We start from the raw sequence: 105,836 nt of genomic DNA, 5'->3' as shown, positions 1-105,836 counted from the left end.
GTTCTGACAGCACTAGGACGAAATTATTCCTTTTCAGGAATCTGGTTCATCTGTGCGGTATTATACTGATGCATATTTGGAAAGTGTATTTTTGTGTATATACAGAATGGACAGATAGCTGTTTGTACAATTGTGCTCATTAATTCACATACCTGGGCGGAAGTTGCCCATTTTTGGTCAGGTACCTTCTTATATTATATCTCGAAACAGCACACCACTTGGTTTTGGGTTTGTCTTTACATTCTGGACAACCTTCTGTCAGTTGTGGAAGACATCTTTGTCTACTTGGCTGTGACTGGCTATCGACAAAAACCACACATTTTCCGCTTCTTTACCAGTTTGGACACCGATGTTTAGTATGTACTAATCTTTAGATTATTATTATATCCTTTTCCAAATTTCTGAAGTTCAACGAGCTTTTCTCACAAGTCTTCTTCAGTGCTTTTGCTTTCCACATGGCTCAGAATCAAGCCAAGTAACGGCAGGCCTGGATAAGGTGTGCAAGAGTCTCTCAAATCATGGTTAAGATCCGAAATCACATTTTGTGTCAACATGTAACTATATGAACAGGTCCAAAATTCACGGGGTTGCAAACTTTTGGCTGGGTCATTTGGGTGATTTCAGTTATCATTATGATTTAAAAAGGAAACACGGATTTCTATAAAAATCAACTGACCACGATCCAAAGGTACCGATACATTTTCCACATGATCAATATTTTTTAAGGCAGCATGACAAAAATCCTGTCAGGGTATGTACATTAGTGAGCACAACTGTCAAATGTTGTACAAAGTAGAATGGAAGATCACGGAACGCATGTGTGGCATTGAATTTTATTCTTGATGTAAATGAGAACTACCCCCCCCCCCCCAAAAAAAAAACAACAACTCATTCTTCGGAATTCTGGCAGTCAGGATACTCTTTGGCCTCTAACTGATCAGCCTTGGTACTGTGCCAGAAATCTGTGTGTGTATACACGTCGTGTGTGTCATCAAAAAATGTGTTGAGATGCTAAAAATTGATGTGTTCCCTTCTTAAGAAGTAGAACAAGACATTTGGTCATCTATTCCTGAATGGTTGGCCAGTATTCCGTATATAAAGAGTGCAGGGATATTTCATAAAATTCTTTATTCATAAACTTGATGCAAGTTCACAAATTATTTTACATGGTCAAATTCACCCTTGGGGGTAACGACAAAAAAAAAAAATCCTAACCAAATACAAAGCATGCTAACCAGTGCATAACTTAAGAAGCCAGGGGACAATCGCAGTGAATGGAACATAATCGATCCGGCGTCACGTCCGCCTTTGGATCGACGTCGGTCTTGGAAATTGTCGGGCTAAGGAGGGGAGCCGCTTACAGTGCACACCAGACTCATGGTTAACAATCATCGGAAAGGTAAAAGGTTAAATGTTGGGTTGGAAATTGGAACGTTATCTAACCTGGTTCCACACGCAGGGCAACACTAAACCACTGCCAAGTGCCAAGATGCAATAGTTGCTGTGTTAATGATGTTGCCTTTGAAAAATGATAGACCACCTGAATGAGATGAAAATATTGTGGTTGAAGCCTTGGAGCAATGGCGATTGTGTTGCCAAAAAACAGATGCTGGGTTTCCACCTAACATGGCCTCGCTTTGCCGTTCAGTAACTTTGAGGAGTTCGGATCGATCCACATGCACAGCAATGATCAGGATGCTATTTTGAAGATCTGTAGCTACATTTGTGGGATGTGTTCCTGAGTTTGCACCAACCCTCCACAGGATATCAGCATGAATACTGATTGCGTCGATGCCGTTTTGGAAAATGACCACTTCTGATGACACAAGGAGCGGCAGCTGATGTTTTGTTGTCTTTTTTCATAGGGATGACGGAATTACGGTTGTGTTCACACTCAATAGTTTGGTGTGCTCGTTCGGTCACAAAACGACATTGATTGCCCAGAATATTTGACCCACTTTTGTGGCCGTCACGGCCCTAACCAAAAGTGTGAACACAACCTTGTGATGAAGGTTCCTATGCTGTCTTTTAGCATGTCCTACTTTAAAACAAAGCTTGTGGCACAATTGAACACCCATGATGGGAGTGCATGTGGAATGAACACAAAACAGGAAACACTTGACATCACTGATGCGTAAGGAGTTTCCGTGATGGTAGTAGTGAGGTGTAAAGTTCTGACTATTGCTGTGAGTTGAGGAAAACGAATACGGAAGGTCACTTTTGTTTCCCACCTTCAGACATCCACAAAGAAAGGATTGGCATTGTGGATTGTGAGAACTAAGCGGCCCGATTAAATGACGATTCGATGCATAGCCTGACTGAGGTTCATCCGGTTAAAGGAATGACCAAAAAAAAAAAAAACCCCCCCAAAAAAAACCCAAAACGGCAAAACCTTCAGGAATGCCAGTGACAGCTGTGACAAAGAGGCGCCACCAAACAAAAGGAGTCAATGGTCCCTTTTACACTGCCTGCAAAAGCTATTGTTTTTTTCCCACCATGTATCTCTGTTCAGGATGAACGGGAGCCACCCAGAAAAGTGGGGATGACATCAACGCTGTGATTCTCGGCAATTGAAGGTAATATGCGAGCCGTGATAGAAGTGCGATAGCAAAGGTATTCCGAAACTTTTGGACAGATGGAGTCAAGTTTTCACTGACAGCTTTTCTCATTAATGTCTCATCTTCTGTTGTGGCATCGATGCAGGCAGCATTTTTTTTCAGGCTTTGTGTGTAAAAGAGGCTATTGTCACCTGGATGACAAATTAATATCAAAAAGAAAAAAAACTGCAGTAGTCATTAGGCTTACATAAGAATATGGCATACTTTACTTTCCTTATGCAAGAGTATTCATGTCGCAGCTTGTTCATTCCAAGAGGGAAGCTGCTGTTGATAGTCGCGGCCCACACGAGTGTGTCCAGTCTCAAGGGGCCGGGACGGGGGTTACATTATAAACATCCTCTTGCAGAAATACAAATGTACATGTTTACACTGTGGCATTAAAATCAACTAGATTACAGTGTGAGCTGATGCCGACCGGTTCGGTCCATTTTTCTTTGTCGAATTCTCGACACCTGGCTCAAGGTGACAAAGGAAATGTGTCTGTGTTCTTTTCATCAGAGGCCTGCAGGCTTTAAAAAGATGTCCAGAGTCAAGCTGGCGTCGCCATAGGTGGTTGGTCCGTCGAGACGCTGTTCGGGCACCGCTATGGTGGTGCGGGCCAAGACAGGTTCTGTGGCCAACTAGGCACCGTCCCATTAAAAATGAGCCTCAATGATGGACGACGTCAGCGGAATTATTTCGTCCACCGCTTCCATTGGGAGATAAATATGTGACGGCAGGATCGACATCCAAAGCAGTGGGGTGGTATATTTTCTTATGTGCTTGATTCTGGTTGGTTGGTCAATGGATGAATAATTTTGGCTCGTTCACAAAACCATTTGCGCAAAAAAAAAAAAAAAAGTTTGAAAAAGAAAAAAAAAGTTGGTCACAAAAAACAAATCGAGAGCAGGGAGGAGGAAAAAACCAACAACTAATCTTTACCCATCCTCCTTTGGAGGTGTGTACCATCCTGGAGACCAAAAATGGAAACGACAGGTTCAGTACAAGCAATTAAAATGTAATTGAAGGAAAACAATTGCTAAAGAATCCTAATTTTATGTGTGAAGTTATAATGTCAGTTTTGAAATATGACAGGCAGTTTTAGCCAATGAATATGCAGCGGTATCCAGAAAGATAAGGTCTACACCGCTACATTTACATTTCTTTACATTTTATGTTTGTTTCTTTGTTTTTAATCAGTGTTGCCCGAACAACTAGTTCTATTCCGGTTATGGATGTCAACATTTCAGCAATACATGTTCCAAAGGTAAAAAGGCATGTCACAACAGCCACGACTTCAAGGTCATGAAATTGAACTCTGATCATATCCCTCTGGGTCTTTGGTAAAGCTGAAGTGGCGCGAGAACTTCTTCAGCGCTACTGCGGGGATATTTTAATGGAAAGTCCACTTCTGACAGCATTTTAGTGACATTTTTTTAAACATTAATATTGTTAGAAAAATGTTTTTGTTGTGTTGTTCTGGTGCCAGACTTTCTGGCGAGAGAATATTTAGCCGTCTGTGCTGTCACTTAACGGGGCGGTCACAGAACCCTACTTTCTACCACATCGTAATTATTTTAGAAACTCAATTCATAGAAGAATGCTAGCATTTTAGTAGGTGCCTGAAGGGTCCGTAAAGGTTACAGAAAAAAATATGAGTACTCACCGTTCTTTTCGTGGATTTGAACCAGAGATTTGTAGGACTGCTGTGCTCTGGCTAGATTGTACTGGTTCTGCAGGGCAAGATGAGCCAACAACAACATGAGCCATTTTAGAAATGCGTCATCAGATGACAACAAAAGACAATCTTGTGTATGTAGTGTCAATTCAACTATAATTAACACAATCCATTCACTTAACAACTCTCCACTTGGTATTTTTATATTGAAAAACCTTTACTAGTTTCAAAAAGGAAACCCATATCAGGCAGTTTATATTCCTGACTAATGATTGAATCAAAATGATTGAAATTACACATACCAGAAGATATCACAAATAAAACTCCAAATGCAATACAGTGATCCCTCGCTATTTCGCGGTTCGTTTATCGCGGCTTCGGTGCATTGCGGATTTTTTCATTCATAAAAATTATTACAGTATTTTTTTTTTTTTGGAGTCCGCAAAAATCAGTGTCTAAGTGTTGTTTACTATGCCCGGGGAGCATAGTAAGCATGTAAGCGCATATATATATTATTTCGGTCGCTACTTCGCGGATTTTCGTGTATCGCGGTTATTGGGAACCAAAAGCACCCGCGATAAACGAAAATCCGCGATTAATGCACGACCGCATCAAGAATGTCACTCTGAATGTGCTGAAGTCCTGTTTCCTGTGCCAGTGTTGCAACGATCAAAACAAAAACTGCCCGTGGCTAATGTCACATTCTGTTTCTTTACATGGCAAAATAGTTTTACTGAATTGACTGATTAAACAGTCCTTTTTGGACTCAATTATGATTAACCATCCAATTGAACTATTAAATCAAGTAATCAATTATTACGCTCATCTCCAATCGATTGGTATCATAACAACTGTTCAAAAAAATAATCAGTTTCTGAAAATAAACTCAAACTCAACCGGTCTTTCGAATAAATCCAGGTGGAGAAAAACAAGGTCTAAAATAGTGCAACGGTATTGCGCTCACTTACTTTATTAGCTCCAAACTGGACTCTGGCTTTTCCCTTGACTAAAGTGGCATTGATCTGCATGATGACAGACTCAATTGAATAGGCACTGCTCCAACCCTGTGGGCAAGAAAGTGATGCCGCCGTTATGAAGGCTCTTCATTAGATGAGAAAAAAATTATACTAACTTTTAAAGAAGATACAGTATAAAGAATAAATCACCTGTTTGGTGAGAAGCTCCATGCACAGGGCACCTCCTCCAAGAACATAGCTAAAGGGGAACAAACAAGAAGCATTATTCGATTCCTTCTTTAACCCTCTAATGTGTTAAACATTTTGCATGAAAAACATGAAAAAAAAGTGTTTTGGTGATGTGTGTGTGTGGTTCATGGTGGCAATGTTTCATGACCCACCGCATTGTGAATAACTCACCCCCCAGACAGCACAGGTGACACAACCCGCACAAATGGAGGATCGAAAGGGAAGTTATCCTGATGAAGGAAATTAAGTACATTGACATATTTGCCTCTTTCTGTCACAATTTTGGCCCAGAATCTTCAACGGACTCACTTTGTAGGAGAAGTTTAGTAAAATGTAGTCCATTCCTTCCTTTTCCTTTAAGACTTGTAAGTCGCTGTGTAAGGGGCTGTCTGGATCCACACTGTGGATGAACGCAACACGACATTCATTAGTTAGTGCAGTCCTAAATAAAGGCACGCCTTAGCACAATTTTCACTCACGTTCGTAGTTTGACATGCCATTCGTACAGGCTGTCGTTGACCAGCTCCACCGAATAGATGCCTGCCATAGAAAATGGAGGAAATACAGATTATCATTACATTTCTCTGCATCAATAATTCTGCCTTGACAAAGGTAACAATTCTCTCTTACTGCACAAGTCCACTGTTTTGCTTTTTATTTGGTGACACTACGCCTAAAAAAGGCTTAGAATACAAAAATAGAAGTATGAACTAGGTAAGACTCCAGTGCCATTCCAATGTTTTGTTGGCTTTTTTTATATATATCATCGTGCTTAACTGCTTTGTATATTTTGAATGTGTTAAAGGTGAGATGCAAGAGCTGTCATTCACCAGGGATGTTAAAGTCAAGTCTGTGGGGTTATGTTCTATTTTACTATTAGCTCATTCACTCCCAAAGACATTTTTAAACGTCTTTTCAGACTTGGTCCAGAATTGGCTGGTACTGAATGAGTTAGGGAGCACACTTATATTTACACTTGTAAGACACTGAAGAATGTTAACATTTTACTTGAGTAATTCTCTTTTTGCATGTGCCGCTGCTTTATGTGTGATCAAGTCGCAGTTGCTTGAAGGTTTGTAATTACCAGAACATATTTGTTAAGTCGTCTATAGATTTTTGCATCATGTTTGAGCATTCAGCAAGCGGATTCTATGGCTTGGTTGAACATTTTGGTGTTTAAATATACAATGTTTAATTATCTTTTTCTGTTGATGAGCCAGTTTTACAGTAAACTTTAACTAGGAGTGATAAACAGCTTGAAGAAACCGCACATTGCATCTTCTTTGGCGGTGACGAGTGTGTTTTATGAGACAGAGAGATGTTTGACGCAAATGGAATCTTTTTATCTAGTCTTTCTATTATGCAAAATGTTCTATTTTGCAGGTGATGTGGAATACATCCCTCAGGATAAATGGGGGTTCAATTATTGTTAGGAGAGTTAAGTAAGTATGTGTATGGATGTGCTCGCGCACGCTGTTTGTGTGTGATTCTGGTTTCCAGGGTACAAAGCAGCCTACCCGTCTTGTAACTCTGAGACCTGTAGATCTCTCGGAGTTCCTTCATGAGGCGGTCCGAGGCTTGCACAGAACCAGACACGGCCCCCTGAAAGCAATTGAGCAAATCACTCAAAGAAGGCTTTCACTGAACCAGACTGGAAACACAGAGATAATACACAGGTAGGTGCGAGCTGAACACTGAGTGTTAACCGGTGTCATAATTCTACACCCACACAACAAACCCCTGTGTATAAGGGTACTATGCTTGGCCACACAAGGCAGTGTCACCATCTACTCGGGGGTGAAAACACGCACGGCCCAAGTCATATCAATTTTTGCGGAGCTATTTGTAAAAGGCAAGTAAACGTCACGGCTTCAGCTAACATATAAACAGGTCCAACTCACATTTAAGTGGTCCTGCCGCTGGTTCTTCCTGATCTTCTCCAGGACGGCCAGATTCTCCTTCTCGATGCCATCGTCTTCAGACTTCTTGCCTTCTACAGGCTCCTCCTCTTTCATTTCATAGTGGTCCAGGTCCTCAATGTCCTGTCAGGGGCCACAGCTGAGATGTGAGTAATGCTTAAAAAATGTTAACTCGTATGATTACATGGTTCAAAAGATCGACCAGTGTTTAGCTCCCACCATTTAAATCTGTATCTTATAAACAGGAAGCGCTCTCGTACAAATATTGTTACCTCTCCCATTTCTTCCTCCTCCTCCTCTTCTGATGTGACCTCCTCTGTCCCATGCTACACACAAACATACAAGCCATTAAAACGACAAAAAAGTGGTATTAGGGCGACCACAATGTACCTGACATAATTTTCAGAACGTGCAATAAATAGCGGCCATCTTACCTTCCGGTCCTGTCCAACAGGGCCGGCAGGCAGCGGCTGGTCCAGCATCTCCACGTCAGGATGCTGGGGAAGGTTGTACAGCCGGCAGAGGTCACAAATCAGCTTCTTTAACTGCTGTAACAGCTGGAGAGCACAAAAACACAAGGTGGTGGGTGGGGGAGTGGAGGACATGTGGACATTTCTGAATTGATTGATTGAATCAAACACAAACAGTACTAATTTTATCCGATTCCCGGAAGATACGGTGTGTTCCAACTAAAGCACTTTGTCCACAGTCTGTGAAAGAAGACGTTTTTCTGCATTTCCCAGTGCACACGCTGTTGTTTAAAAATGGCATTGAAATGGAATAGGGAGTTATCAGTTTCACAGCAAGATCAAACATCCAAACAGAAGATCTTATGTTTACTCGCAATTTATTTTTACCCCATTTCCGGCTTTCCGCTATTCTCTTTCACACAGAAGCTGTTACAACTTGATCTCCAAAATTCAATGTTGGTCACTTCCCCAAAAAGATCTCACACCAAGGTGACATCACAGAATATATGGCATTAACATGCCTTTATTGTTACACAGAACCAAGCTAGACAACTAGATGACATTAGTGCTAGCTTCTGGCGGGATGTAAAAATGTCTTGTTAAACAAAAACAAAGTTAGTGGCGCGTTTTGTCCCAGCATGCATGCATATTTTATGTATATATAAACAAGGAAGTATGTCACTTTTACCATCCAGCATGAATCCTACTTATGAACTTAATTTACTAGGAAGCCAAAAAACTGTGGGCACTAAATTGTGTGTTCACACCAACAGGCGGTGTGTGATTTACTAACACGACAATGTTCTACTACAATCTACACGACAATCTTCTATTCAGATATCAAATAGAGAGTGCTCTGGGTCAAAAGGAGGGGGGGATTTAGCGCATTAGGCAGCACTGATGAGGTTTCATCACAGATTATTTGAAAGAGAACTGCAAGTGCAAAATGAAATTTTAAAAGAGGGAAATGAAATTGGTAGTGGAAGCAAAGCGAACCAATTACGAAGTTACAGAAAATAAAGCTACATTTGGGGAAGCCAACAAACGCATGCTTTGTTTGATTCGACTTATCCCAAATGTGTGGCAATTGGATTTGTGCTTCGAGCGTAACGTGTATAACATTTGAGAAAGCACACCCGCTCTGGGAAAGACCAGCATCGATTGACACAATGCACTCAAATGACCCAATCACACGGAAGAGATTTTTGTCATCGGAGATATGGCATGACTCCTTCATGTGAATTACTTGAATATTTCATTGCTGAATAAACGACACATTGCAATCATTTTTGTTTGCATTTGTAAACTGTACTATATGAGCGAAGAAACTGTCTCACTGGACCTCATTTTGTCTGTGCTACCCTAACGCCACTTTGTGCGCTGTTGCACATGCCCATTAGACACGCAATTTAAAAATAATAATCAGCCAGCATAATTCTTGTCTCATGACTGATGTCACATTGGATTATTGCAACATGTGGCTCTTCATTGTCACATTAACATGTGGCTCTTCATTGTCACATTAGCCTCAACTAACATGCTGGTCAAAACATACGCCACATTTGATTTTACCCCATGAAGTATAAGAACATACTTCAAGGTATCCCCTGAAATTAGTGGTATGAGATCAGATAAATTTGATTGCCCATTCACAAGTGTGTCAACAATCTTTCACACAACGCAATGATACCGTCTCATCATCATCGCTTTTTTTTTTCTTCTCGCAAATAACTCAGCGGTTCCTATGAAACGAGCAGTGGACTAGTGTCAGTCTATGGGCCAATTGATACCCGACACAAAAAGATATTGAAAGAAATTTTTGAAAACTAGGTGCATCCGCCCACGCGTTGGTAACAAGTCACCCCAACTCACTCAATTCAATCATGCGATACAGCGGGTAGACACTAAAGGGTTCTGCATAATATGGTGGTAATATTTACCAAGGTACTGCCTTTTCTCACATCCTCCAGACGCTCCAAAACTTGTGCCAAGCTCGGATCATCAGAGTCCACGAACCAAATAGGTGGTGTTGATGGATATGACTCCTGGAGACATAAGAATAATGCAAGTTTGAGTCCATGGCAGCTACACCAAAGTAATACTGTATACTTTAAACCAGTGTGAGATATGATCACGAGTGCCATAAGAAACGTTGTATTTCACTACATTGGTCATATGAAATCTTAATTTACTTTTTTACTAAAAATGTATTTTTGATCATCTATCTATGCCGGCAATGACAGCGGCAAGCAGAGAAAATAAACGCTTTTCCACTAGAAGGCAATTAACCTGTGTGATCATCTGTGGTCAACAGCAGTGACGCGGGTGCCAGTCTTTCCAGTAGACCGTGTGTGTTTAGTTATGTGAAGCAGTTTTAGTTTAAACGGGAGATCAAACTCGCATGCTTAAATATCCTATTAATGTATATAAATTGTACAGAGTCAAAACTCGTTGATTTGAATGCTAAAAGTGAATTACCTTGTGGATCAATAAACTATCTTTTTTTAATCCATCTAGATATTTGGTCGTGTGTCACAACTGTAGACACAAGAACAAGCACACGGGATTTGCACGGAGTAGGCTACTTGTCCAACAATTTTCACGGCTAACTATAGCTTCCCTGCTAACCTGCCCTAATAAACACGTCAATCGCCGCTAGTGTACTGACCGTTATGTTGCAGTGAATAATCAGCAGCTTCTCCCCAGTTACGTTGAACTGACAGCTCAGCTCGTCGGGCTTCCAGTCGATAATCCGAAATCGTTCGTGGTTTGGATCGAAAATAGACTCCAAAAACTTCAGTTCGGCCTTCAGCCCCGACACCGACATCTTCCACGCATCTCCGGCCGGGCCGCTTGGGAAGGGGGAGAAGAAGCCGGGGCTTTAGCGCGGAGCTACTTTATGCCACAAGCAAAACCAAAAGTTAAAATTGAAAAAAAAATGTATATCCAGGTTTAATTTTGGAGGTCAATAATGACAATTTGTCCCTCGGGTTCCCCTGTGAGTTCAACGTCGCCGTGCCTTCCGCGGGAAGCGTCCGGTTCAAGTTGATCTCAATTCGATTTGTTTTCACCGACGTAGCGGCTAATGTTAGCCTTTAGCACGTTAGCATGCTAGTCCGTTGTTGTTGTCTTTCCGCCTATTGTTGTTGGCCGCCTATGATGACAACTGTCTTAAAAGCCTGCAAAGCCGCGTCGGCTCATCTCGTCTGCTCGCTCCCATGGCACGGCGCCCCCGTTATTCATCGAAGTGGCGGGAGAGCGCACGGTTCGCCCCGCTACCCCGCTGAGGGTGGAAATAGTCCGGCGGAGGAGGGACAGTGTTTTTCATCCCGGTTCATCTACTGGTAGCGTAGTTGGCCTCTGTTGGGGTTTAAAGATGGCGTTCCATGAGCTCGCCGTTCCCGCAGCATCCCACAATCCATCGCGCCCTAGCCCGCGCAGGTCCAAGGCGAAAGTTTAGCCGAAATTATATTTTAGGTTTTAAAACTATAATGTATTTATGGTTAATGTCTTTTAATTCTTAAAATTACATTTTCTAAAAAAAAGTGGGAAACTATTATTATTTCGTAAATAGAGTTATTACCACTACAGTTTTCGCAGCATCAAACATTCAACACAAACAATATCATGTGAAATTTAACTCAGATTTAACGTTAACATATAAATATTGTAAACACATCTTTGGTAGTTGCTGAGGCAGAAATTTGGACCTGTCTTGTTTGGCATGCCTCTACAACATTGCGTTGGCATTGGGGACAGCGCCTCTGCATTGGCAGGCTCAGGTTGTGGTCCTCCTTTTTGAGAAGGGGGACTAGAGGACATTCATTCATTCATTCATTCATCTTCCGAGCCGCTTGATCCTCACTAGGGTCGCGGGGGGTGCTGGAGCCTATCCCAGCTGTCTTCGGGCAGCAGGCCTGGGACACCCTGAATCGGTTGCCAGCCAATCACAGGGCACACAGAGACGAACAACCATCCACGCTCACACTCACACCTAGGGACAATTTAGAGTGTTCAATCAGCCTGCCATGCATGTTTTTGGAATGTGGGAGGAAACCGGAGCACCCGGAGAAAACCCACGCAGGCCCGGGGAGAACATGCAAACTCCGCACAGGGAGGCCGGAGCTGGAATCGAACCCGGTACCTCTGCACTGTGAAGCCGACGTGCTAACCACTGGACTACCGGGCCGCCCCGACTAGAGGACATGTTCCAATTAAAGCGGGATCACATTCCCCACCCTCCTTGGAAAGATCTATTCAGGGGTGTTGGAGAGGACAGTCCATCAGGAAATCGAATCTCAGATTCAGGAGGAACAGTGTGGTTTTCCCCCTGGCCGTGGAACAGTGGACCAGCTAAACACACTTGGGAGTGTCGTTGAGGGTCCATGGGCGTACCCCGAATTAGTCTAATGTGTTTTGTGGACTTGGAGGTGTTCAACCATGTGTCTCGTGGAATTTTGTGGAGGGCGTTTCAGGAGTATGAAAAACCATTGATAAGTGCTGCTTGGTCCCTATACGACCAGTGTCAGAGTGTATTCTGCATTGCTTGCAGGAAGTTGATTTTGTTTCCAGTGATAATAACATTCCAGAAAGTATGTTTGACACAAACACAACACTGGTCATCACCCAAAGAACAACATACAGTACCAACAGTGAAGCACAGTGATTACAGCATCATGGCTGAAAAGGACAAAATTGGGGATTGTGCGCTGCTGACTTCCACTCAAAAAGTTGTGGCTTCAGTGAGCAGAATAATTAATCCCAACAAACTGTCTGTGTTGCACAGATGCCCACAGAAATATGCACGATGTCCCTGAAGGGTCATGGTAGAATCTCATACAGAGGTCAAGAAGGTACTTTGACATTTGGCTTTTGCATGAGGCTTCTGCAACGTCAGCAACCGGAATGTACTAACAATGATTACTTGCTTAAAAGGTAAAACCTACTTCACATTGTTTGATTGTATTAATACAGAACTTCCAACAGGGGGCAATATTTCGCCAAACAACAGAGTCTTTTCTTGACGTTATGGCGAAAACGGGCTTTAAGAGTGGTCGGCAGATACAGGCCTCAAGTTTATGTTTGATTCAGTTATTTCTTTTCAAAACAAAATCATAATTTGGCAACGAAAACAGAATTATGATTACTACTACGACTACTACTACTACTAATAATAATGTCATAAAAATAATGCTATTCGGCAAAAATTATATTTGTCTTTGGAACTAGGATTTTTCCCCCCCTCTTGTACGAATACAACTTTATTGTCATTAAATAATTATTACATTTCTTCCATTTTTATTGGTGACTGGAACATATTTTGCAGTACAGTAATGTTCTTGCATTTCATACCATCAAAGTGTTGTTTTCTTCCACCTTGGTGCTCTCATGCAGGGAGTCACACATGCAGTAAGCAATGAACCTCTTAAGGGAGGAATGACAAATATCTGGGTCACCTATACTGCACCCCGGTCCTGCAGCAGACATTGTATGCTCTCAACAGAGAGGTCAGGAGGTAATACTGATTGCTACGAAAGGTCGAGGTTCCAGTTTAGCACACTCAGTCATTCGCTTTCATACAGTGACAAATGCCACTATTGTAAAGTGTGTGTGTATGTGTGTTTGAGAGCATGTCACTATGTTAGCTCTGCAGTTAGAGTTACAATGGTGACATGCATGTTTGCACACACACATACAGTAGACTTAAAAAAAGAAGACAAAATCGCTACTAAACTTTCAACATGATCAACTACGAGTCATCATTTTTTCTGGTCTTTATGTGTGAACTTCTTTATATTTCGGTGAAGGTCCGGATAAAGCTGCAGTTATGCTTTATATCTATTAGGCCATTAATAGAAGCGTCCCCATGCCCCCAGAATGGTGAACTCCCATGTGACTGACCATCATCCAACATGAACCAGGAAGTAACCTGCTTGACACATACTGTAAGTCAGCAGTTCAGCCTTTGTGCAGGTCTGCGCTCTACTGAGTTACATTCTAGTCATTGCACCATTTTCACATTGTTCAATGAAGCAAATGTAACGGCCCAATGTGCATTGTTCATGTCACCGGCAAAAGATCTGCTTGACATGCACATCGTCATGCCAAGGGTCTTGTGTGCGCACCAATAAAGCAGCAGATTGCTGTTGTCCTAGCTGATTTATCCTGCTCTCCCGTCCTCCACATCAGCGGCAGGCGAAAAGTTAATTAAAAGCCCGCCTCGTCACCTCATTCCATCTCAGCGAATCACTCCCCGCCATTCATAACCTTTACGACTTCACAACCCAGATGATGGCCGACGTGTCAGGGAGCCCACCGCTTGCTATGAAATAGAAATACACAAACATTAGCGTGTTGTATTTTGTAGTCTTGCTTGAATTTCTTGAATTAATAGAATTAATAAGCAAGATGGCAGCTGAGCGGATAACACATTACCTCACAGTTCTGAAGTTTAGAAGTTTGACATGCTTGCATAATTTCAACTGAAACGGACTCAGAACACATTAAAGGGGGAGTTTTCAGTTTTGTAACTGGTAACAAGATTTCGATTTTACATCGTCATTGCAGTCATTTATTTTCAACAAAAAAAAGACTTTTACTTGAACCATGGGAATATGGAGAATTAAAATACTCTTTTGAGAGCAATGGTCAACACAATGAGAACAAACATACATTTATATATAAAAATGTGCTAAATTGATTCCAGAAATACTAAAAAAGTGAGAAAACAAAAGAAAGAAAGTCTACTATGCTGGTTGTGTCAATCATGGATGTGCGCTCCAGCCAAAGTCAAGTATTCTCGCTGTGAAAACTTGGCTGAATGTCAAGTCAATAAGTTTTGTCGCTGGAACATTTATAACTCATGTCATAAAGTCGTGCTATAGCGAAAAGTCAATCCGTCATGCTTATGCTGCTGATTCACCACATCCGGCACTGGCACTTTGTCTCGTGGCGACGGCAACATTCCTACCACCCCCACCACACACACACAAAATGCCCCAGACACCGCCCCCATTCCCCCATTGAGCCACTTCAGACTTTCTGTGTGTTACTGTTGATGTTTAAAAAAAGTGTAGTTTACCTACTGTAGAGTCAAGAATATGTATGTGCATATCATGTTTGTAATAAGTCAGTGAAATAAAAAAATAATCAAGTACTGTACCGTATTTTCCGCATTGTAAGGCGCTTCGGAGTATAAGGCGCACCTTCAGTGAATGTCCTATTTTAAAACATATATAGTTAAGCTACAATAGTGGCTGCAGTTGCATTAGGCATCAACTAGATGGAACTACTATAAAGAGAATAAAACCCAGCTTTATTTGTGTAGAGCAGGGGTGCCCATTAGGTAGATCCTGATCTACCGGTAGATCTAAGACAGGTCCCAAGTAGATCTGAGGAGTGTCGAGAAGAAAAAAAACAAACAACCATTTGTGTGTCTTTGTACATGTTAGTAATATATTTTTGTGTTAATATACACTGCACACAAATCAGTCTCATTTTCACAAAAAAAAAAAAAACATTAAAAAATAAAGGGCGGCCCGGTAGTCCAGTGGTTAGCACGTCGGCTTCACAGTGCAGAGGTACCGGGTTCGATTCCAGCTCCGGCCTCCCTGTGTGGAGTTTGCATGTTCTCCCCGGGTCTGCGTGGGTTTTCTCCGGGTGCTCCGGTTTCCTCCCACATTCCAAAAACATGCGTGGCAGGCTGATTGAACACTCTAAATTGTCCCTAGGTGTGAGTGTGAGCGCGGATGGTTGTTCGTCTCTGTGTGCCCTGTGATTGGCTGGCAACCGATTCAGGGTGTCCCCCGCCTACTGCCCGGAGACGGCTGGGATAGGCTCCAGCACCCCCCGCGACCCTCGTGAGGATCAAGCGGTACGGAAAATGAATGAATGAATGAATAAAAAATAAAATAAAGCAGGTAAATCTTAAATTTGTGTGCGAGTGTGCGTGTGCGCGCCGGTAAGGGTATATCCCGTGATGTTAGTTGATCAAAAAGTAGATCTTCGATCCAAAAAGTTTGGGCACCCCTTGTGTAGAGCCTTCACAACCGCGGCAGCTAGAACAAAGCACTCGACAGAACATTGAAAATACTACATCCAAGAATAGAGAATATTGATCTATATATAAGGCGCATCGGATTATAAGGTGCACTGTGGGCTCTTGAGGAAATGAGAAAAGTGAACGCTTTTAGGTGGTAAATGAAATAACATGCAATCAATGGGCTCTAAATAACCTGCTAAAGCCCTATTTTCCTAGAAAATGAAATTAATTATCGTATTATAATAAAATACTGTAAAACTAAAATAATATAACATTTTTAATGAAATACGTTTAAGTCGGTCAATCCATTCAAAACAATCAACTGTTAAATAGAAAATACTATTAATTTTCATGAAACAAATGACATGCTTAATGACAATAAAATATCACTTTGTTCTTGCATTTATACAGTAGAATGAGAAGTCGCAGGATAATTTTGTTTAAAAAAAAAAGGCCCAGTCAATGGTCGATGTGTTTGTCAGTTTTAGTAATTCTCCAATGAGTCCACGGAGGCCCATTAGGGGCAAAGGCCGAATAAATGTCACCTTGAGTTGTGGCAGTATCACTGCAGAGTGTCTCTCGGCTTTATTTACATCGTCACTTACGCACATTATTGTTCCCATGCCTCACGGTGTGTGAGATAGGTGACAGAAACACGTTGCTTCGCTGTTGATGCTTAACTGCCCGTTATCCTGTTTGTAATGGAATCTATGAAAAGATGCATCCATCCATTTTCTGATCTGCTTTTCCCCACAAGGGTCGCGGGGCGTACGGAAGCCTATCCCAGCTGTCTTTGGGCAATAAGGCGATCCATCATTCGTGCTCACACTCACACCTAGGAACAATTTTGAGTGTTCCATTAACCTGCCATGCGTGATTTTGGATTGTGTAAAGAAACCGGCGTACCCGCAGAAAAGCCACGCAGGCCCGAGGAGAACATGCAAACTCCACACAGGAAGGCCAGAAGACGTCTATCAACAATTGATTGGTGTTTAACGTTTAAAAAATACTTTTAAAATTTCTTTTTAGCTTGAAATCAGCAGTTGAATTGGACACTAACGAAAGCAGTCAACTGATATCAGGAAGCTTCTTGGCATGTTGTGTTATTTGAAACAGGTGGCAATAATCCGCAAGCAGGGCAACTTGTCTTACTTGTGCCACTAATGAAAAGTCTCCGGTGAAGACAGATTAGCCAATTAATAGGCGTGTACTCGACGTGTCACTTCAAGACAAGAGGAACACGACGCGTCATCATACTTTAGTAGAAAAAGACGGATGCTCTGACCCGACACCAGGAAGGTGAAGAAGAAGCATTTAACACGACTTCCCAAATTCAATCTGTGGTTTCCTTACAGTCGAAGCATGAGGGGAGGAGGGTGTACATTATTTGTCATTGCCGGACAAACAGGACATCATACAATTACGACATTACGGTGAGCATAAAGGTTCATCAAAATCTGATTGTATAGACTGAGATCTGATTACATCCAGGGCTGGGCAGAACAGGAATCGTCTCTGACGTCAGTGCCGATCAGATTTAAGTATGACAGAGTGTCCCTCCTGGGGTTTGAAGGTGATGGTCAGGGTTGTGCAGATCCAATCAATGCTTGTCAGTGTTGGGCATGTAAATGAGCCACCTGGATCTGCATTCTGTGGGGCTTGGACATGGCTTGTGTCAGGTAGGGGATGATGCTATGAGTGGAGTAAAACAATGGAAATCAAATTATGCAAACTGGAGTCGTTGCAAATACAACAGAATCTCAAAAGCATTGCGGTTTGAATTCATTCCAATTGTCCCCAATAGGAAGAACAGAAATAATCCTGGCGACCAGGGTAGGGTGTATCCCATTTCTTGCTCCAAGTTTACCCACAACCCTAAGGCACTGCATTCAGGTACATGTTAAAATTTTAAAACAACAAACAAATCTTTTTTTTTTGGATTTCCCAACACACACTTCGCGATCGACTTGGGACCAATCCACGGGCTACTGGTCGCGATCGACTGGTTGGGCACCCTGAATTTAGTAGATATTAACATTCTTTTTAGGAATCGAACAAGAGTTCATAAATTGGAGTTAAGAGAAAGGACAAAAAGTCCCTGCTGGTCAATGTACTTGTTTGTGTGTGCGTGTGTAAAATCAAATGTTTATATCTATATATATATATATTGCGCGTCGTCCCGCACGCGGTCTGTCCTTCCGTCTGTCCCTTTTCAAAACGTAACTACTTCACCGCCCCGCTGCTGCCGCCACTGCGCCGCTCAGGCAGTGGCTCACTAAGATCGCGCGGGCATCTTAGCGAAAAAATGTTGTCTACCCACAAGCATTGCAATGAAATTGTTAGTTATTTAGTAGAGCTAAACATCTCTTTATTTTCGCGATAAGCAATGAAGATGAACAAAAAGTTGAATCAAGCAACAACACTTTTGTGGGCCGAAGGCCCACCTTACCAGCCTTCCGCAGGAACTAGCTGATGAGCCGCCCGAAGGGCAGCGAACCAGCTAGTAAGTTTATATATGTTTTGTATAGCTTGCTTTTGTTTGAAAATGCTGGTTGTTTTTAATATTTTATGACTGTATATTATGACTGTCAACAATAAATCAAATCAAATGCCTTGTCTGCCTTGCTTATCGCAGTGACAGATTGATTACTACAGACAACGGACCTTGGTCATTGCTGGGTTGTTTACAAAAAAGCAATTTTTCTAGAGCTTCATAGTGTGGCCAAGGAAGATGGATCAATCACTACTTCAAAAAGCTCCCACAGCAAATATACCAGATATGCCGAGGTAGTCGGACAACAGGGAATAGTGTTGTGATGTGATGGGTAATGTTTGACAAGACTCACTTCTCTCGCCGTGTTGTAGTATTATTTGTATTTACACTTATATTACAGGCCATACATTGGGGCTGAGATGATCTAGAAATCTTCCTCAGCAATGCCTTCTTGCTATGTAAAACCATGCATGTGAGTCTTGGCAAAAAAGGCAAAGAGCAATTATTGCCAAATTTTATATGGCAGCAGTTGTATTAATTTTTTATTTATTTTTTTGCAAGGGAGCTAGAACGGATTACGGCATTTCATTTCATTTCAATGGGGAACATGAATGGGATTATTAATTATTATTTAACGGTATGTAGAGCCGCCAGGTTCTTTTGTGGTCTGACTGGTTGATTTGACAAGTCTGCAAGAGCATGACTGGATCTCATCGTGCAAGATGTGGTCCCGGTGAGAGAGAGGTTCGCAAGCGGTCTACGCACAGGTAGAGCCAAATTGGATATGTCACCGTTCCCGACAATCCAGATGGTGAGTTGCTCCCCTCGAGAGCTTTATTTGTTCTTTCTTCTTGCCCCCTCTGCTGAGATGGAAGCCACTGGTGGAAAATGTTCATCACCCACACACTGCTTCCCAGCACAGCCGCCATATGTTTGCAACTTTTCTCATCGTGCTCTTCTTCCCCATTCTCCATTCTCGTAAACTCCCCCAAGGACTAGGTGAGGTTCCAAACAGTGAAGCCTGCTGATTAGCTCACTCACATACATTGCTTGTGTGATTGGCAAGAGAAAACTCTTTCATCACTCAAACTTCCTAGAATCCCTCTCAGTGTGACATTTACATTCAGCTTGTATATATATATATATATATATATATATATATATATATATAAAGGCAGTGCACAGCAAAATAATTGCTTTGTGTTTAACTCAACATTCTACAAAGCGTAGTCAAGCTTGACAAAAAACCCCTACTCATAATATCATGTAACGACATCATGCTAGCTCAAGTTTTCAGGCAGCTCCTCAATGACTGTGTATATGCTAGCTCAAATTTACACATCCCTGGTATAGAAGACCGACCTATTTTGATTAACAAGACATTGGTACTCCTAGCTAATAGTTTTAAGTCAGGGCTCTCCCCCCTCTCCCCCTGCCACCCATTGTCAGCCCCTCCTCTCCCCCCCTTCCTAGCCCTCCGGCCTTGTAAACTGTTTAGGCATTAGGGGAGTGATGCGCTCATTTATGGGACTCTCACAGCAGCCTCATGTTGCCTCCAGCCACAACAAAGTAAATAGACTGCTTTGAATGTGATTAGGGAGCCAGTTGACTTGGTTAAGTCGCATGAGCAACAACAGATCCCTCGGAACTCTGGGGCTCCACAAGATAACCTTCATCCGATTACAGTGGCTGTGCACAGTCCATTTATCTATAACACACTGACTTCTGAAAAATACATGATTTTGCACAGAGAAAACCATGTGGTCGACCTACCTGCGTTATGTTGACGCTTTTATTATGGTTTAAATCATATGGGCCGGCCTGATCTTTATGAACGCATCATATAATACTGAAATGGCCCTGCCCCTACCAAGGCTGAACATATTTCGTACACTCCCTACTTCATCTCCACTTTCCTCCAAAAATAGCAGAAGTAATATAAGATGCAATTTAGATCTTTCGTCTGAAATTCATGTATGGTCACGAAACACAAAATTTTTCAGTCGACAGCAAAATTTAACTCATCGGAGCTATCTTACAGCTCAGCTTGCGAATTTCAAATGAGCCGTGACTGGTCGTTAACGAACCCCTGCGATGTCATTATCAGTAGACAGCAAAGTGACAAAATGTGTGTGTTTTTTTAAGTGTTAATTGTGCATGAACAATAATTAAGTTATCAAATTCAGGATGAGTGCATCAGGTAATGGATGGATACTATGGATACTGCTCCAAACTTCAAAATGAATATTGTATCCTTTTAAATGAACTTATTGCCACAGAGCACAGTGTTCTTCATGTGCCTGAGGCTCACCTCTCAAGTACAATCCTCCGTTATGTGCCATTAGCGTGAATACTGTAGTTAATAGCTCATAGCCATCCATCTTCAGTAGCACTTTGGTTGCTAGTGAGCTGAAGCCGATCCCAGCTCACTTCGAGTGAGAGGTGATTTACACCAACTAACCATTCACACCTATGGCCAAATTTGAGGCTTCGTTGAATGGAACATATTTTTGGATGACTCCGATAAAATCAGGCACAAAGCAGAGAAAATAGACAAACTCCATATCGTGAAGCGTGAGGCGAAATTTAAACCACAGACCTCTCCAACTGACTCGCAGAGGTGTTAATCTGAAAAGACCGGCTTCTCAGGCACAAGCCTGTGTCATGTGTCATTAGAGGTCAGAGTGAGTTTAGCGTATACATTTTCACTCATATGACAGTGAAATAGGTTACCGGTACTTTCAAATTGCCTGTAAAGCTATCAGAGTTTTCTGATGGTGACAAAAAGGCCAACTCATATTTCCCTAATTTCCTATAGGTAGAAATAGGCTGCAATTCAGGAATTGATCAGATGAGCAATCGACAAGAGCATGTGAACCTCGAGAGTGGAATGGAGTCCATCTAATCTCAATAGGACCGGTACCAGATCAGGTTCCATCCCTGCCCGAGAGGTTACATTTAATGTTCCTCAAGCCAGCTTCTATGGTGAGCTACTGAAACGCCAAGTTCCCAGCCAGCCAGCTCTTTATGCACTCAACCACCTTGGCACCTTGCACATGTGATGAGCCCATGGAAAGGGGGACCCCACGTTGCTTCTTTTGACTGCCCAACAAGGCCACACGTGTACACATCCAGCTACTGGCTGCAGGACATTGAGGACCACTTCTAGGCCTGGCTCCAGAGGGCGGCCTAAGTAACCGAAGTAATGTCTGAGTGAATGAAAGCACTGTCTACTGGTTCTAAGAAATGCTTTGTTTGGTCTATCACCGTGAACCTGTTTGCCCTGGTATGAAGCCCCAGACAACCTTGTGGATCACTTGGACATACAAATCGCTTCACCACGATAAGGTGACAGCTCTGGGAGGAGATAAATCACAAAAAAATTACAACTAAATGTCAAATCAAAGTCATAATAATGAAAAGAAAAACAGGACAAATAGTTTTTCAAAACAAAACTGCTATACATATGCTCAATAATCATCACATGCCACAGAGGAGAAAACTTGATTCATCTCACAATTGCACTTTCTCAACGCAACAAACTTCCGAGTTTCCGAAGTTATTGATTATAATATTCAGTACAACACTGAACATCGATCGCTAAACATAAAAAAGCACAACTGCTCATAAAATCGCTTATGTGACCTAATGTACTCGTTTGTGTTTTACCGTCAACATGACATCTGTGGGGGTAGCACAAAGCTAAGGTGAAGTAAGACTTGAAAAAAATACCAGAAATTGTGAGCACATAAAAATAAATCCTGTGGTGGAGAATGACTTGACAAAAATAGCAGAAATTGTGTGTGTGTTTTTTTTTTTTAATAGAAAATGGGAGTTTCAAACACAAAAGAGTTTTGCAAGTCGAATCCTGTCTTTGACCACAAAGTAGAAGCATGCAAGAAGTTTGACTTCAAATGCTAAAGAGAGGACATTCGTGTTCTTGACACGAGAGCTCCAAGTGTAAATCGAAACTGGGCAGGTCTTGGACGCTCACTGGCCGCCTGAGACGCCGCAAGAGCGGACACGTTGCCCGAGCGTCCCCCTGCAGGATGGACGGATGAACGAACAACCACTAAAGTACATACGGCGAATTCTGCTTCTTCTTTTGTTGTTGTTCATTTCAATTAAGTTCCATCACAATGGCGCCTTTTGTGACACTTCTTGGGCCGATTACTTTGTTTACCGATAGGAGCTCTATGCCGGCTCCGCACTGGGGTGCGTCGCCTGCGGCTTGCGCGGTCCAAGTTGCGCTCCTCTGAGACTTCGCGGGCTCACTCGTCCCACGAAGCACACGGTATCGTGAAAATGACGACTACTCTGGCCATCGTCGCTTCTGTGCTCACTTTAATACACGGTAAGAGCGGTTCATCTCGTGCGTTATGTACAGGTTGCTGAAAGGAGCTTATTATTAACCAAATAACTTGCAATGTACAGGTACTGTTGCACTGACTGTCCCAATACTTTTGCAGAATATAGTTCATGCATATACAGTATCAGCCCAGTCTACTTTGTGTGTTCAAATGCAGTGTTTAAGACTTTACTGAGGCAAAGCATATATTTTACATGCGAAAAATATTTCGAGACACATGAATGCTGCTGGTGTCAATATCAATATTAGATACATTATTTGTCGTGAAAAAATAAGTTTCAAGCCTATTCAGTGAGATTGGCTAAATTTGCACGCACAATTGATGATCACTCATGGCACACTAATATTTGGATTCTTTTCATCTTTCAACTCAAATTTACTTCTGGGCTACTTAAAAAACACAATTGAAACATATTTCTGAACGCAATAAAGATTGGACATAAAAATGAAAAGTGATGATGAAATATGAATAATAATATGTATAATAATAATAATAGCAATAATAATGAATACATCACATTATTTTCTAATGAAAATATCTTATCAAGTGCACGCGGGTTCACCTCAACATGATATTAACTACGCCTGACCACACTTTCAATCAACACTTGTACATGGGGAAAAAAAGTATGCCAGTGATACACACAGCTGGTGAAATTGTCAGTTCAGGCGGTAATTGTCTGTTACCTTGTTTGATTGTGACCCCTGAGGTCTTGAAAACACGCCATCTGCTAACTGAAGCAGCAGGGGCTCACAGTCATGGTAGGCATCGCAGCCAGAAGAAAGAAGATTCAGATACGCTAGCATGTATGGCACCATTAGACAGACAGTGGTGTATGGGACGCTCATGACTTACAGTGGGTCTCAACAACAAGAAAGCCATTAGAAAGTTTGGAAGCGGAACAACATTGCAATCATTGGGGCGTCAAGTCATATATTCTTTCCGAAAGGTCACAGTTGATGACTTTTTCCAAGTTCTCCATCATAGCAATTCTACAGGACCCTCCAATTAGAGAGTTTGTCATTCAGTCAACTGATGGGAAATGGGCTTCATTTTTAATGCACCTTTGGCTGTAACAGAAAAAACTTAATCAACTATTCATTTTTGCACAATATTCATATGGATGAAAAGTAAACATTGGCATTCACCATTTTAGCTCTGATGCTACTACAGAACTCCCCTTCATATTCCTGGTTGACAGTTCACAAATCACCCCATTTGTGTATTTTTTTCCCCGTGTAACCTTTCCCCAGCTTTTCGCTGAAAACTCACCTATTTGCATTTTTCGTTTTAAAACACATTAAATATATACAGTATATATATATATATATATATATATATATATATATATATATATATATATATATATATATATATATATATATATGTGTGTGTGTATTGTTTATTTTTTTCCAGTTTGTTATGTTTGATTTTTTTTCTGGGATTTTTTTATTTTACCATTTTTAAGTGGAAATGTACATTGAATGTTGACCAGCATTTTTAAACACATTTTTTGAGGTTTGTAAAAAAAAAAAAAAGTTATTTCACTTGGTTTTCTTTTCGGTGGGGTTCCTTTGTAATTGCACTCTAATAATGTGTGATTATTTGAGTATGTGTCTACTGTTATTCATTAAAAGAAAAAAGAAAAAAATTGTGTCCAGGCTGTTGCGGTGCCGACTCAGAGGAGCGTCTTATTAATTGGTTGCTAGGCGAGAACCGCTACAATCCGCTCATCCGCCCTGCGGTCAACCCGACTGAGAGGGTAACAGTGAAGCTGCAAGTGTCTCTGGCGCAGCTCATTAGCGTTGTACGTATTGGTTGAAGTAGTGAAAATACACAGAAACTGTTTATAACTTCCATTGTTAATTCTCTGTTGTCATTTCCAGAATGAAAGGGAGCAGATCATGACCACCAATGTCTGGCTCACTCAGGTTAATAGAATGAACAATCTTTAATTTGAATTCACCCGTGTCCGTTCGTTGTTTTTTTTTTTTTTTTTGTCCAGTAGAGCCGACTGCTTGCACACACCATTATTATTACCGGTACTCACTGAAAAACAAGATGCCAATTGGAAAGTCCGACTTACTCTTCTTATCCTGTTCAGCACTGGGTGGACTACAGGTTATCGTGGGACCCCGCCAAGTACGAGGGAATCAACAAGCTGCGCATTCCTTCCAGACACGTCTGGCTTCCTGATATCGTCCTCTATAACAAGTTAGTGGCATTTAAAAGAGCCATATTATGAATCATTTTCACAAATTAAAACAAATGATAAGTCTCTCATTCACGAAATATCTCAAGAAAAAAAAATTACTAATAATACATTACACTACACATACTGTTTTAATCCTGAAAGTAGATCATGTCCCACACAAATGAACCATTGCTTATGGGGAGTTTGCATTATCAAAGTTCTACTTTTTCCTTTTTCGGGCAACTTGGCTTATGTGGTCGAACCAAACATTGCGGTTACTGATAACTGATACTGATACAGAGCACTCAGTTGTTCCCGATAAAGGCGTCCTTATCCAAGCATCCTAAAGATTCATTTTCATCCGTTCCTTTCCAGACAAGTTGACATAAAATCTGATTAATTTCTTTGTCATCCAAACAGTGCCGACGGGGCCTACGAGGTGACAGTCTTCACCAACGTCATTTTGCTCTCCAACGGTAGCATCAGTTGGCTTCCCCCCGCCATCTACAAGAGCGCCTGCAAGATTGAAGTGAAGCATTTCCCCTTCGACCAGCAAAACTGCACGCTCAAGTTCCGCTCATGGACCTACGACTATACCGAAGTTGACCTGATCTTAAAAACGGAGGTGGCCAGCATGGACGACTTCACACCCAGCGGCGAGTGGGACATCCTGGCACTACCTGGCCGGCGTACGATCAACCCATTAGATGCCACCTACGTGGACGTCACATATGATTTCATCATCAAGAGGAAGCCGCTGTTCTACACCATCAACCTGATCATTCCGTGTGTGCTGATTACCTCTCTAGCCATTCTGGTCTTCTACCTGCCATCAGACTGCGGCGAGAAGATGACCCTGTGCATATCCGTCCTGTTGGCCCTCACCGTCTTCCTGCTCCTGATCTCTAAGATCGTCCCTCCGACCTCGCTGGATGTGCCGCTGATCGGCAAGTACCTGATGTTCACCATGGTGCTGGTGACCTTCTCCATTATCACCAGCGTGTGTGTGCTCAATGTCCACCACCGCTCCCCGAGCACACACACCATGCCCCACTGGGTCAAGATCATCTTTCTGGTCAAACTGCCGAACTTGCTTTTCATGAGACGCCCTCATGATAACACTCTGCGTCAGAGGCAGCGACAACCGCGATGCCTCCGATCGGGGAGCACAAGAATGGGCTTGAGTTCCCCTGGCGCATCCAAAACTGTTTTCCCCAAGACGGCTTCAGCCTTGCCTTCAGACTCTGCCTTCTCCACGCCAGGACTTAAAAGTACAACCCTTCCTCTGGGGTTTCACCACCCCAACAGGAAGGGCAATTTGCGGTCCACGGATTCCGTTTCCAGTGGTCTCGCATTGACGCAGGACCTATATCTTCGAAGCAATTCACACTCGACTGGCGATATCCAAGAGGCTGTGAACGGGGTGTGCTTTGTCGCGGAGCACATGATGGCAGATGATGATGACCAAAGCGTATGTATAATTATTTTACTGAGTCTGTTTCTATCGCAAAGGGTCTTGAAATATCTCACCTGAGCCATTACCAGGTTCACTACTGCTTTGCTAAGGTGCTTGTTGGGTAGGAAGCAGCATAGTACATCTCAGCATAGGTCACTGCAGTTTAGTACATTGTACCTTAGTAAAATGACCTAGCAGAGTTAAAGTCATGTTTACAGTGATAGGAAAACACAAGTCTGATCACGTTCTGGAGATCTGAATTGTAGCTATCGTAGTCGAGATATCGTAGTGTAGTGTGTATAGTGGCGCAGCAAGTTGAAGCGTAGTGAAATTGGATTGACAGCCATGTTTACAGTTCAGGAAATACAAGTCTGATCGGGGTCTAACAATATTAACCACGGTGTGCAATGCAGCATAGCATAACACAGTAGGTGCAAGCATCCAAAGGTTTTCTCAATATTTCATACGACTCCATCTTTAATCGGGCACCGACTAAACCTTATGTTGAGCCGCTAGCCATTGGCAGCTGATCATGATCTGAACATCCACTATTGACACAAGCCAGCGGAATCTTTCACTGACAATTCGATCTTCCATTCTCAACTAAACTGGGACCAAAATCACATGTGCTGGTGCTCTTCAATTCCTTGCCCTCCTTGACAGAGCACTCGCCTTGAGTTGCACCTGTGACCCAGCAAATCAAATGCCACTGACAAATCAAATCGACTGGCAGAGGAATCTGTAAGGAACAAGCGCTTCTAAAAACAATCAAGGACAGATGGAAAATGGGGTGAAATAGTGGTGTGGCTTTATCGAGGTCATAAAACTGTGATAACCTAGTCTGTATGATATACATCCTTCTATTAAACCACCAGTTTGAGATCCAACTCACAATTTTTAGCCATTAACTACTCACCCCTGAGACGGATGCTCTTTTGTGCTTGCAGGTGATAGAAGACTGGAAGTACGTGGCCATGGTGGTGGATCGCATGTTCCTGTGGATCTTTGTCATTGTGTGTGTGGTGGGTACCCTGGGCCTGTTCCTCCAGCCCCTCTTCCAGAGTCAGGTGCCTCAACAACAACAGCAACCCACCTCTGAGATGCCTCGTATTTGATCAGCACATAATTATTATTAATTTTTTTTAGCATGATAGGGAAGAAGTCATTGTAAATCTGCAGAAGAGCAGGGGAGGAAGATTAACTCATTTTAGTGGGTGTGATCTGCTTTTTCATGAGACTTTCTCCAAAAAAAGGAAGCGCCTCAATGAGGTGTGTCAAAAGGAGAACAGCAATACAGTGGTGCCTTTACAGTCTTAGATATGAGTTTTAATTCATTCTGTGGCCATATTCGTAAATCAAAACACTCGTATGTTAAATCATTTCCTTCCATTTAAATACATGGAAATGACAATCTGTTCCAACCTCACCTTGTGTTCTCTCTGGTGTTTGTGCCAGAGACATAAAAGAAGAGTTTCACAATTGACTCAATTAGCTGTTCTCACGCTTGTCTTTGTTGTTGTTGTTGTCGAGGACAAACAATATCGGACCATGAGTGTTGTTGTATTGCCTGTCTACATGTGTTGCTACACTGTTGAAATAATCATTGCTCAAAGGATTAAAATACAGTGACTGTCAATACTATTCATTTTGTCATATTATGGGGTTTTTCATTTTCTGAATCACAATTGTATATTAGTATGAAGCTTGTGCGCAGTCTAAAGTGAGTTCCAATCACCTTCCAGTCTTGGCTATGTCATACATCCATCAATTTTCCGATCCGCTTTATCCTTACAAGGGTCGTGGGGGGTGCTGGAGCCTATCCTAGCCATTTTCAGGCAGTAGGCGGGGGACACCGTGAACCGGTTTGCCAGCCAATCGCAGAGCACAAACAAACGAACAACCATCCACACTCACACTCACACCCAGGGACAATTTAGAGTGTTCCGTTAAACTGCCATGCATGTTTTTGGAATGTGGGAGGAAATCTGAGTACCCGGAGAAAACCCACGCAGGCCCAGCTGGGGAGAACATGTAAACTCCACACAGGGAGGCCGGAGCCGGAATCAAACCCTGCACTGTGTGAACGACGCGCGAACTGGGCCGCCGGCTGTGTTATTTACATTTTAATTGTTTTGATTTCAGATGTTACTCAAAGATTACATGTAGTGGTAATAAAGGGTTTATGGTGGGGACAGTTTGCGATTTCCATTATTCTGTTGGGAGAAATTGTTTTGTAATCTTAAGGGTTCCCTGTGTAGTTTGAACTCCAACTCTACAGCGGGCAGCTTGCAACCAGAATATAAGAACATCTGCACCATTACAAAAAAGAAGGAAATGCAACATGACCACATCATGATTAAAGGGCCATTCCACAGATCTGAATAGGTGACGGGACAAAGCAACCCAGGTAAGCCACGTGCCTAAGTGGTCTTCATGTTGGTAGCGTTAACTTTCCCATCAAAGGCAATGCATTATCATTCAAAATAAATCGAAAATGGCTTATTCATGCCAGCCTTAGCTTTTGAATTGTATTTGACATTATACATCTATATATCATATCAGTGTCTCAATTAATAGATGTGTCATAAAATCGAACAAATAAACACATAACCCCAAATATGCGCCTCCCTATTTCCAGAAGAAGACGATATTTGGCATGAGTGTCGTGTTAAATCGCTCTAAACTATTTCACATTTGACGAATGTATAGCTTCAAATGATGACCTCCGCCGCAAATAAATGCTATGTCACATCATTCAAATAAACGCCTGGTACACTCTGCAGTTGAATAAATAAATAAGAGCTTTTATGAAGAGACACTGTCGTGTGTTTGTCTCTCTATCTATTATACTATTCCATATATCTATCGATGGCTCTGTGAGTGCCTTCGACTGGGCAAAGCAGTGAAAATAATTCTAATGATGTTTGTTCCTGAGTAAGAATTTAGAGTGGCTGCGTTTATTTATTTATTTATTTCTAAAGAGTCACTCATGTGTTCAGAAAAATCCCTAAACTGGCAACACCAGTGTCCCTGTTTGGAGCCATGTTGTTGGTGCAAGCAGTGCACATAGGTGAAGATGCACTTTGAGCTCAGGAAGGTGCAAAAACAATCATGTTGAGCAATCGACCTGAAATAATCGATAAAATTGATTTATCGCTGTGCCCTAATCAGAAAACACTGTCACTAAGTCTGGTATTTCAACTAAAGCGCACCACACACAGGCACACGCGCGCGTACACACACACACACACACACACACACACACACGCACCATCGATACCGCTCATTAAATGGTGCTGAGTGTGCTCATTAAGAGATTCTGCAGACTGTCGCCCGTTTTGCCAAAGCTTCATCACAAGATAGCAATCAGCCTCCATGTTAACTACACCACCCCTATTCCCTTTTTTCTCCAAATGGACTTTAATCCGAAATTTAATCTGGATATATATTTTCAAGATAACTGCAGCTCACTTTGCATCCTGCCTGTGGGATAGGGTGCATGTCTGACTGCTTTGGTGTAATTAGCTGCTAGGGTGAGATACATTTTATTATACGCTTTACTAGACTGTGACTTTTAATGAGCGTTTCTGCGTGTGCATGTGTGTGTGTATCTCTTCAGTGTGATGGATAGGATAGGATGGACACAATTAGCCACCATTTAGACGAGGCCAAAACAAAGTCAAACACAAACACCCTGACGATGCATTTTTATGATATTTTCTCAAGGCTTCAGCAGTGGAGTTCCCATCTGGCACCTCTCCATTTCATGTCCATGTGGGACTCTCTAAATTTATCTAAGGGACTGCTCGTTCATCTGATTGAAGGACAGCATGGAAAATCATTATGGCAGGAGGAAAAGTGGATTGTTTATTGGACGGGGGAGGGAAGGGCGCGGTTGAAAACCACAACAACGGGCATATTTCTCAAAAGAATGCTCACAACAACAGGATCATTGCTATTGTGTCCACCAGTCAACTTTTTAAATGGGTGTGGTTTTAAATTGCTTTTTTTCTCCCTTAGAAAAGAAACGCACGCATTTACAAGTGAAAGTGTACACCTTCCAAATAAATGCAGACCTCCAAAAATACACCACCTCTTTTCTCCTTGACAGTTGTGTCCCTAATCTGTTGTTATTTCAGGGTGTGGTCTTTTTTGAGAGGAGTGGGGGGGGGGGGGGGGGTACTCTACTCTCGTAGATGTCCTGTCTCAAATAGTTGTTAGATTCGTAGAATGTGTGATCAGATTAGTAAACTGTGGATACATATCAGTTCATTGAGGGAAATATTTTTTTTGTCATGCCCCGGCACCCGCAGAGCTCCATAGTTGACTAACAAAGCTTAATTCATGAGTTCAAAGAAAATTTTCATTGTGGTTATAACAACACGGCCTGCAACTGAAGAGTTCAATCGTTCAACTAGATAAAAAGAAGAAGTAAATTCATGCATTTAAAAAGTCATACTTGAATAAATGCATGACATGATATAAAAGGATGTCAACCCTGGCTTGTGTCACCTCAAATTCTGATAGGTTGCCGTGGCGATCAACCTGCTGTCAGAAGCTGGCTCAGCCTGCCACCCTCCCTCCCGCTCGTGCGCGCTCCTTGGCGCTCTGCATCCTTTCACTCATCCTCTAGTTCACTTTCTCTTAGCCAGGATCCAGCACAGTCTTTATCCAGCAGCCAGGAAAATGAAAGGCAGTTTTTACCTCCATTTTGCGTCCACCTATTCCATCTTATTCTTACATCTTCAGGGTGAGTTGGAATGCACCAGCTGTGTGACTTAACATAAAACAATTTTCTGGAAACATGGTTAATTCTGGATAATGCTTTTCAACAGAATGTTTTAACCCTGTAACAAAGCTTTAGGTGACTAGATGTGTGTTGCGATTTTTGTGACATTTGTGTATGTATATATATATATATATATATATATATATATATATAAATATATGATTTTTTCTGGTACAATGATTTTTTTTATCAGTTACTTTTATCAATTTTATTTTTTTAACAAGCACTCTATTTGAATTTTGCCTTGCAGATATATATATATATATATATATATATATATATATATATATATATATATATATATATATATATATATATATATATATATATATATATATATATATATATATGTGTGTGTGTGTGTGTGTGTGAAGTTACTTCTACACAAAAAAAATAAAACGTCATATTTTTGGACATATATAGCCACAGAGTTCATATATGCTTCCTACAACCTAAACTTTATTAAGTTTATATTCATCACCATAATATCAGCAAATAATATTAAAAAATATATATATATATATTGACTTTGTTTTATCTGCAACATCTGCCTGCACCTTGTCTTCAATTATTATTTAAAGGTCTATTTGTTCCCTCCTTTCCCCTGAAGAAAAAAAAAATCACAAATGATAATCGCAGATACTGTATATGGACAACGTATCAATTTGTGTGTCTATCTGTCCGTCTCTCTGTCCTGTGACATCAGGAGGCGCATGTTCAGAGGGTGAGCACAAGCTCTTCTCCGTCATCTTCTCCAAGTACAATCAGTTCATTCGACCGGTGGAGAACGTATCTGAGCCGGTCATTGTGCAGTTCGAGGTCTCCATGTCCCAGCTGGTCAAAGTGGTGAGAAACTCGGTTGCCTATACTGTATGTCTATACTCGGCGGGGATTCATGGAGTGGGGCTCCTTCTAACATTCATCACTCTGTTTAATGAGGATGGAGTCATGACTGATGGGCAACGGTGCATGATGGCACCGTGACAATTTTGGGTTTGGGTGCATAATCAGTCATCATGGCAATTCACAAGGGTGGAATAGAGGCAACTGGGCTTGTTTTTCACTTGTTGTTGTTGTTTTTCTCTAGAGATTAAAATATGATTTCGGGAATTACATTGTCAAGACAACGAAATGTTGAAAGATTCCAACTCATGCTGTATGACTAAACTTCCTCAGATGAAAAGTCAAAGCTCGGAAGCAGAATGCATGTGTTTTTTTAACGTTTGTTTGTTATTGTGTTTTTTTGTGTTTATTTTATAAAATACTTTTCAGACCACACCCTTCCAAGAAAAACACACAAATACTGAAGCATAGTGAATCGGATTACTGTTCTTGGTTGTTTAATTTCAAAATCTCCCTCATATGTCCCGCTTGCAATCCAGTTAAATCCACCTGAACTGCCCAGAAAGCTGAGAGCACGCAAGTGTCAAGGGGGACGCTCGCACATGACAGTATTCTCTGTTTTTGTTGCTAAAATATTCAAGCGTGACTCGTCCTAAAATCCTCTCTCGCGCTCTGTTGTCAGGATGAAGTCAACCAGATCATGGAGACCAACCTGTGGCTGAGACACGTAAGTTTTTTTAAAAATTATTTCCATTTCAATAATTATCCACCTTTTTTTCCACTTATTTCCTCAAATAATTTTCTTTTTGAAATTATTTGAATTTTCAATACTGTATTTCATCTGACCAATAGTTGGGTGACTTATTGGTCAGGGACACTGATTAAATGAATTTAATGGGCCAACTCTGTGCAACTTTATTATATTTATGAGATGTGCCATATTTTACGTCTTTGTTTTTTGTTTTTTGCAGACATTCATTCGTACCTAAAAGGAAGGCGACAATTAAGGCACCCCCCCCCCCACACACACATTTAATTAAGTGCAAGTTTTACTGCACCCACTGGCTGCACCTCTATTGTCGCTTTTAAGACTTTTTCAAGGACTGCCAACAGTAAAAAGGCCCGTTAAGCACATTTTACTTCCTTCTGCGCTAACTAAATAACTTGACTCTTTTTTAATTGTTTCTATTGAGAGTGGGGGTCTGGGTTAGAGGATGGCAGGTCGGTTTACAATCAGAGCACGTGAGTTTCATCTTAGGTTATATGGTGCAATTTATGACCTCCTTTTTTGTTAACTTTTATGTTGCACCAGCCACAAAGTTTTTGATGTTTCTTACGACCACTGAACCATCCAATGGTCTTGATTTGCCAGTTGCCCGCAAGGTAAATTTACATGAACATGTGTATCAGGCTTGAATGCGCTATAGAAGGAGTCTTCACATCCTACCATCTGTCATAAGTTCTTGTTTTTTTTCTCTCCTAAATTCACCAAAATCTGGTGATGAACTTGTCATGTTTTAGATCTGGAATGACTACAAACTCAAGTGGAATCCAAAAGATTTCGGAGGTGTCGAGTCCATACGCGTGCCGTCCAACAGGATATGGAAGCCTGATATTGTGCTATACAACAAGTGAGTGTTTTGGTTTTTAATGATAATGCAAAAACAAATCAAAATGGAATCCAGTCATTGCTTTGAGTTTTTTTTAAGTGTCCCACAAAGGGCTACCGTATTTTTATAAGTAAGTTATAAGTAAGTACGGTACTTCAACATTTTGAATCAAAACAATCACTTGATTCCATGAAACCACCTTGAGGACAAGCATTATAAAAAATGGATAGGAGGATGTTTGGAGGGCTGTTGGGAACTAAGCTTAAAAAAGAAATTAACAAAACAGAGCCCATGTCAAAAATGAATTGAACCAAAGTCACAGTAAACTCGGTGAGATCGTTCTCCATGGATTGGTTCATTTTTTCGTATGCTTCTGGAAGACTGAGTTCAGTTTGTTTAAAAAAGGACAAATCGTTTGTCAAATTGTGTTCCTGTCTGTTCCTACCTCTTTGTGATCTTGTAAAACGTCACCAGTCTCAAGTATAGTTCCAATTGTCAGGAATAGTGGTGTGGTACACTCGCTGGACTTCTATGTGGGCATTTTGGGATCGGTTCCCACATGGTGTGGATGTGGGTCTGAAAGGTATACATGTGACTCGAGACTGGTGACCAGTTCAGGGTATCCTCCGCCTTTCGCCCTAAATCTTCTGGGATAGGCTCCTGCACCCTTCCGCAACCCTGATCAGGATAAGCGGTGTTTAAAACGGATGGTACTTGAAACAGATATCACTAGAGTACGTCACGAGTACGGTGGGAGGGGGAGTTAAGCACTGTTCATTTACAGAGACTTGCCTTCTCGCGTACGTTGTTCGGTCAATGAGAAAACACCTGAGAACTCAAAGTTGGTTCATCCATCCCGCCTTTGTTTTTCTTCACAGTGCAGTCGGAGATTTCCAGGTCGATGACAAAACTAAGGCTCTGCTCCGGTACAATGGCGAAGTCACGTGGATCCCTCCTGCTATCTTCAAGAGCTCGTGCAAGATTGATGTGACTTACTTCCCCTTCGACTACCAAAACTGCACGATGAAGTTCGGCTCCTGGACCTACGACAAGGCCAAGATCGACCTGGTGCTGATTGGCTCCACCATCAACCTCAAGGACTTCTGGGAGAGCGGCGAATGGATGATCATCGACGCCCCCGGCTACAAGCACGACATCAAGTACAACTGCTGCGAGGAGATCTACCCAGACATCACGTACTCGTTGTACATCCGCCGGCTGCCGCTCTTCTACACCATCAACATGATCATCCCCTGCCTGCTCATCTCCTTCCTCACCGTGCTCGTCTTCTACCTCCCGTCCGACTGCGGCGAGAAGGTTACGCTTTGCATCTCCGTGCTGCTCTCCCTGACCGTCTTCCTCCTGGTCATCACCGAGACCATCCCCTCCACCTCACTAGTCATTCCGCTGATCGGCGAGTACCTCCTTTTCACCATGATATTCGTCACCCTATCCATCGTCATCACCGTGTTCGTGCTTAACGTCCACTACCGCACGCCCAAGACGCACACCATGCCGCGGTGGGTGCGCGGCGTCTTCCTGGGGCTGCTCCCCAAAATCATGTTCATGACCCGACCGGAGAGGGATCCGGAGAAAACGAACCAGACCGTTCAGATGATCCAACAGAGACCGTGCGGCGTTCCCACGACAGGACCCCAACACAAGGCTCGGGCTCTGGCCTCCAGCGTGGTGTCCAGCCTGACTAACCGCCAGAGGCTCCCAAACAACCCAGAGATCACCAATCTCAACAACCTGAACGCAATTGAGCTGACCAAAAGCGCCGGGTCAGATTCGCTGTGCCGCGAGGGGCGCTGCAACAGCTGCTTGCACCAGAGGTCCGGGAATCTGCCAACAGACTCCAGAGGAGGTGGCGGCTTGAGCTGCCTTGGGGTCTTGACCGGAGGCGGCGTGCCTGGAGCAGGGAGTCGGTGCTCCAGCTCAGAGTCTCTGGATGCGGGAGTCTTGACTTTGCTCCCGTTCTCCCCTGAGATCAGGGAGGCGCTTGAGAGCGTCAAATACATCGCTGAGAACATGAGAATGCAGAACGAGGCGAAGGAGGTGAGCGCTCAATCATGCTGGGTACACAGTTTGAGCATTTTCTTCCTTTGCGATTAAACTCGGCAAAGGCCCGATTCTCAGGTGGCTCTAAATGCTTATCCTGAGTGATTAACCTGAACAACTGGATGAGTTCCGGTGCATACTCATAAAACCAACAAAGTCCACACTTTCACAGAAAGCATGAAACTCTTTTTAATGAAGAAACCTCCACTGTCACAGTCACTCACAGATGAATGTCTCGCTCCCAAATGCTGGCAGAACAATCGTTTTCCAGACCCAAATTGATTCATCTGGGATCGACCCATTCACAATTCACAGTTTATTGTCTTGTTCAGGCTAAAGTGGCGTAAAGTGGTCCCCCACATATTTTTGGTGCGTCAATGTGAAATCTGGGCCTGTCTATTTGAACTCGAAGCTGGTATTCTGTGAATGGCAACAGGTGGCTGTGCAGATTTATTGTGCCTTCAGCCTTCAAGTGGAAAAGCGTTTAATTCTTCTCTCTGTCACTACCCATTGCTGTCTCTGATGGATGATCAAACACTCATTCATTCGTTCTGTCAGATTTGTCACAGACCAACAAAGAGAAAATGGATCATTTCCTGCAGCCAAACAATTATCCTGAGTCGGCAATCATATTTTTTTGGTTAATCCTGTTCAAGATTTATGATGCAAATCCGTTTTACAGTATTTTACAGCCATTCACGTGAAGATGTTGTGATTTGAGTTGACGGTGAGCATTCTATTCCTTCTTCTACTTCCACTCCTTTTCTTTTATCTCCATCAGTGTGGATGTCTTTTGGCGCATTGCTGCCCCACAAAGGTCAGTTTTGATCCTATGACAGACATTCAGTTTGGAGTAGGAAATTGTCAGTGCAGATTTGATTATACGTGATGTGCTATATCGGTCATCTCAAGTACATTTGATACTATTCTTTTTTTCCTCGTCACATGTGTGCAGTCTTGATTAACGAAAACATTTTTGGTACCGTACGTGTCGTACTAGCTTGATGGCACATAAGGGTCCATAGCGAGGAGCATGACTGTCATTTTCATGTTTTCACTTCGGAGTTTATTGTAGCAGTACGACGGAATACACAGTCAGGATATATGGGGTTGAATCTTTATATGCAGTATGCATACATTTGTGGACTTTTCATAAAAACATGCACGTAAGATTCACTCAAGGCTGTAAATTGTCCGAGACGTGAATATAAACTTGAATGGTTGTTTGTCTTTATGTGGCCAGCGATCACCTGGACTGACGAACAGTCCAGGTAAAGCTAACACTTGGCTAAAATCAGCTGGGCAAGACTCCAGCTCACCCATGTCACGAATGAGTGCAAGCATCCTCCTGTCCGTATAATTACGGATTGGAATTTGCCATTACAGTATTTCAGTCATTGTAATCTGTGGAGTTTGCCTTTTTCTTTTTCTAACAGTTTTCAGTCTGGTTAATGGGATGTAATGTGTGATGTTGGGTTGACGAAGCAGACACATGCGTTTTCTTTCATGTTATATTTGACCGTGTGTTCCATGCGTGAGCAACGTGGGGAATAAGCCTTAAACATTCGAGGTGACATTTCACGCATGCGCAGTCGATGGCAATGCAAGGTACGGTAAGTCAATGCATCCAAACAATGTACAAACAACTACCATATATGTACTGTATAGTGGTTAATACACCACATTGGGAGTAAACAATGGTGATATCTTTTGTAAAGAAGTACTCATCATCATCAATTAACAAATTTAACTAACAACCTTCCCCTTTAAATTGATGACCTTGATGGAGGTAATACTAATCGGGTTTTGGTGGACCGGCAATTTAAGTGAGTTTTCAAAATGCCTGCATGGAAGGCAGGAAAAACATATCGATTGTAAATACCTCGTGTTCATTCCCTGCTTTGTCATTGTCGCTCCTCTCACAGGTTCAGGACGATTGGAAATACGTCGCCATGGTGATCGACCGCATCTTTCTGTGGGTTTTTGTCCTGGTGTGCATCCTCGGAACCGCCGGCCTTTTCCTCCAGCCTCTTCTACTTGGGGAAGACATATGAATGAATACCTGTTATGTTTTTATTTTTATTTATTTATTTATTTATTTATTTATTTTTACAATTCAGACGGTCAGAATGCACCGATTTTAGGACGTTTTAAAAGACAAGACACAAACTTAACAACGTCAGTCATCTCTCATATGAAACCAAAAGGATTTGGAATTGGTCTTCGGAGAGACAAACAAAACTTAAACGGCGGCATGAGCATCAGATTATGATGAATGAGTGACACCGTCCGGCGATGCGGCGGTACTACAACAAATGGTGGTCTGACGACAATTTGCCTGCAACTGTGGCGTGTAGACAAGGTTCCAAATTGGAGCTTAGGGACATCGTAAATGGATCAAAAAAATGATGTACCACCATCGGCTTTGGGATCTAAAGGTGCCAAAATGATAAATAAAAACTGTAAATACTTAGACCAGTTTGACTTCCTCTATCTATGAGTGAATAAATCACTGTGAGATGAAGCCTTTGGGACTGACGGGCTCATTTCCGAGAAGCCGGCAAGGCTCCACTTATCACTGCTCTATATTGCCCGAGTCCCCAACCTCCACGGCTCCCGAGACAATGTCATCTGATCGGACAATCAATAATGAGAGCCTGTGATAAAGAGTCTCGGCGCTTTTCTTCATGGAGGCTCACTTTCTGGCATAAAAAAAGGTAATTTGACTGCTCTTGCATCTTGGAGTCTGCACCCTGCTGTTAAGTATGTCAAGGAGTACGTGCAGATGAACGATTTCATTGTGGTGTTTGGTGGAAGTGGATGAAATATTCATGACATGCTTCAGTTTCTCATTTTCAAGAGATAGAAAATTCAGCCCGGAATGAGTGCTGGGAGGGGAAAATGATGGGAAACAATTTCTTTGATGCTCACTTTGAGTGATGGCGTAGGACCCCATAAAGCAGGCAGGAAGGAGGAGCAGGGTGACCTAGACAAAAATTATTAAGAAAAGACTGAGGAAACTAAATTCAAAACAAAGTCATGAAAATAAAAATAATCAAAAGTAACAAACAAAAACCATGGCTGAAGCAAATTACTAACAGTAACAGAGACAATGACCCAACACCGAGTGGTCGTGTCGGGAGTCCTTTTAAACAGACAACTAATGACACAATGACCAACAGCTGTGCAGCTGCAGGTTGAGCCCTACAGTGCCACCTGTTGGTCACAAACAGAACCATGACAAATACAGCTATTTCCCCCTGAAGATTTATTTAAGATGTATTTATTCCTTTTCGGCGGCCCGGTAGTCCAGTGGTTAGCACGTCGGCTTCACAGTGCAGAGGTACCAGGTTCGATTCCAGCTCCGGCCTCCCTGTGTGGAGTTTGCATGTTCTCCCCGGGCCTGCGTGGGTTTTCTCCGGGTGCTCCGGTTTCCTCCCACATTCCAAAAATATGCATGGCAGGTTGATTGAACACTCTAAATTGTCCCTAGGTGTGAGTGTGAGTGCGAATGGTTGTTCGTCTCTGTGTACCCTGCGATTGGCTGTCAACCGATTCAGGGTGTCCCCCGCCTACTGCCCGGAGACAGCTGGGATAGGCTCCAGCACCCCCCGCGACCCTAGTGAGGATCAAGCGGTTAGGAAAATGAATGAATGATTGAATGAATTATTCCTTTTCATTTTCTCATTTAATAATTGGTATTTTTGTTCAGTTTATTGTACACAATAAAACATGTCAACTAAACAAACAACAGATGATGTGTATTTTTTAATACTCTATGAAAATATTTTTTCATAACATGTCAGTATTGGTTACTGATGTAGAAATACATATAATTCCATATTATTTATAATTATATGGCAATTAAATAATTTCATTATTCTTCGATTTTTATAATTAAATGAAAATGAAATATGTCATTCAAAGTTAGCCGGTGTCTGGTTGTTGGAGCCCTCTGGCATGGACCATTTGTCTTTTTCAAAAAAGCTTGCTCACTTTTGCCCTCAATGGTCAAACTGGCTCAGTACGGGACTGGTGAAGCCCAGAAGTTCCAGATCCAACTATTAAGTGAAGTGATTAGACAGTTGGTTGCTTCATTTTTAATGAATGGCTAGTACTTACATGACAACACGAATTGAGCCCAAAACACCTCCCAACTGTTGAATTTCAATTCATTACACAATGCCAAACTCTTTAATGCCTGTCGTGGATACAGGAACTCTTTCTTATCAGTCAGTAAATAAGAATGGTGCAGTGCTCCAGTGCATTTTCATCCACAGAGGATCCAGATCCATGCAACCTGCCAGTACCAGCTACAAAGTTTCTTTGGTTCGGTCATCGGTGAAGAAGCTGGTCGCAGATCTAAGTTTTCGTTGGTTTTGTTTGACTGTCTTTTGACAAAACGATCCCGACTTGAGGGGCTTTCCTTCGCCATGCAGGCAGATCTTCCTATAGGCCTTGTGATGAGTAAACCCTTCAGAGAGCTATCATTAGTTGTCGCATGTCAATATAATATTTCAAACACACACACACACGCACACACACACACACACACACACTACAAAGGTTTTGACAATCTAACATACAATTATTGATATTATCATCAACAATTTGGAGAGACACATCACTAAATTGTGTGATTGCTCATAATACCGTAGGGCAAAGCAGCAGCTCATTTTCGATTTGTTTTGAAGACATGTGTCCTCAAAAACACAACCGGAAGCAAAAACATCACTGCTGCCGTTGTAAAGAAAGTAACGACAATGTCCACATTGTAGTAGGCGTACCACGGCAGCTTGTAGGACTCGGTCCTCAGGTGAGCTGCGCCCTTGTGCCTCATGACAAACTCAATCCAGAAGAGGGCGCTGTCGAGCGGCGGGATGGGCTGATCTCTGTGCAGCCTGGACAGTCTCTGCATGCTGTTACTGTAGGACGGATTGGTAAGAACTTCCTGTAGGGCCTTAAGGAAGCTGTCATCTTTATCCATCGAGGCTAACGTGACCACCACAGCCGCTCCTCTCTCCGTGAGGCGCAAAAGGTTGTCATGCTGGTCAAAAAAGAAGGGTATTCCCACTACTGGAATGCCGTGGTAAATCGCTTCTTGGACACCGTTCGTCCCACCATGAGCCACGAAGAGCTTCACTTTGTGATGTCCCAGGAGGTCGTTCTGCGGCATCCAATCTACTATGAGAGTGTTGGTGTCCAAAGTGGAAGGTTTTGTTCCTCTGTAGCTCCAGATGACCTTCTGGGGGAGCTTAGCGAAAGCCGCCGCAATTTCATCAGCGAAGTAGCTTGGAAGTTCCCCAATGAGAGTCCCCAAAGACATGATGATGACTCCGTGTTGTCCAGAACTCTGCACAAATTCCTCCAGGTGGTTGGGAAGAGGTTCTGCAGGCTTACATTGGAAACCTCCTATGTAGATGACGTTGGGCATGGTAGGGCGAGGAAACTCAAAGACAAAATCTGCTCTCATGAGCCACACGTCTGCTTTTTGAAGAAGTTCATCATATCTCACCTCTGGGCCAAAGAACTGGTTGCAAACAGCCTGATATTGCGGTATGATGGTAAAGGTGTACAGAGCTTCCCCGCTGACAAAGTAAACAAGATTCTTGATCCTCTGAAGAAAAGTCATCTTATCAGACAGTCGAGAGCCAGTCATGGGAACGTAAGACAAAGGCGAAGGCGCCAAGACCAGATGTCCCTCCTTGCACATCACCCAGCGCACATTATAAACCAAAGGTAACTGTAGAGCATGAGCCAAAATGACACCCGTGCCCAAAGCGGGGTCAGTGAGGAGCAGGTCATACCGACGCTCCTTCAGACGAGCCATTAAATTGTCGTCTTGTAATATGGCACTGGTCAATGTGCACATGATCTTGCCCGTACCGAACATAGCTTCAAACATTTGAAGCTGCAGACGCACAAAGTTCATCACTGAGCTTCCCTCCCGCTCCAGAGCAAAAGTCGTTTTCAACAGGGAGTCGACAAAGGCCGGGTCGAACGCTTCGGTGACGGACACCGTGATGGGGCTGTAGTGCGGCATGCCGTCCTTGATGTACCAGCTCTTGTCGGTCCGAATCACGTCCACGGAGTGTCCGTGAGAATGGAGCGCTTTAATCAGGACCTCCATGTTCACCCAGTGGCTGCCCTCGAATGGGACCACTAGAATCTTGCCACAGTAACAAGCTCTCCATGACGACAACAACAACACAAAGGATGCTCGAAAGAAAAGCCAGTTTCCATGCAGGGGCATCGTGAACCTGAAGAAGAAAACAACATGAGCTCCGATTTTACTTTTATTTTCAAGAGTCAGATTGTAAACATACCTTATAGATACGGAGCAGCCGAGATCATACACACCATATTGGATTCCTCAAGTGTAGACACACGACGAGAAAATAAGCGAACAATAGCTGTTTTGTCTCCCCTCTTCTGGAATGCTGATCCGTTTCAGCCAGAGTCACATCTGTTTTCACTTTTCATTGTACATGTGACTGAGTTTTATTTCCTATTTTATTTTGAAGTAACTACACTGTGCACGGCTGAATTGGGACATACGTCATGCGTCCGGCTCACAGTTTAGAGGTTCAGGGTTGGAATTTCGGTTCTGTGGGTTTTTCTCCCGGTACTCCTGTTACCTTCCACATTGGTGTTCATTTAAGTCTCGAGGTCAGGGATGTGCTTTCATCATGGGCCACGTTGTAGCGTAGTTGCTCTCAACGGCTGGTTATAAATGCAAAATCGTATATATTTTGAAATTTGACATCTATTCAATTAACAATTTATATTAGAAACGTCGATTTACATGGCAGGTAAAAAAATCACATGGTTCTGCTACCTTAACTGAAAGGTGTCGGGCATCCATTTTGGCTCAAGTTTAAGTTACCAAATATGGTTGCTTACTCTGTCAAGAGGTACATGGCCCAAATCTTGAAGAGATTATTTCACGTTTTGTTTATCGTTTTATTCTGTAGCCCTTGTCCTCATTCACCGGAATGTGTCTCAACTGGAGCTGACTTTGGGTAAAAGGTGCAGGTCACCCTGGACTAGTCTGACAATCGCTGGGCACATAGAGACAAATCACCACACTTACACCTGTGCACTATTTTGAATCTTTAATGAAAATAACACACACAATTTTTGCATGTGGGAGTAAGTTGGGGTACTCACGGAAAACCCATGCGCAGAAAGACACAACACAGGAAGGCCAAAGGCAAGATCCGAACCCCAGATCTTTGAATTGTGAGGCAGACTGCTTGCCCACGTATTTAGCTTCCAAACGTAATTCCGTTTCACTACACGGATCATAGGAAAAATCTGAAGGCGCGTACAAACACATTCTACGAATAAATAACAAACTCATTTTTAACTAATGATTAATAATTTAATCTTTCACCCAATAGAGCGTTCAGCTGTGTGTAATTTTGTAGTTAATGATCTGGTGATTCGAGGTGTAGTACCTTTTAGCGCTGCAATTAAAATGCGCTCACACTGACTGCCCGGGGTGATGTTTCTCCGCAGTCTCTTCACACAGACGCTTCAAGGAACATGTTGGTACGGATGCGTGGCATCACTCAGCTGCAGGTTCGTGCATGAACACACGACAAGAAACGGAGCTTGTTTTGTGCTACAGAGGAGAATAATCCCAGTGCTGGCTGAAAAGGGGCAAAGTCCAACAAAACATGCTTGAGTTTACCAGTTGCACTTTCATCTCAAAGGGGAAGTCTGCAATTCCCAAAAAACAAAACATTTTTTTTGTCAAAATGTTGCTATCAGTAAACTTGACAATAGTACATTAGAACATGAACATGTCCATTCCTCGTTTGCGAACCACTGATTCAGAAGCACTGACAAATTTGCGACATTTCTGCTTGCCAGGTAAATTTATCACCTCTTTTGGATTTTTACTTTATTTGTGTTGTACTGTAGTAACACTCGATACTTCACGCTACCGACATAGCGTAATCTGGACTTTAGTCACTGATGTGCCTCACTTCCATGTCAACAAACCCTCAAAGGGCACCTCCAAAATGTTTGGGAACGATAATGCTGGCCCATTTGTAGATAACCGGGATGAAGAGGAGAGCTGAGCCCAGGACAGACACCAACAGGAACGCCCAGAGAAACATTCGATCCAGAACCTGAGCAACAAACTTCCAGTCCTGTACCACCTGCAGGCCCCACACCCCAAAAAGAAACACATAAAATGCAATTAACTGTTTTGTTCTGGTGCTCGTGTGTGTTTTCTCCGGGTACTCTGACTTCCCCCCACATTCTCAAAGACCCATTGTGAAATGAATTTCAGGGTCCAAAGACTTGATTTCTGACTTTTGTAATGCTACATGAAGACTCCCACAGGGGTTCAGTACTTGGCCCTCTATTGTTTATAATCTACATGCCTCTGTTTCGTGACATTATACGCAACAATAGCATTAGTTTTGTTGATTTTTTTTATGTCCATTTTTTTTTTGCTTTTGAACCCTGACAAAACTGAGATGTTGATGACTGGCCTCGGTCGTCATCAGCACGTTTCACTACATCACTCCGGGTCTCAGTAAATGTACGACAGTATTACCCAAAGTAATCTTCTGTACTCCTGCTCTCATTCCTTTTGATAATTTCTTGCAGGACATGGGTATAAAACAGCCATAACTGCGGGCGCAGATTGTCGGCAGACAACAAGTTCAGTGAGAGAAAACTTCGGGAAAAATGGCGGTGCCGTTTTGCAGCTGTGACATCATGAACGAACGGGGGAATTTTTCTGGATACTCTTGTTTTTGTACTTTGACGGTCATTTTATTTATAAGCAGCCATTCCCACAGCAGCTGCATTGGTTTAATCCATCAGGTGAACTTACAAATAGCTGAGGTCATTAATAACCCCACAATATTTTTGCTATTTTCACATTAGCTATGATTTTTAGTTTCGCAGAATGAAGGCGGAACCATTAATTGAGCTCCGTCATGCAGGCATTCTTTGAAGAGTTTTGGCATCAAGGTTTGCTCGACGCCGTCTGCATACAAATGGCAGGAGGAATTCACTGTTGCCATATCAACTGTAGAGTTTTTATACAGAACAGAGGAGCAGTGCATCCACATACTTGCGCGGAGCTTGGGGATTGTATGGGCAAGCTCAAGTGTCAGATATTGGGTTCTCAGCATTGATGGCTCTGAGCAAAAGAATCGTCAATTTTGCATCCGACCTTTGCACGGATCTTCAAATGCCGGATGGCATTTCCAGAAAGTTGGCGCTTGTCACTGTCTTTGTGTCACGGACGCGGATTGTTGCCTCCACATTAAACAACGAAGCGCTGACCTCTGTACATGCATGTACAATGTGCACACTGCACTTAGCCATTGTCGATGACCCATAGCCTCAGAGCCTCTCATTGATATGCGAAGAGTGCATGACCTTAGAAGACATATATATATATTTTTTTTTCATCACCATGTGTGGGGGGTCTATCTAGTTTTAAAAATAACTGTGCTTTCATAGTATGTAAAATAGATGCAGATCAAATAACAGACTCACCTCTCTGACCTCATTTTCTTTCACCACATGCATAGTTATGTAGCGGATGGAATCCAGCGCAGCTTGGATGTTGTGCCTGGCGTGAGAGGGGCCGTGCTCAGTCGTACAGTCCTTCATCAATCCCAATCCCAGCACCCGTCCCGTGTGTGCCGCTCCCGCTGTGCCGTAGCGGTCCACGTGGCCGCGCATGCATAGCACCTTGGGCAGCCGATGCAGGAATATCCTGCGCACCCACGGCGCCATGCCGTTATGCGTCGAGGGGGAGCGGTGGTGGACGTTAATGGTGAAGACGGTGATGACGATGGATAGCGTGACGAATATCATGGTGAAGACCAGATACTCGCCGATGAGAGGGATGGCCTTCGACGAGGAAGGGATGATCTCCTCGATGACCAGCAGGAAGACAGTGAGCGACACCAGCACTGAGGTGCACAGGGAGATCTTTTCGCCGCAGTTGGAGGGCAAGTAGAAGACGAGGATGGTGAGGAAGGACAAGCCGATGCAGGGGATGATGAGGAAGAGGGTGTAGAAGAGGGGCAGCCGGCGGATGATGAAGAAGTAGGTGATGGTGGGATATGAGACGCCGCCATCCACCCTCAGACCACGGCTGCCTGTGGCCTTCACAATCTCCCATTCGCCATTGTCAAAATAGTCCTGCCTATCCACGTGGAAGTCCTCCAGAATGACGTCGACCTGAAGAAAGATCACGTGGACGTCACGCGACTGATGTCGACGCCTCAATTTTGAGATGCAGTGAACCGCGGTTCGCCATTTAAGTTTTTTTTTTCTGTGGAAACGATCTCGAACTTTTTTCCTAAAGTACCTCATGGCACCACAGAATGGCGCCAAAGCACAGGCTGACAAAAACATTTGGTGTCGAGTACCGTATTGGTCCGAATATAAGACGGCCCTGATTATAAGACGACCGCCTCTTTTTTTTCAAGACACAAGTTTGAAAAAAGACTTTTTGAACATCAAATCAATTTTTATACTGAAAATAATTACAGTACATGTGAAACAAATAAGATAAGATATCCTTTATTTGTCCCACACTGGGAAATTATTATAACAATATATTTGAGAGAAAACACATGTTATTTTGCCTCATTCAAATCTTAATATTTGAACATTTAAATATGTAAACTAAAGTGCAATCACATTCTTAAATGAATGGCTTCTGGTTTTTGAAATATAAATTACATCATAACTTCTCCTCAGCTGCCGGTTAACCTGGCCGATCTTTGACCCACTTTTCTGCAGATTGTTGCTACATTTCTCCATTTTCTGTTATCTCCTCTATTATTTTCTTCTCTTTTCTTTCTTACTGCTAGTTTTTATTTTTCCTCTTCGAGCTACCGTTATTTTTATTTTTATTCTTTGTGACAGGGGTTCACTTTGGCCTGGGGAGTCAAGTTCAGCATTCGCTTCAATGGTATCTGGCGCCATCTAGCGTCGTGAGTGTCTAGACCGCGAATATAAGACGACCTCCACTTTTTTAATCTTATTTCAATGCAAAAAACACCGTGACAAAGACACGAGAAATCTTTAGTTTGTTGACTTGTTAGCGGAAGTTCTGGAGAGTCTTCGCCACATGTATGCATTTGCTTCGGGGAGTAGCAATTAAAAAGCACAAGTTAACAAACGACTGAGGTTCTCTTGTTGCTTGACAATTGCTATTTATTTATTTTTTTACTGCAGCATTATACACGCTTGCAACCTCACGCTTATGTCACATTCTTTTCTGAATCAAATAATCACCTGAGAGCCGTCGTAGGTCCACGAGCCAAATTTCATGGAGCAGTTCTGCAGGTCAAATGGGAAGAAGGTGACATCGATGGTGCAGGCGGACTTGTAGTTGGCAGGCGGAGTCCACAATATGGTGCCGTCGTATTTTACCACTGCCTTGGTCACTGTGCCCTCGAAACGACCGTCTGAACTGAGTGTAGAATTTGGAGTGAAAATGTTCACCAACAACAAACCGTTTAATGTGCTGTGAATACTTTCCGGATGCACTGGATGTCTAGCGTAGGATTGATCCATCATGTTGCATACTTATCATACAGCACAACGTCTGGGAGCCACAGCCTGTCGGAGGGCACTCGTATAGTGGTGATGCCCAAGTAGTTGTCGGGGTCCCACCTTAGCTTCATGTCGGTCCACTCCTGCATGACAGGCAACAAACATTTTGTGTAATCTGGATGGTAAAATAACATGAAAGCATCGATCTTCGTGAGATACAAGATGCGTGTGTGGGTGGGGGCGGGGAGCAGACGTCTGGTCACCTTTCATGTTAATCCACTTGCCTGTTTCATCCACACATTGGTGGTCATCAGCTGATTCTTTTCATCCTGGATGGGTAAACACAGCAGCAGCTCGATTTTATGACCCCTGATTGAATTTTTACGACAACACCATTGAAAACGATTGCACGTTGAATCCGCACCACATCAACAAGTTGGGAGATGGCCAGTCCAAACTTGACGTAGATGCTCTGGTTCAGATATTCCACCGGGCGGACCCATTTCTGGTAGTTCCCAAAGAGGTATTTGAACAGCTTGTCTTCGGCTTTTGCATAGGAGGAAAGTTGAGGAACACCTGAGAATGAAAACAGCATCAAGAAACGCGGAATTTTTCTTGAATCAGGCAACATGACAAGATGAAGAAATGAGCTGACATGGAACCTCCTCACTTTTTTAAAACAAAACGAGATTCAAGTGGCCTCGGAGTAAGCGCACAGTCCCTGCCTAGTGTAGGTGACAAACAAAGACATACAAGCTATCAATCTCACTTGGAATGAAAGTTTTTTTTCTTTCACTCAATTTATAGGATCTCACTTTGCAATGTCTGGTATCGATGCGGAGAAGCAATCCCCTTATAAATGAGACCGTTGTCCACCCATTTATCATCTTTTCAAGCTCCCCTGTTATTAGGGTCGTTCCGCCTGGCTGAGACTCTCAAATTGATTTTGGTGTTCTCTCTGCAATCCAATTAAGGGTGAGACATTGCTGCTATCTGCTTTATTATTAAAACAACAAAAAAAAAAAATCCTGAACTGAATTCATGATATTGATAACACTGATATGGATCAATAACATGCATTATAATTCCTCCCCTGCCAATCAAAACTTTGATTTGGAAGTGGAGCAAGTGAGTGTACAGTATGTAAGGCCGGCAAATTGCTATATCTATGATCAATATCGGCAATTATAAATATTTTAAGGGGAGGATTTGTATTTCTCATCATTTTTTTTAATTTTTTTTTTTTTATAATCACGGCAGTGCTCGCTCACCGTCTCCCGCATGGGCTTACTGTAACATCGGTAAGCGGCTTCTTTCCGTACCGTGACGCTGTTCAACCACGTCACTGTATTGTGCATTTAATTGAGACGTTGGTAGTGTCGCCGGGCAACTTACGCAGCGAGTGGCACAGGTGGCAGCAGTGCAGCAGCGGCAACAACAGCAGCAGTGTGAGAGAGGAGGCGGCTGCCCCCTTCGCTCTGTGCATCGTCTTAGAGACAGCGCTCAGGCATTGTTGCTGCGGAAGATGGAAGCTGCATTTAGGAGCTGCATTTAAAATCATAAAAAAATAAATAAAATACACCCATAAGATGAGCATCATAGTAGCATGAACGCAGCGTGAAAGCATACCTGTTTCTGAGTGACATCAGTGAATAGAGAAGCGATGCTCACAGCTTCTCTCCTCTTCCTGCCTCATTTCTTGCATCTAGAAAGCACCACCCCCTTACCCCCTGAAATACAGGCGCACACACACGCATACACACACACGCACACACACAAACACGCACACACGCTCGCACGTACGCACGCTGCGCACATTTCAGCCTAAAGCTATACAACTGACCCCCCCCCCCCCCGACCTGCAAACGACTCAGTATCGTCAGCCGTGAATATCACGCTTATGTAATGTTTCCTGTAAATTTCAGATGGTGCAGGTAAATGAGTAACTCCGTATATACACACCCTTTTCATCGACCTCTCCTCTCCTCCGATGTGTGCCCACGCAGTTGAGCGAAACCGTCTTCTCCCATGCTGCCGGACCTACGTTGAACGTCGCACGGAAAACACGGTTTTGACTGAAAGATAAGAAAAACGACACAACTGCGCCGTAAGTATGCAACATTTACACGTAAGTGACGTGTTTCCCGTGGCGTCCATTTGGGGTTTGCTTTAGTGTACAATGGACGCGGAAAGTTTCGTTGTCGCAGTTTTATCACGTACACTTCGCCGAAAAGAGACTCAAGCGTTACAATTTATGTAACGCGTTGTTACATGCAGGAAAGAAACGGAAATTAAATGCTCCTGAGTGTATCATGTATTGCATTAATAAAAACAATTTGCGACACATAAAAAATGACCCGCCCAACACTCGAGTCGAGTTTGTCATTGTATTATGGATTACAGCCCACCCTGTAGATTTGGTAAAGGCAGTGATCCCCAACCACCGTTCTATATGGCACAAGTTTTTATTTAAAAAAAATTTACCCGTGGAGGGAAAAAGTATCGACTGCCGCCAGAGCTCGAATACATCGAGTTAAAAAAGCGGTGTGACATTACTTGATTGTTTTTATTTGAAGACTTGAAGTACACACTTTTGTGTTTTGTGGAGTTTCGGATTAATAAACAAGATTTTGAACGAACAATGTGCTTATAAATATCCTCATAAATGTGCTTGCATGCAACGATCAAGAACTGCGTGGAAAAGCAAAAGAAAACACTCGCGTTTGGAGAGTTGACTCGGGGTGCTTTCAACGATCACCGAAACAATCGGAAATTTGAAACATACGTTGACGCACTAAAATCAAAACATCCGCAAGTCAACTCAAGCAGGGGATACAATTTTTATCCGGGAGTAACAACATTGGTATGATACCTGTCCGCACAGAGAGATTGAGAATTCGAGAAACACAGATCTTTTTTTTTTCATAGTGGAACATGTATTTCCCCATCAGAAACAGATGCTAGCACTCCGTTACATTTCTTTCTAGGGTTCTTTTGGGGTTATTGTTGTTTTAAACTTATTTTTGTTAATCAATTTATCTTAACTAAGGATGGATAGATGTTTAAACTTCATGTTTACTGAACCCATGCTATTTGTAGCTGGCCAATGTCTGTGTGAAAAGACAAGCTGACCAATTACCGTATTGCTACCACGGGTAATGACTAATATGAAGCTTGTGGCCAGCTAGTCACAGGCACAACGCATAATGACACGAGTGATTGATTTGCCTGATTGACACGTTACTATGCCCACAGTTGGTTGAGCTGGGATTTGATTGGGTCTTAGCTTGCTTTGCTCTTTGATTGCAGATGAGGCCTATGTTTTGCTGCAGCGCCTTGCTGCTCTTCATTTTGCTTCCTCGAGCCTGTCAGGGTGGCAACATCCTGGTCTTTCCAATTGAGGGCAGCCACTGGGTGAACATGGACATCCTTATTCGAGAGCTGCACTCACGCGGGCACAACCTGACCATCGTACGGCCCAGCAAGACGTGGTACATCAAGGACGCCGCTGCCTACTACAACACAATCAGCGTTCCCGTGGAAAGGTCCCTGGACCAAAACTTCATCACCGGCTTGATTTATGAAATCATCGAGTATGAAAGGGGCTCCCTGCCTCTCGTGACATTTCTCCATATGAGTGTGGGCATGTTTGGGGCTTTTCTGGAATCTCACAAGACGGTGAGTGAGTTTGCGACGGCAGTTCTCGAGGACCAAGACCTGATGAGGAAACTGAATGATAGCAATTTTGACCTGTTGCTCACTGACCCCTGCTGGGGTGGGGGCGCCATTGTGGCCAAATATTTGAACCTCCCTCTGGTATACAACGTCCGCTGGATCATCGCTTCCGAAGGCCACCTCGCATTCGCGCCGTCGCCGCTATCATACATTCCCATCACGGGAACTGGTAATACCAACAAGATGACCTTTTTTCAAAGAGTCAAAAACGTGATTGTATTTCTCGTCAGCTATACGCAACATCACCTGGTCCTCAAGAACACATACCAGAAAATATGTGACAAATATCTGGGACCCGATACAGACATGCAGCATTTGCTTCTTTCCGCTGATCTGTGGCTCATGAGAGTGGACTTTGTCTTTGAGTTTCCACGCCCCACCATGCCCAACTTCATCTACATGGGGGGTTTCCAGTGTAAACCTGCTAAGCCTTTACCAGACCACCTGGAAGAGTTTGTCCAGAGTTCTGGAGAGCACGGAGTCATCCTCATGTCCCTGGGGACGTTTGTGAATGAACTCGTTGCAGACTTGGCCGACGAAATCGCTGCGACTTTCGCCAAGCTCCCCCAGAAGGTGATCTGGAGGTACAAAGGCACTCCACCTTCCACTCTGGGCAACAACACTATCCTGGTGGACTGGATGCCGCAGAACGATCTGCTCGGACATCCCAAGATGAAACTCTTTGTGGCTCATGGCGGGACAAACGGCCTCCAGGAAGCAATTTACCACGGAATTCCCGTGGTGGGAATACCCTTGTTTTTTGACCAGCATGACAACCTGCTGCGTCTCACAGAGAGAGGGTCGGCCGTGGTGGTCACGTTAGCCTCAGTGGACAAAGATGACAACTTCCTGAAGGCCATACAGGAAGTTCTTGCTAATCCATCCTACAGGGACAACATGCAGAGGCTCTCGAGGCTGCACAGAGATCAGCCCATCACGCCGCTCGAGAACGCCCTCTTCTGGATTGAATTTGTCATACGGCACAAAGGCGTGGCCCACCTCAGGACCGAGTCCTACAAGATGCCCTGGTACACTTACTACAATGTGGACGTCTATCTGTTCCTGTCTGGGGCTGCACTGACTCTGCTTTTAGCTTTTATGATCACCATCAAATGTTTGTGCTCTGCTTTATGTAAGAGGAAAATGAAACGCGAGTAAATAAATCACACAGTTTTGTCATATATGTCCGGTGAATCACCTATTCACCATTCACAAAGTGACTTCCTTGCGATTTTTCACTTCCTCGTCCTTCCTTTAACATCACAAGATGCTAATCTCCTTCCTCGAAGGCACCGGGGTAGCTTGCATTTGCCACCAGCTGATGCTTGGCCACCTTAGTAGCAGATAGCAACACGATGGAAGATTCCATTAGTGGGTCAACAAGCTGGTGAGGCACTTCGTGGGGTTAACGGTGGAAAAAACAGGGAGGTAAACAAAAAGATGATACAGAGAAAGGTCCGGATCACTTTTAACGGTGACGGAAGTTTGTAATTTTAAAGTGTTTTGTATTTGTTTGTGTGTTGCAAACCCCCTGTGCAATATTGATTAAGATGATTTTACCTGATGTGGAGATCTTGTCTTTGACGACAAGTAGCATTTCCCTTGATGCCGACATGATCACTCCACAACTTATATGCGTCATCACTTCCTGCATGTTCCCTCATAAAAGTCATTTTTTACTTGGTGTCAAACACCACTTCCACTTGACATGAAGTGGGTACCATGAATGTTGTTTCATATTTTTCCCCAAATTTTCTTGAGAACCTCTCCCCCTAAAGAAAAAGCCTTAAACTCTAGTCTGTACTTAAGAAATGATTTCTGCTGGTCGCCATGGGGTATTTGATTTCCACATTATAATCGTTGTGACCACTAATCTGCTTGTAGCACAACTCAAAAACTCTAAATGGACGTAAGGCGACTTACAATTCATCGCACTTTACTCTTGTCGACATGGTTTTAAAATGTGGCTCATTAATTGATGAGCTAAATGGGCAACCTCTGATTTCTTCACGGTCATGTTCTCAGACACATTTTAACATGGGCAGTTATCATACAAAGTATAAAAAGTTCATTGTTAATAAAACGAAATGGACAAGTGAATTGTGTATTCCTTTAACTTTGAGTAGTCCTCAGCGGGATAGCTAGCACATTCGCCTCACAGTTCTGAGGCTCTTCTTTGAAAAACAAAACGGAGAAAAAAAAAAACAACTGACTGCAGGTTATCTTAATTATGCTTCTGCTAAAGCCCGCTTGAAATCAATCACCTAACGTGCATGTTTTGGGGACGTAGGGAAAAAACAGAGCGCTGAGAGAAATCAATTGCAACACGGATAAAGCATGCAAACTCCACAGAGACCGTAGCCAAGATTTGGACCCAGAAGTTCAGAACCGCGAGGCAGATGTGCAACATGCTGCCGCGCAGGTTATGAAACCCCTCAAACGGACAAAAATTGAATTTTTTAGAATTTGCGGCTTGAATGCTTTGCGCATTTTATCAGCCAAGGGTGGAGTCCAGAAAATGTTGGAAGTCCCCCTGAGGAGACTGTTGTTGTTCCCTTTAGACGGCTTAGCCATTAGTTTCATTCAACCTAGCAGGAAGTCTTGTTTACAATTTTTGTGCTACGACTTTGTATTATCAATCCTCATCTATGGTCAAGAGCTATGGGTCGTGACCGAAAGAACGAGATCCCGGATACGAGCGGCTGAAATGAGTTTTCTCCGCAGGGTGTCCGGGCTCTCCCTTAGAGATAAGGTGAGAAACTCGGTCATCCGGGAGGGGCTAAGAGTAGAGTCGCTTCTCCTCCACATCGAGAGGAGCCAGATGAGGCGGCTCGGGCATCTAATTAGGATGCCTCCTGGACGCCTCCCTGGTGAGGTGTTCCGGGCATGTCCCACTGGCAGGAGACCCCGAGGACGACCCAGGACACGCTGGAGAGACTATGTCACCCAGCTGGCATGGTAACGCCTCGGGATCCGCCAGGAAGAGCTCGAAGAAGTGGCTGGGGAGAGGGAAGTCTGGGCTTCCCTCCTAAAGCTGCTGCGACCCGACCCCGGATAAGCGGTAGAAAATGGATGGATGGACTTTGTATTTGATGTGAAAAGAGTTGGATTCACGGTAGAGGGTTTTGATTCCATAAACTGGACAGTGTAAGCTAGAAAAAAAAATCCGTACACTGTGGGGCAACGCACTAGGTATCCCATTTTTAGCATTTACGATTGTGTTCAATCACATCTGCAGCCTCTCAAAGCGAAAGGGTGTAGCAAAAGTTAGTGGATGTTGAAACAATAGACGGAAATGTTTCAAAGCAGCAAAAAGGAAGTACTTCTGAGAGCACTTTAAGAAGGAAAGTCTCCAAAGACTAAACAGAGAGCGGTTGCTCAAACTGCTGGACAACGACACTTCTGGTTGGATCGAGTGTATTGATCACTTTTGCGAGGCATTGAAGAAGGCCTCTTCAATTTGACATACAGTATATGGCTTGATTGGTGGCTTGGAAAAACGTATACGCGCAGAAAAATACCCCCCTATATTGATATCTCCCCTCCGTGAGCCGTCACCTTACCGTGGTGGAGGGGTTTGCGTGTCCCAATGATCCTAGGAGGTAAGTTGTCTGGGGCTTTATGCCCCTGGCAGGGTCACCCATGGCAAACAGGTTCTAGGTGAGGGGCCAGACAAAGCATGGCTCATAGACCCTTATGATGACTACAATATATGGACAAAGGTTTCCCTTGCCCGGACGCGGGTCACCGGGGCCCCACTCTGGAGCCAGGCCTGGAGGTGGGGCTCGTTGGCAAGCGCCTGGTGGCCGGGCCTACACCCATGGGGCCCGGCCGGGCACAGCCCGAAGAGGCAACGTGGGTCCCCCTTCCCATGGGCTCACCACCCATGAGAGGGGCCAAAGGGGTCGGGTGCTATGTGAGCTGGGCGGCAGCCAAAGACGGGGACCCTGGCGGTCCGATCCTCTGCTGCAGAAGCTAGCTCTTGGGACATGGAATGTCACCTCTCTGGCAGGGAAGGAGCCCGAGCTGGTGTGTGAGGCAGAGAATTTCCGACTGGATATAGTCGGACTTGCCTCCACACACAGCTTGGGTTCTTGTACTAGTTCTCTCGAGAGGGGTTGGACTCTCTTCCACTCTGGAGTTGCTCACGGTGAGAGGCGCAGAGCAGGTGTGGGCATACTCATTGCCCCCCGGCTCAGTGCCTGTACATTGGGGTTCACACCGGTAGACGAGAGGGTTGCCTCCCTCCGCCTTCGGGTGGGTGGACGGGTCCTGACTGTTGTTTGTGCATATGCACCAAACAGCAGCTCAGCATACCCACCCTTTTTGGAGTCCTTGGAGGGTGTGCTGGAGAGTACTCCTGCTGGGGACTCCCTTGTTCTGCTGGGGGACTTCAATGCTCACGTGGGCAATGACAGTGAGACTTGGAGGGGCGTGATTGGGAGGAACGGCCCCCCCGATCAGAACTCAAGTGGTGTTTTGTTATTGGACTTCTGTGCTCGCCACGGATTGTCCATAACGAACACCTTGTTCAAACATAAGGGTGTCCATATGTGCACTTGGCACCAGGACACCCTAGGCCGCAGTTCGATGATCGACTTTGTAGTTGTATCATCGGATTTGCGGCCGCATGTTCTGGACACTCGGGTGAAGAGAGGGGCGGAGCTGTCAACTGATCACCACCTGGTGGTGAGTAGGCTCCGATGGTGGGGGAAGATGCCAGTCCGTGCTGGCAGACCCAAACGTATCGTGAGGGTTTGTTGGGAGCGTCTGGCGGAATCCCCTGTCAGAAGGAGTTTCAACTCCCACCTTCGACAGAGCTTTTCCCATGTTCCGGGGGAGGCGGGGGACATTGAGCCCGAGTGGACCATGTTCCGTGCCTCTATTGTTGAGGCGGCCAATCTGAGTTGTGGCCGTAAGGTGGTTGGTGCCTGTCGTGGCGGCAACCCCCGTACTCGCTGGTAGACACCAGCAGTAAGGGATGCCGTCAAGCTGAAAAAGGAGTCCTATCGAGCCTTTATGGCCTGTGGGACCCCAGAGGCAGCTGACGGGTATCGACTGGCCAAGCGGACCGCGGCTTCGGTGGTCGCCGAGGCAAAAACCCGAACGTGGGAAGAGTTCGGTGAGGCCATGGAAGCCGACTTCCGGACGGCTTCGAGGAAATTCTGGTCCACCATCCGACGTCTCAGGAGGGGGAAGCAGTGCACCACTAACACTGTGTACAGTGGGGATGGGGCGCTGCTGACTTCGACTCGGGACGTTGTGAACCGGTGGGCAGAGTACTTCGAAGACCTCCTCAACTCCACCAACACGCCTTCCTTGGAGGAAGCAGAGCCCGGGGACTCTGAGGTGGGCTCTCCTATCTCTGTGGTTGAAGTCACCGATGTGGTTAAAAAGCTCCTCGGTGGCAGGGCCCCAGGGGTGGATGAGATCCGCCCGGAGTTCCTCAAGGCTCTGGATGTTGTGGGGCTGTCCTGGTTGACACGCCTCTGCAACATCGCGTGGTCAACAGGGAGAGTGCCTCTGGATTGGCAGACCGGGGTGGTAGTCCCTCTTTTTAAAAAGGGGGACCGGAGGGTGTGTTCCAACTACAGAGGGATCACACTCCTCAGCCTCCCTGGTAAAGTCTATTCAGGAGTGCTGGAGAGGAGGGTCCGTCAGGAAGTCGAGCCTCAGATTGAGGAGGAGCAGTGTGGTTTCCGTCCCGGCCGTGGAACAGTGGACCAGCTCTACACCCTTAGCAGGGTCCTTGAGGGTATGTGGGAATTCGCCCAACCAGTCTACATGTGTTTTGTGGACTTGGAGAAGGCGTTTGACCGTGTCCCTCGGGGAGTTCTGTGGGGGGTGCTTCGTGGGTATGGGGTACCGAACCCCCTGATACGGGCTGTTCGGTCACTATACCACCGATGTCAGAGTTTGGTTCGCATTGCCGGCAGTAAGTCGGAATCGTTTCCAGTGGGGGTAGGACTCCGCCAAGGCTGCCCTTTGTCGCCGATTCTGTTCATAACTTTTATGGACAGAATTTCTAGGCGCAGCCGAAGCGTTGAAGGGGTCCGTTTTGGGGGCCTCAGTATTGCATCCCTGCTTTTTGCAGATGATGTGGTGCTGTTGGCTCCTTCAAACGGGGCTCTCCAACTCTCACTGGAGCGTTTCGCAGCCGAGTGTGAAGCGGTTGGGATGAAAATCAGCACCTCCAAATCTGAAACCATGGTCCTCAGTCGGAAAAGGGTGGAGTGCCCCCTCCGGGTCGGGGAGGAGATCTTGCCCCAAGTGGAGGAGTTCAAGTATCTTGGGGTCTTGTTCACGAGTGGGGGCAGGAGGGAGCGGGAGATCGACAGGCGGATCGGTGCAGCATCTGCTGTGATGCGGACGTTGTATCGGTCTGTCGTGGTGAAGAAGGAGCTGAGCCAAAGGGCGAAGCTCTCAATTTACCGGTCGATCTACGTCCCAACCCTCATCTATGGTCACGAGCTATGGGTCGTGACCGAAAGAACGAGATCCCGGATACAAGCGGCCGAAATGAGTTTTCTCCGCAGGGTGTCCGGGCTCTCCCTTAGAGATAAGGTGAGGAGCTCGGTCATCCGAGAGGGACTCAGAGTCGAGCCGCTTCTCCTCCACATCGAGAGGAGCCAGATGAGGTGGCTTGGGCATCTGATTCGGATGCCTCCTGAGCGCCTCCCTGGTGAGGTGTTCCGGGCATGTCCCACCGGGAGGAGACCCCGAGGAAGACCCAGGACACGCTGGAGAGACTACGTCACCCAGCTGGCCTGGGAACGCCTCGGGATCCCCCGGGGAGAGCTGGAAGAAGTAGCTAGGGAGAGGGAAGTCTGGGCTTCCCTGCTAAAGCTGTTGCCCCCGCGACCCGGCCCCGGATAAGCGGTAGAAGATGGATGGATGGATGGATATTGATATCTTTCACTTTTATAACAACATTTTCAACACATTGGTTGAAATCCCATCCATGATGGATCTGATGAGACGTAACGCATGTCATTTACTGCTGCACAATAGACACTCGGGCGGTCGACTGCTTAGCGTCCCCGCCTCACAAATCTGAGGTTCAATTCCGGCTCCGTCCTTCCTGTGTGGAGTTTGCATGTTCTCCCCGTGCCTGTGTGGGTTTTCTCTGGGTATTGTGGTTTCCTCTCACATTCTAAAAACATGCGTGGCAGGTTAAATTGTCCAAATTGTCCCTAGGTGTGATTGTGCGCGCGAATGGTTGTTCATCAAGGTGGCCCCTGCGATTTTTTTGCCGAGCCCCCCGTGTGCACAACTTCACAAGAACGGGCAGGTACCCGCACATGTACAGCGATTATTTCCGGGACAAGAAATGATTTACAGTTGTAGAGGAGATATGAACGCAAGACGACATGAAAAACAAACGCCACGCTGATTATTTTGAACGAGCAAGCGATTTATTGCTTTACCATTGCTATAAGGGCTACGTTCAGACTGCAGGCATATCAAATTCCTCTTCAAATCCCATTTTTAGGACTGACTGTTTCCAGGGTGTTTTAGATCATATCCAAATGGGATATTACGGTCCTGGTCAGGCTGGGCCACATTTTCAACCCATCTGACACGGTCAGGAAGTGAGATGGACACAAATAGCCAGCATAGCGCCAAAGGTTAAAGATGGTAAAAATCAATATGTATGTACGCCACTTAAGAAAATGTTTCACATTGGGCAGGGATCTCATTTTACAGCTTCCGACACATCCCAATCTAGCAGTTTTTCGAATGACATACCGAAGCATTCCAAGCACCACTATAGAAGGTGCAGCAGTTCAACTTTACAAGCGAGTTTTCCCCTTTGACCTATCCTTATCTGCACCCGAGTGTTAAAGAGCATGATACCACAACGTCAAAGTCCTGCCTGTGCTGGAACCGCAAGGAATAACAATTCCTCCTCAGTAGAAGGGAATCTCTTGACAGACGCAACTACATTAGATGTCAAATGAGGTAATATTGATCTTTTGTACAAGCCACATCTTAAATTGATGCACACGCAGGTGTGTGTTTGCGTGTCATGTGCATGTGAGTGTGTCATACTTCTGTCATGTTACGCTAAAGGTCATGATGCATTCAAGTGTACATTGTGTTCCAAATGATTATGAACGATTGACGTTTTATAAACGTTTTGAGTTTGGGTGTTTTTATGGAGGTTTTGCATGTAGTTGCTTCTGTAATTCTCACCCACTGTGCATTGGCTCCTTCGGGTGGAACATTTCTGTTCATCAATTACTCTATCTAGGTTGGTGACAGGTGCCGTAGTGATCGGTCGAATAATTGAGATCAAAGTTCCATTTTTATAATAGTTAACAGAGCCAATTAAAGGGACATGACATATATTATTCCATATTATAATTTTTTCCAGTATTGGGGGCAAAAAAGAAGGAAACAAAAAAAAACTTGGACTAGTGTAATAATTCCTCGCGAAAGGAATGAAAACACTGCACTTTTCTCAATTTAAGGGAGATCATCCGTTTGGGAAAAAAAAAGCGTGCGAATCCGAGACCAAACGGAGTTGTTCAGAGGGTGTCTTAAGTAAAGTTTCTGTCTTCCTCATTGTAGAGTGAAGATGCTACGCTCGTGGGTCGGCCTCTTGTTTTCCGCTCTCTGTGCGACTTCTGCATATGGCGGCAAGGTGCTCGTTTTTCCCCTGGACGGAAGCCACTGGGTGAACATGAAAGTCATTATCGAGGGACTGCACTCGAGAGGCCATCAGGTCGATGTGGTGCGAACGGACGACAGCTGGTACATCAAGGAAACGTCCCCTTTCTACAACGCCATCACGCTTGACGTGGAGTCAGGCTTCAGCAAGGACTTCATTGTGAAGTTTGTGGAGCAGCTGCTGCTCATCCAGCGGGAAGGGAAGTCCGCCTGGACTCGTTTCAAACTGGAAATGGAGCAAAGTGAAAAGGCCTCACAGATGCACGAAAAAACAGCCAAATTGCTCGAGTGGATTTTTGAAAATAAAACCTTGGTGGAGTCGCTCCAAAGTGCCAAGTATGACCTTGTTCTGACGGATCCGGGAGTGCCAGCCGGTGTTATTCTCGCCCACTACCTGAAGCTACCCCTCGTTTTTAACGTGAGATGGACCAGCCACGGCGAGGGCCATTTAGCGATCGCGCCGTCCCCTCAGTCGTACGTGCCCATGACGGGAACGGAATTTTCTGACAAGATGAGCTTTTTCGAAAGAGTTGTGAACACTTTGGCGTTTCTCTTTGGGGAATATCAAATATCAAAGTATATAAACCCACATTATGAAAGGCTGATTAAGAAGTATTTAAACCCTGGTGAAAACTATCAGTCACTGTTCCAGGCAGCAGACCTGTGGCTCATGAGAGTGGATTTTGTCTTTGAGTTTCCTCGCCCCACCATGCCCAACGTCATCTACATTGGGGGCTTCCAGTGTAAACCTGCCAAGCCTCTACCGGCGCACCTGGAGGAGTTTGTCCAGAGTTCTGGAGATCACGGAGTCATCATCATGTCCCTGGGCACTCTCATTGGGGAACTCCCTAGCGACCTAGCTGACGAAATTGCCGCGGCTTTTGCCAAGCTCCCCCAGAAGGTCATCTGGAGGTATAAAGGGGCAAAACCTTCCACTTTGGGAAACAACACTCTCCTGGTAGACTGGATGCCGCAGAACGACCTTCTGGGACATCCCAAGATCAAGCTCTTTGTTGCTCACGGCGGGACAAACGGCGTCCAGGAAGCCATGTACCACGGAGTTCCAATCCTCGGGCTACCGCTCATTTTCGATCAACGAGATAATCTGCTCCGGATCGGAATGAGAGGAGCGGGGAAAAGCGTGGATATATCCACCATGGATCGTGATATCTTTTTCCAGGGCGTACAGGAAGTCCTGTCTGATCCGTCCTATAAGAACAACATGCAAAGGCTGTCCAGGCTGCACAGAGATCAGCCCATCCTGCCGCTCGACAGCGCCCTCTTCTGGATTGAGTTTGTCATGAGGCATAAGGGCGCAGCTCACCTGAGGACCGAGTCCTACCAGCTGCCCTGGTTTGTCTACTACTCCGTGGACGTGCTCCTTTGCTTATCTTCTGTCGTGCTGCTCATTGTCGGTGCTCTGAGCACTTTTTTTGGCTGTCTTTGTTCTAAAGTCTGCCTGCAAACAAAACGTAAACATGATTAAAGTTACCTAAAAGTTACTTGGTTACCAATGAGCCGCACATTTCACCTGATCACAAGTCTAGTCTGTAACATTTAAGTGTTGCGGAAATTGTTTTTGTACATTTGGCGTAATCCACGGAACTGCCGGAGCGTATAAAGTCATACACTGTTTGTGCAAGTCCTAAGTACCGTCACATTTAAGACTCAAGACTTAAAATTCATATAGGTCCATCATTAGTGTAGTTAAAGCGAAGCAAGCCAAGTCATCGCTTTGAGCAGGTTCTACAATCTTGCTCAGTCACAAGACATATTTGTACATTTGCTGCTTTGCGCTCATTGTCCAGCCAGTACTTGTTTTCTGTACGAACACATTCACAATCGAATAATTTCTCAAGGGTCCCTAATTCATCTCCTTATCGTCTCTTTTTTTATTGTCTGCTCAACTAAATGCATAACCAAAATAAAGTTGAGTTAATGTCTGACCATCTCTTCACATATATGAAGCTGATGTAACAACTTACACGTTGTTGCTTGTGCAGCAGTGACGGATGATGTTAGTGAATATTTCCCTTATCAGCAAACAGAGGGAATTTTGCTCCACAATTCATTTGTATTTCTCCGGTGCAAAATACCTGTTGTAATTTAAATGGCCACATTTACCAAACACGCTCATAATTATTTAGCTTACCATATATTTCGTGCACCTCCTATTTGCAAAATTGACCTCCCCTCAAAAAGGAAAAAAAAAAGTCATGCATTTCCAAATTGAAACTCACGTACAGTATGTGCACAAAATCCTTGATGGCTGTGGACTACAAAAATAATTTCTTTTATTACAAAACAACAATAAAACAGTGTTGAAACAGAACATGGTTGGATATAAATCAAGTTAAGAACTTTTTTTTTCACGTAATTGGCGAGGGATAATTTTTGGGCATAGTGGGGGTCAGTGCGTGGTCAGTTTGTTACAAAGCACCTCAAGACGTCCTGGTCCGCAGAGAGCTCATTCTAAGGACGGTGAGCTCGGCGACATTGGCATCTTGCAGCTCCTCCACTTCTTGTTGGCAGCTTTGCCTGATGACGTACACGACAAGACCCACGCAGATGACAATGAGCAGGATGATACCTAGAACCTGTGACACGAAATACATAATCGAGTGGCATGTGACTCTCGCCGTTGTGGCAATATTTTCAACCATACTGCAATAAACACTGGATGTGAATCATCAAGACTGACATCATTACCAGAAAGAGGAGATATTGTACAGAGTGAACGCGCACGGATTGCGGTATACAAACAAGGTCTACTGACCTTGCAGCGACTTATATACTTATACTAAACATAAATCAGGTAAGAGGTTTAGCCACTGGTAGCAAAAACCATAACTTCTGTTTTCCTTTTGTCCTATTCCTCTAGACAGGACAAACGTGGTTAAATAGCCTGCATTCTTTTGACTCAGCGGCACATAAATGTGACATCTACATAGCAGTTGGATGAAATACCATGTTTTCCTTGGATGGAACCGCAGAGTAGCAAATACCGTTAAAACAGCAGGGGGCCCAAAACAGAGCCATGTGGAACACCATAAAATCAAACACAATAAGTTTGATATTACTCTGAAAATAATTCCTGACTGGAAGGGCGATTACACGGAGTAAACGTGCATGAAATGCAGTAAACAAAGGCCTCAGTCCACTCACCTGAGAGAAAACAAAGAGCTGCTGCGAACGCAGCATGAGCTCCTGCTGGGGGACACCTCCATCAGTTATTGGCTCGCACCACTTTTGCGGGGCCGCCCTGTCCACCAGCACAAATCGACCCTCCCAGTCTGTCATTGCGCAGGCGAAATACTGACCATCCAGGAAGAGCAAAATGAGCCAGACGACGGCAGGCACCACGCTGGAGAGCGACACGCTCCGGCGACACTGCGCGTCACAGCGGCACCCCTGGATGATGAGCATCAAGGTGAAGGCCATGACGGCTGGGATAACGAAGAAGGCAGACGAAAACACGCCATTCCATGTCGGGTTGCACGGACACTCAAACTCCAATTCCACCAGCTTCTCCAGTCCCGTGAGGATGAAGCCGAATGCCACGTTAGAGACCAGCGGACTGTTGCTAAGTTCATCTTTGAGCCTGGTAAGCCATTGTTGTTGACTTTCCATACTAGATGGTTCCAAGAAATGGAGTTGCAGTAAAAAGCCTCAAAGAGGATCTTGTGTTGTGAACACATTGGCAACGGCTAAGTGATGCGTAATTAACGCAGGCAGCCCTAAGTTCTCCCCCTCGGGGAACATGCCGCACTTCCACTCTCATTGGTTTCGAACAAAGGAGGCGCTGACATCTCCACTGCTCATTGGCCGGGGCCAGTTTTCAGGTGGGGGTACTTTTTAAACAAACTGCAGTGAGGGCTGCAAAGTGGAACACAAAGACAACGAGGAATCACATCTCGGAGTCTCGTCTCTTTAATGAAGGATGTAGTTGACTCACAACTGCCTTAAGAATAGTTTTGCTTCAAAACTGTTGATCCTCATTTCACAAACTTATTTTGTTTTAATCAAGGTCACGGTAGTTCTTGAAAACTGAAGAAACAACTACAAAAAAAAGAACATAAAAAAATTGAAATGAAAACCAAAAATAATACTTACATTTATGAACACATTTTTGAAAAAAAATAAAAACGAACCAACCTGCTCTAAAAATGAATCAAAACTAACTGAAAACAGAGTCAAAGCAAAATAAAAACTAACTGTAATAAAAAAGAATCGAGCAATTATCACCCTAATTCAGAGAGGCAACGAAGTCATTTTATTCCATCCAAATGAATGGGAATAGAATCACGATCTATTTTTGGATGTATTTGGCACACCGCGTTCCCATCAGAATTGATCAAGGTTGTTTCTGTGTACACTTCCCCAAACTGTCCACATGAGGTCGCACTTGCAGCAGCGCAGATTCAATAACAGGGGCAGACGAGAGGGGATTAACCAGGAGGCCATGTTGAACTTTTCAAGGGGATATGCGTGTACGCACAATCATTCGGTGGCATTAAAAAATAATAAGGTACATTTAAAAAAAATAGCCTTTCCGTCTGATATAATGATCATCATTAAGGCAGCCGACTGGGAAGGACGCGAGCGTCTCGGTGAAGGCCATCATCAACTCTGTCGACCGAATTGCAGCTTTAATATTGCACGAGAGACAGTCGGGCCATAAGTAGAGGAAGTCACGTGGTCACTGGCGCGCACTTCCTCTCAAATGCAACACGATCAAATGAAGGAGAAAGAAAAGGAAGATGCGCACCTTACACGCCGCGTGAAATAACCAACAAACTGGGAGGCGGTGGAGATTGGAATCGGCATTGTCCGTGCGTAATTACGCGCCCTTTTAAAAGTCCTCAGGAGTGAGGTGAGCCAATGCGCATCAGCTTGCGCATCTTTGAATCTTCCCAACGACGCTGTGGACAATCTCTCTGACACCCCCCTCCCTCACTCCCTCCATCCTCCTCTGCAATCCGACGAGGCTTTTCCGCCGCCGATGGCCGCACATCGGCATCCCTGAGAGCCGTCGGTCGCTCCCGCAACATCCATCGCGCCCCCTTTTTTTCTTTCCCTCCCTCCAAGAAAACCACTCATCGGCTTTTGTTTTCCGCCCTGTCCAACGCCAAATCGAGGAATCTGCTGCCATGCTGCGCGCGTCTCTTCACCTCCACCATCATCATTATTATCATTAGTCGAGCTTGTGATCGACACAAGATCATTCATTTCCCACTCTCCCACCCTTCCATCACCCTGCCTTTGGATTTTTATTTTTATTTTTTATTTTTGGAGCGAGACCACGACGGGATGCGTCCTGGTGCAGTGATGCTGCTCCTGGTCTTTCTGGGCAACTTGATGCCGCCCTTCGTCACGGCTCAAAACGGTAAGAAGAAGAAGAAAAGAAAACAGATGTGACCCGTAGCGTGACTGATGCAAACACAATAGAATAATAGAGGGGGGCAAAGTGACTATAAGAGGATTTGGACTCCACTTCCTTGCGCTGCACTTACACTCTAAGATGCAGGGAAGGCTTCATGTGAAGTCGTTGAGAAATGACTTATTTGACTTTTGTGCAGGGTGTCCTTTCATGCATTTTCTTGGTGGCTTGGTATTTTTTTTTGTACTACAAATATGGGGCCCAAAGCGAGTTCAAACATGTCATTAATGCCCAACTACGGCTGTGTTAAATTAATTATTATTATTAATAAGTTATTAATTACACCTTGTCTTGCAAGTTTAAATCATATCACCCAAGCTCGTAACTCATTTAACTTGTATGATTTATTTTTTCAGGATATGAATTGAAATGCCATCAACCCGTTTCAGCTCGAAAAACACCCCAACTTATTTTTGTCAAATGCCTCAAATAAATTGCAGTGTAAAATGTAAAGAGCAAAGATCATAAAATATAAAGCGGAATGTAATGGCATAAACTTGTTTGCAACTGTGCCTATTTGCAAATCCCCGCCTTTGACATTTTTTTGCTGAACCCCCCCAAAACTCACCTATTTTCAGTTTTAGAAAGCAAGCCAAAACAATACACGTGTTACTGGGTCGCCCTCTCATGGACAATGGGTGTTGTTGTCAAGTTTAATTAATTGAGTGTTTTTTACTCTACGTTTGAGATGGCGTTTCGTTTGTCCTCCATGACCGCATCTTCTGCACAAAGTTAAATAGAGAAGTATGCTTTTGCTATTCTGACAATGTGGCTACTAATTGCTCTTTCGTGACTCATACAGTTTGAGGAAAAGTGATTTGCTTGCCCTGTGTGTGATGCCACGTCAGTTTTTGCTCAGGCGTTACTTACGCTAGTTTGTTAGCTTTGACGGGACACAAATGCAGATGGTTTGTTTGCGCTGAATATTCTAATTACTAAATGCAGTCATTTATGTAACATCGGGTCATAATTGTGTACAAGCTTTATGCACGGTGTTGATGATTTGCTGATGATTCTTCTAAGTCCGTGCTGTGACAGGCTGCTGCAAATAGAGCAAATCAATCCAAACGGAATAAAGGTTTCCGCTTTACTTGCTTTGCTGAAATCTTACAAACCTCTTTTCGGAGGGCGTTAGTTATTTGTGGATTTTCGCTATTTTCTGCCAACAGCAGAGGTTCACTGGATAATCAAGCCAAAAGTCACATGCAGATACCGTAGTATATTTATGTCGTGCCTTCAAGGAACGCGGCATCGCGAGTCACGTCCGGAGCTGCAGCCATGCGGTTTGTTCAATGTTAGCATCTGCGCCCATGAGAATTTCGGTGATTCCCCCACCCGCTCCCCATGTCAATCAAGCGGCAGCGTAGCTAAAGCTCGCTCACAGCTAGCGGTTGAACGGACTTGTCACGTCTCGACTTTACCACTGCGCAATGATGGTTCTAAATTGAAGTCAAATCATCGCCAATCATACATCTCGGCATCAACGACACTGACGCCTTGCAGAAATCAACAGGCGGGTCGAAAGAAGTGGGAAAACATCAAGTGCACTATTTTTTATTTTTCACTAACTTTGACTCGGAGAAACATTTTCGGATGGTTTCCTGTTTTCATTGGATATGTAGCCCCTGGTTTCCATCTCAAGGAAGCATGGTATTTCTTTTTTGTTGCTATATGGAGGGCAGTCGGATCTATGTCCCGCTGAGCAAAATTGATGCTTTCCCCTAAAGGCCACTTTTGTTCTGTCTTGAGGAAATCAAAGCTTAGCTGGCACTAAACTACTTGAAACGTCTATGAAAAGACAACAGAAAGATTATCATGTTTGGTCCCTTTGGCAGTTGCCTCAGATAAAGCCCTTCCTTTCGCAGCAGAACTCAGAAACAGTAATCAATGCCTTCGTTACATCTGTAAAGCTGTAAAGCATTTTATTTTGCAATTAGCCAGTCCTCTCTTCAAGCGTCTCCTGTTGGTCCAAATTGTTGCCGCTTACCTCCTGACTGGAGCGTGTAAGAGGGAGCACATAACTCCAATTCTGGCCTCCCTGTAGGGTTCATTTTAAGATTCACTTTAGCAAATTTGAACTGGAGGCAGCATGGCTCAGTGAGTGGTCGTCTCCCAACCCTGAAGGTGGGCGTTCAATCCCTGGCCATTGCGACCTTGTCGAACTGTCCTTGAGCAAGATAATGAATGCGCACTTGCTCCTGATGCTGCATCATCAGTAGGTAAATGAGGAAACTGTGATTCTGAAAATTTGAGTACCTGAGGTCAATTTAGCAGAAATGTCATCGTTTTCTTATGTCTGATTTTTACTTTATGTACAGTACTTCGTATGCAGCAGGTAGTTGTTTTGAAATTGCTCTGTGAATACATTTCAGTTGAGTTGTTATCTCTAATTTCAACTTTGAGACCCCTTTCCAAATATTTCAGTTCAGCAACGCTGTTTTGTTTTCGCAAGTTTTGCCTTTGAGACGGATCTTGTGTAATAGCTCCTCATTTCTTATGCAACCTCAAATTTATTTACAGTACGTCAGAGTGATGAGCAAGAAATATTTTTCATGAGAAAAAAAATAAGTACAAACAACAAATGCAGGGGAGGGAATTATTGTGCATACTTAAACTTAAAGCCAGTACCTCACCTCGTCTTTTCTGGGTGATAATCAGACACCCACCGTGTGATTGTTGAGGGCGGGCTGAGAAGCGTTGACACAAACCTGCACTGTCCTACTTTTGAGGGGGTTGAATTTGACCCATTTCAAACAAATAAGGCAGGACAGAAAATAGGATGACAATGTAGCTGAGTGGACGATTGAGAAAATAAGTCATAAAGGTTTAATAACAAAATTGCAGCCCAGAGATTTCACTCTTTAATTTTTTACTTTTTTTTTGGAGGGGGGGGGGGTGTCTGGTGCCATGAGTCTTGGCAATGTGGAAAATCTTACATCCAATAACACTGGATATATCTGGAGAGGTTTTTCTTTTGTTGAGTTAGTGCCCAAATAATTTTTTGGGGTTATTTCAGGAAAGTCTATGGAATGATACAGGTCAGCTGTTATTTTTTGGTGGAGGGGTGTGGGGTGGGATTCGAAAGCTGTGTAATTCCTCAACATAGTTCAGATTGGGGGCCAAGTGATGCGTGGCTCCTTATGTAATGTTGGATTTCCAGTGGTATTACAGCCTTCAGGTTGTGACACGCAGAGACTAATAATGATAAGAGCAGATGTAATCACGTTTTTTTGTGGAGTGTGGGGGGGAGTGGGTCGCAGGGGGAATCCGTAGCTATTTTGCTCCTCACCATAGGGGGAGAAGTGAAGTGGTCGGTCGAGTTCCTGCGACAGATATGAGTGCAATCTTGTTCCCCCATGCCCCCCTCCCGGCCATTCTGCCCCGTTTCTATTTTTACCACCGCGGCACGCCAACGTGGGTTTAAGGTCCTTTTGTGAAAGTGAATCCATTAACACTTAATGGATGGCCTCCTTGTTCACAGCTGCAGCCGCCTCACCACGGACTGTGATTCAGCTGCCAGCCACAAAGGCTGTGAGACGACGCGATGCAATATTTAGCTTCTTTTTGCACTTGAATTACACTTAGATGTTAAAATATGACTTCAACGTTGACTGAAATTTGATGACGGTATCACAAATTCACTTTTAATTCTTACCATCGCGAAAATAGAAGTCTAAATATGAACAGTTTGTTTTGTCCTAATCTTTGAAGCAGTTTCCCTGCCAACTTTTGTTCTTGATATTATTACACAAAGACACGAGCAAGAAGGCTGCGCCCACAAGCACTGCACTAAGCACCCGAGTATAATAAGTGCTATTTTGCCAATAAGTGGCCCTTTTGTTCCTCTTTATTTCCGCCAAGCGCTGCAATCAAGAGAGGCGGGGTTTGCCATTTTAAGACGAGCGTTATAAAGCTGCATCCGATCCAATCAATAGAACTATGAGACAAAGGAGCGACTTGTCCATTATCGTGTTTCTTGTCCGCGCTCTGGACAAAAGGTCCATTTGTGAATCTGGAAAATATACTGCGGGCCTCGAGCCAGCGCTTCGACCCAGTCGGTCTTGCTCTGTGTGAAATTTGATATGGATGCGCAGTGAATGCAAAAACACACAACCGGCAGACGTGAACGTACAACTGTGTAAAATAAGCAGGGATTATATTCACACGCACAGTATATAAAATCAAGTTACCTTTTTGGAATGTGGGAGGAAACCATCTTTGAGAAAACCCACGCAGGCACGGGAAGAGCATGCAAACTCCACACAAGGCCTCGGATTTGAACTCACAACCTCTGCATCTGTGAGGTGAACGTGCGAACCAGTCCATATTCATCATTCTAACCGCTTGATCCTCACTTGGGTCGCGGGGGGTGCTGGAGCCTATCCCAGCTGTCTCCGGGCAGTAGGCGGGGGACACCCTGAATCGGTTGCCAGCCAATCGCAGGGCACACAGAGACGAACAGCCATTCGCACTCACACTCACACCTGGGGACAATTTAGAGTGTTCAATCAGCCTGCCATGCACATTTTTGGAATGTGGGAGGAAACCGGAGCACCCGGAGAAAACCCACGCAGGCCCGGGGAGAACATGCAAACTCCACACGGGGAGGCCGGAGCTGGAATCGAACCCGGTACCTCTGCACTGTGAAGCCGACGTGCTAACCACTGGACTACCAGGCCGCCCCAGTCCATATATATACTGTAAATATAAATCTACAAATAACAAAAACAGCAAGTAGAAACCTGCCATCCTAAACATGGATAAAGAGAAGCAACATTTTCGCTCAGTCATGCACATGGCGAACAGGTAATTATCTCACGCTATCATGAGGTGGACACATCCGCTCATGCTAAAAGACTTCAGACCGGTTCAGCCTTCAAGGCACCACGGCATTGCTGTTTGCCTTGCATATTTTATTATCAGTAAGTGTAGTGGACAGATGTCCCGCTATTATTTGGTGATTTATTATTATTATTTTTTTTAGAGATAATGTACAAGGTGTCAGGTTAGAGAGAAGAGGCTACATCATAGTATAATGATGTCAAGTTTAGCAAGAGCATCAAGGTTCGTAACGAGCTATCCGTTAGGGTTACAAACATCGGCTCATGTGAAATCAGTTTTGCCTCGAATCGTTTGACTCTGCCTCCTTTTGACCTCTAAAACATAATAAAAGGCCATGTTTGGCGGTTGTGATTACAGGGCCGGATTAGAGCGTGCCAACCCAGCAAGGGTTGCTGGGATTTACATCTTATTAAACTGTTGCCGTGCTGCTGTGATTCAAACGAGACCGCCGGGGGAGCAGTTTGACTTGAATTTGCAAATAACGGCCACATTGTGTCATATAACTCCCCCCACCTTGACATTACGTAAGGTGTACGGTCATGGTAGTGGTTGCCAGCGGTGTCAAAAGCAAACACTGACCACGCTGATGATCTCTGGACCACCGAGCCAAGTCATCTCAAGGGTAAAATATAGATGTTGTCTAATTGCACTGCTTCATTGGCTACGTTCACACTGCAGGGCCTGATTCCCGTTTCAGAGTTTTGCTTGGTGAATATATGACAAAAACAAATGTGACTTCTAATATGAATGGAAAGCATCCGTGAAGTGACCCGCATGCATGCAAAAAATAACGCCACGTGTTGAAGTTGGATTGAGAGAGGAATGAGACGGGAGGAGGCAAAAATATTTTGGGCAATATATACTGTATATATATATATATATATATATATATATATATATACCGGTATATACCGGTATATATCCCTCGATCCTCTCAATTCATGGAGACGTTTACTAAAGAGGACGTGACCTCATTGTTGCGCTGTCTGTTTGGCTGAATTATTACCATCACCACAAATGTCCACTTTATGCTTTATGTTCCAAGTGGGATAAAACTACATTAAAATATAAAATGAACACTGTTTCTGTTGTCGCCCTGCGATTGGCTGGCAACCGATTCAGGGTGTCCCCCGCCTACTGCCCGGAGACGGCTGGGATGGGCTCCAGCACCCCCCGCGACCCTAGTGAGGATCAAGCGGTACGGAAGATGAATGAATGAATGAATGTTTCTGTTGTCGTCTGCCACGAACTCCCCCCTGTCCGCTTGGAGTGCATGTTTGGCTTTTGATGACACGTAGGTCGCACGACGGGGACCTGAGCAGCCGCATCAGATACACATCAAATTGATATCAAATCTATAGCCTCATATCAAAGTGCAATAACGTTTTTTAAAAATGATATACTAATCAATATACCTTTTTAAAAAGAGCAGCAAGAAACCACAATTTTCCGTGGAGTGTATTCTAAGTTTATCAGTGTCTTCTTTTGGGTTGACAAAAAAAATGAAGTGGTGTTCTGTTTTATAATTGCAGTATCACCATACACCACTAGATGGCAGACATGATTTAGTCACTCTTGCACCAGGACTTATACTGACCTACTATGCAACGGGAGTAGGCCTGATATTTTGGGGGGAGAATGACAGGGACAAACCGAGTACCTCAGTAATCTTCAAATTTGTTGGGGGTTGATTTTTGTGAAAAAATAAATAAATGCCCCAAAGGAGTTCTTGCACTTAATGTTGGTTTGCTGCTCAGGGGTTTCGCGCTATCCTTGGATGCTAATTTTGATGCAAGCCCTTTAAACTTGGGTGGGGGTGGTGGAATCGCAGTATGTGGTTCTGTTTCAAATGCTTTGTTTGAGAAATGTACGAAGGGAATATATCCGGTTTGGTAGTGCATGGTCCTTTGTGGAAAACTGATGAACTGATGAAAAATTGTTGACACCCTCCATCAATTAAGTTGCCCATGCCTGATTTACAGGAGAAAATATTTCATTGCTTGATGAAAATAAAGAAAGAAAGCTCCTAAAACAAGTCAGTCACAATACCAGCAGCTCTCGTGTCTGGTAAAAGAGCAAAATCTGTTTGAAGACCATGCTGCAGCGTATCTGCACATGCTCCCACTACCACTTCACCACACACACACACACCACAGTACCTTCTTGCATGTGACCAGTTCAGCGGTCCTTGGGGGGTTTTCCTACTCGCTGCGCTCGCTGTCTGCCTTGTGGGAGTGCAGATGGGGATCCAGGTTGTAGGCAGGCAGCTGACTCACTCTCAGGCTGCACGGCGCTTGTGTGCGGCTTGATGTTGCCTCTCAGGGGAGCTCTCTTTTATACCGACATCAGTGGAGTAACGCTTTAATGCTTAAACAACTTTGAATTTTTTTTTTTTTTTGCACTACTGCTTGCTGCCGAACATTGAGCCTCTCCCTCACTGCTGCTGAGATTCTTTGTAAGCCGACTGCAACTCTAAAAAAAAACCTAAAACAACTTTTAAGCAAAGAATACCTCCTATTATATCCGGAAACAACTCAGTGATAGTCCTGATATTGAAATGCAAATACTCCGCTGAAAATGCCGCTCCAGTGAAAATGCTCCATTTTGTCTGGTTAGGATTATATAAACTCAGACTTGATGCGAATCAGTCAATCGATGACCTTTTATTTCACGAAAATGAAACCTGCGCAAGCTTCATGAAAGTCAGCAATATCGTCGCATGGACTGGTCACCGATCAAGACATAATGACTGTGAATCAGAATCGGAACAGGACATTAGGTGGTTATCTAGACCGAACACAATGCACGAAAGTCTGCGATGTGAACCATCTCGTTGAAAACAGGGCACAGCGCAAATTATTTGAGAGGAACTAAGCTAGCTTTTCTAAAAGTCCTCACCAGCACCGATGAAGGTCCAGGGTATGGACATAGAGAGGGTGACCTCCTACAAGTACCTTGGTGTTCTTCTGAACGACAAACTGGACTGGTCTACAAACACGGACACCCTGATTAGGAAAGGACAGAGCCGTCTCTTCCTACTCAGGAAACTGAGGTCTTTTGGGGTTCAGGGGTCACTCCTTAAGACGTTCTATAACTCGGTGGTGGCCTCGGCCATCCATTATGGCATTGTCTGCTGGTCAGGCAGCATCTCAGCCCGGGACAGAAAGAGACTGAAGCGACTGGTCAGGAAGGCCAGTTCTGTCCTGGGTTGCTCCCTTGACACTCTGGAGGAGGTGGGCAACAGAAGGATGCTAAACATTAAACATTAGCTAAAAGCTATGATGGCCAGTCCCTCCCACCCCCTCCAGCCCGCCCTGACAGCACTTGGTAGCTCCTTCAGCCAGAGACTGTTACACCCGCGCTGCAAGAAGGAGAGATACCGACGCTCGTTCCTACCGACTGCTGTCAGGCTGATGAATGAATAAAAAATAACAATCATAATAATAATAATAATTAAAGTATGTGAAGGAAAATTGTAAATAGTACTGAGATTTATCCATTGTGTTCATATTGTATTTAATTGAAAGATGTTTGTTGTTTTTTTTCCCCTTTCTCCTTTCTTCTTTCTACATACATTCTTGCTGCTGGAGGCTGTAAATTTCCCCAGTGTGGGACAAATAAAGGATATCTTATCTTATCTTATCTTATCTTATCTTATCTTATCTTATCTTATCTAACAAAGTAGCAGAGTTCATCTGTAGCTGCATTCTTCTTCCCATATGACTTTGAAATGAGAATGGATGGTTGAATGAGCGCCAGCTCCTCGATGTTAGCATGCCGCTGTAATTGCACTTGCTCATTTGTTGAGCGTTGTCTGTAGTTTGTTCTGTGGGTTAATTTTCCCCCTGCTGAATACAAATTACGCCCGGCTAACCTCTTCCTTGGGTTGTCACCCCGAACAGCATTTGATTGGCTTTTTACTGCATTAATTTTTCGTTATTATTATGGCTACCCTTTACCACAAGCGGAGTTGCTCAACGCCTCGCACGCATACCATCGTAGTAAAGAATGTCACAATAAATGTGTCAAATTGAAATTCTGCTTTTATGAGTGTAGGCGTATTAGACTTGGTTTCACCCTCCGGAATTATGTTGTGAGCTTGATGGAAGCAGATGTTTGCAGAGAAAAGGAACAAATGCTAATCGGAACTGGAGGCATCGCGCTTCGAAGCTGGCATTGTGAGTGCCGAATACGCTCCGACACATCGTTGTTTTTTTTGTTGTTGTTTATTTTGTTTGATTTAAATTCCTGCCAAATTCCGCTCACAATTTCTGCCCTCCTTTTATCAAATTCATATCCATCTGGCTGTGAGTCATGAGCATGTTTTCGGCAACTGAACTGTTACTATGGTTACCAAAAAAAATCATGTTTTGTTAAGTACGTGATTTTTTTTTTTTGGCTGGACTTCTGACATTCTGTTCGAGTGAACTTGCCAAATGACAGAGATCACAAGTTTGGGGGAGACTGCATTTCACATCCACTAAAGCAGAGTGACAGTAAAAAAAAAAAAAAAGTAAAAATGAGTGAACTCTGCAGCACGGTTGCCTAGCGGCAACCCTATCTGCCTCACAGTCAGTCGATGCCGATTCTAATCGTCAAAGTCTCGCCCAAAGTCATTTGGGAAAGACTCCAGTTCAAATGGAAGAAAAAAAGGATGGATGGAATGATGGATGGATAGACATCCAAACTGCAGGCAACAATGAACGGCAACCCCTTTCCCTCGAGGCACGAAAAAGTCGGGAGGTGCGTCAGACTGAGTTCGAAGTAAATGGGAGCATCAGAAGGAGTTATTGCTTCATAGTTAGTAGGAGGTGCGCCTATGAGTCCCTTAAAGGCTGGAACTTCATCACACGCAAGACGTTTGGTCAAGGTCTGACCTTGTGGGGTTGAGTTATCCGAGTTCTGTATTTTATGGCGTTTCACCGGCACGGTGCATGACGTGCAATGACAAAAATTCCAGTGATGCACCATTTGGCATTGCAGATCCTATCAAGTATTTGTAGTTGAAATTTGAGCGCAATCAAATAAGTCTGGCATCATAGGATCTCTGGAAATGACCAAAAATGACCCTAACAAGGCTCTCTGTTTCTTCTTGGGAATGGGTTTTAGAAATTCTTTTGCCACTATACTTTCAGGTTGCTAATTTTGTCCTAAAATTGTGACCATTATCCTTCATGTAATTTTCACAGAAAAAAATGTTTTTGATTCTGGGAAATAGCTCACAAATGGCCTCAGACTAATGACTAGGAATCAGACTATAAAAAAACAAAAACAAAATTGTAAAGTCGAAATGAATTTGTTGTCAGACTATGAAATAGTTTCTGCTCGGACAAATCTGGAGTGACTTGGGGAAAAAAACCCAGCAGATCAACAGCATCTTTGTCCCAATTTCCTCTACCGATCAAGGACAAAGTGAATTTGAGGTTGTTCCTTTTTTTTTCCCCCTTTCTTTTGTTTACAACTGACAGGCTTCGGGGGAGGTTGAGAAGAGTATCTGTGGTCCAGGTGATTTGTCATTAGATGAAGTTCATTAGGGCTGTCAGTGTGTTGTTGGGCTGACTACCGATGTGGAACTGGAGCGTGAAGGAAACCCAAACACACACTGCTACATGTGTAGCTTTGGCGGTGACACCGATGGGATCCCACTTCATGAACAATACTGCAGTGCTTCCTTGGGGCAGTGAGGTGGTTCCCGGTGGAATACTACCGGCTGATGGCATACCAAAGTGTCAGTCATTCAGTGGTCTGTAGGAGCGGTAATGGCGGTTTGACTTTTCCTCAAATGGATTTTGGGAGAAAAACAAAACAAAACAAAATGCGCTCTTGAATGTCCCGCTCATCCAAACTGAAGGTCGGTTGACCTCATTTTCTCTGTCAGAGCAATATCTGCTCGGGATTAAAGGAGATTAGTCGTATTTACATTCCTCCCCACCCACCAATGTGTGGCATTTTCTGTAATGTGCTGTTAATAGGTGCTTGATTTGTAATTTAACTGTGCAGGCTCGTTTAAATATTCAAAAACCTTCAATGTCCCAATGGAATACAATAACCTGCTCTGCCAAAACATTCAGAAGTTTTTTGAAATTCGAGAAAGCAACTATGAATTAAGAGGTACCAACTTATTCAAAAAACTCAAAACAAGAACAAACATCAAGCAAAGAAGTGTATCTAGCAAAGGTGTTAATCTGTGGAACAATCTCGAAACGAACCTAAAAATGAGTAAATCGCTTGCTGAGTTCAAAAACAAATTCAAAAAAATAGTACAAACAACCTACACCAATCAGAGTTAAAATGATAAATACTAAACATTAAATATAATGATAAATCAGAACTAAGTTGATAAATAGAGAAAGGTATTGCAATATCCATTATGAATACAAGAGAAAATTGACACAAGAGTGCCAGGGTGAGGATGTATATAATCTCGATACAAACCAAAAGTTGTGAAAATATCACGGTTAAGGGTAAAGTATGAGCCTTAATGGAGACTTCTTATTACTTTTTCTTTTCTGATTGATATAAAAATGATTTAGTAGATATAAACACATAACGGGGTAGGACTAGATAAGTTTTTTTACTTCATCCTACTCCCTTGAACATAATAACTGTGTTGAATGAAGACTGATTTCTTTCTTTTACTTTTTTATCTACCTTATTTTCTGTCAAATTATTACTGTATATGTTTTATGTTCAATAAACAATAAACAATAAACAAACAATAACCGTACAATTGCACAGCAGAGAAATACCAATGTAACATCGGCGACACTGTTGATTCCGTGTCAACTATTTTTCCAAGCGGTACTCTAATTACATTGAATTTCCTTTACGCTCCATTGGTGTTTTCTCACCATCTACTGCTCTAACATTCTCGTCCTCTTGTTTTCAGCTGGGTTTGTGAAGTCGCCGATGTCCGAGACGAAGCTCACCGGGGACACATTTGAGCTCGACTGCGAAGTACGCGGTAACCCCACCCCAGAGATCCAGTGGTGGTATTCCGAAATCAACCGAGCGGACTCGTTCAAGCAACTGTGGGACGGAGCCCGCAAGCGCAGAGTGTCCATCAACACGGCCTACGGCACCAACGCTGTTAGCGTTCTGGGCACCACGCGCCTCACGCTGGAAGACTCTGGGACCTACGAGTGCCGAGCGAGCAATGACCCCAGGCGAAACGACCTGCGGCAAAACCCCGCCAACACCTGGATTCGGGCCCAGGCCACCATTTCGGTGCTACAGAGTGAGTAGTGCATGTCCTTGAGATGAGAAATGAAGCCGTAATCTTCTGTCCTGACCACTCAATCATGTGCGGTAAAATGTGATTGTCTTGCTCGGATATGTGACGGATGGATGTCACACAACAGCAGTGATATACAGTATGACCTCTAAAATCCCGACACCATCATTTCATTTTTCTTTGGTTTCCCTCGTGATTTGTCTCTCTCATAAGCCTTTAAATATTTATGGCATGTGTTAACAAATGTAGGAATACTGTTGCTATCCACATTTTTGGAGTCCTTCTCCCATCCACGTCACTGGCTTCTCTTCTAAATACAGTGGTACCTCTACTTATGAATTGAATTGGTTCTGGTAGAAATTTCTGAACTAGAACAATTTGTAAGTAGAGACACGTTTTCCATGTAAATGCCCTAATTCGTTCCAAGTGATGATCATTTCACTTTTAACTGCATCCTCATCGTTTTTTGCCCTCTTTAGTTTATGTTCTCTCTCAGAAGTGGTTTTTGCATGGCGTTTTGTAAAGAATTGATCCAAGCACATTTGCATTAGTCTGTTTTTAACAATCTTTCGAAAATGTCCAAGGCAAACATCAGCATAGTGAGCAATCGCCCGACTGGTGAACACTTTTTCTGGGTGATTCATATTTCCGTAAAACTATCCGAACGACTCATGGCCTGAGAGGCGAATGGCGAGGATGCTGCATAGACGCCTATCTATCAATCTACACACGTAGATACATACGGTAGAGGTTTCTCTTAGCCAATGGGGTGCCAGGATGATGCTCGTTAATAGTAGCCAATGGCAGAGTAGCTATAAGTATGTTGCGTTCAGGAAACTCTGAGCTGTTAGTAGCAGCCCATACTTATCATACTCATATTTTTACCTTTCGTATCTTAAAATTTCTTTCGTAACAAGAGGCAATATTTTCCTGTTGAGGCGTTTCATAACTTGAAAATTTCGTATGAAGAGAAGTTCATAAGTAGAGCTACTGGTACTGTACTAACTTCATCGATTCACTCTTTCTGATTGTAACTGTCATTTTGGTTGCTTCTCTTGCATTTCTTGGATTGTTGTCTTTAATAGCATGCTAATCCCATAGTTCTTTTTTCATTTCTCTTATAGCCTTTACATTCAAATTTGATAGGGAATCTAAGGTGACACGAACGGATATTAGCGGTCAGCCTCTCTCAAAAAATGATATCATATTTCAGCTCTTGAATGGGGTGGTGATCCAATAGACGAACCAGAGCACATTGGGTCCTTCATTTCACCTTCGGATGAGACGCATTTTATTTCCATGAAAGAGTCTCCCTGGACTTGCCTGAGCATAGTGTAACCTTCTCAGCCAATAAGTGTGTGACTGTGAATCAGTAATGACATTATAGGCCCTTAAACCCTCTGCTCTGTGCACACAAACAGTCAAACAAACCGAATGGTTAAGTGGACCTTTTTAATCTGTGCATGCTCGGCCGCTCGGCCCACTGAAGCACAGAGAGACTTAGAAGGCTGTTAGTCATCGTGAGCGTATGCCAGAGAGGCTGAAAGGTTGTCAGATCCTTGCCAGTGCTTCTGACAAATCTGGATGTATATATTTTAACATCATTTGATTTGGGCGAAGTTCATTCTTTTTAGCATATCACAGACTGAAAATGTGCACACTTTGTTGTTACTTCACAAGAAAGCTGCACATACACGGTTTCATCCACGGCTATTGAATAGGACTTTACTTTGACTTGAGCTGGAATTTGAATATAAATAGCTAACCTCTAAATTCTGAAATGATCTGTTTAAGGATTTCCTATCAACCTCCACTTTGTCTCAATTTCTCATATTGTTTTTTTTTCCCCTTGAGACAATGTTCTAAATACCGTATTTTCCACACAATAAAGGCACCCCTAAAAGCATTCAATTTTCTCAAAAGCCTACAGTGCGCCTTATAATCCGATGTACCTTTTATATGATTCGACATTCTGATTTCTTGGACGTAGTATTTTAAATGTTCTGTCAAGCTGCAGCAGTGGAGAAAGTTCTATATAAATATAGCTGTATTGCATTGGATTCCCCTTAGTGTAGCTCCATCTAGTGGATGCATAACACAACCGCAGCCACTATTGTAGCTTCTATTCTATGCGCCTTACAATGCGAGGCGCCCTATATATGAAAATTGTTTTAAAATAGTCCATTCCTTGAAGGTGCACCTTATACTCCAAAGCACATTATAGCGCGGAAAATACCTAATATTAAAAAAGACAATCTTGTAACTGTCATAAGTGTGCAAAATGTTAAAAGCAATAATTTGGGTAGTCAACCTTTGATGCCATCATGGATGTGTCGCGTCTAAGCATAAGGTAATTCAAGACTGAGTTGCAGAGCATGAAGACTTCGCATTGTCTTTTTTCAAAGATTTATAACTGCAATATATATACACTGTTTGATGGTCACTGATTCAGAGGTAAAAGAACAGAGGAACTGCTTGTCCTTAAGAAGGGAATCACATTACCACTAAACAGCTCAATTTGCAAAGTACATTCTGTTGTTCTCTAATTATTGCGATTTCTGTTCTCTCCTTTTTGTACTGAGCAGCAAAGACAGAGACTACGTTAAAATCCGACTTCCATTTCTGGGTTACTTTTCCATTGCTCATGCAAACTCCAAAAACACCAGGCAGATTCTCAATGTACATTTTTCAAAGATTCCGGACTCGCCAGTGCTGTGACATTCCTCACAGTGGCTTTTCTCGCCTCTTTTTAGCCAACAGTGAGCGAGTATTAGCGGTACATGCGATAATACAGTCACATTTTGAGTTGGGTGCCACTTCCATTAACTTCAGTGAGTTACACTCTGTGCTTCAAATCACAGTAGTTGCATTTATGAGGGACCATTGGTGTAACTTAATAAGCTTCTAATGGACCTCATTTTCTTTTGCAACAGAAGAGTAAAAATCCCTGTTCGGAACAAGCAGTGCAAACATTTGGTACACTGTTCTCTATATGTCGGTCATTTCGAGGGCAGGAGTGTCATTATGCTGTAAGCCCTTTTCATTTAAATGGGTTTTGTTTTGCATCACACCTACCTTACAGCGAGGAGATCAGGCGTCCAATCTCCATGAGAAGTCTGCATCTTGTCACCGCAATTGAATCATTTTTTTTTTCGCTGGGTACTTTGGTTTCCTCCCACATCTCCAAAACATACGTGAGGTATTCTGGTGATGCTAAAATGCCCGTAGGTGTGAATGCCAACGTGAGTTGTTGTTTGTCGATATGTGCAAGGCAGTTGGCTGGCTCCCAGTCCAGAGTTTATGAGTATAGCCTGCCTCATGCCCACACAGCTGGGATATGCTCCAGCTCACCAGCTACCCTTTTGAGGACAGGCACGACTTGATTCTTTTGATTTTGTTTTATACATAAAATAGTGTGATGTAGGGGGAGAGGAGAGAATGTGTTTCCCCTGCCTATTTATAGGGCACATTTTATCTTGAGCTTCGCGCATCGTACATATAAAGTCTTCAGCGTTGGCTATTGACAGGGCATCCTTATAACAACCCTGTGTGTGAATTGCCTGTGGACCACTCTTGCCGAGTTGGCTAAATGTTAATTTATGTACCTCATGTTGTGTCTGTATGCATGTCTTGAGCGTGCTATTAATAGAACATGCTTGGCTGGGGGGCAAGCGAGGGAGGAGCGGGAGTGATTTCCCTGTAGCGAGTGCGCATACAGCAGTGCGGGAAGATGGTGCTGTGAATGCTAATAGAAGTCATTTGCTAGTCATCTTTTGCCGACCGGCTCGTGGCTTTGCAGGAATCAGTTGCGTCACGATGCTACGGCGCTCTACTCCTCCCCCCTTCAGGGGTTTCATGGCCGTCGTGGTGGGTCTGCCCTGGAAGCAAGCCTCCCACTCAAGGCGGCGCAGAGGACAGACACACTCTACCCCGAATGTCCTTGAGAAATAAATTGCGGAGTGACCAGGGATCGCTGTTACTTGGAGGGCAAAATCATGCAGCAAAGCAGTAATGTAGAATGTCAGTGATGTGTATGATGTTACGTCTAGTTTAGAGCTAATTTTCCACAGAAAATATACCAAAACAGGTTTACAGCAGCGTGTACAATCTACAAGATTGAACATCATAAATCAATTTAAGGTGGTACACGGTTTGTGACAGAGTTCCATTAGTACAGCAGGCACATGGGCCGAATTGATTCAAAAAAATCTGAAGATGCTGTAACAAAGATGTTCGACTAATTTTTTTCATGTGCCGCATCAGAGTTATGGTTTCCCTCAGGGGTCCATTATGACTGTGAACCCAGGCAATTGCAGAATGGCCTCATTTTATTCCATACACACAGCAAATTGATAGATCACTAGTTTGGAAATCAGAACCCAGTCAGAAATGTATTTATTTTATTTTAGAAGGGTGACGCGAACCCCCAAACATGCTTGAAATATCTCAACTTTGATCAAGAAACACATTATTTTGCCTTTGCGGGACAGATAAAATGATGTGACAGGCCACCTATAGACCCCGGGCTTTCAGTTTGACACCAGTACACTGTAGTGGATCACTGACCTCCGCTGATTATGTCCTAATTACAGTAAATAATTGTATGAAAAACACAAAATATGAAAGAATCAAATGAAATGATGCATTCTCGTGTCTCTCTGTCAGTTGTGGAGCGTGTATTCCTCATGTAGTCATCTGAGGCAAATGAAGTGCACTACTTGGCTGCAACCAGCAGGGACTGGATTAATTTGCATCTTGAATAGTATTTATTGTATCTAACACTTTTTCACAGGACTCTATATAATGTCTCAAAGAAAGTAATTAAACATATTTGTATTTTTTTATGTTTTAAATTAATTTGGTTATGAGGTCTAGCTGCTGTTTCAAAAAATTGTTCGATACACCACAGCCAGCAGTTCACAAATATCTCATTTGAATAGCAGAAAGCTGCAAATGGTCCTACTGAATATTACAAGCAGTACACTGAGCCTCGCTCCTGTGATCAGGCCGGACCGTTTCTGTCTTGCAGAACCAAAGATCAATGCCTCTGATCAGATCATCCTGCCGGCGGACTCCCCTGGCGTCCCAGTTACTCTACATTGCAACCTCACCACCGCCCACACCGCACACACGGAGAGCTTCTGGGTGAAGAACGGAAGGGAGATCGCCAACACGCGGACTGAGCATCGGACCACAGCGTACAGGTGTGGTTTTGAGGACTCTGCGTTGCAGAAAATTCTGATGGAAAGTGAATTAAAGGCCCAAAGTTCATCATAACGTGTCAAGAAAAAGGCAGCAAACTGATTGGCTTGCTGGCAGTTGACCTTCTGATTTTTTAATTGCCTCTCTGAATCTTTCCCTCTGAAAATTGTGTTGATTGGCATCCTTGGAAAAAGCAAAACATTAAGTCGGATTTTGAACTTAATCTATACAGTGGTTCCTCTACTTCTCTTCAAATTAAATTTTCAAGTTACGAAATGCCTCAACAGGAAAATATTGCGTCTTTTTACCAAAAAAAATCAAGATGCAAAAGGTAAAAATACAGCATGGTCTTCTATTTGCAGCTCAGATTTTCTTGAACGCAACATACTGAAAGCTGCTCTGTCATTGGCCATTACCTGGCATCCCATTGGCTAAGAGGGACCTCTACCGTATGCGTCTGTGTGTGTAGAATTGTAGCAAGATAAATCGATAGACATGTGTCTGTGCAGCGTCCTCGTCATTCGCCTCTCTGGCCATGAGGCGTTCAGATAGTTTTACGTAAATGGGAATCACCTAGAAAAAGTGTTCACCAGTTCAGCGATCGCTCACTAGGCTGATGTTTGCCTTTGACATTTTCAAAGGATTGTTAAAAGCAGACTAAAACAAACGTTCTGGGATCAATTCTTTACAAAACGCCAGTCCAAAACCTCTTCTAGGAGAGAACATGAACTAAAGAGGGCAAAAAACGCATCTCTCCTTACAACATTTTTTTGAGAACCAATTAATTTCTTAAGTAGAGGCACCACTGTACTCAAAGTGATAAACCATGGCCTTCTGTATCATCTTGTTTTAACTTTGCACTGTCACAAAGGATCACCGATGGAGCACAAAGCCACATTGTCGCCCCTGTAGACAAACCACAGACTCTATGTAGCCACAAGATAGGACCAATTGGTCACTTCCTTGTCACATTACATCAGTGATACTCGGAATATTGCGGCTAATATGCCCGTGGTTCCCCTGCCTGCTGAATCCTGAGCTGCCGCTCTGTAATATCCCAGCATCGTGCCAACACATTGTTTGCCACGGGCTCTCCGGTCCTCCGAGGGCTTCGCTGCTGTAGTCCCAGCTAATTAGTAGTGCTTTACTTCATTGCTTTGAGTGACTGGTAGGTTTAAAACGTGGCATTCATTGTTTCTGTCTTGTTTTAGAATTGGTAAACCACGGGCAGATGATTCTGGGGAATACATGTGTGTCTACACATTTGAAATGGCTCCAAATGCAAATGCAACAATTGAAGTCAAAGGTAAGATTATTGCAATGCCTAACTGTTTATGATGCCAAGCCCCTTTGTCTGTTAGATTGTCTTATTGTTCTCCATCAATGGCACCAACACGGAATTGAGAACAAAGACAATCCAGTGGTATTCTGGCTTCGTAGTGTATTGCGCAATGCCAGGGAGGAACCTATGGTCAAATCACACCAGAATGGGAATCGCAGAGTATGTCACGATGGTATTTATCAAGATATCTCACCAAGAATAACTACTGTAAAATATCATGCGACAGTGATTGTGGAGAGCGTATTTGAAGAACCATCAACCGTCAAAACATCACATCTAGGCAGCTAAAGAAGATTCAGAGCACGTTTTCATGCACAAGATGATTTCATTCAGAAATACTACCAAGAATACGGCAATCAATCACCTGTATATAAGTAGCAGAATATGCCCTTAATTTATCATCTAGATAGTATGTTCACGATGCAACGGTTGGAAAGTTCACGAGTGCACGTACGTTGACATTGAATGATGATATTACCAGAGGTTCTCAGTTTATGACAACTTTGACATAATACAAATGTGTACGTATGTCCAAACCTTTAGTCCATCACAAACCTACGCTAACGTAGTATACATAATTGTAGCTGTAGATTCTATCAATATTCTATCCCACCCTTCCTACTCTTTGGGACATACTGAACTGTGACGCTAATGAGGTCACGTTGTATAGGAAACGGATGAACGGAGGGAGAGGACATCATTGATTTTCTGCTGAGCCATAGCAAGATAGAGATGTCCTAGAAAAGTTAACAACCTGAGGCTGGGTGAAGTGACTCCTTGTTGACAAAGATGTTCGAACCCATCCTGTGCAACGGTTATGACAGGAAGCTCTCCCGAGGCTGTTGTCACTCTTGGCTTTCGCTCAGATGACGGTCTTCACAAAATGGACAGGAGAACGCAAATGTTCAGCAGACATGCAAACACGGAGCTCTCCTGCAGGGCATTTCTAGGGTCGCTTGTCAAAATAGAAGTGCTCATGCGATTTTGTGATTGGAAACTGGGTTATCAAAGGACCGATTAGCAGGTTATGTAAACAGTGCTCGAAAAGCCGAGCGACCAGGCGAACTCATCTGCTGTACCACACAAACTGACGGCCAAGCCGTCGCTTTGAATAAGGAATCCTCCCTGAGAAAGGGCAAGTGAAGACCCTGTTCAAGAGAAGCTTGCCTGCGTGCACTACATAAGCCAATTTGCTGTGGCATGGCTAGGCTGCATACTGAGCATGCCCTGTCTCTTATTCTGTGGTTGTCTTAGAGCGCTGCCTGATTGTGTAACATGGGTGACGAGTATGCGCGTGTGTGTGTGTTCTGCTTTTTACTGGCTCAAGAGCTGACGGGACTCGTGTCGGTTCAAAGTGAAGTGTCCTGGCCGTCGCCGTGGCTGCAGGCCTGTGACTGTTGAGGCTTTCTATGTGTCCCCCGGGAGGGAAAGCCAGTCCCTTTCACTGGACACAGGGTGCCTGAGTTTGTCCTTTATGTTCATCAGTGCCAGAAGAAGCTCCTGCCAGATTGATAACCTTTACATCACGATCCCCAAATGCTCTTTTGAATTTTCTTGAAGTGTTTGCAATCATTTGTGACCTAGGTAGAGAGCCCGCTGTTATGCTAGCCAGCTTTGCACTGTGCTTCTTGGCAGCCGATTGCTGAGATCCCTCGCCTACAGTGTCCTTGGCACACTCATCCTTGCAGGACTCAGCTCTAGAGGCAGCAGATGGAGGCTTCTGTGATGTTGTAGGATTAAGGCTGTGAATCCTGTCGCAGCCATCTCTGTTGCAGCACGGGAGTTTATTGTCTGCGATACTAAGCTCACTGCCACTACTCATTTGGTACCTAAAAAAAGCCCTAACCCGCTAAATGATAACATTTACTCGTCGCAGTATCAGTAATAGTACTATGCTAAAGTCATAACTGTGGTTTTGGCAATGTTATACCATCAAAATACAGGAATGTTATTCTAACACAGACCTCTACCAAATGGATTGTTAACAAACAACTGTCGTGTATGCATTATGTGTTTGTTTGGTAACATTTTAAGAGGTTAATGAGAATGGATGAAATGCTAACAATTGTCATACTAGCATGTACCCAGATGGCATCATTAACTGTAGTTTTTGTTTGTTCGTCCTTCTGGATTGTTAGTTTGTAGGCTATATCCTGGTTCCTGGAAGAATATGAACCAACATTTAATGTCAGTTTGGTACAAGCTGCTGATATCACGACCGAGATGGGTACAATTGTGCTAATATTTGGTATGCTAACATATAGAGAGAAAGGCAAAAAAGTACCCAAAAAAGTGCCATAGCCGGTTGACAGTTTTCATTTCTCGGAGTCAATTACTATTTCAAGAGGCTAATGAGACTGGCGGAAATGCTAAAATGCTAACATGATATTACTAACATAGACGCAGGTAGGAAATGACCTTACATTTTGTTCGTCCATCTGATTCAATACTTATTAGACTACTTCTTGGTGTTCAAAGAAAGACAGAGAGCGGGTGCTGTAGTCGGGGAGATAAAGGAAATGCCATGAAAGCTGAAACAGAAATAGCAGAAATCATTTGATACTAACTGTATCTGTTTGATTGATTTGATTTAGTCTGTCAAAAACGTCTGTTGTGAACAAGGTCACTTTGACAACAAAGCTAATGGTAGTCTGAGACTTTTGGACAGTCCTGCGCATTATCACAAGCAGATCAGATTCAAAGCTACCAATAGAGGATTTTATTTAAATGTCTCTCGGTCATCCAGTGAAAGCCGAATGCATATCCTCCTCTCTGACAGCTATGACCCCCTCCCTCCTGCAAAGTCCACACTCTTTATCTCCGCCTGGCACAAACAGTTTAATAATCGCGGGAGTGTGAAATTGAGGTTTCCGCTGCTTTGCCGCCACTTTGGACAGTTGTCACTCATTGACATAATACAAGGCAGGGATAAGGCGCAAATGAGCTTGGCCACTCCTCTACTCAGGGCAGCACGTGGGCTCCATAATTAGAGTGGGGGTGATGTCACCAAAGAGCTCCGACCCCCCTCTTGCTCTATTATCCATGTGCAGCTGAGAAAAAAAAAATATCACTCGGGGTCTTATCCTGCTTAATTGCATGAAAGGAATTATTGCAATTTTGGGGGATTATCGGCAGAGTGGTTATCCTCTCACAGCGAAAAGAGTCAAATGAAGAGTCTCACCTGTTCAATTGGCAGACTATTGTGACTTGGCGGTGTCAGTGGCTTGTTCTATCCCCGGTTTTGAATAGACACCATCGCAGTGTTCATTAATCTGAGCATATTTATTTTGTTCCTTTCACATTGCATCGCTTGTGGAAATCACTTTGGAGTTTTTTTAATTGAAACATCTGGAGGCGCTAATACCTCACCGATCTCCTTCTCTTATGACCTCAGTATGACTCTGCATGATTTTTTTTTGCTTTCTCCACATTGCAGTGTGACCTTACTCATTGCGGTAGATTTTTGTGATCAGAACATCTTTCTGGGAAAAGATCCTTTGATAAAAGGTCTTTCAAAGGTTTTCCATCTTTCAGATAAAATAAAAGGGGTAATTCGCTATGAAAAAAAAATACTGTTAAACTGCCTGTGACTAACTGGTTTCCTAGGTGTAGCCTGTCTCGCCTCCAAAGGCAGCTGGGCTTCAGCTCACTTAAGAGAGAAAATGGACGGAATGTTAGAACAACAGTTGAGGCCTAGAATCTGAGACAGACAGCATTGAGTTTTACAAAAAAAAAAAACATGTAAAATACAATGGGATTCAAACTATCACCATAATAAGACCTGAATTTACATAGAGTCGATTTCCAATGGAAGATTTTTACTTTTCTGTCACACAATATGGAAGGGTTAACCTCTCTAAAAGAAACCTAAAAAAAACTAGCCACCCTTTATTTCGGAACGACACTGTCAGCGAGTGGAACCGCAGGAATGAGCTAACTTGATATTTCTGGCTGGTTTGTCATCTACACTCTAACATTACCATGGTTGAGAAACAAGAAAAATGAAACAATTTTAGCATAGGACAAATTTTATCACAAAAGGTTTGTTTACCAGCTCTGGTTAGTTGCAATGTGTCACGTACACATTTGAAAGTCTACGATGTTATTTTAAAGTTGTTGTTTACCAGGACACCGAATCACACTCTGTATTATAACTTGCTCTTCTTCTTCTGTCCCATCTTCTCTGAGCTTAGCTAACCATTTCTTTTGATCTCTTATCATAGCGAAACCTGTTATCACCGGCCATAAACGAAGTGAAAATAAAAACGAGGGGGAAAACGCCATGCTTTACTGCAAGTCGGTCGGGTATCCGCATCCTACCTGGACGTGGCGTAAAATGGAAGGGACCTCCTCCACTGTAAGATATTTACCATCACATTGTCAGATAGACTTGAACGTGATGTATTTTTGACATGAATGAAGCACTTTGAACCCTTTCAGGACATCGACAATTCCACCGGACGCTTCTTCATCACAAGCCGGGACAACTACACGGAGCTGAACATCATAAACCTCGATATCGACACAGATCCCGGGAAGTACGAGTGCAATGCATCCAATGCCATCGGGACAACTGCCGAAATCACTATCCTACGGGTGCGAAGCCATCTTGCGCCACTTTGGCCGTTCCTCGGTGTTCTGGCGGAAATTATCATCCTCGTCGTCATCATCGTCGTGTATGAGAAACGCAAGAGGCCGGATGACATTATCGATGGTAAGAGACACCATTTCTGACTGGGGTATAACTTGCGATCTGATATGTTGAAATAACCACTGAGCAATTATTCGATGTGGGCGATTGATCTACGACACATCACACTGTCCATGAAGAGCTCTTTTCCTAAATGAGATAAAAGCCCAATTGAAAAATGACTCATCTTGCCATGTCATTCATGTAACTTTTGGTGAACATGTTCTGAGCCAATTCATTGATTACACAGGTTCAAATTCAGGTTGGTCACGTTTGGAAGAGAACTCTTCATATGTGACCAGTGGAAAATAGGAAAGGTCTTTATTCGCAGCTATCGAAAAAAACTTTTTAGGAAAACGCATGAGCATTTTGCATAATAATAGGATGATGAAACACTGTCATGTCCAATTGTTTTTTTTTTCGCAATGTACAAACACACACAAGTGGCAGTCATTAGATTTAGCATCCGACTGGAATTGTGTACTATAAGTCCATCTGTTATCTGTCACCATTGAACATGATGCATTTGAAGTTGCTTACATAGACGTGCGCTTTAGAGAGCATGCATGCTTTTTTTCTCAGCTTTGAATGATAGCATGAACAAGTTTGACAAATGTTATGGTGTTATAAATGCTTCAGAGAATTGGGCCTTTGCTGACTTAGATTGGAGAGAAAATGCTCAATTTTTTACCCTGCTGAAGTATGTGTTGTGACTTTCATCAAGATCTAATGTGTCGAACCGGAACTGAAAGTATTGCCTCACGTAATACCCATGCGAGACACATGCAATGAGAGGTGCATGAGAGGTGAACCAACCTTTTGAAGAACTGTTGTTCCTTTTTGAGTGACAGCCATCGTAACAATGATATTAATAATGTATATACAGTATATCAACTCAGATGTGCAACTGAATTGGTGACTATTTTTCCCTTCCCCTTTCGAAACGGCACCATAATCTAAATGGGTGGTAAGTGAGAGATTCTGCATGGTCCTAGAGATGTCTTTTTTTTTTCAGTTGTTTATAACAAGCCTACTGTCCATTGCCCCAAAAAACTCCAAGTGTGAATTTGGCTCTGTCTCAGTGTTTGTTAAATGTTTGATCTACCGCCAGAGATTCAATATTCCTCAAACAATATACAGTAATATTAGGTTATGCGAGTGCTCTGGCTTTGCATGCTTCCCCTTGCAATAATTTTTAAAGCCTTCTGTGTTGCCGCATCTCACAAACTGGTTTTGAGCGTGGGCGGACGCGCTGCAAACAGGCAGGTAAACAACGTCTGCAAACACAACTTTGTATTAACACACCCCTGCAGCAAAACGCTTCAGGAAGCCATCTTAACGGGCTGAGACTGAACATTATTTCTTATTCAGCTAAAAAAATAAATAAATACCAAGAGAAAAAAAATGTAGAGAACTTACTTGAAATTCAAATAACGTTTCTGCATATAGTTCAGCCACAATGCGCCTTTAAAAACAGCCGTACGCTTCCGGTGGAGCTCAAATCCTGAGTAGGACGTGACCACTTGAAATGTCTCGAAACCCCAAAGGCAGCCGCGAGTCAACAAAGGTTATGCCTAACCTTTACCAATGTGACTTTATCCTCTTCAATAATTCAACATACCATCACAGCCCCATTCTACTAAAACACAACTGCGACAGGCCCTGCCGTCATTATGGATCACAGCAGGCTAACCAAACACGCTAATACAGCCCAAACAAAGCCTCGGGGTACATCATGCTTTTGTTTGCTTTAAAGCAAACAAAGAAGATTTACTCTGGCAAACATGGAAGGAATATTAAACAGTTGTATTTCAGCTACACTTGAAGGCGCTCCTCTTAACATTTCATCAGCTGTAAATTGACAAAAGGAGAGTGATAACACACCACTGCAAAGGTATTTACCGGTATATCAGTTTGAGTTCAAGTGGGGTAGCGAGCAAACTTAGCATAAAAGGATTGGTCACAACTGTGCATGCGAGTGATTGGTGGGCGGGGGGGGGGGGGCGACTACAGTGGAACCTCTAGAGTTGAAAGACCTACAATAAGTAATTCAACAATAATTTAGGGGGAAAATTGACACATATGCCGAAAGATTTACTCTGCTTCTGTTTTGCTTTTTCTTGAGATTTATTTTCAAGGCTCAAAATAAGCGGATCCGCATCGCAGTTTGTGAGCCAAAATTAGCATTTTTTGCAGATTAAAGAGCAAAACTGAAAATCAACCACCAAGATGTCACAAAAGCTTCGCTGGGCTGGATGCACGTGTGTCGCTCATGTCGTCTACCACGGGTCGTCGGTGGTTGAGGCAAGCTCAGTGCTAGCTCCGCCACACCAGGTCGCTAGCAATGACCTTTAGCCGCTAGTCCGGCTAAACACATTGCGGAGTCAGTAATCACCGCCGAATAAGCTACATTTCTCACAACTATTATTCTCACGAAGCGATGACGAGGAAAGATGGTGAAGCCACATTAAATGCCACAGATAGGGCAAGCTTTGTAAATGGGCGCCTCTCTGAATCGGAAAACGCTCTAAAATCTCGAATACTTGGCCAATCATTCTAATATCAAATGAAGTCACTGATTAGCAAAACTGCTCCACAAAGAGCCTTGATGTATTTATTTTTTGCAATTCCATTGCTTTCAAAAGAAAGTCACCCGAAGAGTATTGAACATTGGAGGTTATGTATGCTGTGGCTACACCACAGAGCCCTCAGCATGTTGTTCTTCTATTACTGTTTTTCAGTGGTTAACTTTTACACGTGTGGCACAAAATGTGAAAGCAGGAAATTTGATCAACACAACAGCTTTAGAATTATACCCTTTTGCGTGGTGTTTGTTAATGTTACTAAAAATTGTAGGCACAATAATTAGTTTGACCTTCGAACAGAAAACACCCCCATTATTTCCCATCTGAAAAAAAATGGAGGTTAACCACAAATTGTGTCCAGCCTGAGAGGTTCTACAGTATTAGACTGGATAATGCGACATATGTATTCTGTAAGGAATCGGGACATTTATTTAATTTAATTCATGCACATTATGGAGAGTTTTGTGGTGGAAACGTAATGTATAGAAAAACAGGGGGTAGACATTCTTCCAAATCTTTAAAGCAAAGAATTTCACCAGTATAAAACATGTTAGAGCTTCTTTGTCTTTTCAATAACAGCTCATAATAGTCAACCGGAATCAATGTCTTGAAAATAATTGTGATTGATCTATGATCTATTTTTAAGTACCAGTAATATTTTCTTCTCTGAAAATAACAATGTTGCAGTAAACAACCACCTTGGGAGAAACAGCAAAGCAATAATAAAACACTTTGGTCAAATAAAACTTTGGTGCGCATCAGTGCATGCACAGCTCGAGTAAAGTGTGCACATGGCCTCCAGTTGGTTTCATCCACCGGAAAAAATGAAGCGATTAAGATGGATTATATTTGCTATGTTTATGCCATTCAAATCAGGACTCTCAGCTCACGAGGCACAGACTCTCTAAAATCTCCTTTTAGCATCCCGGTTTTGGTCCCCTGTCTGCGAGCATTAGGAATTTGCTGCATTTGAACACCTCCTATGCTCCACAATCAAGGGCTTTGAGGCAGAGGCTCGCATTTATACCCCGTGTTTCAAATCTAGTTGCTTGGGATTTTTACTGTGTGATCATTTCTTTTGCAAAACGAAACAACAACCCCCGCCAAAAAGTATCATTGGCGAAATCGCATGCATGGTAAACAAAAGCGATCGTCTTGTTACGACTGTCACACAGGAAAAATCTGCGACTTGTCATGTGCTTGCAGAGGCTGTATAGTAAACACAGCTTGTGTGGCGTATGCATAGGAGGTGAGAAAACGTTGGCATATGCAGAAAGACGTCCCGCTGCAATTGATCGCAGTGTCATGATTCATGACTAACAACAATGACTGCTGTACGACTCCGCTTCATATTAACGCCATGGAATGCTGCTCTAACGCTGCCGATCTGCGACTTTGGCTGCATGTGGCTGTTTACTTAACCGGTGACACGTTTGCATCTGTATGCCAAACGCCTCGTCCGGGGTACCATATTGAACGATATGCCTCGTTTCCACCAAGTTGTAAGGTTCGGTTCGATATTCAAGATTTTGACGCAACGTGCTCTGACATAAATATACTAAATGAAGCGATTTGGTTTAAAATCTCCTTTCAGATTGGAGGAAATTGATGTGTGGACCTACAATAACTCAACTTTCTATCGTTGAAACTTAGGACTATTTTGGCAGACAGTGCAGCTGCGCACAAGCGTAAAAACTGCCGCATATTGATTTTCATGCTGGTGCAAGACTCGTCACGCCTGGAAAGGAATTTGGCAGACCGCACTGCACCACGCTGGGGTGTTCTGGGGTCGCAAGGGCGTTTCATTTGAATCACGCTCGCACACCTGATAATATGGTGGCAGAGAGTCGTTCTAAACTTATGCCCGCTCCGACCGCATCTAACTTTTGTCTACAAATGCGATTTTGGACAATTTAATTGAAGTGCAGTTCGACCGATATAACACTGCCACAAGTGACTAACCGACACAAAAGAAAACATGGATTACCTTAAAAGTACAATTTTTTGGTTATACATATAGCATTCCTATTCCATTGCTATTTATTGAAGAACTTTTGGAAGGATTTTGGTGATCAAGAAAATGTTTTGAGAGGGCGGAGTGGTTGGAGTGTGGGGACGGGGGAAAGCGTTGCCCAAGGTGAAGCTGAACCCGAGAGTTATTGATATACGGAAGCGCAAATAGGGAGGAGATTTCTATATTCTTTTGTTGGGGTGTGGTCCACAGTCGTATATGTTGTTAACAATGATTGATTGACAGAAAAACATGGTCTACATTGGTGTTACAATAGAATTAACAGAATGGGGGGAAAAAAAACAACACCGGATTACCAAGACTCTTGTTGTCTAGTACACAGCATTGTACCACACCATTTGTTGTTGTTTTTTTTTTTAAATAATTGTTTCATTTGTGTAGCTAACACAGCTTTCACTATTTGGCGCTGGAACCAAAAGCCTCATCCGTTTCATTGATTTAAATTGTACACTTGGTGGAAGCGTGTCAGCGAGTTCTATTTTCTAGGATGTTTCTCAATGAGATATTGAAATTACAGCCTTTCAATGGTTCAATACAATAACGCACTGCTGATTGAAATAACGTATGAAAAAAAAAATCGGTGTGCTATTATGAATGAATTATAAATCAGCCGTAAATGTGGACAGTCTCACTGCGTTGTGCTGTAGGGAAATCATAAAACCACTGTGATGCTGCTGGAAACTCAAAAAAGATCCGTGTTATCGTGCCAAATCGGTCACAATGGCTCATTTGTGAAATGTTTTTTTTTTAGGTCTTTTCAAAACAATCATTGTGATATTGCTGGCTGTAATTAAAAGGCGGTTTCAAATGAGCTATCTGAAAGCCTGCTCAGTCTGAAAATGAATAGCAACCCCAAGGGTTAAAATTAGATTTGTGGAAGCTTAAAGGGTCCATTGCAGAGTTATCGCATTCCACTACTTAAACATGATGTCACCGCCAGCCATTTTACCACGCTAATGTAGTTGTGCAGCTTTACAGCCTTCCAAGAAGCCTCATTTTCAAATGTATCCTTTTAATTTGAAACAGTTTGTGCATAGAAGGCTGCCGACTTGAGAGTGCACGGCTATGTCACACCAGCATCCAAAGCAATCTGTTCTCTCAGCAAACGGTCACGCTTGAATAATTCGGTGGCCTATATTGAGTAACTCTGGAGCATTTCTAAGTCCGTTTTTTCCTTCTTCTTCTTTTTCTTTTTTTTAAATGCCTCAGTGAAATAGTTACCTGCACAAAGTTGATGTGGTTGACTTTCTTCAATGACCTTTGTCTCACATTTGTATTTTATGTTTGTTTTTCATTCCGCATTCTCACCGTCAGATGATGAGCCAGTTGGACCAATGTAAGTCAACACATTGACACACGTCGTATTTTCTTAAACAGTGGCCTTTCCTCACCTCGATGCCGGAACCCAATTAGCCTGCTCAGGTGATCCTGAAGAAAAGAAACACTGGTAACTGTAATTGACAAGTGAGGTCAATATACGGACAACTACTGAGCACACTTGATCGCCAAAACTGCAACATCAAAAGTACTTTAATAGTTTCTTGGATGAATTAAAGTGTGGAGTCTTACCACATCGAAACAAGTTCCCTATGCGGTCTTAAAGGGGCCACATCCTGCCAGTTCTTATGAAACAATTCATTTTAGTGGCTATTTTTCTAACCCGGAAGTAAGTCTCCGACTTCACTAAAACGCATTCTCGAGTACTTATCAACAGGCAGACTTGTGCGGCTTTTCCATTACTGTACTCCCAAGCAGACCCACACCACTCCGAGCTTATGGTCAATCATTTGGCCGCCCATCAATGTCAACAGCTCATTGTCTTTACTCTGTGGCGTCCGAAGTCGATCGACGGTTGCCTAAATCCGCCATCCCCGAAACGTCGGGCCGGGAAAGTAGAGACGCTCCACTTTGGCAGATGGAGCTCTCCCTTTCAAGGGAATGGGACTCGGTGTGTGAAAAGAGCCACTTCTCCTCAACTCCGGTTCAAAAATGAAAGTGTCGGCTGCTCTGAGAAACTGTGAAAGCATGTGATTAGTCTGCAGGGGCAGTATGGGGGTGGCTCCTCACTTTGTGATGTAGAAAAGTAAGGACCCAGTTTTTTCTTTGATTTTCTTTGAAATAATTAGAGGTGGTTAAATGGAGGAAAACACCTTTAAGGGCGTTTTTGGTGAGGGATTAGCATTTTAGCATGGCCCAAACCCCCCGTTGATTTTGCATTTTATGGCCCCTGTCGATATTTGCTTACGTTAAGTTAAACTCCACTTTCAATTAGACACCGCTGGCTGTCCCTCTGCTGCAAACGAAAACAGCAGCAGCACACAAAATCGCGCAGATGAACTTGTGTGTGTTCGAAACAAGTTCTCTCCGGAATATTAAACAGACGGCAGCTTACATGATTCAATATTATCTGACCTAGTCATACTGCAAAGTGGTATGCTAGGGGCTGCCCAATCTGTCTCATTTGTTGTCGGTACACTGCATTTATGCCGAGCAGTCCTTTGTGTACACGTTATTTTGCTTTAAATGCCACTTTCCACATCAGGAAGAAAAAAATTAGTTTCATTCATCGACTTGATAGCTGACACGTAAACATTATACAATTAACGAATGCCCATTTGAACTCTGTGGCAAACCCAAACAGCTGCATTGAAGTGCGAAAATAGTCTCTCAGCATGGAGCCTGACCACATTTTTTCTACAAGTTCTCTGCTAAGTAGCATGATTTAAACTGTTTTTAAATGCCAAACATCCTTCCACTCTCTGCAGTTGAGTTTAAAAAAAACATTGGCCATTGTTTCTGAAAGTACACTCATTCATAATGTGATTAGACTTTTTTTTTCAAACCTTCATGTTTTCTAACAATACCTACTTCTTTCCCAGGAAAACCAATTCTACGAACAACCACAAAGACAAAAACGTCCGTCATAGAACCACAAAATAAGCAATCGACTCATGTAAGACACTGACTGTTGGGAGTGATGCCGGGTGCTAAATATAGAACACGCTGCCGAGGATTATCTGTGGTCATGCCTTCTCTTTATTTTCTCTTCACAGATGAGATGATGAAACTGCAGTTTTTTTGGCTACATGGCAGCAGCCTATCTTGAGAGAGAGAGAGGGGGAAAAAATACAAGCATATCTGGTCTCTTTTTACAAGAAACAATATCAGCACAACACTGGCAACAAGGAGCAAACAATGTGGGGAGTCTTAAAGCATGCCTTGTCGCGTGGAGATGTCAGGATGACGAACTGTGACTGCAAATCACTGCAGAGGTGTACGCATTTTTCCCCCCGATGTGATGTTGAGGTCTCCTTAATTGATTTTAATCATGGCCCTCAGATGAGCCGATCCTGCCCTTTTGTATGACATATCATGTAAATGCATGCAAAATAATTACGCAATAGGATACCCAGAATAGACATCTTCTGTGTCCCTCATGTGGCTTTTGTTTTGCATCCCAAAAGGTTTTTTATAGAGTCATCCTTATATATATATATATATATATATATATATATATATATATATATATATATATATGTATATATATATATATACATTTTTCTTCTTGAACATTTGTACAGCATATTATGGTCATTTAATGTTTGATTTTGTGACAACAAGTTCACTTTTAACAGAGCTTTTATCGTGAAGCAAGGGCTTCAGTGACTGGCAGTATTTAAAATTTAATGGAGAGTGAATACAGAAAATGAATAATGTGTGTTTATCAAACTAAATATCAATGGTATGTGTATAACTTTAATTTCATTTTGAGAGTAACTTAGAGTGTCTTGTATATGTTGCAGTATGAGTGTTCAAAGGATAGGAAATCTGTAAAAAACAAACAAAAAAGGTATTTTTTTTTAAACATTTTCGAATTTATTTTTATTTTCTAATTTTATTTGACTATATAGCATGGCTATAATCCTATGCAAAATGTATTCTTGAATAGATTAAATGGAGGGCAGTTTGTTTTAAACAGTCAAGCTTTAATATCGTGGGATCCCTTGGATGCTGGCATAGCGACATTAACTGCTGTAGCTGCATGACTCCTCCTTTCAATACAATGTATGATGATGTGTGTTGCGGTGGGAAACGGACCTGAACTGATGTGAGAACAGAAGGAATAGAGTATATAGCCACGATGAAACATATGAATCAGACCACTATTTTTTTTCTGAATAAAATAACAAAAAACAAAAAAAAAAACGGAATTGAGTTTTGTTCAAGCTGCGTTAATCTAATCAAAAATCTGAAATGCCGTACGTGCTAATATATAACCACGACGCTGTTGACATTGGCAGCGCAAAGCGAGTGAACTCCTACGTAGGGAACGGCGTGGGAAAAACAGCAAACAAACACAAAAGCGCAGCGTTGACTTGACCTCCTCTCTGCCTAGCAGTTGTCAATGATGATTCACTCCTCGAGTATTTTCCTCAGCTCGCCTTGCACCTGCTCCACCAAAGCGGGGAAGCTGGGATCCAACAGACATATGCGCACGAAGGCGTCCAGGTCTCCAAGTTCTGAAGATGCGTGACGGTACAGCCCAGGTAATGCCAGAGGCATCTCTCCCAAGAGGTTCTATTGAAATTCAATTGCATACATCAGTACAATAAGTCCTCGAAAGCTCATTTTTGAGGCAAATCCTCCATATCATCATCGAACTTTCACACCATGCTCTGCCCACATGAGATGGCGTAGGCAACAACAACAAAAAAATCATAATTTAGTGTAGCCCATCTGTATCTATCTTCTTTTGACTTGGGCTCATTTGGGTGACTTCTATGGGGAGAGATTTGTTTCCAAATTATTCACACAACCATATTTGTGATTTTCAAATGTGCTTTTAAGATCCACAAATACATGCACGATATTCAGACATTTTTGAGATCCAAGAATGTATGTGCGATTTTCACACTTTTCACATGTTTTTCAGGTCCATAAATATTATACGCCATATTCACGTTTTTGAGATCCACAAATATATGCACAATGTGTTTGTTTATTTTGTGTCATGTTTAGCATTTTTAAATATTCAATTCTGTGTGTGAATTGTGGATGAGAGGACACACAAATGTATTATTAAACGCCGTTTGAAGATATTCACACACAGGTCTCCGATATTCATATGTGGGGAAGCCATCACTCCTCCATGCGCTAGAAGGCAGTGTTTGCTGTCTCCATCGAACAGGAACGAGCCATGTCTCATTTAAAAACTGGAAATTGGTCTTCTGTTATATGTTTATTTCACACAAGTTGAGAAACAAATATATCCGTAATTTGTTGCAACATAATAAGACCATCTTCCGGGTTCTTGGCAAAGCAAGCTCGAGGGAGACAAATACTGTAAACGGTTGTATTTTGTTTCCCGACGTGTGTTAAATAAACACATAATAGAAAATCAGATGAAGGTTCGTTTCCTGTTGTTTCAATTTCCAATTTTAAAACGAGAAACGAGAGATGGCACATCTGTTGAAGTGGATCCAACTTAATGCTGGTGGAAAATAGCCTTTTTCAAAGCAATTCCCATTCGGTAAGAACAAATAAAGAATGTACTGCCATTTTGAATGTAACTGACGCTTGCTTTTTCTATAAGTTAAAAGGGTGCTGGGGTGGGGTGAGGGGGATAAAAAAATGGTCTCCCCTGTGTAATAGTTGGCTAGTAGTTAGCTGAAGACGACTTGTATCAAATACCTGGGCAAGACGCTTGATGGACAGTGATCCATGGGCAACCTCTGGTTCGCCTCCAGCGGCCTCACCCTGCTGTGGACACGGCTTCAAACACAAAACGAAATGAGAAAGATGTGAACAGACGCAGCACGATGCTGCAGACTAGAGAATCCAATCAATTGGCTTCATTACTAATTGAAAATATCCCACTCTCGCTTCCCCTCTTCAAAGCTCTTTCATCTGCGCTGGGAACTCCTTCGGTGTGTCTGTTCACTAAAAGGTCACATTCCACCCCGTTGGCACGATGCACACCTTTGTGTCTCATCCCCTGACATGGAATTAGCTCACTGCCCAGTGTTGAGTCAAAATACGGATAAAATATTCAAACAATTACATTCAAGATGTTCCCAAATAGAACCAAAAATCTTGCAAAAGTCTTACGGTGTCACTGTGATTTAGCATCTTATTTTTTTCACTGAGTTGTGTATTATCATTCATCTGTCAAGGTCAACGTTAGTGACCTTGTAAGTTAAAAAAAAAATATTCAATAGTCGTTTGTGGGTCAATAAATATAAGGTGGTCGATCGACTAGATAGTCAAGACTGACTATACTGCATAAGTAAATCAGTCCCTCAAGCTACCGGCAACAATGTGACCTCTAAAGATGACAGTATTGTAAATAACGCCATCTAGTGTCCGAGTGCATGAAACTGACCTAGTTGAGACAACCCTGATAAATCAGCTGTCAGATACGGTCTCCACAGCAATAACTAAAGGGAGACATCCAGTTTACCGTCAGTATTTTACTTGTAAAAAAAAAAAAAAATCAATGTTAAAAAAAATAATTAGAAATGCATAACAGATCAGAATTCTAATTTAAATGCATCAAATGCAAACGCAATACACTCTTCGTCCAACTGAGCGCTGTTCCCAGATTGCACTAAATAAACATCTTAACACAAAATTACATTTGATCATTGATCAGAAATTGGGGAGAACAAGTGTCTCAATATCATGTTAGTTGGAAATGATGAACACTTGGATGACAAGAACTAACTCTCTGATTTGGATATTTTGTGACCAGGTTTTTTTTCCTCCAGCACATCTAAGTTTTATATTATTTTAATAATATTGTAATATAACAATAATATAATATGTGATATAGGAATATATACTTAACATTTATGAGTTAGTAAGTGTTATTTCACCAACATACGGATGTATTTCTGAAATATCCAAGCTATAAATTACAATGCATGGTAAAATCTGTCCAGGTCAAACTTGAAAATAATGTAAATATCTCAAAAACCTGATGTGCTGGAAATGATATATAGATTTTTAAACAGTCTGAAAAATAGGTTTCGAGACACATCAAGCCATCTTTGATTAAGATTTGCTGTTGGCCAGTGTTATAGCAAAATTTTTTATTTTATTTTGAATTAAATAAATAGCAAAATGGGTCACCTGTGTCATCGGCGCAGGGACATCAGTGGGTGGCTGATTATTTGGTGGCGGCAGCGCATCATCGAGAGTGTTGACAGGCAGATACTCCCGGAGTTTTTCTGCAGCACTTGAGCACTCTTTGATGGCCTGTGCCTTGTTCTTGCCGTCAAACTGCATCCTGATCACGCGGCCCGATCCCTGAAGACACACAATCTCGCCGCTGTCACTCCAAGTGGAGACGTGAATATTCTCTTTTTAATCAGCATCTCATTAGAACCAAAAGGCTGTTGTGAGGTGTTCTTAGAGAACGTAAGGCGAAGAACAAACGTCACGGGCAATAACTTGACGGGCATTTAATAACAAGCTCCAGTCAAACGGCTCACCTTCACAGTATTGCGAAGCAGCAGGTTGTCTGATTTCTGGTGGACTTTGAAAACATCGCTGGCATTAATCAGAGGAATTGTCTCCTGCAATAGTAAAAGTGGGAAATATATAGTACATTGGAGTACAAATGGAAATTGGCTTTCTGGTAAATCTGGTACTCGTATCTCCTTATATATTTTGATATTGATTAATGTGTGTGCACACTCCAAAAACTCAGCATTTTTAAATGTTGATTTTTTGGAAACGTATCATATTCATTCCGAAGAAAATAAATGGCAATTGTTGTTTCACCATTTCATTTGATGTTCCCCAGGCAAATGATTACTGTTACTAAAGTTTGTCAGCAGGGGTCTCTATTTTCTCAGTTACTTTTGAAGACATGGCTCCTAAGTGAAGTTTATTTTGACAGGTAGGATTCAAAATACATTTATTATGAGAGAAAACAGACATTGTAGAAGTATGAAGACGCTATACAGCATTGTCCATTGGTGCGAGTGTGAATATCGGACGACCAGTTCAAGGTGCACCAGGCGTCCTGCTCAGTGTCAGCTGGGATAATATCCAGTTCACCGGTTACCCCGAGAAGGACGAGCGCTATAGATGGGTGGATGCTTCAAAACACTTTTAATCACCAATTCGTCCCACAAATTCTTAGCCCACCCATCGTGAAAAGTAAACTTTTGTCACTTTTGTAGAGATCCCGAGTCGAGCCACCTTAAACGCTGTGCTGATTTTATTCTGCCGGTGCTCTGAAGGCCGTAACTGACATCACACTATTCTTTCAAACACAGAAAATTAAAGTTCACAGCATCTTTTCCCGCCGAGCCTTATCTTGTGGCCTGTGGGCTCTCCTAAGCTCAGGATATTTGAAACTTTCCTGAGCGCTTACAGCACCAATCTATAATACGGTGCTCTATCATCCTGGGCAAAAAGCTAGTCGCAGTCTGACCCGAATATCATCCTGACTGGTGAACGCAAGATATCCGTGACTCAGCACACCGACTATTATTGTGTTTGTTGTCCACAAGGCAGTGAGATATTTATTAGTTACTATATACAATCGCCAGAAACATCCAGTTTAATCCCCGAGTTCTGAAAATAACATTCAGAATGCTGATCAACAGAGTTGTTCAAATTTTGAGAAAAAAAAACCATTACAAATGGAAATTCTCTGGGGTCCAGGATAAAACGGTCGCCATCATAGAAGAATACAATTATTAACCGAAAAGGCAATGTTTAGATGCAGATCGGAATATGTATATTATTCATTGTCATACAGGTGTAAAAATAATCTAAATTTAAAAATTATCCATCCATTTTCATTCACTCGTGGCAAGACACACATAGACAAACGACCATTCACACTCGCAATCAAGCTGATGGCCAGTTTTAGGAGGATGCCAGGTTACTTGGAGAAAACCCACACGAGAACGGGTAGAACAGGAAAACTCCACTTAATAGATTTGTCCAGCAATTGTGTTTCGAAGTTCCATTATATTGTGCTACTACCTTTACACTTTTGTAAACAAAAATTCCTGCCAAATTTATTGCTTTCAGAAAACAGCCACCACAGACGGATGGCCAGCAACAACACTGAGATTACTGCTCAATCCTGCTGAAATTTAGTTACAGGTGATAAATTCACACATCTCCCAACCAGGCTTATCATTTGGAAACCCACATTACTAATTAATGGCAATGTTATTAAATGTTGCAATCTATAATAATGCAGGCCATCTACAGTATAATAACAAGTGTGACAAACTATAAATTGCCAGAATCGCAAGCATGACATTTGCAGATGCAGCCAGGCCGTAATTTATTTTGTGAATTACAGAGCAGAGAGTGGCGGTATGCGGCAAGCAGTTTCATGGATGAGCACGTTCCGGAGTCGAATGTGTGCATGTGGAACATCAGAATTTATTGCTGCGTTGCGCCAGATTTCGGTATGGCAAGGATCACGTATTGGGGATCTCGAGATTAATGTCCAAAGAGGTGACGAGCAGTTGGAAACTTTCACCACCTCGTTTTTTTTTCCTTTTTTGTTTTCGCCTCATCACCGCTAACTGGCTCTGGGAGTCCTCCCTCAAGGCACAGGAGGGCTTTAAGACTCTTTTGTCCCTCCTGACATGCGCCAATCTTAAAACAATTAAACCAACAAAGATGGGATTATCACCTTGTTAGCATTTCTGAAACGTGTTATCGATGGCCTGGTGTAAGCAAGTAGTCTGAAAATGCATGTTGGTTTGCACAAGGTCAACACACGACAGCAGTGGAGACAATCTATCTGCAAGATTGTGCAGGCTCTGAGATTTACGTCCCAAATAAATATTTACAGCCAGTACTTTTTTACTCTAGCTCACAACATTTTCACAAAACAATTCTGTGAAAATGGAAAAATAAGCAAAATTAAGTCGTGGTTAAGTAGACACTGGAATCGGAAAAAAAAATATGGCAGAGATAAAATATTGAACTACATAATTATGTAGAAAAATGGTCACTTTTCAATCAGCATGCTCAACCTAGATCTGCGATTCCTCTGCCTGTGTGAATATTCCATTTAATAACGCTGTTAAACTAAATGTAATGTAATGACTGCTACTTCTTTGTACAGCCCACCCTGCAGGATTTGCACCTTCTAAATCACACACTGAGCACACACTCACACCTGACAATTCCTGGCACGGACATATTCAGGGTTACCTGGGGGTGGGGAGGGCAGGGTGGGGGGGGGGGGTCAGGGCAAAGAAAGTGAACCGCTGAACTGGGATCAGCAAGTTTCTGTCGTTTCCTAGGTGCAGACGCACTGCTCCTCTGCCCTGTCTGGCCCCCAGGTTTTAATGCATCACGCACCTCACCTCTCATGAGTTTTAATGCAATATTTACTGTACATATATTTTCAGATGAGCCCGGAAGTGGTGTCGGGTTATTTTGTGTCAATAAATGCAATTGTTGAGTTATGTACTGCTGAGTCATTAAAATATATAAAGAAACAATGAAGCATGCGTGTGTATGTTTGTGATGGTAATGCATGTCTGTGACTAAGGGAAAGATTGGAAAGACAATTTTTAATTCCTGCACAAGCGTGTAAAGCAACAGCAACATCAGAAGAATTTGAATTTTTAGAAGGCCATGCTGATGATGATATTTGGCAGAATAAAATTTTGATAACCGATTAATTGGCTGATTTTTCATCCCACAATAAAGGTAAGAATTATAGACAGAATATTTGACTGTTTTGTCATACTTTGCGTTTTTTTGTTGTTGGGGAAATGTCTATTTTTTGCAGATTTTAAAAGAGCTAATATTGGCCGATTAAATTGGCCGGATTAATCGGAGAACCATCAGAATGAATCTCTTACCAAGCATTCCTGTCCCTGCAAGACCATCAGGTATCCAGAGTCCACGATGGTGGCGATAATTTCAGGCTCATTCTTTTTTGCTTCAAATATCTGGAGAGGTCAAAAAGAAAAAAAAAAGATGTCGTCTTAAAGAGTACATAGAGAAAAATTGCGATATTAATTCTTAATCATTATGAAGAAAAAGTCTGCTGGCACCGATCCTTTCTTGCCAATTAATTTGAAATCATGTTTGACCATCAGCATAATGCAATAAGGACACATTACGGCTGTTGGGCAGTTTGTGGGCGAACAACCCCATTACCTCGCACGTCGGTACGAATCAGCAGAATCATGCCATGAGTGACTGAAGTAACAGCTGAAAAAATTCAAAACGTGCAAATGATGTTCCTTCTTCACAGGATGCTGGACTTAGTACAGCCTCTGGAGTGCTGAAGAGGAGAAGCACTTATGTCTTTGGTAGAATGCACACAGAGTGTGATTTGACAAGGAACACCCTTATTTTAGCATCGCTCTTCCCAGCGTGCGTAGATTCCATGAAGATGCTAAAGTGACACACTTAAGTCAATGATTGAAATTTCATGCACCAGGACATTCATTGATGAGTGTAATTCAGCGGCTTGTTGATTAAATGCTTCCTCCAAATGAGCCAGTGGTGGCTTCTCACAAGTGCCATTCATTTGAAATCTGGATGCATACAGTAAGTCTGAACAGGTGATCTGGAGGTCACCTCATAGTGTCCAAGAACACACCAAAAATTTGATAGGGGGTTCAAAAGTACAACACATAACAAGGAAGCTGCTAAGACACTGAGTCCCGCTTGCTTCGTCGCAACATCTTAGCTCATGTTGTCATTGTCCTGTGCCATACACAGCATTTAAAAGTCAATGACAGAGACCCTTCATTCAGGCATCTGGGAACTGTACTGTATGTTTGCTTTGCAATGTTTAATTTTTTAATCTCTTAATATTATCTGCAGTGACATTATTTTCACACTCGTTACAAGTACAGTATACCATTACTTCCGCAGGGGAAGAATTGCTTCAATATCCATACAAATCAGAGGTTAACTGCAATCACAGTTAATTGAGCCCTACATGATCCCTTTGTCAAATACACACAGACACACACAAATAATTGGACGAGTTACCACGGGCTCTTTTTTTCAGGTTCTGCTATTATGATGCGTTTTGGCTTGCTGTCACCCTGTGATAGCTTGCCAAGCGGTTGAGTAAAAACAAAGCCATTGTCATTGTTCCTGGTGACAGCTAAGAGGGGAGGAAAAAAATCTTATGCGATGAGGCAGAATACACACACACACACACATATATATATATATATATATATATATATATATATACACACACACACATAGATAGATAGATAGATAGATAGATAGATAGATAGATAGATAGATAGATAGATAGATAGATAGATAGATAGATAGATATACATATATCTATATCTATATAGATAAATAGATGTGTATAAACCATCACCTAATCACAGTTGAGCACAACAAGGAGTAATTTTTAAGAGTAAAAGTGAGACAAACGCTAGCAAGATATCGGTAGTCTAAATTTGCATCGAGGTGGTTCATCTGTACTTACTTTCCAGGATTCCCTCTTGCCGGTTTTACCCGAGACTGGAATAAGTCGTCCATAACGTTTCAATCTCCAATTCAGAGTGCTGGCCATTTAGAGTAAGTTACTAATGTTGGTACTCGACTTTTTGTGGAGTGTAAGTGCCTCGGTAAACAAGCGTATGTTACTATTCACGTGCGTAATGGTTTGATTGTCGTCGAGTGCTAATAAAGTTTTGAAAAAATTGGAAAAGAAGTGCCGCGTTAGAGTGACAAAATGGCTTGGTGATTTAAAGTTTTACTTCTTGTTCTTACTTTAACGCATTTCATCTCCACAGATAATAGGTTT

The 105,836-nt window shown here is 43.0% G+C and overlaps 10 protein-coding genes and 1 long non-coding RNA gene across 20 annotated transcripts; 5 read left to right on the top strand and 6 right to left on the bottom strand.

Moving 5' to 3' along the window:
* Positions 1-1,111: 1,111 nt before the first annotated feature.
* LOC127599180 (ubiquitin-conjugating enzyme E2 Q2-like) lies at positions 1,112-11,271 on the bottom strand. Its single transcript, XM_052062918.1, has 13 exons — positions 10,538-11,271; positions 9,810-9,914; positions 7,834-7,956; positions 7,672-7,725; positions 7,382-7,522; positions 6,998-7,082; positions 5,960-6,020; positions 5,790-5,880; positions 5,652-5,710; positions 5,442-5,490; positions 5,244-5,339; positions 4,264-4,330; positions 1,112-3,567 (listed from the first exon to the last, which is right to left on the bottom strand). The coding sequence occupies exons 1-13, from the start codon at positions 10,694-10,696 to the stop codon at positions 3,536-3,538; spliced, it is 1,122 nt and encodes a 373-aa protein (XP_051918878.1). The 5' UTR covers positions 10,697-11,271; the 3' UTR covers positions 1,112-3,535.
* Positions 11,272-13,479: 2,208 nt separating this feature from the next.
* On the bottom strand, positions 13,480-38,801 carry LOC127599220 (uncharacterized). Its single transcript, XR_007962032.1, has 3 exons — positions 38,659-38,801; positions 37,610-37,763; positions 13,480-14,191 (listed from the first exon to the last, which is right to left on the bottom strand). It is a non-coding gene; the product is annotated as an uncharacterized LOC127599220 (long non-coding RNA).
* On the top strand, positions 22,408-27,739 carry chrnb4 (cholinergic receptor, nicotinic, beta 4 (neuronal)). Of its 2 annotated transcripts, XM_052062890.1 has the most exons (7): positions 22,408-22,481; positions 22,594-22,758; positions 24,436-24,581; positions 24,661-24,705; positions 24,879-24,988; positions 25,389-26,439; positions 27,372-27,739. In XM_052062890.1, the coding sequence occupies exons 2-7, from the start codon at positions 22,710-22,712 to the stop codon at positions 27,537-27,539; spliced, it is 1,569 nt and encodes a 522-aa protein (XP_051918850.1). In that variant the 5' UTR covers positions 22,408-22,481; positions 22,594-22,709; the 3' UTR covers positions 27,540-27,739. The 2 variants fall into 2 exon arrangements, with proteins under 2 accessions (XP_051918850.1, XP_051918851.1); XM_052062891.1 differs by having other exon boundaries at positions 22,414-22,758.
* Positions 31,043-37,811, top strand: chrna3 (cholinergic receptor, nicotinic, alpha 3). The gene is made up of 6 exons (XM_052062876.1): positions 31,043-31,174; positions 31,920-32,059; positions 32,739-32,783; positions 33,578-33,687; positions 34,545-35,724; positions 37,653-37,811. Exons 1-6 carry the CDS (start codon positions 31,111-31,113, stop codon positions 37,779-37,781), a joined length of 1,668 nt encoding a protein of 555 aa, XP_051918836.1. The 5' UTR covers positions 31,043-31,110; the 3' UTR covers positions 37,782-37,811.
* Positions 38,802-40,262: 1,461 nt separating the features above from the next.
* On the bottom strand, positions 40,263-43,297 carry LOC127599164 (UDP-glucuronosyltransferase 2C1-like). 3 transcript variants are annotated; one of them, XM_052062887.1, is made up of 2 exons: positions 43,188-43,297; positions 40,263-41,987 (listed from the first exon to the last, which is right to left on the bottom strand). In XM_052062887.1, the coding sequence occupies exon 2, from the start codon at positions 41,978-41,980 to the stop codon at positions 40,400-40,402; it is 1,581 nt and encodes a 526-aa protein (XP_051918847.1). In that variant the 5' UTR covers positions 41,981-41,987; positions 43,188-43,297; the 3' UTR covers positions 40,263-40,399. The 3 variants fall into 3 exon arrangements, with proteins under 3 accessions (XP_051918847.1, XP_051918848.1, XP_051918849.1); XM_052062888.1 differs by having other exon boundaries at positions 43,218-43,286; XM_052062889.1 differs by lacking the exon at positions 43,188-43,297 and adding an exon at positions 42,054-42,125.
* On the bottom strand, positions 42,828-48,930 carry chrna5 (cholinergic receptor, nicotinic, alpha 5). The gene is made up of 8 exons (XM_052062878.1): positions 48,907-48,930; positions 48,673-48,793; positions 47,702-47,853; positions 47,562-47,606; positions 47,311-47,420; positions 47,017-47,194; positions 45,259-45,951; positions 42,828-43,898 (listed from the first exon to the last, which is right to left on the bottom strand). The coding sequence occupies exons 2-8, from the start codon at positions 48,761-48,763 to the stop codon at positions 43,740-43,742; spliced, it is 1,428 nt and encodes a 475-aa protein (XP_051918838.1). The 5' UTR covers positions 48,764-48,793; positions 48,907-48,930; the 3' UTR covers positions 42,828-43,739.
* A 285-nt stretch (positions 48,931-49,215) lies between these two features.
* LOC127599163 (UDP-glucuronosyltransferase 2A2-like) lies at positions 49,216-53,112 on the top strand. 2 transcript variants are annotated; one of them, XM_052062885.1, is made up of 2 exons: positions 49,216-49,384; positions 50,587-53,112. In XM_052062885.1, exon 2 carries the CDS (start codon positions 50,587-50,589, stop codon positions 52,168-52,170), a length of 1,584 nt encoding a protein of 527 aa, XP_051918845.1. In that variant the 5' UTR covers positions 49,216-49,384; the 3' UTR covers positions 52,171-53,112. The 2 variants fall into 2 exon arrangements, with proteins under 2 accessions (XP_051918845.1, XP_051918844.1); XM_052062884.1 differs by having other exon boundaries at positions 49,216-49,405.
* A 5,297-nt stretch (positions 53,113-58,409) lies between these two features.
* LOC127599970 (UDP-glucuronosyltransferase 2C1-like) lies at positions 58,410-61,627 on the top strand. Of its 2 annotated transcripts, none has more exons than XM_052064241.1 (2): positions 58,410-58,974; positions 59,587-61,627. In XM_052064241.1, exons 1-2 carry the CDS (start codon positions 58,970-58,972, stop codon positions 61,169-61,171), a joined length of 1,590 nt encoding a protein of 529 aa, XP_051920201.1. In that variant the 5' UTR covers positions 58,410-58,969; the 3' UTR covers positions 61,172-61,627. The 2 variants fall into 2 exon arrangements, with proteins under 2 accessions (XP_051920201.1, XP_051920202.1); XM_052064242.1 differs by having other exon boundaries at positions 58,410-59,043; positions 59,086-61,627.
* Positions 61,005-64,554, bottom strand: LOC127599973 (calcium homeostasis modulator protein 6). 2 transcript variants are annotated; one of them, XM_052064246.1, is made up of 3 exons: positions 62,851-64,404; positions 62,126-62,282; positions 61,005-61,144 (listed from the first exon to the last, which is right to left on the bottom strand). In XM_052064246.1, exons 1-2 carry the CDS (start codon positions 63,313-63,315, stop codon positions 62,127-62,129), a joined length of 621 nt encoding a protein of 206 aa, XP_051920206.1. In that variant the 5' UTR covers positions 63,316-64,404; the 3' UTR covers positions 61,005-61,144; position 62,126. The 2 variants fall into 2 exon arrangements, with proteins under 2 accessions (XP_051920206.1, XP_051920207.1); XM_052064247.1 differs by lacking the exon at positions 61,005-61,144 and adding an exon at positions 64,454-64,554 and having other exon boundaries at positions 61,736-62,282; positions 62,851-63,561.
* nptnb (neuroplastin b) lies at positions 64,453-97,258 on the top strand. 4 transcript variants are annotated; one of them, XR_007962224.1, is made up of 10 exons: positions 64,453-65,071; positions 76,857-77,204; positions 82,231-82,405; positions 83,615-83,709; positions 87,969-88,102; positions 88,186-88,459; positions 92,227-92,269; positions 94,367-94,388; positions 95,932-96,005; positions 96,106-97,258. XR_007962224.1 is itself a non-coding variant. In XM_052064243.1 (9 exons), the coding sequence occupies exons 1-8, from the start codon at positions 64,996-64,998 to the stop codon at positions 95,990-95,992; spliced, it is 1,185 nt and encodes a 394-aa protein (XP_051920203.1). In that variant the 5' UTR covers positions 64,453-64,995; the 3' UTR covers positions 95,993-96,005; positions 96,106-97,258. The 4 variants fall into 4 exon arrangements, 2 of the variants coding, with proteins under 2 accessions (XP_051920203.1, XP_051920204.1); XR_007962223.1 differs by lacking the exon at positions 92,227-92,269 and having other exon boundaries at positions 88,186-89,402; XM_052064243.1 differs by lacking the exon at positions 92,227-92,269.
* On the bottom strand, positions 97,235-105,635 carry rec114 (REC114 meiotic recombination protein). Its single transcript, XM_052064245.1, has 6 exons — positions 105,516-105,635; positions 103,909-103,998; positions 100,546-100,629; positions 100,184-100,360; positions 98,744-98,824; positions 97,235-97,630 (listed from the first exon to the last, which is right to left on the bottom strand). Exons 1-6 carry the CDS (start codon positions 105,600-105,602, stop codon positions 97,466-97,468), a joined length of 684 nt encoding a protein of 227 aa, XP_051920205.1. The 5' UTR covers positions 105,603-105,635; the 3' UTR covers positions 97,235-97,465.
* Positions 105,636-105,836: the final 201 nt, after the last annotated feature.

The sequence above is a fragment of the Hippocampus zosterae genome, chromosome 4 (assembly GCF_025434085.1).
Source record: "Hippocampus zosterae strain Florida chromosome 4, ASM2543408v3, whole genome shotgun sequence".
NCBI lineage: Eukaryota > Metazoa > Chordata > Actinopteri > Syngnathiformes > Syngnathidae > Hippocampus > Hippocampus zosterae.
The sequence above is the reverse complement of the archived record's forward strand: the minus strand, read 5'-3'. Positions and strand labels throughout refer to the sequence as shown.

Bases quoted from the DNA above. Each gene is read 5' to 3' on its own strand.
- LOC127599180 (XM_052062918.1), bottom strand. From the start codon at position 10,696: ATGTCGGTGTCGGGGCTGAAGGCCGAACTGAAGTTTTTGGAGTCTATT. The intron at 7,726-7,833 runs GTAAGATGGCCG...GTTTGTGTGTAG, and splicing joins CTGTTGGACAGGACCGGAAG to CATGGGACAGAGGAGGTCAC. The intron at 7,083-7,381 runs GTGAGTTGGACC...AATTGCTTTCAG, and splicing joins AGCGGCAGGACCACTTAAAT to GGGGCCGTGTCTGGTTCTGT.
- chrnb4 (XM_052062890.1), top strand. From the start codon at position 22,710: ATGACGACTACTCTGGCCATCGTCGCTTCTGTGCTCACTTTAATACAC. The intron at 22,759-24,435 runs GTAAGAGCGGTT...AATTGTGTCCAG, and splicing joins TGTGCTCACTTTAATACACG to GCTGTTGCGGTGCCGACTCA. The intron at 24,989-25,388 runs GTTAGTGGCATT...TCATCCAAACAG, and splicing joins GATATCGTCCTCTATAACAA to TGCCGACGGGGCCTACGAGG.
- chrna3 (XM_052062876.1), top strand. From the start codon at position 31,111: ATGAAAGGCAGTTTTTACCTCCATTTTGCGTCCACCTATTCCATCTTA. The intron at 32,784-33,577 runs GTAAGTTTTTTT...GTCATGTTTTAG, and splicing joins CCAACCTGTGGCTGAGACAC to ATCTGGAATGACTACAAACT. The intron at 35,725-37,652 runs GTGAGCGCTCAA...CTCCTCTCACAG, and splicing joins TGCAGAACGAGGCGAAGGAG to GTTCAGGACGATTGGAAATA.
- LOC127599164 (XM_052062887.1), bottom strand. From the start codon at position 41,980: ATGCCCCTGCATGGAAACTGGCTTTTCTTTCGAGCATCCTTTGTGTTG.
- chrna5 (XM_052062878.1), bottom strand. From the start codon at position 48,763: ATGCACAGAGCGAAGGGGGCAGCCGCCTCCTCTCTCACACTGCTGCTG. The intron at 47,854-48,672 runs GTAAGTTGCCCG...TTTCATTCTCAG, and splicing joins CCACCTGTGCCACTCGCTGC to GTGTTCCTCAACTTTCCTCC. The intron at 47,607-47,701 runs GTGCGGATTCAA...TTACCCATCCAG, and splicing joins TCTCCCAACTTGTTGATGTG to GATGAAAAGAATCAGCTGAT.
- LOC127599973 (XM_052064247.1), bottom strand. From the start codon at position 63,315: ATGGAAAGTCAACAACAATGGCTTACCAGGCTCAAAGATGAACTTAGC. The intron at 62,283-62,850 runs GTGAGTGGACTG...TTCGTGTCACAG, and splicing joins AGCTCTTTGTTTTCTCTCAG to GTTCTAGGTATCATCCTGCT.
- nptnb (XM_052064243.1), top strand. From the start codon at position 64,996: ATGCGTCCTGGTGCAGTGATGCTGCTCCTGGTCTTTCTGGGCAACTTG. The intron at 83,710-87,968 runs GTAAGATTATTG...CTCTTATCATAG, and splicing joins TGCAACAATTGAAGTCAAAG to CGAAACCTGTTATCACCGGC. The intron at 88,460-94,366 runs GTAAGAGACACC...TCTCACCGTCAG, and splicing joins GCCGGATGACATTATCGATG to ATGATGAGCCAGTTGGACCA.
- rec114 (XM_052064245.1), bottom strand. From the start codon at position 105,602: ATGGCCAGCACTCTGAATTGGAGATTGAAACGTTATGGACGACTTATT. The intron at 103,999-105,515 runs GTAAGTACAGAT...TGACCTCTCCAG, and splicing joins GCAAGAGGGAATCCTGGAAA to ATATTTGAAGCAAAAAAGAA. The intron at 97,631-98,743 runs GTATTTGATACA...GAATTTCAATAG, and splicing joins CCATCAAGCGTCTTGCCCAG to AACCTCTTGGGAGAGATGCC.